This window comes from Thermobia domestica, chromosome 1 (genome assembly GCF_964235325.1).
Source record: "Thermobia domestica chromosome 1, izTheDome1.hap1.1, whole genome shotgun sequence".
NCBI classification, from domain to species: Eukaryota; Metazoa; Arthropoda; class Insecta; order Zygentoma; family Lepismatidae; genus Thermobia; species Thermobia domestica.
The window spans coordinates 322,060,675-322,201,163 of record NC_137454.1 but is presented as its reverse complement, the minus strand read 5'-3'; the positions used below and the strand labels follow the sequence as shown (position 1 = coordinate 322,201,163).

General features: G+C 35.1%; 1 protein-coding gene across 3 annotated transcripts; it reads right to left on the bottom strand.

Annotated features, from left to right (window-relative positions):
• Positions 1–21,585: 21,585 nt before the first annotated feature.
• On the bottom strand, positions 21,586–101,468 carry LOC145667935 (venom allergen 5-like). 3 transcript variants are annotated; one of them, XM_081735360.1, is made up of 6 exons: positions 101,381–101,468; positions 69,398–69,535; positions 40,103–40,252; positions 37,352–37,433; positions 28,792–28,936; positions 21,589–21,975 (listed from the first exon to the last, which is right to left on the bottom strand). In XM_081735360.1, exons 1-6 carry the CDS (start codon positions 101,402–101,404, stop codon positions 21,762–21,764), a joined length of 753 nt encoding a protein of 250 aa, XP_081591486.1. In that variant the 5' UTR covers positions 101,405–101,468; the 3' UTR covers positions 21,589–21,761. The 3 variants fall into 3 exon arrangements, with proteins under 3 accessions (XP_081591490.1, XP_081591486.1, XP_081591494.1); XM_081735368.1 differs by having other exon boundaries at positions 21,829–21,970; XM_081735364.1 differs by lacking the exon at positions 40,103–40,252 and having other exon boundaries at positions 21,586–21,975.
• Positions 101,469–140,489: the final 39,021 nt, after the last annotated feature.

Below are 140,489 nucleotides of genomic sequence, written 5' to 3'. Positions count from 1 at the left end.
AAACAAGGAATGTCACAAAACTGCATTTTCGAGAAAACAGCGTTTTAATACTGAAAACTGCGTACAAAGAATAGGGTTATGAAATCTTTTCCCACTTTTTACATGAAAATTTCTACATCTACACATGCATGACATAGGCAGTCAAATAGTGCCAAGATTCACCAACAGATAGGACAAAGCACCCGAAAAAGCACATACATGGACATTCCTTGTTTTTTCCCCGTACCCTTCAATTGGATTATTAAGGGTGAAGAAAAAGAGAAAGAAGTGTATGTATATTATATTTATTGATCTAAAAAAGGTTTTGACCGGGTGTCTTGGGAATTGTTGAGAGTTCTAAAGAAAGTTGGGTTGGAATGGAAAGATCAAAGACTTGTAAGAAACATATATGAACCAACAAGTAAGTTTAGAATAGGAGAGAAAATGACATAGAAGAGTGCAATTGGAAGGAAAGTTCGACAAGGATGCTCTCTCTTGCCAACATTATTCATTATCTACTAGAAGAGATAGTCAAAAAGAGCCAATATAATAAAGGTGTCATTTCATATATAATGAGTAGGAGGTAGAATCATTCGGTGTATACAGTTTACAGATGATATAACGCTTATCGCAGAATCTGAAGAGGAAATCAATAAGATGCTAGTTAATGTGAGAAAAAATATGAAAATATGGTATGCAAATAAATATTAGAGAGACAATAGCGCGGGGGTCAGTGTAAATATAGAAGTAGGGGAGAAGAAAATAGAACAGGGGACTAGTTTTCGATACTAGGTAGTATTATTAGTGATGATATAAACTGTGAACGTGAAATAAAAGCAACGATAGAAATGACGAAAGAAGTGTTGAGGAGGAAGAAAATATTTTGTGGGACCTAGAGTAAAGAGTAAGAAAAAAACACTTATAAAATACTTCGTGTGGAGTATTGTGCTGTATGGCCAGAAACATAGACATTACGCAAAAATTATGAAAAGCGACTAGAAGCTTTCGAAAAGTGAGTATGGAGAAGAATGGAAAGAATTAGCTGGGCCGAGCGAAAAACAAGTGAAACGGTGTTAGAAATAGTGGGTAAAAAATAATAATATTAAATATTATTAAGAGCAGGAAGAGAAACTGGTTGGGATATTGGCTAAGAAGGAACAGTATCATGAGGGACGTGTTAGAAGGTATAGTTGCAGGAAAGAGCGGGAGGAGGTGAAGACAATTACAATTAATGGACGATATTAAAAAAGAAATCGTGAAGACGAAGAGGTTAGCGGAAGACCATGCAGCATGAAAGCTTCTCAGTTGCAGCAAGTGATCTGCCAATAATGGTAGATTACCTAAGATGATGATGCTCTTTACCTTTAGCATCACCCCAGTTGAGCACTGGTGCGAGCTATGCTAATTAAATGTCAATAATACTTAGTACAAAAAAATAGTCTATCTAAAACGTTTTTGACTTAGGGGCATCTGGGTTGCTAAACAATATATTTTTCCGGGATTTATTTTGTTTTGTACAATATTTATTTTGTAGAATAAAACAAAATATCCGCATAACACAGAATCATCGTTTTGTTATTGTTGACTATTTGTAAAATATATTTTAGTATTTTTTATAAAAAGAAAGTTTTTATTTCCTTCGGAATGTCCATAGCAAGACTGTCAGAGTAATGTCCTTGTTCTTTCTCATCGATGTGCACTGCAAACCACTGCGATCCACTTGAATCGGATGCATCAAGGTTAATCACAAATGCAGTAGGTGGTTCTACCATTACAGGAAGTTTGTCATTGGGGTAAATTCCAGTAACACTTGCACCAGTCACTTTATCAGCTAGTAACACTTTTAACAATTCGTTACTATACATGATGAAGATTATTTTTCTTAATTGTAGTAGATATGTAATTATCACTGTTATTCACGTGTAAAACATAATCATACACTTTTACACATTCACTATACAGTAATGCCTCATGAACACTGCACCTATATTGTGCGAAATGATGTTTATTAAGCGCACACATGTCTACTTGAAAACTTAAACCAATATACTTTGGACAGTCTATTTTTTTGCTAAATTTGTAACATTTCTTTGAAGTATTACTTGAAGAAAACACTTTCTAGTTATTCCATAAGTGTAAATACTTGTAGTATTTGAACAATATGTTTGAAATATTTTCTTAAGATGAGAATACTCTACACCGCCTTTGGGCCAAGTAATACCATACACATTCTCACTTAGATATTTGTTTGTAGTTATGATCGGCTTAGATAATTTATTTAAAGGATATGGTGGTTTAAACATGCAGTTTTGAAAAAAGAGAACGTCAGGATTTATAATTGTTAAATCCTTATCGTGGAAAGCAAAGAAATGAACAACAACATTTATTATACTCAACTGAAGGTGTTATCGGTATAAATATTTCTATCTTTGTCTACTTGTGCTAAGGAATCAAATTGTTCATACACAATACATGTAACGGGTTCAGTTAAAGTTTCTGAAAATGATACTTTTAAACTTACAGGGAATCACGAACTACATCCTATGTATTGTCGTCTAAAGTCCCTGTTGGAGACAGAATAAAGGCATACAGAGCATATCCATTAGAATATTCATCAAGAGTAACAGTATGTGAAACATTTTGATAATATATACAGTACCTGATATCAGAGTATAGTAACTTAGAAGGTATACATCTTTATTAAAATCAGGGGATGAGGGGGCTGGGAGGAAATGATTTGGAGCCGACGTGCAATTGCAGTTTGTTAACGTTAAAATTTCGAAACTCATATGGATTAAGATGTGATTTCCCATTGAAAGCTGTGTTGGAAATGAAACCAATAATCAGGTCTTTAGGAACATTACCCAGTAAGAAATTATCAAGGTTGTAAGACTTTACTTGTGCAGGAATAGTATCTGTCTCTACTCTGTGAGAGATAACTTGGCCGTTTCCAAATCCATTCGCGTATTTAATTGCATAGCTAAATCTGCAGCTACATGAATGCGTCGTAGATGAAGAATAACTTCCTCAAGTGCAACTTTATAATTTGTATTTTCAGGATACATTAAGCAAAAATTATCTTTACTCCGGTATAATTTTACAAGTAAACTTACTTTATTGAGAAGCATAGTATCTAAACTTACAATATGAGTATGAAGACGTCCATACATTTCAAAAGATTTACTATTTTTCACCATATTAGCACGTTCTTCAAAACCAGCATTTGTATTATCTAATTTATTAAATTGCTTTGCAGTATCTTTATGACACATGACACATGCTAAATGTGTCTGAGAAGCATCATAAGAATAATTTAATGTTTCAATGTATGCACGATAAGGATAAGATCTTGAAGACGAACTAATTAACTTATCGTCTAACAAAATATCAACTTGAATAAATAATGAATGTAGGACATTATTTACTGGTGCAACAGTATCATCTTCAGTTTAATTTGCACCATCAGCTTTTATAATTTTAGAAAGTACATAAATATATACATATGCAGCATGAATAAATTCGCATGTTTCTCCAGGAATAAAAATTCAATAGGTCGTTGTGATGTTAATGTAGAAATAGAACGATATTCACCATTTGTAGTTTCTTCAATAGCTGTTTGTGTCATAGATATTGCCATAATGGACTGGTCAATTTGAAAAGTGTGCTCTAAAAAAATGTGAAGTAAAAACTTTAGCGTCTTGCGTGTCGGAGAAATATCAACTTCTTGATTCTCGTCCTTTTGTATATCTTGTTTGTCTGCTGACTTTTAATGTGTTGTATTTCAAAATTGTAATCCGCCAAGAAATTTTATAGCGACTAAATTTCCCGACTTTGTCTGCTGGGTAGTAAGTAAAGTCAAACATTTAGCGTCTATAAATAATTTAAATTTCCTATTCAGTAAGAAATAACGAAATTTTCGAAGAACATATATCAGTGCAAATTTTTCAGAACATATATCAGGCCATGTTGAGGCCTTTCTCTCAGTTTTGGTAAAACGTGGACTACAATAGGAAATAACACGTCCCTGATTGGTTTTATTATCATAACAAGCCAATATGCCGCCTGCGGAGGTTGACGATGCATCGGAATATGCTCGGATTTCCAATGATGGATCAAAATGAAATAAAGATGGAGCTTGTATAATATCCGTTTTAAGTTTTTCAAGTAGCTCATCATGCTGTGTTGTCCATTTAAATTTTGAATTTTTGTCAAAAAGAATTTGAAGTGGTTCCACCTTTTCCATGAAATCTTTAATATGTGCCCTCAAATAAGAGCATAGTCCGAGGAAACTCTTCAAGGTCCGTTTAGAGGTTGGTTTCTTAAAATTTCGTATTTTGTTGGCAATTTTAGATGATATTTTGATCTCCTTTCCATTAACTGTGAATCCTAAAACTTCTAATTCCGAATATAATAGAGGGGGCTTGTTCGGGTTTGCTCTAAAATCGTGTTTTCTTAACCTTTTAAAGAGCAATTCCAAATCTGACAGTTGTTGTTTCCAATTTTTGCTCCCTATAACGAGCTCATCCGCAAAAGCTATTATGCGCGGTGGTAGACCCTCTAAAAGCATTCGTACAGCTATACTTAGGACAGCGGCGGACCAAGTGTGTCCATCACGCAGCGTTGGAACTTATACACCTTTCTAGCATGATTAAGCTCAAAAGTCATGTATTTTTGACTTTTGGGATGCAATAATAGCTGGAAATAACTGGTTTTTATGTCAATAGTTGAAATACAAGATTTGCCTCTAAGCACATGTAAAATGTCTTCTGTGCACTGGAACGAAATGCTTAAATATTGTGTGAATTTATTACAAGCCTGTAAATTCAAAACTAAGCGGAACTCCGAAGTATTTGGCTTCTTCGCAATGAGAATTGGCGAGGAAAAGGAACTGTCACTAGTCTTTTTAATAATATTGGCGTCTAAAAATTGTTTAATTTGTAAATCAATTTGTGGTCTTACTGCCAATGGAATGGGAGGTGATCTCTGATGAAAAAAGGCTCCTTTATCTATCATTATCTTATGCACATAACCACGAAAGTAGCCAATGTCAGTTCTGTATAAGAAAAGACATCCCTGTATCTAAAAAGTAGATCATGTACAGCTTTTTTCTGTTGACTCGTTAAATTTGGATTGATGTCAAATAACTTAACATCAAAAAGTGACTTGGTCTCTTCTAGCGTATTCTGAATTTCTTGTTCCGTTCGATAAAATGTTTCGTCATTTTGTTGATCTTTTTGGTAATCAGCCTGTAATGCTACTTTTTGAACATTCTCTTCAACATAAGCAATTGGGGTATCCTTTACTAACGTTACCGGCCTACTAGTAGGATTTGACATCAATAAAGTGAAATTATTCTTAGGTACTTTATTAGGCAACGTTTGTAATCCATATTTGTCCAGCAAATTTTCTAATGGAGAGATAAAAAAGTATTCATTATTCTTTTGCCGACTCTTGACATTAATTGGTAAAAAGAAATGTGACCTGGCTGGTATGGTAACCTTTCGAGTTGTAAAAACATCAGCCGACTTGTGCTGTTTTGTTGTGTGCATAGCGCTGGCAGATAATTTTTCCTGAGTATCAATTTCAATTGGATACTGCGGAGGCCGTGGTTCCTTGTATACCGACAACATGTTATTCTTTAAGTCAATTTTGGTCTGTAATCGATTTAGAATGTCTTCACCGAATAAAGGCAAAAAAATCTCCATGCTCTAAAATTCTGAAATAATGAGAAAATGTTGTTGAGCCAATCCTGAATGTAATCAAAGCTATATAGCGTAAATTTACGACGGAATTCTCAATTCCTCGTACAGTAGTGCTAAAAGGGATCAATTTTGTGTTTGGTGGAAGCCAATTTTTAGGCCAAAGACTCAATGAACTGCCAGTGTCAATGATTACAGGATATTTTTCTTTATTAATTGTTACGTTAATTAATAATTTATGTTCCTCATTTAACATTTTAATGTTCTCCCTTCTATCTGATAACGGAGCCACTGCATAAAGTGATGTATTTGCCAGTTTTTGCTGTTCACTTCTTTCCTGATTTCCGGCCCTCAGAACATGTTCTTGAGAGGGTTTGTCGTGGGGCGCCTCTAGGCGTTTCCCTGCTGATTGTTCTTATACCATGTACTGGAAAAGGACCTTTTTATAGCATGTACCGCATACTGTAACTGTTTCCGGCCTAGGATTATTATTTTATTATTATTATTATTTTTAGAACTGTTCTTATTTCCATTTTTCTGCCGATTTTGATTACCATTATTTGTATTTTTCGACCTATAATTGTTACGCCCGCATCTCCTAAATTGTGAGTTCTTTATAGCATTTTGAGCTACAAGAAGAGATAGTTCAGCCTTTTGATTTGTTAATTTAGTGAAATTTAATGAATTATTTGCACTGGAATTACTAGATATGCTAGGCGCGGGGGGTTCGGGAGGGGGATTCGGATTAGCAACTTGGGGGAAGGATTTGGAGTTATCTGATTTTGTGATGCACCCTGTAGCTGCGGTGCTGAAGGTGTAGGGAGGACTGGGGTCGGTTGTTGGTATTGATTCCAATTAGGTGTTGGGTTACATAATGGATAAGTCAGTTGTTGTTGATGCACAAGGAAAGAATCGCCAGCGATTGTTGATGAGTGTAAATTGCTGATTGGTGAACTCTGATCGCAGAGTGAATATATTGCCTGTTGTAATTTCACGTAATCACGTTTCTTCATTAGGTCATTTGCTTTCTCGAGATTATGTAAATGCGTTTGTAAGGCGTGAACAGTTGTAAATGTTTCTAACGCTATCTTTTGCAAAAAACAGTTTTCTTTAAACATAAGGATAAATAATTTATTTTCTGCTCCTCGGTGGCCTGAGGCAGAACTTGCCTAATGACCCTCAATTTTCTGAGAAAATACGCATCTATTGGCTCGTTTTCACCATGATGGACTAGAAAAATTTCGAATTCCGCCCGATATGCCAGTAGTTTTGGTCTACTCAGTTCAACTAATTTATCTTTTAATTGTTCATAATTAACGGCATCTAACTGGTTCTGGGCCTTTAACTGTAGGACTAAATCAAGTGCTACGTCTTGTAAGTACACTCATGTCCAAAATTATTGTCGCATGTCTATAAATATGTTGTTGTAGGAATATAATTTGATAACGAATTTCCTCCGTATTTCTTAGAATGTTAGTATGTTTATAATCTGGAAAGACATGTATGTGGCAAATTTCATGTCAAAAGAGCAATAAATAAGAACAGTAAAACAAAAACAAAACTTTCTCATTCTTTTAGCAACATTTTGTTATATTAATTCTAATTTTTGTATTTATAATTTTTTCCTATGAAATTTATCACAAATATACATTTCCAGATTATACACATAGTATCAGTATTAAAGAACCCTGCAAAATCATTATCAAATTATATTCTTAACAGAAGACAATTATAGATATGCGACAATTATTTTGGACATGAGTGTACATAGGTAATAGTTCTTTCTTTTTCTGTTCATTCCACGATTGCAACAGTGCAAGATGGTCGAAAAGCATAAAAAATCTATCGGGGTCCTCCGTAACGTGTCCCGAATACTTAGTGAGGTGTGATATATTAAAGGAAGGGCGCGAATTCTGCTCCATATTTGTACCGTCCTCCGGGAAAGTGTTCTTTCCAGTTCTAGTTTGAGGCATGTACTAAAATAATCTCAAGTCTGAAACACTAATTGTATACTTAAGAAAATCACATACCTTTTAAAAATATTCACTTTCAAGTTAATAAAAGTACTGTCCGGTAGGGGAGTATTCAAATCGATACTGAGCCGGTCAAAGCCTCTACCATGTAAAACTTTGTCTCATATAGGATTTTTGGGTAGAGCAGTTAATAAAAAGAGCGTCCGGAATCGACTCCCACTACCAGTTTTATTATAAAACTTCATCTATAAAAGTATTTTCACAAAATACTATACAAATTAATCTCTCTAGAAGCAAAGGTTAGTTATAGGTGGTCTTTGACCGTAAGGTCGCAGACAAGATCTCCAACAGAGCCCCGTAGCAGACTAAGAGGAGTGGAATTAAGGATCCAATGCTCCGTAGCAAGCAGAGGCGGGTTAAGTGGCCAACAGAGCCCCGTAGCAGGCTAAGCGGCTGAGGTTAGGATTCCCAGACAGAGCCCCGTAGCAAGCTAAGCCAGGAGATAGGATAGGCGTAGTCCCGTAGCAGACTAGAGGCCTGGTGTTAGGTTACTTCAAGAGTCCCGTAGCAGACTAAAGGAGAGTCACCAGAAAACTGGTATCGAGCTGTCTTCATCCATCCAATTTATAGATTCCTTTGGGTGGCGGTGGCGCTGCTGCTCCAATGTCGTCTTCTGCTCCGTGGGAGGGGCCAGAAGCCGTCGTCTGCATGTGATTATAGGTCCATCTGGTGGGAGATCCTCTTGCTGAACCACGTAGTGGTGTTTGTAAACACTGATGCGTGAAATTGTTTGTTTACAACATCACATAGGATATTACAATATAGAAAAGAAATCAAATTGATTGGTACAACATTGAGAACTATCTGCATTTAGGAGCGACATTATGAAAAGATAGCGTTTATATGCTTATGTTTTGTCAGTAGTCCAAACTTTACAATTGCAAGAGCCTTCCTTTTGCGTGATCGTCTCTTACAGCTACCAGCTAGCAAATGTCCGACTTTATTACTGGCTTTTCTCTTTGAAGCACCAGCTTCTTTTACACGTGCAAGAACATTCTTTAAATGGACGATTTTCCAATACGTCATCTGCAACTTGTATACCCGTTTCAAATGCCTGACGCCCTACAGTGTTTGCAGCTTGTTTAAGAAATTATAAAGTAAAACGAAATAACCCTTTAAAGAAACTCATTATACCATCTCCCGTTTGATATACAGGTTCTGAAAACTATGGTATTCCAGGTCTACGATGATAAGAAACACGTCTTGATCTCATTTTAATTATTATTTAGCAGAAGCAGGAGTGCGTTTAAAATGTAGTGTTACGCTCAGTGTCCCAGAACGAAATGGCAAATTTCGCCCTGCGTGATCTTTCAATAGTAATTTGATTGTGTTAAAACAAAATTTCGCAAGTGGCATATAATCAATATCTTCAAAGGTAATATCTTAGAACTTTTCCTTATTTAATATCATAGATTGTTGCTATACGTAATAATGGTGCTTTTGTATCAAGTAAAAATTGATATTGTATAATATCTGTATAAATAAAAATTTGATGTGGATATCCAATATCTACGTATGGTTATTTGAATCTGCGACGTTCTTTTACAAGATCCGATTTTTCAGAAAAACATAATTGTAAAGCTAATGTATGTGATATTGTAACTGATTCTACACGTTCATTTGACCTGTACAATATTAGAAAAACTAAATTTTATAAATCTTGATACTGTGTTTAATTCATCTATTAAATGATGAATGGTTGGATAATAACCAACAGTAACTACTTTTCATAGGCTCTGCATTTTTAAATTCGTATCATGTAACATTTTCATCTTCGGTAACATTATAACATGTTAATGGAACATGAACTTCACTTAACTCCAGGTACCAATCGGATTCTGATAATCGTATATTATTTTTAATTGGTTAATAAATTGTGTTGGACTATTTGTAGTATATACATTTGTACTAGCGTTTGAAACTAATGTAATGTTAAAACTATTATCAATAATTTTAGAAATCATTTTCGTTTAAAGTGAACTGACAAGTTTCAAGCCCCAGAACGAAATTGCAATTTTAATCCGTGTTCATCTTTTAAGTTTACTTCTATCCTATCAAAATATTTGTTTTCAACTTTAACGTAATGCCGTGTGTGAAACACAAAAGATTTTACATGACCGTGTTGTACATTATATACACTAAATTTTCGAACTATCGGTCCTATATTTGTAGGAAAACATTTATTATTAAAACAGTTGATACGTTCTGATAAAATTCAGTGGGATACGTCTGGTATAGTACGTATCCAAGGAAAAACAATATCTGGTTCAAATATTATAGATTAAGTAATTGACGTTGTTCGTACAAGAAACTAAGGAACCCTATAGGTATTCATGAATTTAAAAATGTATTAGAAGATCTAAAATGTTCCTAAAGAATTTATTGGTACCCCTATTAGCACACCATCATTAAAAGTGAATTTTAGTAGTAGTAGTAGTAAATGACAACGTAGTCGTAAAGTAAGAAAATCAACTAGTCCTCCAGCACTAGCTAATTTATTTAAACATTGGATAGAATATAGTATGTAAAATCACAAAATTATCAAAAATGTATTATTATTATCCAAATCCTAATTCTTTATGAAGTATACAAACATTACATCGTAAAACAAAGTTGTCTAAGAAGAAAATTTAGAAATGAATAGCTTCTCAAGATGCTTATAAATTACATACACCAGCTCGTAAATTTTTTGAACGTAAAAAGTATTATGCATTGCAAAAGTAAAAGCATGAAGTAAAAAGTACTGCAAAGTATAAGAATAATTATAAACATATATTATGTTGTAGTGATATTTCTCACGTTATGCATATTTTGTTCCATTAAAAACAAAGAAAGGTCCTGAAATGACAAAACCAATAAGAATTTTTTTAAATTCTAGTCGCCCGTGTTTAATGTACAAAGAGATTTAGACGGTGAAATTTATAATCGTCATGTGAAACAATTGTTTAAAGAATATGCAATTAACCATTGTAGTGTTCATTCCGAAATTAAATGTGCGTTAGCAGAAAGATTTATAAGAACATTAAAAGAAAAATTGTATCGTTACTTTACTGCAAAGAATATTTATCGATATATTAATGTCTTGGATCAAATTGTATATAATTATAGTCAATCATATCATTCAAGTATAAAATTGCACTTACACAAATAAATGAATCCAATGTCAACCAAATGTGGGAAACATTATACGGAAATAGAATGATTTAAATGAATATAAGTTGTAAATTTATTCCGGGTGATTATGTCCGTGCTAGCAAATATAAACATATATTAGAAAAGAGATATTTACCTAAATGGTCACAACAGATATTGTAGATAAATGTATCAAATAAAAGCATGTAAGTTGTAAATTAAAAGATTGGAATGGTGAAGAAATGAAAGAAATATTTTATGCTCAAGGATAACAAAAAGTAATTATAAATTCAAAGAAAACTTATCTCGTTGAAAAAGTATTAAAACGTAAAAATGGGTAGATGTATGTAAAATGGTTGGGATATCTATCAAGTATGAATTCCTCGATTAGAACAGATTCTATTTAGTCTGCAAAATGAACTCAAATTTTACACACGACTTTTACGTTACTCTTCCTTCAAATCCAAGTAGTAGACTTTTTGATAATACTACAGCTTCATTTCGATTTAAATTAGCACAACCTATTTTATTTAAATGTCGGGGAATGAATTGTTGCATTAACACAAATTAATATTCCGTAGAGTTTTTATAATGTTGATGAAACTAAAGAAATTATAATTTTACTATTATCGATGATGAAATTCAACGTCATTAACTTCCAATAACACCGGGATATTATTCTTCTATTGAATCTGTTGATCACTTGATTCCTGAAAAGGTTCGTATATTACAATATTTACAAAATAAACATCAGATTTTTATAAAACATTCTTTAAAATTAGTGTTCAATGTATGTAGTGTTTTCGGTACTGATTGTAAAATGTCTGATACAAATGGTAAAATAGAAGTATTGTTATCATGTTTGAAAGTTGATGGGTGATGATGATTTTTCTTTTTCATCTTCTTCCTCCCGAATAACAGGTAATGTAATAGGTTTATGTGAAGATGAAGTATATTGCAAATAAAGATGCAAAGCTTGTTGATATAATTTCCACTTTTGTTGCAAACTAATATCATGATGTTTTAAAATATTATTCATTTCTTCATCTAAACGTAACTGATCTGAATCTATGGATTTAAGATTGGATCGAATTTCGTGTATAGCCTTTTCAGAAACTAAAATAATTTTACGTAATTCTGACATTGTTAACGACTAAAAACTACTTCCTACTGTTGTAAAAAGTGGTCCCAAGATTAATGGTAGAAGCGCACCACCTTTTTGTACTAACAATTTCTTCTTCTTTAATGCCGTACGTTGCTGAGATAAAGCACGTAAGATCTTTTTATGTCTACGTAAACGTTGCTTCTGATGAGAATTTAAAAGAATGTCTCCTTTTATTGTGTTTTTAGCTACTAGAGAAATTGTTCTTATTAAATCCCGTAAAGCATTTTGTAAAATTAGTTTTCGTTTTGTACGGTTGCATTTACACAGAGCACGGAGCGTATTGTAGTGTTGTTTTACCTTCAACATCTTGACTCAACCTAAACGTATGTGTGCATGCTTTTTACCTTAGCGTACACATGCATGATTTCATTAGGAAAAATATGTGTACGTATTCGCAGTGCATAGTTTGTTCTCTGTGTTAAGTCAAATAATAAATAAGTGTGAGGATCACGTGTACTTCCTCGAACATTCACGATATCCTTAGTATATGGAGACATTATTTAACCAAATAAATATATTATTTGTAATTTATCACGAGGATTTTAAATACTATAATATAATGTGCATTTAAATAATATCACGTACTTGTTTTCCTTTTGGAAATAAATTTTCAAAAATAAATATCACAGTCAACTTTTTATGATGTGCACACTTTGGAAATAAATTAGCAACATCACTTTTGGTTTCTGACATTAAATCATCAAGTATTAATAATGAATTTTCTTTAATTTCAAAATTACTCATATGCATCTAATTTTGGTATTACTGCGCCATAGCAAGATACGATATCATTAAATTTTATGCTAAACATTTGATTACATTTATTAAGTAATCGATTTGCAATACATGTCTTCCCTGCTCTTGACGGACCAGCGATTAAGATAGTAGAGGAATGTTGAAACTCTTACATCTTGTACTCATATGAATGCATACAATAAAGCATTTGCTTTACATACACGCCCACACACAGAAAGAAAGACAATCACTGGGAATATAAGAATATTAAAGATTAAAGTTTTTAAAGCTCTTGAGGTTTAACAGAAACCGATCCAATAAATAATGAACAGCGACTTTCCATGGGAAAGAATATAAAAGACAGAAACCGATTCAATAAATAATTAACATCGACTTTCCATGGGAATTTTAATATTTTCACAATCGAAGATTGTTCAGTTTAAAACGAACGGTTTAAAAAAGGAAAAGAGATATTCATACAGCTCACATTCACTCGTTCGTGGGCTTATAACCGCAAGGTAAACTTGCACGTTTTCGTATGGGTTCATCGTCAGTCAGGTCATGTTCGTCAATACGTTTACGTTTTTGTTGACCTCACGGTGTCTTTGTCTCTGTACACGATACTATTTGGATTTTCTATTACTGTGGACTCTAACTGTCCAGACACTAATTTATAGAAACTCTCAAAATTAATTTTATAAAAGATTCTATCATTTAGTGTTATCCCCTAATTTTGAATATGTGCTGAACATCCCCTTGGGCATTAATTAGCCTATAGGCATAATTTTGGGCCTAATCGTAGGAAGGTTGTAAACTCCCAGCCTTCTGGAATATCATGTCAGATCCCTCAAATAATTTCCAAGCGGTGCCAAACGTTCCTCATCTTTTTTCAGTATAAAATGCTACAGTCGGTGTGACCGTAGATTGCTTTGTCTGGCCCTAGAGTCGTCAGTAGTTCATACAATTAAGTCTTGCCCACGAAGTAATAAATGCGGCTAGTATTACATTGGAAAACTCTACAAGCACATTTTCCGTTTCACTGTCTCTGTAATTGATAATTAAATGATCATCATTAATTGTGACCATACATTGAATTTTACCCCGCACCATTGTTAAATACCTAAGAAACGTAACGTCATCACTTATTATTACCTAACCTCATCACTATGTGACATGTCAGTGCGCTGCCCCGTTTGCCATATAATGAGTTGAGGTAAAGTTTTGCACATTGCCTCATTCCCGGGTTCGTCCTAACGTTATCATAATTCAGCTGTATGCCTTCATGGGCATAATATTCCTCGATATATCTTTGTCTCCTTCAGTTTTACAATAAGCAGAAAAACCAGAGGCTTCCTGCTACATCTGAAGGAAGAAATTCGCATAAGTTCAGAACAAACTGCCTCAATTCCCCTCTTCAGGACTCGTGATTTCGAATTCTAATATTTCGTATATATCGAGTATTTTGTAACCTTTTTGAAGAGCAAGGTGTAACTCTGGAGTACAAAATGTTGCTGTGAGAGCACACTCAGCGTCACTATGAGTACAATCGTTAGTGTTTTCCTCCTCCATACACGTACGACAGAGACCGAAAACTAATCAGCCTCCCGCAACATTCGGCAAGATTCAAAATACAAGTCTTTTGGACAAGGTGACCAGACGTCCCGTCTTAGCCGGGACAGTCCCTTTTCTCCAACCGTTGTCCTGTTTTTTCTGATTCTCGAACGGGACGCCTAAACGTCCCGTTTTTAAGTAAAAATGGCCTAGGTGTCCAGTAAGTATTATTCAAAATATGAATCGTCAATGCAAATTCTACTCTCTTCCGTACCAACACTCGTTGCCAAGGTTCAGCCATGTCTAGAACTCCTGAATTTTCAAATGGGAATTGAGTGTTCGTGGTTCAAGTGGGAATTGAGTGGGAATTCTGAGTGTTCAACTAGTTAAAAGAATTGTTGGGTAGAACTTGCAATCAGGAACCACTATATGTTGTCTGGTACACGTAAAGTTAGAAACGGTGTGTTAACACTCTTACTTGTGTATTTTGTAAATTGAGAACACTGCTGAGTCCCAAAATGCAATCTGGAATTCAGATATCCTCCCCCCCGTAGCCGATTCGTATGCGTCCCGTTTTCGCAAGTGAAAATTCTGGTCACCTTGCTTTTGGAGGCAATATAATGCATTTAATACACTATGAATACTTTCCACATCTGGAAAGTCCGGTCTAGTATGTATCTTGGGGTGAATTAACTGGCATAGATTTACGTGACATGGCCCAAGTATAAAGCTCGTAATATTTAAATATTTCAACTTTTTGTTACTCGTACAATTGACGTAAGATCGAAACACTTCAGTGCGTCCACCATTGTAACCATTCTTGAAAATAAGGAAATCAGGTAGATTAGTACAACGTTCTTTCATAAACCTTTGTACGTCCTTATCCGTCTTTACCTTCTCACCCCAAGAACATTCACACATTTCGTATAAGTTTATATCTATACTCTTCAGGTAATTCCGGCGCAGCATTGTTTGTTCGTAACTTTATTCCATGGTATTGTACGGGTCTTGAGCGTCATGCAAAATAGCGTCGCGGTTAAAAGAGAAACCGCTTACATGAGTGCCAGTAACAATCCATAAAGTCAAAGGCAGCGTTGAGTTCTTTGTGCCATTCACCGACCTACCAATACACTTTTCCACACCTCTATTAGCATGCTAGATTTCTATCCCTAATTGTTCTTCCATATATATATAAGCCATTGCATAGCTTTAGTACCATACCTGATCTTATGATGGAAACCCAACGCGGGAATTACAAAAATTGTATTTTCAGGTAAGTACAAAGTACGATATATCCGCATCGCAAGACTTGCAATGTTGGATGAAGTAATGACTCATGCAAACCATTCGTTTTCTCCTCAATATTGTCGCTAAATTTGATGATTGCTTCTGCTAGAATTCTGAAATCATTCTCACAATAAGAGAGCATTTCCTTTTCAAGGTTAAACTCCTCTCCACTTAATGCACGTTCTTTGTGCCAGGCTTCAAATTGTTGTTTTTCTTATGTGTTTCGCCCCTCAGGGTCGTAAAATTCAAGCGCGGAATAGGAACCAACATATTTTTGATTTTCTTCTGTATTGAACAAATATGGAAAATTTCCCTTCTTTTAATTTTGATTAAGGCCTAAAGTTTTGGGTAATTTGGATTGTCTGACACCGAGGAACAGAAAAGAAACTCTGAAAATTACGATTTCCAATGTTAACCGTTATCTGGGCAAGACATTTTTGAAACGGAAACGGGCAACCGGGGCCTGTGAGGCCCAGTATATATTTTAAGTGCAGAATACACAAAATCAATGCCTATTGTCACTTACTGTTCAGACTAGTCTAGAATGTACATGTATATATTTTTGTCAAGTAGCGAAACTTCGTGTCACTCTTTTGTAAGCCGACCAAGCAGAATAGCAAATCCGGTCCAGACATTTTTGTAACGTAAACGGGCAACCTGGGCCTGCCAGGCCCAGTATATATTTTAAGTGCAGAACACTCAAAATTCAATGTCTGTTGCCGTATACTGTTCCGACTAAAGGTTACAATAGTCAGAAAAAATTTTCAAATAAAAAAAACTTTACCAACTCTATATGTTCATGATTTTAACTTCGACGAAAGATAGAAGAATTCAGTATTTTATGTCTTCGAAATATGTATGGTTATTGAGGAATTTTAGAAAAATGAAGCTACTGGGCCTGGGAGGCCCCGGTTGCCCGGATAAGGGTTATATTAAAAATTTTCTGACAATGGATAAGGACATTAGGAATGATATGCTGTTCTTCTATTAGATTTCTAAGAGAGCTACTATTATGAGCGATGCATACTATTCAGCTAAAGACACGACGCTCTACTAACACGTGGTTAATAAAAGCCGTCACCGTCTTAAAAGAAAATGAACTATTTCCAGCATTATCACCACATGTTTTACAGGGCTCATTGATACCTTTACTTATACAGGCGTGACAGATATGCTTACAACACACGAGAACTACTTCGTGTTCCCATTCACCGTGCGCATTCGGTGGCTTCAACATAGCTCTACATCATAGGCAATGTACATAAACCTGTTATTATGAACAGGTTTTTTTCTCCGTTCAAAACATGTGTGGCTTATATCAACTTGTTGCACATTGTCAAACGAAAATATTAACCACACATAGGATCAGATTTTCGCCGCCAGTTATGAAGGATAACACCACAATGAATGCAAACCTTAACGTTATCACAAACAGATCTACCCGCTTTATTACGCTTCACATCATTCTCAAAACACTCGTCCTCAGCAAACTCCCTATTGCATGTATTACTTTAAATTTGATGCTAGTATAATCGTGTTTGTGAGTGTATTCGCAAAGAGAACATTGAGTTTCACACTGGTGTTTATAAAACTCAACATTATAACCTTGGAAACAATAACAATACTTCCTTGTACTAAGAAAACTTTTTATATTGCCAATGGGTTCGAAATGTCCATCAGTGACACCTCCCTGATAATAGATAAAGATCTTATTTTGCGCACACTCTTTACTATTTCTGGTTATTCTTTTCATGCTCCTCATTTGGTACTTCCCTTTCAAATACGATTGGAAAGCGTCAACATCTGTAAAGTAACAGCATCCCTTCGTTTCAATGTTAACTTTTGCCATCTCGCCGAGAACTTCTGCTTTAAGAAGTCATGTATCCTGATCTCTTGTTCTTCAATTACACAAAGTTTGCCTACTTATTGTATGTTTCGTTATCCAATAAACAATCGCAAGGGTAAGGCAATAAATGGTTTTGCTTTCTATGCATTTCCAAATAATCTTGATATTTTGAATATTTTTCAATAGTACTCGTTGCATTTCTTCCCTGGCCATACATGCTGGCGGCCATGTGGAACCGAAATATTACTTCATGCCTCAAAAGGAAGTCCTCATTTGAATTTAATACTCGTTCAATTGAGGTAAGGACAGTTTTAGCAGATAAATCGTGCTTTCTTCTCTATGGAATATACAGAGGCTTGTTTGTATTGCTACTGGTATCTATGTATAGGCCGATATAATCCGTAGCGCGCGCGCTAGATAACACATGTTCCAGCGCAAAATCACTTCAACTTTCAATATAAGCCTCTAGTTTATCAATGCTTCTCTCATCCACTGGTCTAATGCCGACTTCATGGCCCGTAAGATGAAACTTACGAAATATTTTTCTGCTTTCTCTAACAACTTCGAAGTTACTATTCCTCAAATTTTGCCCGTCATTATTATTATTACTATCACTGCCACTTGTATCACTATCCCTACTACTAGTAATACTACTAGTAGTACCACTTGTACTATTACCACTTGTACTATTACCCAAATCAACCAATACTGGGTCAGGGGCGTATAACGGGCCAGGCTAAAAATCAGTTTGGTTCCCATAGTCATGATTATGCTGTACACAATGTCGGGGAGGGAGATTGCATACAGGATTTTGTCGCTGGGCTATTCCGTGAGTGTAACCACAGCTTCGTCCATATTTTCAACCAATCTCCTCATTTGTTCTTGAAAGGAATTTAGATCGTCAATCCCCAAGTTATGATTTTCTTGAGGGGTCACGACTATGGGGTTTTCAGATGAGATTAAGCATTGTTTCGAAACAAACCGCACCCCAAAATCGGAAAAAATCACACCTCCGCATCCTTTATTCTCTCTACGTGACCTTCCCCACAAGATAGCACATACAAAGTTTATGCTGAGCGCATTCATAAGTTTCTTTAATACGGAAAAATCCGTAAACAAACAAGTTCAGTACACCAGCACTGCGTACACTGTTTCTCTTTAGAATACCGAATAATTATGAGCTTTTAGTATTAAGACCCATCCCATTAGCGCAAATGCTTTGTGTATCAAGAGCCACAGTCTCAAAGATCATGACTACCTACGAGTGTTCCGTAAAAATCGCATCAGCGATGCACCAGCGTGGACGCAAGTGTATGTTGCCTGACAAGAGAGAGACGAACATTGGGTGGGATTGTAACTAAGCAGATCAACACGGCGCCAAAAGTCACAGTGAACTGAATACAGTGCTTACCAACCCTGTTAACGTCAAAAGTCAGAACTATAAACACAGGTATTTATGACAGATCTGTAATTCCCAAAACACTCATGACTTGTGAGCATGCTGCCATACGGAGACAGTGGTACAACGCCCATAAAAACTGGACAATGGAACAGTGGAAATTTGTCATCTCGTCGGATGAGTTTTTCCTTAAATGTCGGATGAGCTTTTCTTTTTTGACCGAGTTTACGTGTGGAGAACGCCAGCACAAGCGTACAATGAAGACTGTCTTTCACCACGAGTAAAGCATGGCGGTGGTTAGTGATGATTTGGGCAACCATATCCTGGTATTCTGCTGGATCCATCATCACCCTGCATGGACATGTCACTGCCAAGGAATACATAACCATTCTGTGTGACCAGCTGCATCTCATGATGCAAACTTTGTTCCCAGTTGGTAATACCGTGTTTCAAGATGAGAGTCCCTATTTATAAAGCTCACATCGTCCAGGACTGGTTTGATGATCAACGAAATCAAGTGTCACACCTACCATAGCTTCCACGATCGCCAGATCACAATGTCATTGAGCTCTTGTCGTCAGTTTTGGAGACAAGGTGCGAGCCTTCTACCCACCACTTTTGTCTCTACAACTTACAGCTGTTGTGGTGGAAGAATGGTACTATATCCCTTTGCCAACTATGCGCAACATGCACTTCTCTATTCCTCGTCGACTGCAGGACGTTCTGTGTGCCAAAGGTGCTCATACTCGCTATTAATAAAGGTAATGTGCAATCTGCTTGTCAACGACAATTTTCAAGGAATCACTTTAAATCATCTCCGTACCAAGATGAAAGTTGATCCCTAGGTCAGTCACCCAGACACTCCATTCTGGCTACACCTTCAATCTCACATTCCCTAGTTCAGTCATGCAGACTGTTCACAACTACAGAGGGTAAAGGGAGGAAAAGTAGTCTGTATATGCAAGAAGTAGAAAAAGGGGGAGGTTAGCTGGATACTATTGCCATGTAAACTATTTCATCACAGAGTCGCTTCATCCCCTCACCCCTTCACTCTCCGCTCGCATCATAGCGGTAGGTCCTTCACATAGATACTCGTTTTTTTCCTCCTCAGTCAAGTCATTCACATGAAGTATGCACAAGAAACCAGTGCAAGCATCAACAAGGCGAGGGTTAATACCATTTCCTTGTAACGCACAGTAGAGTTCATTGCCAATATGACGTCACGGATGGTTGTTAACGTCACGTACATAGACACACATTTTCACTTTACACAACCGTAAGCTTAGTGCTAGGTTTCACTCAGTCTCCTGACTTCGGTTGCGAAAGACGTAAGAAGACCATGCTCCGCATTGTGCTATAACTGTGTGTGTTCATCCAAAGAATAAAAGATATGCATACAAAGTAATAAGTGAATGAAGAAAGATTTTACACCTCACAAGTTCGCAACGTCTTTCAGATTATTACCAACGATTTCTTCACATGTTCACACGTAGTGTTCTGAATTTTCAAAGTAAATGATCTAATAAAATACATATTATGAATGAATAAATAAATATTCCTACCAATCCACTTTACCTCCTCCTCCATGGCTTACTGTACAGGGCTTTCACATAGGAGTCCTGGAAGGACTATTTTAAGGGTCCCTGAGGCCCAGAAGGATCCTAAAACCATTGGGATCCATTTGGGAAGGGCAGGGACCATTCTCTTCCTATTCTCCTACAGAGGGTCTACATTTTAATTTTGTTACATTACAATTAAAAATTGTTCATTCATGGCTAGCGTACACGTCTTTGGTATGGAAGTTCCGGGGTCGATTCCCACTTTAGTACATATGCAGGGGGTCCTGGAAGGACCATTTCTGAGGGTTCTAAGCAATACGGGGGTTATAGGAAATCCATGGGAACCCGGGGGCCACTTTGACAACGAGTATTATTCTAAATAATACGAACCAATACATAAGCAGGGCCACTCTTCGGCAGCTATAGGAGGTCCATACACGCTACAGGACCCTTCTATAATACAGGAACACTCGTCAGCGGTTTATTCTCAACCCAAGGTTCTTCTGGGAGCCATGTTTTATATTGTACCTAGTATCGAAACTGGAAAGTCAGGGAACAACCATCTTTTGAGGAGCCAGGGGTTATACGAGGTTCCTGAGGACCCATGGAAACCAATCTTAAACCAGGGAGCCATGGACGGCGGTCACAAATATCATTCAACTTTCCAGGAAACACTCAGACCTTTTACAAATCAAGACCTACTTTCCACATGTACCACTTAACGTTTACAAGACTTTCTTTAATTTATCTACTCACGCTTACAAAGGCGGTACCCTTTTGCTGTGTAAAAACCTACATCATTCTACTGTATTTTTGAGGTATTTTTGGTGGAAGTATACCGGGCCTTGCTTCAATGGGTCTTCGGATTTTTACATTCTTGGAAATTTCCCCCCAAAATGTCCATTTTTTTCTTGCACCATGTGCTAAGTATCATTCGAAAGCGTGAATTACCCCGAACATAATTATATATAAACCATGAATTTAAGGTAATTATCGGAGGAGCAGCCGCTTTCTCAAATGACCATATCATAAATTAATTAATTATTAGGAATAATTTGTTTAACTCTACGTGGTATGTAGATACAATATGGACTGAATTTCATTGAACTATACATTTCAAAAGAATAAAACGATTGACACATGAAGAAGAAGAAGAATAAACAAATACAACTGAAGGAATAATATATTTTCGTAATACAGTATTTAATAACACAAAGCATGATAATACATATATTATTGAAGCTAATGGAAAATAATACTTAAATTGATCTATCGAATCAAGTGTTAGAACTAGTTCGTTAACAAAACAACAAAGCCACAGTATTGACAGTATTGTAGATAAATGTTTATTTATTTACATTAAGGAACTAGAAATTCTATTTTTTGGTACATAAACCTGGTTCATTTATTCTACATCCATATCCACTGGGACATTGCGTACATGGCCCTCCTTCTACGAAGAGAGGCTCGTCTGTAGCTTTGGCAGGAGCGTAATTGCATACGATATAATCAAACGTTTCTCCTGTCACTTTAATCTCATCTCGGATATAACCACAACCAATGAGCTGCGTCTTATCATGAAGCACTATACTAATTTCATCGGAAATCATCATGTAAACAACAAAATCATTAGTTACAAAATTAGAAATAAATATCCATTATTTCATTATTACATTACACAGACTCTAAAAGCTTTAGTTCTATGAATATTGTGTTTATATAGGCTAACATTAAAAAATTTGGCGATCTTCGAGCATGAAAATTGCCGGATTTTTGAAACTGTCAAATTTTGGATGATTATATTTAATATATGCTGTATACAGGGGTGGACAAAAATAAGGAAACACGTCGTATAAAAGAGGCAGTCATTTCGAACACCATTTCTGTGTGAATTGTACGTGTCTCTGTGATCACCGGCACATCCTGTGAGATATACAACCTAGTCAATCGAACAGATGAGCCAGTTACAGTTCAATGACCAGTCCGTGCAGGTTATCGTGAATCATGTCTGAGCTGACAGAGTTTGAAAGAGGGTAAATTGTGGGTGCGCATACAGTGGAAGCTTCCGTGACAAAATTAGCGGAAATGCTTTGTGTATTAAGAGGCACAGTCTCAAAGATCATGACTACCTACGAGTGTTCCGTAAAAATCGCATCAGCGGTGCACCAGCGTAGACGCAAGTGTATGTTGCCTGACAAGAGAGAGACGAACATTGGATAGGATTGTAACTAAGCAGATCAACACGGCGCCAAAAGTCACAGCTGAACTGAATACAGTGCTTACCAACCCTGTTAACGTCAAAAGTCAGAACTATAAACACAGGTATTTATGGCAGATCTTTAATTCCCAAAACACTCATGACTGGTGAGCATGCTGCCATACGGAGACTTGGTACAACGCCCATAAAAACTGGACAATGGAGCAGTGGAAGTTTGTCATCTCGTCGGATAAGTTTTTCTTTAAATTGCTTCCAATTGTTGACCGAGTTTACGTGTGGAGAACGCCAGCACAAGCGTACAATGAAGACTGTCTTTCACCACGAGTAAAGCATGGCGGTGGTTTAGTGATGATTTGGGCAGCCATATCCTGGTATTCTGCTGGATCCATCATCACCCTGCATGGACATGTCACTGCCAAGGAATACATAACCATTCTGTGAGACCAGCTGCATCTCATGATGCAAAATTTGTTCCCAGATGGTAATGCCGTGTTTCAAGATGACAGAGCCCCTATTATATAGCTCACATCGTCCGGGACTGGTTTGATGATCAACGAAATCAAGTGTCACACCTGCCATAGCTTCCACGATCGCCAGATCATAATATCGTTGAGCTCTTGTCATCAGTTTTGGAGACAAGGTGCGAGCCTTCTACCCACCACTGTCTGACTACAACAACTTGCAGCTGCTTTGGCGGAAGAATGGTACAATATCCCTTTGCCAATTATGCGCAACATGCATTTCTCTATTCCTCGTCGACTGCAGGACGTTCTGCGTGCCAAAGGTGCTCATACTCGCTATTAATAAAGGTAATGTGCAATTTGACAGTTGTTTCCATATTTTTGTACATCCCATATATATTTAACAGAAAATGACCACCTGTACAGTCTCTTAAAAGAAAAATAAACACTAAATGAAAAGCAAATAAAATTTTAGTGTTTAACAACTAAATAAGACAATTCAAAAGACGTTTATTTGAACTAATGGGAGTATATAACAGCAAATAAATGATAAAATTAGAACAAATAAGCAAGAGTACTTATTAGATGTAAGCAAGACGCAACAACTGATATCTATTACAGCGCCATTGAAACATTAACTGTACCTCCAGGAAACTTTGTGGTCGCTACACGTCAAATTTGAAAATACACTCCGAAATCCATTTCGGAAATCTGAAAGAGCCGGACTATGAATAACCAGATTTTTTAATGTCAACCGTATCCAACCTTATCCATGGAGTAACTGCAATATTCTTTGAAATATTTCCCGGATAACAATATATATTATTTTATAATTTGCAAATAATAATTCTCTCAGGTAGAGCTAAAACTTAACCGTTCTATTTTCAAAAAATCGTTCAATATTGCGTAACCATTCACACTGAAACAGATCAAGTAATATTTGCAACTAATAAAGCACAACTAAAGCAGTAGAACAAGAATATTTTCATGTTTTTGCATACAAATATGATATACGTACATATTTTTTCACCTGAGTATTTCATTAAACTATCAGGAAATATCCTTTCCTTAGTACCTTTATGAAAGTGTTGAAGCAAAATACCATAACATGATGAGCAATAACATTCGAAGTTCTTTCTCTCGCCAAGAATATCAATATAAGTCACAATACTTTGTAAATCATACGAGCACGAGCACCTGTGGTATAATGTAAATTTAAAGGAATGCTTATCACCAGTAGACGGCATCACATATGCTGTATCTTCCGTTTGTCTTCCACTGTATTGTGTAGGGAATGACCACAAAAGAACTGATCAATAGAATATTCAAACATTATCCAAAGATAAGTTGAGTCAATAATAATCAGAGAAAAAATCTTGCACTCTTCTAATACGGTAATTTGTTTCTTGAAAGACTTTTATTGTTGCAAGTACACTTCTCAAGGATAAAATTAATATTCTGTACAATACAATAAATAATGCAAAATAATAAAAAAAAATGCTCAGATTATTCTCTAATTATGTTTTCCACTTGCATTTCTACAAGGTTTCGTAACGCCCCAGAATCGCGAACAATTCACTACTTGTTTCTTGGTTAATTTTGTTTATTATTATTATTATTATTATTATTTCTAATGTGTATTTTAAAGTGTTTTGATATGTAATTTTTACTCGTCAATAAGACGGCGTATATTAAACGGCATTAATAGTGTCAATGTCATTTTCGACCACTTTTAGATCTCTCCCCTCCCCTCCCCTCCCTAACTTATACCGTCAAAGTGAAATGATACAAAACCCATCCCAGACCGGAACCTCATCCATGTTGAAAATTTGATCGAGATCGGTCGGGTAGTTCAATAGTTATAAAGCCACATAGTGACTTTCATTTTTATATATAATTATAGACTAGCGTCAATTGTCCGCTACACTGGGTTAAAATAAGAAAAATTAGTAATATGTTCTGTTAGTTATAGTGCTGCCAAAATGTCTTGAGCCGTGGAAAAAATGCGAACTAAAGCTCACGCCCTCAACACACCTCCGCGTTGAGCCAATAAGAGTTCAGTTGTTGCTAAGCGAGAGAGCTTTAGCGAAAGAGAGTGGAATTCCTTCAGCCGATAGCAGCGCTTAGAACGGAAAGTTAGGTGTCAAGTCAATGTGGTATATCTTTAGTCACTTTTTACTATTACTGAAACGCTCTCTGATATCGGTCAATTTCGATCATTTCTATTTATTATCAATATAAGACATACATATATATAATATATATATATATATATATATATATATATATATATATATATATATATATATATATATATATATATATATATATATATATATATAGGGTGCGGCACGTAAAACCGGCCCGTCGTAATATTCTGGTATATTGTGTTTTTGGCAACACTTAAATAATCTAGCTTCCTAGCAAGAGATGGCGGTCGAGGTCGGGTCGACTTACGTGACCTGCAGCAGTCACGTGCAGCCGCAGCCAGTGAAACTTGTCGAAACCAGTTGAGAAAAAGGCCTCGTTGTGTTAAGCCAGGTGAGTGTCAGTGTGTGATAATGCCGTATTCGATACCCGAGCGTGTTGCCATTGTTGAAGGGTCACCAGACTTGTCCACCTGTTACTTTTACTTATGGGGACTGTTAAAGGGAAGAGTATACGAAACAAATCCACACACAATTGAAGAACTCAAGACCAGGATCCAGGATGTCACCAATAGCATTACAACACAAGAACTGACAAGGGTATATATGAATCTCCTCAATCGTGCTCACATGTGTGTTGAAGTGGGCGGAGGACACTTTGAGCACCTGCTGTGAAGGCTGCTGTGAAGGTGAGTAGTCATATTCAATACATTACATTTCATTTTATGTGTTCACTTTACGGGCCGGTTTTACGTGCCGCACCCTGTAGATATATATATATATATATATATATATATATATATATATATATATATATATATATCCATTCTCCTCCCCTAAGTTGCTCCGTCAAAGTGAAATGATAAAAACCATCCCAGGCCCGAACCTCATCTATGTGCAAAATTTGATAGAGATCAGTCGAGTGATTCAAGAGTTATTAAGTCGCATATTCACTTTCAGTTTTATTTACGTAGATTAAACAAAAAGAAAAATGATTTTCAAATGTGGGTAGTATCTAGTCAAAACAGGCAGTCTAGTAACCCTTAGGTTAAATTGTTTTAAGTTGGTGCGAACGAAATGTCCACCCAGGTGCGTCATTTCGAAGGGCAGAAAACAAAAATGAAAACTACAATACTTGGCTTTTTAAAAGTAGTCACCGTCTGCAGCACACACACTTTTGTCATCCCTCATCTAACGATTGAATTCTGCAGTCTGTGATTCTCTCTCCCAAGAAGAGATCGAGTTGAGTTGATTTTGAGTTTAACGCCGCGTTCAACAGCAAGGCTATTTGAGACATTGACCTACTGATCAACGTGGAATCCGAACCACATGAGCTCCCGTCGGGAAACGAACCCGGGTCTCCCACGACAAAGTCGCGTACGCTAACCGCTTAGCCGCGAAGGAGTCCAAAGAAGAGATCGAGGTGCGAGTGAGGTGGTAATCAGAGAAAGATATGATGAATCATCCCACCATAGACCACCATACTAACAACACCATCTTCTGTGGGTGAAGAGATGGTTCAAAAAGCAGTCCTGCATCCGCTCCAACCATTGACTCGATGGTTTACAATTGTCATAGCACACCCATTTTTAATTTGACCTGAAAATCTGAGTTCAAACTATTGGTTACACTAAGCACACTACACACCTCCATACAGCTGTTCTTGTAGGCTAGTGTGAACTCAAGTGGCACCCACGAGTTCAACGATTTCACCTAACCAATTGCGGAGAGCAGCTCAACGACAGTTATGTGATGTATGCCTAACTCGTCTACAATTACATGAATACTTAACCCAGAGTCCAGTGTTTCTAAGGAGCTCATCCGAACATGATGCTGGTGAGTATCTATGGGATTTATTTTGCAATGCTGTGTCACTGGAATGCAGTCTGACATACTAACCGCGAATGCTAGTTCAATCGCCATTTGTGATCCAAATAAGCTTTTTGGGGGAGGGAGACTATCCCTGGGTACTCCAGTCTGTATACTGGGTGAGCACTGAGTTTCTGACGTTAGACGTGTGGCATTGAGCGACCCCTTTCTGTGTTGTTGTGGTTACCTGAGATTTCTACCGTACGTCAAAGCGGAATTTTCATTCACATCAAGAAGTAGGTTTGGTTACATTAATCTAGGCTCAATAGAATAAGATTAAAGTTCTGAACAATTTTAGTAGGTCACAAACTAACCGGTCAGCAAATTTGATAAGCTATCTATCAATATGATATCCTTGAGATGTACTCGTATTACATGTACTAATAATCACAGGCGCAAATCTGTGTTCAACATTGGGGGGAAGACGGGTAAGACCGTTTCTATATTTTTCTTCTTTTTTAGCAATGTTCAACATACATATTTATGAAGTTGAGAAACAATGCTGTGGAGAATCAGGGGAGCAGAGTTGTCTTCAACATTGGAAGGCGGGCACATTCGAGACTTATTCTGGAGGTGGGGACATCAATTTCATCTCACTTTCCTTTGTGGCAATCGGACATAAATCATCACATTTCTACGCAAAAAAAAAATCAAATCGGATTACTGGCGAAACAGTTCCCGCTACTTCCAAGATTGAAAGAGACATATCCCTCTCATTTTCCCCGGAATTTGCGCCAGTGCTGATAATCTTTAAACGGCCGCCAGGGATTTTAACAAAATCACAGGCCATCACGTTGGGGGCTCTGATGACCCCCAAATTATCACAGAGTCATTATTTATACACCGTAGGAAAGCTTATAGACTGCAGATTCCAATGAAATAACACTCGTGCAATTGCCGCCAAATTCGTACAAGAAAAAATACAAAAATTAAAAAAAGCATCAAAAAATTGAAATTGCGCAGCCCCGGAAACCCTTGCAGTCACCCTATGCTGGCAAAATGATGCTGATGTGTAGGCGAGACAATTGTGACTATAATATAAAACAAATGGTGGCCATTGCTGCAATACAATACAAATTTTTACGGGTGCACCACAAAAGGGGGAGGAATGGTCCCCAAAACCTGATGAAAAAATAAAAAACGAACTTCACCCTCCACCCTTCGGCCGTGGTACCCCCTACATACGTAATATGCATAATGGCGGAAAGCTTCATCCCTCAGGAATACATTGGTACCAAATCATCTTTCTACCTTAATTAGGAGCTGAGCTATTGATGTTTGTCCTAAAATTAAATGTAATTTACGTCAAAAAACTGAAACTCCAAAAATTGGCCAACTTTGTCCCTTCCCTACTTCCCCCATATAAGCAGGAAGTACAAATACAGGATATTACCATATAGTGGCCTACTTTATAGATTTACATATCAATTTTTATGAGTGTACTCCAAGGGAGAAATGTCCCCCCCCCCCCCAAAAAAAATACTGTTGAAAAAAACACGACCTTTACCCTCCTCACCACGCCGTGGTATCCTTCTGAAGATGCATCCTTCAGAAATACATTGGTAACAAAATAATCGTCTTTCCTTAATTAGGGGCTGAGCTATTGAGGTTTAAAAACCCCATCGCAGCAGTTGCATCAATGGGCGTTTAAAGGTTAATGATTATTATAAATGCTATGTAATACTTTAAAAAATCTGAGTAATTTACTTACTTTGGCTCCTCTGAAGACTGACTGTCGTAAGTGGATAATTGTTCTTCTATGCTCTCCATGAAAGTATGCCAAGAGTGTGGCGCTGGTTGTTGCGTACCTTTAGCGGAGAAAAGTTTTCTTGAGATTTGACTGACATTTAAATTTCCTGAAATAATGAAGTATTATAAAATGCTTCAGTAACTTTTATTAACAGCTGATAGGAAATGAACTACAGTTAAAGAATTGTATTCATAAGCCAACCATATTTATTTTCAATATGTGTTATGTTTACCGAAAGCCCAATCACTGAAGTTTTACAATACGAGTATTGTTAGTGTTTAATCCAAGAATGTTATAAAATAGAGGATCTGCCTTTACGTATCTTCATCATATGAACTCAGTGAAGCCAAAAAACAACCGAGCATCGTCTGAGCCTGTACGTCTGATTGCCTACTCTCGGTTCCGCCATGATTGTTGGCTCGAAACATTGCGATCTTAGTGGCGCGGAGTGGGCAGAGTAGGTGTGGCGAAGCTGTGACGTATGGCTTCACGATTTTGTTGTATGGGCAGATCCTCTATTTTATAACATCCTTGGTTTAATCCAGTGCCGTATCATGGAAAATCAGCGCCCGGGGAGAGAGTATACGACGACGCCCCCGTACATACGAGTGAGATCGACCGACTAGCCACGAAGCGCCACCATAGTTGACGCGAAGCGTTAAAAAAAATCAAAAATCAACCCTGTTTTCCCTTGTTTTTGAGCACTATTTATTACTTTTCCTTCCATTTTATATATCTTTTCTTTTTCCCTCCCGAATTTTACACCCTCTTACTTCATCGCCCGGGGCCGTCGCCCCGCTCACCCATCCCATAGCACGACACTGGTTTAACTAAAATATGTCTAAAGATGAGACATATGTAATTCGACAAATCTTACTGTGCTGAACAAAATGAGTTGGGTGACTATAAATTTCCATGCGTAATTTCAGAGAAAATGGAGAGTAACGAATATTTTCGTAAACCTAAAGTTCGCCCTGTATGAAAACCACTTCGCCTATTAAGATAAAACTTATCTTCATCACGCTTTTATTACAACACTTTCCAGACGACAGTACATAGTATGTTTAATGAGATATAACTCAAAATAAACATTAATGTTTAAACTTGATTCTTGCATAATTATAATATTTTCCCAACAAAAACCTTAATATATCAGTCGATATGTGATATCAAAGTGAACAAAATAAAATCGTTGAATATAATTTTTTATGCATGTAAGAAATATTTCAATATCATATTCCTAACAGTTAAACATGTTTCTAGCAGTAATATGTATAGTCCTAGCGGTGACACTACTTGAAATTTAAGTTTTCAGTAACATTCTTGAGATTTGATTTCCACCTGCCGAGCTATAAGCCTACATGATTCCAGAAGTTTCCATACAGATTCTTATCACACTATGGTTTCCATAAAAGTTCTTTACCACTGATCTCTAAAGAATCCATTTTGGCACTGAGAATGTTGCCGTCGACTTCTGTGCAAGCAAAAAACTTTCGAGTTGCGTCACATGGTGTTGCTACTCTCGGTAGTAAACGCAAATAGTTCCAAGTTGTGCAACATGGTATCCCTACTGACAGCAATAAATGAATGTGTTACAGTTCCCATTTTATTTCAGACGAGATGGCATTATATTTGGTTGGTAAGAATGAAATTTTCTGCGTTAAGCGGTGAGCCATGTTGCAACCCAATCTTTAAATTCCCCGCGCTTATATGAAGAAACAGCATACAGTAAATGGAAGTGCGGCAATGCTGTCGTGCACTGTTGTCGCGTTCAGGAAGCTTGTAGCGCGAAGCCTACTTCATAAGAATGTAATAGGAAAAGTATTTATTATAACCTTTCACAACATCATAAAAATATTAATGCATGCACACTTATGTCCAAAATTATTGTCGCATGTCTATAAATATGTTATTGTAGGAATATAATTTGATAACGAATTCGTCTGGTATTTCTTATAATGTTAGTATGTGTATAATCGGCAAAGACATGTATGTGGCAAATTTCATGTAAAAAGAGCAGTAAATAAGAACAATAAAACGAAACTAAAATTTTCTTATCCATTTAGGAACATTTTGTTTTACTCATGCTAATTTTCGTATTCTTTTCCTATGAAATTTATTACAAATATACATTTCCCGACTCTACATATAGTATCAGTATTAAAAGTACCCTGCAAAATCATTATCAAATTATATTCTTACAAGAAGACAGTTATAGATATGCGACAATAATTTTGGACATGAGTGTACACATGTCAATCTAATCGAAATAAAACGTTGAAGAAACACATCCAAAAACTCATCTCTTAATCTACTTACTTCATTCACTTTCGTCATGGCTTTGTTGACTCATCGCTGCTCCTGCTATCTTCTCTAATATTTATAAACAATGGCTCCATTTCTACCTCAAGTTTTATCAGTATACACACTCTACAGCTTACGAACATGTTAAAGGTTAAAAAGAAATATAGCCCTACTGTAACCTTGGCAATCATGTGTTCACCCAAGTTTTGAGATCAATTCCCCTGCCGAATGTAACACAGAATGAGTCCTTTGTTTTCTTTCAACGAAAGTAAACAATGCAATGAGTAGCTGACGAGGGCTGTATTTGCGTCTAATCACGTCGCACTGATTAAATCTTCAACACTTCCCTTCGGTTCGTAGGTGTCAAAAACTTCCCCACACACTCACATCATATGGGTTCATTGCAATGAAACGGACGAATGGGCATTTATATTTTTGTGAGTATATCTTGTGCTTTTTGATTGAAAAAAAAAATGGATATTCCTTCACGAGCGGCGATATTACAAAAAGAAGAGGCAAAATGTTTAGCGATAATGAAATTGCAGAACTGATGAATGACTCCAACTCAGACGGTTATGAGTTAGTAATTAATAGTAAGAACATTGATTATTCTGTGCTCAGTGGCGTATCCGGGAGTGAACAAGATAGTAACTCTGTTTCAAGTAAACCTGAAGCTGCGCCGAAAAAACAAAAAAAAACGCGTCATTCCTATTCAAAGGCAGATTCTAATGTAGCTTGGAGCTCTTAGATCTGAAAACAGATTTTCTGTGAAGTGTAAACTCAATATTACATATCAACTAAGGTTGTATCATATAATAAACTTTGTGCGTGTTTTTGTTTCTGTGCAAGTGTATTTTTGTACTGCGTGCAATAAGTGAAAAACTGACAAAAAGCAACAAATTTTCGAGGACCATCACATGCAAATCCAAACAAGATAAGAGTTTGCTTTTCTAATTTTGAACACTTGGTACATTTACTGTATATCCTGTTAATTTCTAAGATATTGGTTTAAAATCTGTGGAGACATTACATTTTAAAAATATCTCTAAAAAGTGCCAGACAGTGTGCGTGACAAGTTTAAATACCCGTCCGGCTGAGAGTCTATACGCGCCAGGAAAATGTGGCAACGTAGCATTCCGTATAAACTTCGATAGCGAAGGGTGCAAAGCAGAAATAATCATAATGTCATATTTGTGATTGTTTATCTTTTAAAACAAGTCAAAACAGTTTGGTTGAAAAAGCTATTTTAAGATCTTTCTAAAAGTTTTTTCAGATTGTTAATACACCGCAGCAATTCAGAGATAATGATGTCTCACTTTTTACTGAATAACAAGAAAATTACTACGTGTTGAGTAATGAAATTTTCAGAACTTACAGGTAATAGATGCACCTACATATCGTGCACAGGAAATTATTTCATGTTATCTCATTTCCGAGATATAGTCCTATAAACATTGATTTACCAAAAAAGTACGAAAAAATACACACTTTTTCATTAATTTCTATTTTTTTCTCACTACCCACTACAAAGAAAATTTGTACGTCTTAAGTATTGAAAAGACAACATTCCAACAATTCCAACGAGGTACGACAATGCAGTATAAGTTTTGACTGGACGTCAGGGCAGCACCGCGAAGTCAGGGGCCTATCTTTATGAAATGGATAGTAAGGTACCTAGAGAAATGAAGAGGCAGTGATTTTTTTTAAACAGGATTGTTGAAATTGTACCATAGGGAACGCACAATTGCGACTTCAAACTAGACATTCTGCACAGCAAGCCAGAAAAAACTAACAGTGTATTCGAGCCAGAAATAGGAAATTAACTCATGATTCACTGTTGGTTTGTTCAGTTTCGTTCCGGTGACTGCATTGAACAATGAACATTGCATTGCACTCCCTTGTAGGCACCGACTAATACCATGCTTGGATGAACTCCAAACACCGTGCAAGCAGACCATAGGAAAAGTGTTCGTGTCTTTATAGACGAATTAGGTATTACATCATACAACTGTACATCATACAATTGTCGTTTGACTTTTCTGTGCAATTAATTGGTAATGTGCAAACGCTCAACTCGTAGGTACCGCATGAATTGGTATCGGCCAACAAGGCTCGACATCTGAAGGTGTACAGTGCGCTGAATGTAAGGAATAATCTTTATAAAGTCCTACATCGGATTGTAATTTCAAATGGAAAAATAGATCTCTTTGACAATCATAAACACTGCATGGATCTTGGTCAAAGTTCAAGATGGTTTCTGAAACTCCTAGATAGTGTTGTTAGTCTGATGATCTATGGTAGAGTTCATACATCTTTCCTTTCTCCGTCGAGTCGAAACCATCAATGCAGATCATTATAGCACTGATCTCCATTTAATTTCACTCCAACTTTGACCGCAAGCAAGCAAAAATGTTCAAAAGACATAGTGTCCTCATATTGCACGACAGTGCAGTGGCTCAAAAGACGTTGGAGATTCTCTATGAGTTGGAGATTCTCTACCCTTTCTCCTTTACTATATTCTTCAGATGTCTCTCATACCAACTACCATCTCGATCACTTCTTGGGGGAGAAGAACTTCCCTGAAGATCGGGCTGTGCTATCTGCGGTCGAGGATTTCTTCACATTGGAGACTTCAGACGTTTTCCGCCATGGAATACAATCGTTGGCTGATCGTATATCAAAAGTGTGTGGCTGCAGACGGTGACTGTTTTAATTAACTAGGTAATGTAGTTTCATTTATTCTTTTGGAAATGATGGACTTTGGAGGTGGACACCTCATTTGCACCAACCTACTATCAGGGTTGTAAATAAGCGCGCTCATTTCTCATGAGTTTTATCAACAGCTAACTCGTTTTGAAAAATGTGAGCCTGATCTAAATTTAACTCGAAATATAGGTGAATTTGACCGTAAAATAACGCTCAATTTCACAGTCAAAACCGGATATGATTGTTATTTTCACAAAATAATGTAATCGTCCATTTGTACGCTTCCTTTTGACCGATCTCTCAGAAGATACTTTAAATACTAATTTGTCATTAAATAAATGATGCAGTTAGACAGGTTAGAGAGACCCAAAATTATATCACGATGAATAAAACACAAACAAAATAGCTTACCTTTTACTTTTAAAGAAATCAACAGAAATAGAGATTTTTGTAACCTGCAAATTTTGTGGAAACAAAATCATCTTGATATTTTAGAAATATCAATTATTTCTAGAATTTCTCCTTGTAATTACAAAATGTCAGTAGTAGGGTCAGATGTTGGACATTTTCTTTTCTTTTCTTTTCTTTCCATTAAACTTAAAGCTTTTGGCGTCTTCTGGATTTTTTTTCTTTTTTGCAAGAGTTAATTTTCGAGGATCGACAGGAGAGAAGACAGTATGGCGATCGTGGAAAAATCAAATTTGAGATTTTAACAGATTTACATGTTTCATGTCCCCTACATACCGAAAAAATGTTTTTAGAATATCCTATCAGTCCATTCGTTCGTCCCGATGTACGTACATTTGTCTAGAGGCTATATTGTTCAACGCATCCGCACCAAATTTGAAACGTAAGCTTTTTGTAAATTTTTCCAGGATAATTTAACATATTTTCTTCCTACCTCCAAAAATAATGGTAGGTTACTGAAGGACGTAGATTTAAAAAAAAATGCCTTTTAAAAAAAATGGGCCTAACGATTTTCAACAACCCTATGTTGTGGTATAATCTATTTTTCTGGGAAAAATCCAGAAGTGGTAGTTACTCTTGGGGTGAGCTTTTCCAGACGATTTTATCAAAGACGGCGAAAGTGACTTGGTTCATATTTCCTTAAGAACCTATTAATATGGCGTAACTCGTTTGTCCACAAGGCGTAGTTTATGGGTGTTGGTATTTCCAAGACAGTTTTCTTAAAAATGACTGAGGCTATTTTGTCCATATTTAATCAATTCTAAAATATTAATACAGTTTAACGAAAATGAAATGTCCAAAGACGCGACATATAGCAGTCAATATATTTTATTCAATTGAACAAATTAATATACATGAATGGAAAACTCATGCATAATTTCCAAGAGAATGGAGGAAAACTACGTAATTTCTAAACCTAAAAATAGATGCTGCATGAAAATTATTCCACTTATTGAAGTGAATCTGATACTGAATTACAATAACTCTCATTAATCTCCTCATTCTGATACTAACAAGACAATACCACAGTATGCTTAATGAGATATAGTGTAAAATTATCATAAAATCGGAAATCTTAATTTCTGTTGAACTAAAATAATGTCCAAATATACAGCATATACAGTCGATAGATCACATCGGGTGAACAAGATAACCCTAACAGCACAATCATATAGCAGGCATATGGCTATCATGTTCCCTCAGGTACATGAAAATGTGTCCAGTATGTACCTTATGTACCTCTGAGAGAGAAATCACAGAGGCAAGTGATACTCACAGTCTATGTCCACCCCTAGGCACATGCCTGACACGTATCTGGGGAACGTGGCTAGTATGTTCTAGGTATGTTCCCATGCCGCAAGTGTCAATGAACCACAAACTTACTCCCCCAAAATATGTTAAATCACCTGGTGAGTCTAAAAAACATTATATATATTATATATATATATATATATATATATATATATATATATATATATATATATATATATATATATATATATATATATATATATATATATATATATATATATACCCCAGTAGAGCGCGAACCACCAACCTTTGGATAACTAGCCACGTGCTCTACCGACTTCGTCACAGAGGCGATGAATACACTGTCGCTTGTAGATGTATAAATAGTTGAGGTCTTTTGAATTTGGCTAATCAGAGTGCTCCTTTGACCGCGTATATTCGACGATAACCGTTTGGGATCAGATAAAATCTACTCTCCATATAATTTTATAACAAAATGACGTGTCTATTTACTTTATTTCATGGTTCTTACATATTCACTTTCAAATGATCGGCGACAGTCGGCATCTAATAATGTTGATGCGTTTGTTGCTTCTAGTACACAATCGCTTAGAAAAAGAAGCAACAAATGCATCAAATGTGAGAGATACAGTTAGAACACCTAAATGTAGCTTAGCACATCTTGTGCTGTTAGAGTATCTGAAACAGTATGTACCTAAAGGACGTACCTAGAACATGACAGATATATATCCCAAGTGACGACATAAAAACAAATGACTGTTAGAGTGCGAAACTGAGCCGGGTATATAAATGCTATATTTGTGGTACATAGTTGCAAATATCAATTAGGTATAAGAAGTACCTAAAACTGTAGGTAACTGAAGTACATACTTAGCACATGAATATCATATGTGCCAAATATCGGGTACCTAAAAAGTTGTTTGGACACCTAAATGGCCCATGCCTAGTACATTCTGTTCTGTTAGAGAATATGCTTGAGAGTAAATTATAATATGTAATTTCTGAGAAAAGAAAAGTAATTTTGTAGCGCTAAAAAGTGCCATTCGTTTTCAATAATAATTAAAAGCTTAAATTTTACTAATAGAAATTGTTATATAGGCTTATTTGTGTGTAAGAAACGGTGTTAACTAACATGTTGTTGTCTTTTCCTAACAATGAGATATATGTTTTCTATATACTCTTTAGACACATACTACTTATAAATGTTTTACTAATAACCTGACACTATAGCATTTAAAAAAAACAGAAGGAATCTTTCAGTCTTGGGAGTGTTTTTCCCGGATTATTTTCTCAAAAGGAAGCAGGCGAATTTGTTCATATTTCACAAATAAATATTTCATTAATAACCCTATACAGATGCATAAATAGCTTGTCATTAAAATATTCATAAGAGCTAGTTTATTTGTGGGGATGATTCTTTTTTAAAGATAATTTTCTCAAATACGACTTGTGCAATTTTGCTAATAAGTTTATCATAAACAAATATTTCATGAATAATCCTAATAAATGGTATAAATATCGAAAAAATCGAGAAGGATTGCTTCAACTTTGGGGTGAATTTTCTTCGGACTAAACTTTCCTCAACTGCCTTATAACTTTGTTCGTGCTCCATAAATAAACGTCTCACTTGTCAGTAATAACCGCAACGTAACTTTAGTCGAAGAAATTGGTGCTAGAAAGTTTAGTACGGCAGCCTCTATCTTTTACATTTTAAGTTTTTTTTTTCCTATTCAATGCACTATACTGTAATAATGTTGTTGTTTATACTTACTAGTGTTCCTGCATGTATCTCCATAGTCGTAGCAATTGCTCACCCAGCTTTGGGCAAACACTTGGAGCTGCACATCCCACTTCTGTCGATAAAAGTATAGAAATACAGTAATAACGTACAAAACACAGTAATAATGTAAATGTTTCTAGGGTTGCTAAATTTAAGATTTTCCAAATTTGCTATCAGCCGTATAATAAAAAGGTGTTTCATGACAGACATGTTAAGGCAACACCTAATTCTAAATATTGCCTTAATTAGTATTTAAGGATTGGAAACAAAAACTGTGGTATTGTTCTTTATACTTCCATTATTTTTATAAGAAAATGTTATTAACTTGCACTTAGTGCATTAAAACACACTTAGACCGAGGTGGCTTACAAGTTAGTGGTAGAGCGTTCACCTCTGGTGCATGGGGACCCTAGTTCGATCCCAGTTCGCTCTAAGTGAACTTCGTGGTGGACAAACACCGTGTGTGTGGGTTTCCTCCCACTTTCTTCATTCCACCATTTCATTCATTTCTCATCATCACCGTCTCCTTTAGTCTAGCCAGCATAACTGTGGAACGTAAACCTCAATGATTTCATTTTTAAAACGCATTTTTCTTTAAAAACTACAGTTAATAAAACTATCAATGATGATATCGTCAATTTGATATATTGCTTACGATGATGTATTTCTATGAACTTTTCAAAAGATTTTTTTAATTTACTTTGGTTCTACAACATTACAACAATACATTTTGGTAGCTGTAATCACAATTTCTCTGAATTGCATGCAAAGTTTACCGATGTTTACCATATTTTCAGGACGGCTAGAGATAATAAATTGCCGTATACAGCATTATAATCTTCATATCCATTGAAAGCCAACTATGTAATTAGTTAAGGTACTTATCTAAAATACCTTGGGAATGCATTGCCCTGTCCATCTCACTTGCGTTATTATTGCTGTAGAGGCCACCTAAATTTCGATGATTGTGATATTGTTGCAAAAATGAAATGAAATCATCTTTCAGTTTTACGTCCACGGTTATGCTGGCTAAGCTAAAGGAAACGGTGATGATGAAAATGAGTGCAATTGTGGAATGAATGAAGTAGGAAGAAACGGGAAAACCCTAAGAAAACTCACGCAGACTCTGCTTGTTCACCACAAAGTTCACTTGGCGCTGGCTGTAATATTGTAGTTTCCTTAGTTTACAACGCCGAATAACTAGAGCAGTATTGCAAGTTTTTGTTTACACGTAAATTTGAAATATGTAATATCCTGATATAGTGCCAATTGAAAAATATAACTTTACATTGGATTGACAATACTGTTAACCTGATAGCATTACTGAGTACGTTAGACAGTGCCCGCTGCCGATATATTCATGGCACAAAATTCTAGTGTTCTTTGTTTATTAGTTTGAAAGCTATTAGGACGTATCAACTTAAATGGTTCACCCTATATATAAAGTTAATATTTTTGGAAATATATTATTAAAATTATATATATATATATATATAATATTAGATTTAGTGTTTCTGGGTTTCATAAAACCAGTAAATATAACCAAACCCGTTTCCCATTGTAGTAGTAACGCACACAGGTTACCGCTGATAGAATTTTAAAATTTTATGGTACAAAACACTTTTACAAATCCTTCATCAGGCGATACTTCTACATATTACAGGAGGTAAGTTCAAGTTTGGCTCGTTAAACGAGTTCGCAATTATAACGTGCTGGAAAGTATTCATTAAACAGGGTGTTCAACTTATAATGCAACCCGGACTTGTAGATGGTATAACTTTTGAACCGGAAATGATACACATGTAATGCTTATACCATACTGAATCCATGTCCATGTAGATATTTTTAAAATTATCAATAGGAAATAATGTTTGAATTTCATTAGTATACACGCAGTCTTGCCCGATATAACAAAAGGTTTAAATGATTTGTTTACAAAGCACACAAAATGGTACATAACACATATTGTGGACATTCTGTCGTTAACTTTTAGTTGTTTAGGCAGAATAGCTCTTCATCTATGGCAGCGAAACACGACAGCCAATCGGATGAGGCTTTTGTAAGAAGAAACTACGGAAATCGTTGTTTTATAAATTAAGACTGTGAATTGACAATACTATTGGTGTTTTAGTGCCAAAAAAGTATGTTTTTGAAATTGTATACATAATGTAATTACTTAAAACAATAAAGAAGGAATTTGCAAATTGTGTGTACAGTTTCAAAACACGCCTTTCTTGGCACTAAACCGCCAGCAGTGTTGCCAATTCACAATCCTAATTTATAAAAACAAAGATTTCCTTATTTCCCCCTTAGAGAGGTCTCATTTGATTGACTAGTAGAAATTGATAACCTCTTGGAAAAAAGCGCGGATTCACTTTGGTATAAGCACTAAAATGTATATCACTTCCGGTTCAAAAATTAAATCATCTCAACTCCGGGTTGCAATGTAAATTGAACACAATGTAGAATGATTTCCTCACAAGGTGATTAAATTTCTTTGCTTTAGTTACTATATACTAACAATGTATTTAATATTCGTTGAATGCATATTTCATACTACTGTGATTACCCATACTGTAGACACTACTTATCAGTTACGGGCTCCTTCTTCCTATGTCATTAGATAACGCATTGTCTTAGTGTATACAGTTACATGGTACTTAATTCTTACATAAATTATTTAATACATACACAAATTAGTTTTACAGTATTGTGAGTACGAAAAAGGATGTGGATACATACCAATTCCATCATAGCTGCGGCTGTCTTGTCACTTATGGTGGAGTTACCCATGGCTACCTTGTTTCGTAACTTGTTATGAAGAAACAAAATAAAGTTGATTATAAAAGGCTCAATTTTATCAGTACTTACTGCATGACATGTACGGCCTTTCTGAAAAAGTTGTAGGAAGAGTATTTTAGACAACAGTTTTTTATCAATTCATACCAAGCATTGGAAGCGGGCGTCTGCTACGATCCTTCTACTTGTCGTGTACAAAATACAAGTTGTGACAGGAAAAGAACAGCGTTCTGCTCTTCTTCATTGACATTGTTTCCTCATTGTTTAACGGACCTCAATACAGTATGTTTATGCTTAGAGGTCTGCGCGGATATAAAATATTGCATCCGCAACAGAGCCCTGCACGGGCCGGGCGCGCCCGGTTCGGCCCGGCCAGACCCGTTTCAAGTAATATCAAACTGGAACGGGCCCTAATCGGCCCGGATACTCTGGAAAAACAGTTCGGTAATTTGTTTCTTTTTTAAATGTCCTCCACTACCTCTATTTTTGCCGTGTTTGTACGGTCTTACTGTCAGCCTATGTTAATCGTAATGTGTTTGGGAAACTGACTCTTTATTCAAGACTGCGATGTACTGGTAATACGATTACTATTACTACTTCTACTACTACTATTACTACTTCTACTATTACTACTACGACCACTACTAATACTACTACGAGTGCTACGACTTCGCGTCAGAGTTGACATGTCTGGTGGTACCGAATTTACCTTCTAAGTACAGAATAAAATGGAGAAATGCTAGTTATTATGGCCGGTCTGCGTAGAATGTGAACCGATGCTTGATCTACGAGGGAGAACAGTGGCTCAGTAGAAAAAACACTCACATCTGGTGCTAGAGGTTGTCGGATCAATCCCTGCTTATGCTATGTGAGCTTTGTGGTGGACAAACACCCTGTGCGTGGGAGTTTCTGGGGTGGTCCCGCTTCCTCCCACTGTTTTGTTTCCACCAATTCATCCCATCATCATCCATACAGCCTGAGCCGTAGTTACCTAAAGAACGTATGATAAAATCAAGTACTTGACTTAGTAAGTAGAATTTGGTACGCTACCATTGGACCACGGAGGCCAAAACCATGAACTGGCGTGCTCATAAGATCAGTGCAATTTGTAGTAATATTCAATTAGCAAGGCAAATATCGAATGGTGTTACATGTTCATGTATTGTTTATAGTATGATGCTACAAATATAACAAAATATAATTATCAAATAAATCATCAAATCGCCAGTGTCGATTAAGTGTTCCTGGAACGGTGGTTGAGCGTTCACCTCTGGTGTATGGGGTCCCTGGTTTGATCCGAGCTCTCGCCAAGTGAACTTTGTGGTGGACAAACACCATGTGGGGGGTTCGAGGCGTTCTCCTGTCTCCTTCCACTTTATTTATTCCACTATTTCATTTATTTCTGATCATCATCGTCTCCTTTATGCTAGTTGGCATAACTTGGAACCACCTACCAAGAAGAATAAACTAATGGATTGGGAAGATAGACATTCAGTCTCTGGTGAATTTGATGATGAAGTAGACATCTACCTCAACATGTCATCATGTGTAAGAGAACTAGATATACTGCAGTGGTGGAAGCAACAAGAACAAACATTACCAAAATTGTGTAAATTAGCGCGTCAGTATCTCGTCATCCCTGCTTCTAGTACGTCTACTGAAAGAGCTTTTAGTACTCAGGAACGGAGAAATGCTCTAAAGCCTGAGACTGTTGACTCTGTTTCCGTACTATTCGATACATACATACAGTAAAGGGATGTTCATTTTGGACTATTGGTTTCTTAGGAAACCTTATATTTTAATTTTCTTAATATCAACTATCCCTTCTATTATGTGATGTTAAGAGGCATTTTTGATAGCTGATATCTATACATTTTTCATTAAGGGGACTTATTTTTCGTTCAACAATGATATGTGTGGATTTTGTTTTGATTTACTGCCTCGCATTCCGTCATATAGCTCTGTTATTTTCTTGTTACGAACCGTTCCAGGAACACTTCATCGATCCTGGGATCTGGGTGATTTATTTGATCATTGTTTTTTGTTATTATTATTGTAGCATCGAATTATAAAGAATACAGGAACATGTAATATGATTTGGAATCTGCCGTGCTAATTGAACATTACTACAAATTGCGCTAATCTTATGAACACGCCAGTTCATGGTTTCGGCCTCCGTGGTCTAATGGTAGCGGTACAAATTCTAATTAGTAGGTCAAGGACTTGACTTTCTCATATGTTCTTTAGGCAATTACGGCTCAAGACGTAAGGATGATGATGGATGAATTGGTGGAATGAAGACAGTGGACAAAAACGGGCTAATCCAAAAACTCCCACGCTCACGGTGTTTGTCCACCACAAAGCTCACATAACACGAGGAGGGATCGATCCGACGACCTCTAGCACCAGATGTGAATGCTTTACCTACTGAGCCACCATTGCCCCTCGTCAAGCATCTGTTCGCATTCTACGCAGACTGGCCATAATAACTAGTATTTCTTCGATTTTTTCTGTACTTAGATTGTAAAGTATGTACCACCAGACATGTCAACTCTGACGCGAAGTCGTAGCAGTTGTAGTAGTAGAAGTAGTAGTAGTAGTAGTAGTAGTAGTAATAGTAATAGTTGTAATTGTATTATTATTATTATTATTATTATTATTATTATTATTATTATTATTATTATTATTATTAATAATAATAATAATAATAATAATAAAAATAATAATAGCAGTAGCAGTAGTAGTAATAATAAGAGTAGTAGAAGTACAGTACTTTACACTCCTGAATAAAGAGTTAATTTCCCAAACACATTACGATTAACACAGGCTGCCAACATTAGTTTCCGATCCGTCTTTCACAGTGTTCGGGCCGAGCCGGGCCGGCGGCCCGAAATGTGCCCGGCTCGAGCCGGGCACAGAATTCAGATCCATCCGGGCCGGGCCGGGCCGTCTTCGGGCCTGGGTTTGCAGGGCTCTGATCCGCAACCGTACCGCATCCGCAGCACCTCTATTCGCATCCGCAACATCTCTATCCGCATCCGCAGATAATGAGGTAGCAAATATATACAACTTACATATTCTGTAATAGTCATGATTTCGAAAATATTTTTTAACACTTTAAATAGCTATTGAAAAGAGCAATAAAAGGACAACGCATCCGCGCAGACCTCTACTTATGCTGCTATACTTCTCATATCTGTGAATTGTAAAATCAGTTTGAGTCACTCTTCTTAAGAATTAGGCATAAGCCTACGATTTACGATATACGTTACTGTTTTGTTTATGTTTCCTGCATTTAAGTTAGGCATTACAGAATTTATGTTAAAATGTGAACAGTTTACAAATACTATACGTATTCTTTAACTTACTTTTTCTGTAATACATTCTTGAAACGTGAAATGTAGTACATTGACAAAAAGCAACTTATTATCACAAGTTTTGATACATTACGACAAAATTGTTCAAAATGCTGAAAACTTCGTGTGCACGGCTTACTCGTGACATTTCTAAGCATTCATTGACGCATCGGAAGTTTCAACTTCAATGTTTAATGTAATCCTTACTTGAACTATCAAATCTTCATGAATAATAATAGTAGGCCTAATAATAATAAACTAATAATCACAATTATTATCTCATAGAAGATTAAAAGCTACGGGCTAACTATCGCTCAGGTCATATCATTACAAGCAGAAAGTGACATCTGGCAAGAATATTTTTGTTTTGTTTAATGTTGTGCACGAGAAGAGGAATTTTTCATCTCGTTTCTAAAACAAACAAAAAATGAGAATTAACATTTTACATTCGAGACGGGACAAGGCGAACTCAAATTATCGATCTCGATTTGGAGATGAGAATCGAGACGAGACGAAAAGTATCGTAAACATTTCTCGTCTTGTCTCGATTCTCGAAATTGTATGTCCATCCCTTAAGTAACAATTGCTCTGTAGACTGAATCTTATATGCTTTTTGTTACTTTGTATTTCAGAGCTCATTGAATTGTCTGTGTAGGTATTTTTGTAGCAAATCTTTTATATTTACCTCTGCATATCCTAAAAATTACTTTATTATATGCATTATTGTTGAGTGATGTTCAGTTATTTTTATTAGAGTTATTTTTCTTAAAACATACAGTAGAGTACTTTCTACATGAAACTTTAGTGGAAAGCTTTTGTTTAAAATGTGGGTAGTTGCAGAGGTGTGTCTTGGAGGTACGGAAACCCTTCTCCGAAATCCCTACGTTTAAGTAAGTTTTGCCAAATAATAGGGCAAGTTTAAAATTTTAATACCATTATTTATATTACTATTATTATTATTATTATTATTATTATTATTATTATTATTATTATTATTATTATTATTATTATTATTATTATTACTGAAGTGTTGTTAATTTAATGGTTCACCCTGTTCCACCCAGCTCCCGCCTAGTGGGCATTGTACTGAACACAGATACATCGAGGACATGTAATATTTCAAAGGCTCTCCCACCGGGAATCGAAATTGAGACCCCACCCACTGAACTATCTGATGGGTGGGATGCCTGGTTCGTTCCCAAGGCAAGTAAGCTTGAGACGGAGAACATCGTGTTCAAGGGTTTTCTCGGGACACTCCCACTTTCTCATTCCACCATTTCGCCCATCATAATTCACTTGCTTCAATCATAGTCTTCCTCAACCTAACAGGCATAATCGTTGGACATTAAACATAAAGATTTCATTTTCAAGCTGTGTGTATGTAGAAAAACCTATGTAGAAAAAACATGGGGTATCGTGATTCCATTCAAAAGTGAAACAGCAGACACATAATACCTTAACCTAAAACGAAACAACTACATAACGTTTGAAACTTTTCCAAAATATGTACGGATAATCTGAAAAGTGCCAATCAGAGTTGGAGTGGGTCAGTGAGTCGGTGGGTCAGCGGGTCAAGTGGGTCGAGTTTTCTGAGTGTCAGTGGGTCGTGGGTCAACAGCATGTGACCCACTGCGACCCACCACCCACCCTGACCCACTGCGATCCATCACTCACCATGATCCATTGCGACCCACAAAGCACCGACCCATTGTGCTCACTGCATTGTAGACAGCATCTTCTGAACAGCATGTTTCTTTTAACACTCGACCCTAGCCATAGCAACTGAAAACACGTTTCTTATTGGTTGCGGTTTGCGATGGTCCAAACCAGACCCGCAACCAGAGGGGGGCTAGGGTACCTGGACTCCTAAACTTTTCGTGGTATCTCCAGACCAACACAGGAAGCACAATTTTGATATGTGTAAGAGAATTTTTAATCACTTGTTCCCCCTAACATACTCATGGCCCCCTTAACCTCTGTGGCTGGTTGCGGGCCTAGTCCAAACCTGGTGTATGTATTATGTTGTAATAGGATAAAACTGTCGCTTTGTTGGGGTTGAAGAAGAAAATTGAAGAAGCTGTTGAGGTTAAATTTATGTCATGGTAGTCAATGTGGAACAAAACGATCCCTGCGAGGCTACTAATCCGTTCCTCCTCCTCCTCCTCCTACTAGTACTACTACTTCTTCTTCTTCTTCTTCTTATACAGTGGAATCGTATAGCAAAACTGCACACGTAACGTAAGTAAATCATTTTTTTAGTATTACTTTTTTATAAAAATAAAAAAATTCTTGGACAAGGTTTGAACCCACGCCAAAAGCAACTGCACTACGCTAGTACGCACGGCCACGAAGATCGCCAGTAACAGTTAATTGATTTCTGCTCTATTTATATATGCTACGTGGCGAGAAACTAATAACTGCAACTAACCACATCCTATGATTAAGGTAAAGCGTGATTTAAAAATATGCTTCTGAACACTGGTGAATTTGTCTACGTTTTACTTTCAAGGCCTCCATTTCCCTTTTTCATTTGTTTCTGTTTACTTACCTGAGATGAGTATCTCTAGGTGAAAAAAGAACTTAGCCATTCTTGGATATTGATATTTGTAATTGTAATAATAGCAATAGGACTTCTACTTCTACTTGGCTTTCAAGACCATGGGTTTTTAGAGGAGCTAACTACAGGAAAAAATACATTTTTGAATCACTGTAATATATAAATTATTATATAAAAAATGAAGTAACTATGTGTGCCTAAACATTACGGCCAAATTGCAGTCAAATGAAATGAATTTTGGTATATAGTTAGGCCTTAATTCAAACTTGGATGTTATCATATTGCTTTCATTATAATAATATCCTAAGGCATAGTGGGGATCCGCATTTTTGCGAAAAAAAAAGAGTATCTTACAAGCCGTTCAACTTACAGAGCTGAAATTCAGTATATTATCTCTTTATTGAAAATGATCAGAACGTCTCTTAGCATTTTTAAACTTCTCCTTTATGGGTAGGGGCGGCACTTTCTATATATGGAAAATCGATAATGGGTTAGTTTGTAAAAATAATCGAAAGCAATCGATATTAGTTGAGACACAAACAATACAGTGCTTCGCATCATATATCCATATATGCTTACCATCAGGGGCGGATCCAGGATGCACTTCTGCGGGAGCGTTTGGTTGTAATACTGCTACTTAGAGCTACTTTTAAGAGCTCCGAACTCTGGGTTTTATTTATATACAAAATAAGAAAGTTTCCTCTTCTGAGGGGCGATCGCCCCTGGATCCGCCCCTGCTTACCATGCGCTTTCTACTGTAATAATTGCTGAAGCTTGTTTATTACATGCAGTGCTTAAAGCACATGGCAATCAGCCCATAAAGTTGTGACAACAATAGACATAAAATTTGTAATATAAGCTTCTGTACGTTGGTCTACTGACCTTGAATTGGAACTTCAAAAATTTCATCCGTTTTTCCACTGAAAAGTATCGATAATCCAACAAGGAAATAATTAGACCATGATAATTTAATTGAAATTCATCGTAATTTTAACCCATGACAAACACTTTACTATTTTATATCGTAAAGGTCAGATCCATCGTTACTATAATAGAACGGTGCTTGAGCGATTGACGGTAGAAATTCAAACTCAGATTAGTTAGAATTTCACAACTTGATTGTATTACAAGTGTAAACTCTTTAGTCGGTAAAGAGGTAGTGGATTATGTCAGAGTTGATGACGATGTGTTTTAGTGGGTCAGTGATTCATGGTGGATGGTGGGTCGAAGTGGGTCATAGTGGGTGGTGGGCCATAGTGGGTCACGGTGGGTGGTGGATCACGGTGGGTTGTCGATCATGGGTCACGGTGGGTGCCAAATGTCACGTTTCTGATATGACCTGAGCGATAATTAGCTCGTAGCTTTTAATCTTCTACGAGATAATAATTATTATTATTAGTTTATTATTATTACTATTATTATTCTTGAAGATTTAATAGTTCAAGTATTGAAACATCCGAGTATTCAAATATCTGAATATAATAAAATGTGTGTCGTTGTCGATCAATCGCCATCAAAAATCGTAAAGTAAAAAAATGCCCGACATGAATTCAAACCACAAACCTCCAGATTACTGGTCCAGCGCCTTGACCACTCAACCACGATCACTACGCGGTAATTGATTCGTCTTTAGTCTCGTTACTTTAGGTTTCTTTGCCTCCGCTTGCAAAGTTGTATGTTATATTTCTTCGTTTCAGAACGTCTTTCGTATTTCTATTATGATGATATAAGTGAGTAATCTTCGGCAAAGTTTATATTAATAACTTGTGTTGTTTTTAAACCTTTGGTTCACAAGTTTGTTTCTTCTCCACACGAAACTACAGATATGACTGATTTAATTCTCGTACTCTGCATTTGATTCAAAGCAGTCACCATTACCTCATCAATGATTTATGTCCGCCACGATACAAACAACACATCGCCCCACGGAACGTGTCTACTAATTGATCACAGCAATGGATTTCAAAAATTGTAGCACAACAATGGGTGAGTCCGCTGTTAACGAAGTCCGAGATTACGAAATTCACATTTTAGGTCTCAAGCAATACGTCTGTCAGAAAAAAAAGTACAGTTTAACGTGTGTTCTTTATTTTCTGAAAATACGTTTCCATATCTTTGAAGCAAAGTTCTTTAAAGTTTCTTATTTCCGGAAAAATACAATCAACTCTTTCATAATAAGTCGACGTGAAACATAATCATTTAAGTCAAGTTTCATATGTACCGTCATCATAGTTTGCACATCAGGGGTTACTTTGCACAAAATATAAAAGAGTTTCAAAGTTCTCTGTTTCAAAGACCATGAACTGTAAAGAGGAAGTTTCAACTGCCACCGTACGATAGAAATGTAATCTTTCAGTTTTACGTCCTGAGTAATGATGAGTAATGAATGAAATTGTGGAATGAAGAAAGTGGGAGGAAACGGGAGAACCCCGAGGAAACCCACGTACACGGGGTTTATGCACCACAAAGTTCACTTGGTAGGGGCTCGAATCGAGCCCGGGACCCCAAGCACTAGAGGTGAACGCTCTTCCACTGAGCCACCGCTGCCCACCATAAGATAGAACATCTAACTGTATTTTGACTATAATATTGGCGATAAACTTCAGTTTTAATCATGGGCGGGGTTTGTTGTTTAAGCCTGCCATACGTGACGCAGAAAACGGGACAGTTCCGATTTTGGGCCTGATTGTCCCGCGTCCCCGTAAATTGTCGGGACAGGCAAATATCCCGTATTTTAGTCCCGTCCCATTTCTGCTATCAATATCATCTTATTCGAAAAGTGAAAAATAGAAAACTGAAGTGCACGTCCCCCCTCCCAATTTGAAGGAGAAGTACCCATGTCTGAAAGGAACAAAGTTGAATTATGAAGTTGACTGCAAAGTTTTCAATGCACCTGATGGAAACTCGGACACTCCCAACACCAAAAAACAAGCAAACATAAGACTTCGAGTACTTCTACATCTACAAGCACAAGGAAGATAAGTGACTTTTTCTCTAGCAAGACAATGGATAAGTTAACAAGCAGTGTTGAATTCAGACATTTTTACCCGGGGGGGGGGGATATGAACTCTTGGGGGAAGGTATTTTTCTGTATTTTTGCAAGAAAGCAGCATATTTAACAATTCCATCAACATGCACATCTTACGTAATACACTAATTGCGCATAAATATTCAATGTAAGATTATAATAAAAACAATCTTTTATCTGAAACATCACATAATTATAAAGACTGATAAAAATGTATTTTAGACTAATCTTTAATTGCTGTTTACAGTTATGTTTGTTATTATTTCGTGTTTGCAGTATTTATTGTTTGTTATTAATGTAGAAGGGTAAAAGAGAATTTAAAATAACTCAAATATTTTAATTTTCCTGAAACAAAGATACATAGAAATATTTTAATTAAAAAGTTCTCATTCTTTCTCACACTTCTGATTCTTTTAAATCAAGCGTATTCGCCTTGGCTTCTTCGCTACATACACATCAATAACTTTGTTCACGAAATCTTCAGTAGGATCTTCGTCGCCTTCAATAGCAATTTTCATACAGCAGTGAAGAGTATCCTGTCCCATTCTATTTTTTAGTCGGGTCATAATTCTGTTCATTGTGCTAAAGGATCTTTCTGCACCAGCTGTAGCCACGGAGATGCACATTATTCATTTACAAAGTTTTTTTCAAATTAGGATACCCAAAGTTCCCTTTCGGAAGAAATGATGCTACGCTGACACCACTATCATCTACATTATTACGAACAACATATTTGAAAGATTGTATATCTGCGCAAACAGCATCATCATCTAGACCAAAATACCTACAAAGAGCTTTTGTATTGTCTTGAGTTAAATCACAGAATGATTGAAATGATTCAAAGTATGCCAACAATGTTATTAACTGAGAAGATTTGTCATTAAACCTATCTTTCATTGGTGCACAACAGAATCAACAAATCGTTTTGCACTTCTGAATGTACACTCTTCTCGTTCATCCTCGCATATATTTATTTCTTACACTGTTTGCAGCAGTACGTAACATTTGCACTTTCTGATGAATATGATGAATATTACTGTTTTTGTTACACGGTGTGCACTCCTCTGCTACAGCCTCTAGAAGACTCATAGTTCCAGAAACAAGTACAGGCAATGTTGATAACCAAAATTTTACTCAAGTTGGAAACTTGAGTTCATCATACTCAGTAGAATTCCTCCTGCTAAACTTGCGAGATTAGCATCATGTTTATGAATTTGTTCACACGAAATCATCACAGATTTATAGGAAATAAAAACAGCATGTAATGTTCGATAATGACTTAACCAACGAATGCCAGTAACCTCAAAGATTTTCAAGTGCCTTTTCTTGTAACACAGATTGAATTTCATGTAGGATTTTCTCTCTCTTTGGAGAACGATGAAAAATATTATAAATATCTTTAACTACGTGAAGAGTGCGTTTTACTGTAGGGAAGTTGCACCTTGCACTCGTAACAGCATGTGATAAGACATGAGCTCTACAGTGTATAAAAGGTATTTCTGAACATTTCTTTTACAACAACTTAGCCCGTACACCAGAAACCGAATCAGAAAAATTTGAAACACCATCAAAAGAACATGAAACCATATTTTCATATTTTAAATCTCTCTTTTTCATTTCTACATCTATAGCATTTGTTATTGAGTCAGCAGATGTCATTCAACTGTGTTATAGTTAAGAATCTCTTCTTTATTTCGCCTGAATCATTAACATAGCGCACCATTAACGATAGTTCACTCACATTGTTAATGTTTGTTGTTTCGTCGGCCATTAAGGAAAAATACCTATTGAGACAACACGTGACTCTTCATTGTCAAGTAGTTCTCCTATGCAAGTCAAAAATTCACTCGCTGTTGCTTAACTGACGTATGTCGATTTGTCACTATTACTGTTAATTCAATTGTCTAGAGTGCTGTTGTGCTTTCTGATCAATCTGGAAACCAAGGATTCACATTTTGTAGAGTGGGGAATTTCTTCCTTTGCAAGATAAGATACAGTTTCAATTAACAGTGATAGCGATGCCCGATTCAGCTGTGTCTGAGATTCACTTTGTTGAATAACTCGCATATGAACTGGATGCTTTCTCCCTGAACCCTACATTTTTCCATATCTAAAGCTTTCTTATGTTTGTCAGAATTATTATGTTTCTCCAATTTACCTGAACGTCCAGTGGCTTTCTTAAATTAGTAAATGGAGCAATAACAAAAATACCACCACTTCTTTCTGCAATACCTCCAAGTAGTGATGTAAGGTGAAAAATTTTCCACAGAAAATTTTCCATTTCGCAAAATTTCCCACTATATTTTTCCGGAAAATTTTCCGTTCTGAAAAAATATCAGTAATCAAGTAACAATTCCTCAGTAATCATAAAATTAATTGAATTCCATAGGCGGAACTAGAGGGGGCCGGTTCCCTCCAGAAGCAAAGTTGGCTCTCCCCAGAATTTTTCTACTGGACAAAAATAATGTTATTAATTTACCTCAATTTACGCATAGAAATTTTTAGTAATGCTTGCGTTCGACATATTTAAATAGTGTATACGCGTTCGCCCATTGATTTTATTTAAAATGGTCTGATCCCTGGATGCAATAAAATCCCTGGACCAATCTGATGGTGCGCATTATAATGACCTCTCGACTTGCGCTATATGCGTTTATTTATTTCTTTATTTATTTATTTGATAGCTTCATCTCCTTCAAGTATCATGTCTCCTGGTGCATTATGTCCCTGGAACGCACGACTTCCTCTACTTTACCTATAATCATAGGAAAAAATTAAAGAACTAGGTTGTTTTTATAAGAAAGGAAGATCAAATCTTTAAGTCACATTAATAAATTTCTCTCTTAAAGCAAGTATAGTTTTATTAAGAAAGTGCACAAATATCTGTCAAGTTACTACTACTACTACTACTACTACTACTACTACTGCTACTACTACTACTACTACTACTACTACTACTAATAATAATAATAATAATAATAATAATAATAATAATAATAATAATAATAATATTTTTGAAGGTCCGGATCCAGTGGGCCTCTTGGTGAGTACCTCTGGCTGTAACCATATTTTCTGACTTGATATTAACGATGCAACTACAACAGTACTCTAAGAAGCTCCTATGCAATTCAGGAATATTACAAGAGTTGACTTTATATATGCTGCATATTGCTTATAAAATCTGATTTAATGGTTTAAAACGAAAGTCCTTTTATACCATTTAATTTGCTTTCTTTCTCTTTCTTAAAACATTGCAATCAACATTATTATAAATCAATTATGCTGGTTAAATCTTTGTTTCATTAAATATTTGTTGTTTCTGCTTGTTCATCGGATGGACTTCCCACTTATCATAGGTCCTCCTGAAAATTTTAAATTGTAAGGTGTGTAATTAAATATTTCATTGAAAAGATAATGAAAAATAAACATCTTTTATAGGAAAACGAGTCCCTCAAGTCCCGTCTACAAGTCTTCTCCTCTCGAATTGTTGACCTGCTTCTCATTTAATTGGAGTCTTTTTAATATTTAAGTTGTACAGGAAGTTAGCAACTACATTATTTTTTCCGATTCGGTAGTTTTACATACCATTATAATTTTTTTTTAGTTAAAAATGTTTTGCGTATGAAAATGATTGTATTTCTTTGTTCGCAAAGATTTGTGTAATTAAGCTTCAAAACTAGTAAACGACAACAATTTATTGTAAAACTTAAAATGAAAAGTTTTAACATTTTACATTAATTATAAAATGAATAAACATTAGCCTGTGACTGATTGTTAATAATTTATAATTTTAAATTATGTCACTTCTTTTATATTTATTTGGGTTTCTATTAGATATAAGAGTAAACTGAAAACATGATAGTTAACGTTTACGAAATATGTACTTTCGCTCAAAATTGTACGAGTAAAACAGTAATAGAAAATTATAAGTTTTCATAATTAGGATAGATTTTAGGTAGTTATTTAGTAGCAAGAGAATATAGAAAATATACCATTTTAAGCAAATACCTGATGCAATAAATTTTCACTGAACTTTTCATGGCAGTGATGTGTTAGGAGAACTAAATAACTTGAAAAGATGATAATGAGTGCGAAGTAAGTGCGACTCAGTAGGAAATACATATATATCTTTAGTAGACCATGTTATAATGACATATATGTATATATATATATATATATATATATATATATATATATATATATATATATATATATATATATATATATATATATATATATATATATATAACATTATAACATGCTCTACTAAAGATCCTTCCAAATTTTCAGAACTAAGGCGATATGGCCCCCCTAGGAAAATGTCCTTGTTACGCCAATAGGTACTAAATTCCTCATTTGAAGTTTTTTCTGATAATTTTTGCATTTACTATCTATTATGATGTATAGAAAATGAAGGAAGTATATTTGGTTCTGGCTTGAAAAAAACATATAAAGGATGATCGAAAATTCAGTTTTGTAGAAGACAAAATATCATTTATATTTCAGAAAAATGAAGAAATTAGAGCAATTAACGTAAGTTCTGTTGGTATTTTGAAAACCACAGATATTTCTTCCCCGGGGGTCATTTTTAAGTCATATACACACAGAGCCCGAAACGACTCAAAAATGCATGTCTTCAAATTTGAACATAATTTAATGTGTACAAATGGTGGACATAAGGAAATATGCCAATTGTTTGACATTACGGATATGTCCGCCATGAACAAATAATGTGAGCAACTAAACCATGTCAAAATGATCTACTGCCTTGCTTTCATTAGTTTTGACGGATTAGTATGTTGGTTCTAGGTCAAAACCGCACAAACAATTACAGCGATAAGCGAAACCGTGTGTATAAATACAGCGTGGACAAAAACAACGCATGGACAAAAACCGCGGAGACAAAACAGCGCATGTAAATACCGCGCGCACAATAACAGCGCATGGACAAAAACCGCGCAAAGACAAAAACTGTGCATGCAAATACCGCGTGGGCAGAAACAGCGCATGAACAAAAACCCGGGCAAGGACAAAAACAGCGCATGCAAATACCGCGTGAGCGAAAACAGCTCATGCACAAAAACAGTAGATGAACATTTTGCACTAGGGTCGCTCGCGCTTGAGCTCACTTCTTTCAATTTAGCTCGCGCTCTCTCGGGCTCGCGATCACTTACCTCAATTGGGATCGAGCTTCCGACCACTTCCCTCAACTGTTCTCACAATCACTCGCGCTCGCGATCACTCACCTCTCCCGACTGAGCTCGTAGTTACTCGAGCTTGCACTCACACGAACGGGTCAAGATATGAATTAGGTTGAGAACCACTGCCACAGACTGTTTAAAATTTTTATAGAGATCTTTAGGAAAGATGAGCCAGGAACAATTACAGAAGAAGTCCCTTAAGTCTGACAACCCAAATGTCTTTACTGTGTTTCAAGTTGCATAATAGACGGCACTCTTCCTAGTTAAATAGATATAAGGACAAAAAGAGCGCATGGACAAAAACAGCGCAAGGACAAAAAAGCGCATTAAAATATCCCTAACAGCATAAACCATAACAGCGAAAACAGCTCGTAGACATTTTGCCATGGACCATAGACGAAAATTTTACACTAAGCTCGGTCGCGCTCAAGCTCACTCCTTTCAACTAGGCTCGCGCTCACTCGGGCTCGGGATCACTTACCTCAATGGGGATCGCGCTTTCCTCTCAACTGAGCTCGCACTCACTAAAGCTCACACTAACTTCCCTCAACTGGGCTCGCACTCGGGATCATTTCTCTCACCTCGCGCTCACTTGGGCTCACGATCAGTTTCAGAAACTGGGATAGTACTCAATTCTCTCTTAAGGGCTCTCTGTCACTAATCCTAAGCGGGGTCGCGTTCACTCGGACTCGCGCTCACTTCTCTCAACTGAGCTTGCGCTCACTGAGGCTCGCGATCACTTCTCACAACTCGGCTAGCGCTCATTCGGTCTTGCATTCATTTCTTTCGACTGGGCTCAAGCTCAGTCGGACTCGCGCTTACTTGTTTCATTGAGGCTCGGGCTCACTCAGGCTCGTGCTCAATTATTCAGCCGGAGCACGGCTGAGCGCGAGTGCCGAGCTCACGAGCGAAGTGCTCGCTAGTTTGGACACCTATGACAAAAGCAGCTCATTAATGGCCCGCAATGCACATCCTTTGCCAAAACAAACATTAAGACCATAGTTGTGAGACCAATCTAGCAAAGTGCACTAGGTCTTGTGCTGAACCCGACTCTTGGCTGGATTGCGCTGACTTGCAGTATTTCAGCCTTTACTATAGACTTCATCTTACTGCTGGTTCCTGCCAGTCTGAACTATATTAACAAGCAACACTTCCCAATGGTAACACCGATTTTGATCATATTTGGCAGGTAGATACTACTAATAAAACAAACGATTGCGTGTTTTTTTTAAAAAAATCTCTGTGGAAAAACGGTTTTATGGGGCAAAAGCCCCCAGAAAATATTGTGGAAGTTGATATTCAAAAGGCAAAGAGAAGTGTACCGAAGTGAACGAAATTGTGCACAGATATTATAGACGTAGAATGAGGGAATATGTGTTTCGTATTTTGCTGGAAAAAATTGTTAGATGAGGCACGGACGCCTCCAAACCTTTGATCACGAAATATCAAAAGTGCTAAAAAAAACGTATGTCAGATGTGTAAAGGACATGAAGAATTGCAACGAAACTTTGTGTAAGGACAATAAGCAAAAATAAACGAATATGTTTATTTTATTTTCTGACAAAAAACAGTCTTAGGGGGTAAAAGCCCCACACAAAATTTTGGAATTTGACTACCGAAAGGCAATATGAGGCTCACCAAAGTGAATGAAATTGTGCACAGATATTGTAGACGTAAAATGAGGGAATATGTGTTTCGCATTTTTCTGGATGAAACGGTTGAGTGGGGCAAAGACCCCTCCAAACCTTTGATCATTAAATATCAAAAGTATAATATCATTATACCAGAAGTGCCTAAAGTCATGAAGAATTGCAACGAAACTTTGTGTAGTGACAATACGCAAAAAATTAACGAATACGGTTTTTTTTATTTTCTGAAGAAAAACGGTTATAGGGGGCAAAAGAACCCTCCCAAAATTTTGAAAGTTGATGACCGAAAGGGAAGAAGTTAACCAAAGTGAATAAAACTGTATACAGGTATTGTAGACCTAAAATGAGGGACTATATGTTTCGTATTTTCCTTAAAAAAATAGAGGTTGGGTTCCTTTTTCGTAAAGTTCTAAAAAATTGATTACAAAATATCAAAGTGCAAATAAGTATACGTCAGAATTTTCTAAAGGATATGGAGGATTGCAACGAAACTTCGTGTAGAGGCAATTTGCAAAACAAACGAAACGTGTTTTAATTTGTGCGAAAAAACAGTGTTGTGGTCAAGGCCCCCTCCGAGAAAAGTAAATATTACCGTAATATTGCAGGAAGGAGTGGACCGAAGCAAATGAAATTGTGTGTAGATATTATTAATATATATGTAAAATAAGGCCTTTCGTCTTTCTTAAATGTCCCTATCCGATTTGATTCAAATTTGACACAAATAGCAAGGAAGAAATAAATCGACACGTGTTATTGTTTATGCGGAAAAAAATTGTAAGGGTTAAAGGCACCTTCAAATCAGCCAAATTTGAAGAAACCACATGGAGACACTTTTGAAACATGAAAGGCCTTATTTTACACAAACAATTTTTACGCACAATTTCGTTCTGTTCGCTGCAATCCTTCTGCCACCCAACTCGTCGGTCCACCGAACAGTTTTTTTTTTCTTTTCAGAAAATACGAAACACGCTTTCCTTTATCTTACTTCTACAATGTCTCTCCACAATTTCATTTACTTCGGTTAACTTCTTCTTGCCTTTCGGACGACAAATTTCAAAATTTTGGATGCGGCTTTTGCCCCTAAAACCGTTTTTCAGCAGAAAAAGCTCGTATTCGTTCATCTTTTGCTCATTGTCCCTACACAAAGTTTTGTTCCAATTCTTCATCTCCTTTAGGCATTTCTGACACTGTTACTACCACTTTTGATATATCGTGATCAAAGGTTTGGAGGGGTCCGTGTACCACTCAACCGTTTTATCCAGGAAAATACGAAACACGTATTCCATCAATTTACTTCTACAGTATCTGTGCACAATTTCGTTCACTTCGGTCCACTTATTTTCGCCTTTCGGGCGTCAACTTCAAAAACATTTGGTGGAACTTTTGCACCCTTAAACCGTTTTTCCGCAGAAAATAAAAATCACATATTCATTTATTTCATGTGTAGTATCTACCTGCCAAATGTTATCAAAATCGGAGTGTTACACTTGGGAAGTGTTAATTGTTAGTCACGCGTTACGCAAAATGGGACAAATAGAGCATCCAAGATGTCAATGCGAAGAAATAGGCACACCAGAACATCACGTATTATGGTGCCCATTACTGGAAGAACGGCTAGAGAGAAGATATCAAATAAAAAGGGAAGAAATAAATGAAATTATAGCTAATGATGAGGACTACAGGATATTAAGCAAAATAACAAATAACTAATCAGAAGTAATAAGTTGACAATATACTAGGACAAATGATTAAAATTGTAAACAAAATTGAAAAACACCGAAATAGGAATGATGTTTATAATAGTGTAGGTGAATGAATGGAAGAGTGGCTGTGAATCTTTCTGGGCCGGAGGACTCCTCCAAGAACGTCGGCATTCCGCGTGTCCCAGAAAGAAACTGTATGCTTTCACTCGGTATATCCATGGATAAAACCGGATACGAACTTTGGATATATTGAAAAAATGTGTGTGTGTGTGTGTGTGTGTCGGGAACGGTGTTGGAAAGTATGTTTTGTGTAAATAGTAAATTTATAAATACCTTTAATGAAAAAATGGGTCGGAACGGAAGAACAATCCAATATCCGCATTGCCGTTTTCAAATGACATTCGAATCTCACAAGGAACATACATGAACGTGTCGTCCGGACATCCGAATCAAACCAAAACCATTCCATAAACATAACAAAAATATGCTCATGCACTAAAACTTAGGTGCCATGGACAATGGAATAAATCCCTGGAGACCATTAATCCTGTTAGCATAAGAAATTGTAGACTCGCAGTGAAAGAGATATTGCATCAAAATTGTTCATTGGAAAGTTATGATTTATAATTCACTCTTCAGCATGAAACAAGTTCTCTAGAGGTGCTATGTATTGGCGCCCATAACGTATTTGAAAACGAAAAAAATCCCTCCAAAAATACCTCCCATCAAATTTGGCCCCGTCGGGTGTGTCCCCAGATAAAAGCACACAATCCAAATGTATCTTGAAAACTACTACAGGGGTTAGAAAATGAGTGTACCAAGTTTCGTTTTGATAGACGGAATAAATATGAAGAGAAAGGTTTGTACCAATACGCTATGTATATACAAAACCAAACCGATGACTTGACCTATAAAGGAAACACAATATAAAAAGTAAAAACGCAATACTATTTATTGAGATATCAATAATTCTACAACTTTTGCTTTGGGAAAGGATATGCATTGCGGGTCATGCATACGCTGTTTTTGTCATAGGTGCCCAAACTCACGAGCTCGGGCTTGCGAGCCCACTCGTGCTCAATAATTCAGCGCGAGCCCGATCCTCAATTATATGAGTGAGCGCGAGTCCGAGTGAGAGTAAGGCTAGTCAAGAGAAGTAAGTGCGAGCGTGAATCCAGTTTGGGGAAGTGATTGCGAGCCCGAGTGAGTGCGAGTCCAGTTGAGAGAAGTGGTCACTAGCGCGAGCTCAGTCGAGAGAAGTGAAACCGAGTTCGAGCCCGGTTGAGGGAAGTGTGTGCAAGCTCGAGTGAGTGCGAGCCCAATTGAGGTAAGTGATCGCAAGCCCAGTTGAAAGAAGTGTGCTCGAGCGCAAGCGAGCATAGTGCAAAATGTTCATCTATGATTTTTGTCCACGCTGTATTTGCATGTGCAATTTTTGTCCTTGCGCGGTTTTTGTCCATGCGCTGTTTTTGTTCTTGTGCTGTTTTTGTCCATGAGTTGTTTTTGTCCTTATATTTATTTAACTAGGTAGAGTGCCTGTCAATTATGCAATCTAAAACACAGTAAAGACATTTGGGTTGTCAAACTTAAGCTGAATTCTCCTTAACTTTGTGGACTTCTGCTGTAATTGTTCCTGACTCATCTTTCCTAAGTATGTCTATAAAAATTGTAAACAGTCTGTGGAAGTTGACTTGTAAGACAGAGTAACAGTAAACCAGAGTAAGACTTGTATAGATCATATTTTTTAAAGCACCAAAGTCCACTGAATGTCACATCAGCTGTGCGGCAAACAAGTATAACTGACCATTTTCTCACTAGTATAAATGTTCTCATTACAATGCAAAAGAGAAAAAATGCAACAAAATTATAAATTATACTTTATTAAATGAAGAATCGGAAAAATGTAACTAGAACCAGGTAATACAGAGTAATTGTGTCAATAGTTCCACTTGGAATTGCATCCAAATGATGAAAAATTGTATAAGTAATTCACGTATTAAAATAAAAATAAAAAAGTAAGTAGTAAATATCTCAAAATAAAACAATGGATAACAAAACGATTAGTCAACTTTATAAGAGAAAGAGATAGATGAAGTCATTTAGTAATAAAAAACAAAAACGATTTAGAATTTAAGGAATATTACAGAAGGTATAGAAATAAACTTTCACAATTAATAAAAGATGTTAAAAATGACTACTATAGAAAACAAATTATGTTATATAATAACAATGATAGTAAATTATGAAAGGTACTAACAGATATTATACATAAAAATGACAAAAATATGTAGAAATAAACGAACTAAACACTAAAAATGGCCTAGTAACGTATGAACGTGATCCAATAGTTCAATGTTAATATTTGAAAGTTTTAATGAGCATTATTCAGTGTTGGCGAAAAATAGTTAACAAAGAGATTGATGATAAAATAAATTTTAATTTTAATTCCCAAATTAAAGTAGTAAATTCTATATTTTTCACTCCAACCACTGAACAGGAAATTGAACGCTTCATAAATGAATTATCACCAAAAACAACATCTCGTATAGATGGATTATCAGCAAGTGTATTGAAACATACGAAATCAAATATATTAAAACCTTTGCAGTATATCTTTAACCTCAGTTTAGAAACAGGTGTATTTCCTGATGATTTTAAGACTGCCTTAGTAAAGCTTATATATATAATAGGCTCAAAGGCTGATCCTAATAACTATAGACTTCTATCAATCCTCACTAACGGTACTAAAATGTTAGGAAAATGTATAAAGAGATCAGTTAATTTTCTTGAACAAAATAAATTCTTTTCTTCAAATCAATATGGATTTCAAAAAGGTAACAGTACATCAGATGCGGCGTACAATTTAACAGAGATTGTTTGTAAAAATGTTGATAAAGCTGAAAAAGTAATGCAGTTTTCCTAGACCTAGCTAAAGTATGCGACATAATATCACACGAAATTCTCTTAAATACACTAGAAAGATGTGGAATAATGTGTATATCGCTATCTTGGTTTAGCAGTTATTTGAAAGACAGAAAACAGGCCGTCCAAATAGGTAATTTTCAATGCAATTATTCATATGTAAAACAAGGAGTCTCACAAGAAACTGTAGTAGATCCAATATTATTTTTAATTTATATAAATGATTTGTGTAATTTAAAAATGGAAGGACGTATACAATCATTTGCTGATGACACCTCTCTTATATTTACTGGCAAAACATGGACACATGTATTCAAGGAAACTGAAGTAGAAATAAAGAAAGTGAAACAACGGCTTGATAATCATGAGTTAGTATTATTACCTAGGTAAATGCTGAAGAAAACAGGTATATAACTGATATATAACAGGTATGTAACAGGTATATATTTCATTTTTTGTATCAGGGGCCACAAAATTTTTGAACGGTCCCAAAATCAAGTTTTTATATTTTTTACGGAATAAGCATACCATATTGAGTAAATTGTTAGTTTTGGTTTGGCTTCACTACATGTTGGTCTCCACATAAAAGGCGAACAAGAAAATGTTTAATTCAATTAAATATATTGAATTTTTTGTATCAGGGGCCGCAAAATTTTCGAACGGTCCCTAAATCTAATTTTCATATTTCTTACGGAATAACCACATCATACTGAATAAATTGTTAGTTTTGATTTAGCTGCACTACATGTAGTTCTCAAATTATGGGACGTACAAGAAAATCTTTGATTCAATGAAATATATTTATTTTTTTGGATCATGGGCCACAAAATTTTTGAACAGCCCCTAAATTTAGTTTTCGTATTTTATTTTTATTTTTTTTATTTTTATTTTTATTTTTTTTTTATTTTTTTATTTATTTTTTTTTACGGAATAAGCACATCATACTGAGTTAAATGATAGTTTTGGCTTGGCTACACTATATATAATTCTCGAGATCTAAGGGCTAAAAAATTTTTTCCTGAAATATATTGGATCTTTTGATCCAAAAAGGGACTTGAAAGTAGACTTGATAGACTCTATGACCAATTTTCAGTGTTAACACTTTCGAAATTATATTTGCAGAAGATATTAATATATGTTTAAAAGGATAGTAACAAATGGGACGTAATAAAACATATATAACCAGAAATGTGACAAACAAATTTTTGAAATTAAAGCAACGAGTAAATCTATAACTCAATATCAAACATATTACAGAGCTCCGAAGATCTATAACGAACTCCTACTACCAATCAAAGAGGAAAGTAATTTTAAAGCATTTAAAAGGTTAATTTTACAGTGGTTAAAATAATCAAAAAGTATGTAAAAAACTATTGTTAGCTAAAACTAAGAATTATATACCTCATATGTTACGGTAAGAAAATAAATAAATTAAATATGAGAATCAGGCTTGCACACAAGCATTTGCTTATGTGAGCCATTTTCTATCTTTTCTTGATTCTTTGCATTAGGAATACAAAAATTTCGCAATATAGAAATAAGTGTCTTGAATTAATCTGCCCAACACCGGAAGATAGACATGACTTCTGAAAGTCCAAAGTCCTGTCATCTATAAATACCGGGTACGTTAAAGTCTGTTAATAAAGGGAATCTAGGTAGTCCGATTTCCTTTGGAGAAGTAATAGCACTTACAAGTAGGAAATTTGTCTTGCTAATTTCAGTAGCAGTTAATTTTCCTTATACTTTTATTTTATTCCATTAATATTTTGTATATTGTTATTTTTTATAATTTAGTATGTTTGTGTATTTTATGTATATTTTTTAATATATTGGATACATCCAATACATACATTTTCTTCTTTCTTTAAATAAATAAAATAAATAAATAATATAAAAGTGGATCTCAACCTAATTTTTATCTTGACCCGCTCCTGTGATTGCAAGTCCGAGTGACTACGAGCCCAGTTGAGAGAGGTGAGTGCGAGCCCAAGTGACCGCGAGAGCGGGTGATTGCGAGAACAGTCGAGGGAAGTGGTCGGAAGCGCGAGCCCAATTGAGGTAAGTGAGCGTGAGCCCAGTTGAAAGAAGTTGGCTCGAGCGCGAGCGAGCCTAGTGCAAAATGTTCATCTATGGTTTTTGTCCATGGACTGTTTCTGCTCACACGGTATTTGAATGCGCTGTTTTTGTCATTGCGCGGTTTTTATTCATGCGCTGTTTTTGTCCAAGCGGTATTCACATGCGCTGTATTTGTCCACGCGGTATTTGCATCCGCTAATTTTGTCCTTGCGCAGTTTTGCTCATGCGCTGTTTCTGTCCACGCGGTATTTGCATGCGTTCGGTTTGTCCTTGCGCGGTTTTTGTTCATGCGCTGTTTTTGTCCTTGCGCTGTTTTGACCGGATACCAGTATGTTATGTTTTGATCACGGGCAATGTTTGAGATGATATAATTGTACGTCAAAAATTTATACACATGCGCGGAAACGTGAGGTGGTTGTCGTTTGTCCCTTGTTATCAGTGTTATCAATGTAGCACTTCGTCGCTTGATCTAGAAATTTATAAGGATATTTTTATTAAAAACAATTGGTTCATTTGTATTGTTAAAATAGAAATTTAGCACCTTTTAAATGTTGTCTAGTGATTAAACTAGCATTATTTCTACTGAAATGAATATTTCTAGCGTCTTCTTGCAGTATGTTTAGTGACATTATTATTCACGTTGTTAGCAGTGTGTTCAGTATCATTACGACATGTGTGTATTCCCTATTACGGACAGGTTTAACATATATTTTTATGCCATACCTTGTCCTTCGGGCTCTGTGTGTAGTTCTGTGTCAATGTTAGGGATCATGGAATCGAATCTGTTATCTTGTGTAAAAACAATCAATTTGTACTAAATCTATTATATAAAAGAGAACGCACAAATCCTTTGTTAGCTCATCACGCTAATACGGCTGAACCAATTTCTTTCATTTTTGGGGGGTTATTAGGATTTGGACCCTAGATGGTTTTTATCATATCACTTTAATTTTTAATTACCAGTGTCTTGAGATAATTGACCATTCAAGTGTCCATACGTACAAATCCTTTGTTATTAGTTCATCATAGGTAAAAATAAACGTATTTATATGCAACCCGCATGACCGTGTCACTCGGCGGGTTAACATAAATGACAGGCGCTATAATGTTAACATTTACTGCAATTTGAAAGCGAAAAAGTAAAAATTATCTAAGTAACAAAGTTTATTGCGTTCCGGGGTGACCGCAGCGAAGCGGGGTGAACGCTGCTATCACTCGGCGGGTTAACATAAATGACAGGCGCTATAATGTTAACATTTACTGCAATTTGAAAGCGAAAAAGTAAAAATTATCTAAGTAACAAAGTTTATTGCGTTCCGGGGTGACCGCAGCGAAGCGGGGTGAACGCTGCTAGTATTTTATATAAAAAGATAATAGAACGGTTTTTGCTACCGGAACACAAAGATTGTGCTGCTCTTCAATTTGAGCATTATTTCGTTAAAATATGTCAAACAGTTCTGAGATAGTCTTAAATATATATACTAGTACCTAACAATGAATGACAATTTAATATGTGTAAAATGACATATGATATATTGTTGAAAAGTTGCCAAACAACATTTTGATACCAAAAAAGAAATTAGTAGTAACAAAATTAAAGAAATTAGTAGTAGAAACCATACATATTCTACTGAAGATGACGGTCATGTGATCTCATTAATAAGGTAATTGTTAAAGTGATTCTTGTAGAATAAATGGTTCTAACCTCATATTTTAAGCTTTTTCTGCTAATTTGTGCATTTACTATCTATCATAATGTGTAGAACATAAGGGTAGCATATTTGGTTCTGGCTTGGAAGAAACGTATACAGGGTGTGCAAAATTCACTTTTCTAAAATACAAAATATAATTTGCATTTCAGAGAAAAGAAGACATTGCAGCAATTAACCTAAGTTATGTTTGTATTTCTGAGAACTACTATAATATTTTTTCCTAGGATGTCATTTGTAAGCCATAGTAGTGTGTCAATACCAGATATCATGGAATCGAATCTGTTATATTGTGTAAAACCAATCAATTAGTACTAAATATGATATATAAAAAGTGACTCTGCGTCCACGATACTGATGAGCGCAAGAGTCTTGGTCTTGCAGTTTGTGCAAGAGTCTTGCATGCAAGACCAAGACCAGGAATCCCGATACAAGACCAAGACCAAGACCAAGGGGTGCAAGACCAAGACCATACCTGAAAGACCAAGATCAAGACTCTTGCGCAAGAGTCATGCACAAGTACCGGTACCACTTAAATATTTTGTATAATGTAAAAAGGAAGGGGGGAAATCATTACTTCTTTCAATTGAATTTCTTGGCTTCAGTAAAAATGCCACTGGAGTGAATGTGTTCCCAGTAAGTTTATGCAATCCGTGTGAGTCGATCTGCCTCTGTAGCATATAGCTATAGTACGTCCTTTTCTGAATCGGTGTTCGGGTTTTCTGAAGTTAGTATTCGTTTTCAAGCCACACAGTCGTCATTTTGCACCATGTTGAGGTTTCTTGGTAGACAAACACCGAGTACACGAGTTTTCTCGGGATTTTCCCGTTTCAACCTACTTTCTTCATTTCACAATTTCGTTCATTTCTGAACATTACTGTCTCCCTTAGCCTCGGTGCATAATCGTGGGACGTTAAACTAGATATTTCATTTCATTTCAAAGCATATTAGTAGTATTCTTCTTCCAAAACTAAAGAGAAATGTAAAATAATCATCGCTAATTCCGTATACCATAGATGCCGACTACATGGGTATGGCCTTGGTTCTAACGCTTAAGCATCCGTTGGAAATTTTTAATGTGTGGTCATAAAATTAATATCGAAATAACATTTTCATGACATTGACAAAATCTTAGTGTATGTGATCGTAAGTTTGATTTCATGGGCGGATGCTTATACGTTGAATAATTGTTTATCAATATAACTTTTAGCCTCCTTAGGTATACGGCACATCGAGGATTAAGCGATATAACATTATACAACAATAAATAACCCATATTCACAAGTGAGTGATTTTGTATAGTTATTTCAAATAACTTAGAGTTTGATGCTGTTATTTTGTATTTCTAATATATGTCAAAAGTATATATATAAATTGAGTTTACACCAAAGACATAGACAGTTGAGTCGTTTTCAATTTTCACTCAAATTATTCTAAAAATATTAAGAGGTTTTCTTATAACCATTATTATTTTTAATTTCTCTCTCTCTTTTTTGGCCAATATTGCTAAGCATATCATCATAATCACACTGCCGTTAATGGCAGGTCACTTGCTGCAACTGTGAAGCTTCGATGTATGGTGATCCTCAACTAGTCTCTTCGTCTTGACGTAGCAATTTTCTGTTTTAATACATTTCTTCAATTACAGTCCCCTTCACCCCTCCATCTCTTTATTTCCATCATATCTCCTAGCACGTCCCTCATAATACAGTTCCTCCTCAGCCAATCTCCTAAAAAGTTCCTCTTCCCCCTGTTAATTATACCTAAAAATTCTTCTTTTTCCCCTACTGCTGGTATTCGGAAATAAACCTCTGTAACATAATCTCTCTTTCGGAAAGCGCATACCGTACTCAAAAGATTGTATATTTGCCTATAAGTCTTCCTTTTGATTCAACAACATATCTGTTCCGTAGCACAAATTAATTTTACTAAATGAAACAGAGTGTTTGCTATATGAATTTACATCACGTTAATATCAAATATTCAAGAATTAATTTTTAATGAAATTTTTGTGTATCCTATATATTATTTACATAATGTTTGTTTTTCCTAAATGGGGTGTGAAACCCTAATTTCAGGACAACCATATAAGTCGTCGATTTTTCAGAAATTAACTATGATTGTCCTTTACACACGTTTAACATTATTGAACATCATTACAGTAGTTATTGAGTAGCAACAACAGCGTCGTTCACATACTAAGCCGAAAGAATTCTTACTTTACGCTGGTCTAATGAAGTTCTGTTCAGATAATAAGTTATCACAAGTGTAGGGTCGGATGGGCATTATTAGGGGAGAGCGGGCGCTTTTTCCCACAAGGACCACTAGTACTCAATGTCACAAATCAATATGCGCAGTTTTCTTCTACAGTAAGTCAATACTGTTGACAAGTACCGGTAACAATTAAAATCTTATATTCTTTTATCGGCATATCATTCTGAATTATTTAAAGTATTACACAAAGTTCAAAAAGTACGTATACTATATTACAAATTTAGCAGATGTTTTAGTATACTACTTTTTTGATGCTGCAAGGTCTATCACTTGTTCATTCGAAACATTCCTTAACAAATCTTTTTCAATAGACATCAACATAAATGTTTTCAGATGTTCCTGAGACACGGCACTCCTTAACCTGTTTTAATGTATTTCAGTTTTGAAAAACTTCTTTCACATGTTACCTGAGTTACGGGCAAAGTCAACAGAAATTTGTATGCTACTAGCAAACCTGGATAAGCATTTATGGAAATAAATATAATTCTGCAAAATTAAAAAGCAGCACGTTGGATAACTTTTGCAAAACGTTCTGCACTCACATTCCTTATGAAGATTTTTTTTTTCTAATCTTGAATCACTTGTGCTATCACCATAGTCAGTCGTTCTTTCTCGGTTGTATTCGTCAGCAAGACTGACTTTCAAGGATTCCCACTTCAATAATAAGTCCAATAGTTCTTCTTGTATAGAATCCTTGGAAGCTTATTTACTGTATTTTTTCAGAACGTGCATAAGTTTATCGAAAGCCGTGTCCGGACGTTCTGTTACTTTGTTGAAGTTTCTAGGGTCCAAACAGGACAAATCAGCTCATAAAGTATCTATCTTGCTTTTGAATCTTGTAGATATACTCGAAATTACAGTATCCAATATTGACATCCCATTAATGCGGTCCACTGCATCCAAAGCATTGACGTCCCATTAATCATGCGTCCACAGAGAGGAAACAAAATTACGCACGTACCTGCAAAGCGATCGGGACTTAGCCTGACTATCGACCTTCAGTAATACAGACACGTTGTGTACACACAACAGTCATAGCTCGTCCAGTGTCGAAGAGAAATGCAGATATCTGAATAGCTTGTTACTTAACTACATTACCTTTACAAAAGTTGTTCAAAATATCGTCCATTAGCCTCATGGCAAATAATTGGTAACAGATATTGATTGCAACCTTTTTCTACTTGTTAGCTCGGATGACACTAACGGCTCTAATTATGTAGTACAGTAGAACCCCTCTAATCCGTCACCTTTGGGACTGAGGTTATGGTCGGAACGCAGAAAAAGGTCAGATTATCAGAAAATACAGGAAAATACGGATTAAAATAAACAATCTCTGAACTAAAAAATGACTGTATTGTTCTCTACATTAAAAACAAACGAACAGTAAGCACTAAAAACTGCACGTACAGTACGAAAGAACGACGAAAGAAACGATACAAGAGATAACGGACCACTAAAACAGATATGCAGTAACAGCAAGTAAACAAGAATGCCGCGACGGAAGTAAAACAACGATGGGCTTCGTAAGTCACCGAAGAGACGGGAAAAGTTCGGCTCGAGCACGGTCGGATCAACCGAAGTGGCGGACCAGTCGAGGGAGGACAAGTGGGGTTCTACTGTACTGCAAATCTTGGAGAATCATGGGATTGCTGTGGTATATCGTATTCTTCAGATAGAGCCTTTCTATTTCACGTGTGCCCCTGCTGGCGCTGCTGTCGATGTATGTTTTCCCTACCTCTCTCGAAAGAGGAGGGACAAGTTGCTTTGGTCGAGATCCTTCAATAGTTGAAAGCGGATATGGTTGCTACATTCACGGACTTCGCTGTATAGTGTCCTGTTAGCCTTTCTAAGTAACCTACGATCTTTACTCGACGATTGACGAAACGATTGAATGACAAATTGGCAAAACAGCCAGGGTCATTCACTTCTTTCCCCAAAACAAAGGGATGATTTCCTCCATAAGAGGGCGGCGAGGTGGGGCCGAAGTGTGTTTCACATATTTTCACAGTGCATTTGAAATAGGAAGGCTCTAACTGTATAAATAACAATCTAGTGACTCAAATCATGTATGTGAAGAGGACACAAATCTTTTTATATCAATTGTTCTTGAAGGAATTCGCGGTGGGACCAACAATAATACTCAATTTATCCAAGCATAGCTATGATCTGCGTGTTAATACCAGCATACATATTTCAATTTAAAGTTGTTGCGCCGAAAATTGGTCCCACAATTTGCCGTCTTGAAATTATAGATGGCCTGAAGCTTCTAGTCTTATCAGCAATGCTACTTGTCTAGTGAAAACGTTAAACTAAGCCATACACTGTTCTTTCTCTGGCATAGGTATATCAGGGAACCCGCTGCTAAAAGATTAGGAGGAACGTTTATACTATTATCTTGCAAACAACTCTACAAAAGAGTTCTGAGACTTGCAGTCGATTGGTTTCCTTCGTTCCTGACAGCACCCCAAATCTAATGCATCTATCTTCACTTGGTACTGTTTGGTAATTGCAAAACGTTTCCAGATCCCTAAAAATATCACAAGCAACAGTACTCATAAAAGTATTCTCGTTTTCTTGTAAATTTTTAACCCCAGAGTTCGGTGACTTTAGAATCTCATTGCACTTACCTCTCAGCGAATATGTGAAGTCAAATGACAGTTCGTGAATTCCTAGAATAAAGAAAGTGTAAGATAATATGGAACTATCGTCGTATTTAAAAAAAAAACACTAATTCTTATTAGGAATAATATAATGATACTATACCACTTGTTCTTCACACAAAACATGGTCTTCGCAAATATTGCAATAGCTTCTGGCCCGCAACTCAGATCCTTTCTTCGCTTGTCTTTCAAATTTCTCTCTTCCATCACATTGTAAGGTAACACTGAGGAACAAAATTACCTGTGAAGAATAAAATTACATGTAAAAAAATGAACGTTTAGTGAACACAAATAAGATATTTTATAATTTCTACTAACGTGATTCCATGATTACAATTAATAAATAACATCTAACTGCACAAGCTTCTTATAGTATCTTACAAAAGAAGTATGCTTGTCTTAACGATGAACGGTCATTAGCTCTTTAACCACATTTGTTTTCAACAAGTGACAACTTTGACAGATCTTATTGCATTTTCGTGAATTCCTGTAGTAGATAGAATACGTACGCTTATCACTATGTTAGCTTTGCTTGGAGTGTAACTTTCCTCTGCAACACTTACAACTGATAACTATTGGCTTAGTTTAACTGCGTAAATTGCAGTTATGTAAATAATAATATAAAATAACTCTCATACCTTTGTCTAAACTTGTTTCCTATTTTCTTGTAGTGACTGGGAGGGGTAAATAATCAATTGAAAATACAGATAATTAGATTAATTGAAATGAATCACCGACAAAGGCTTCGCAGTTGCCAGAAATATTTACACTTATCATTCTTTTAGATTCACATTCAGCTAAATAACAGTCAATGAATAGCCAACGTCAATTGACGATGAGATTTTGGTCTTACCTTTTTTCTTCGAACAACTTCCATAGCTGCCAACATGATGGTACCATCCTATCTTTCATATAATCGTCACAACCCAAATTTAACTGTGATTATCCTTTCTAATTATCCACGCTTGGAGAATTTGCCTTTTTAATTACTATTAATTCATATTTAACAACTACTCTCTTCTAAATGTTTTGATAAACCTAGTACCGAATAGTAGGGTGGTGGCACTTGGTGGAATTTTTTGTACCAGATGTCCAATAATTTTTGTAACCAAATCAAGTAACTTTTTGTAGCCTTTTATGACCACTTTTTTACAGAAAAGGAAGAGTACGAATACATTATCCATTTTCTTTTATGATCACTTGCTGTACCAGTCCGGTTCCGGAGCAGTCTACTCAACGCTATGAACAGCAGCCTTTTACGACCGCTTTTTTTAAAGACTATGGCACACTTAGTTATTACAGTAAAGCAGAGAATAAAAAATAAACACATACGCATGCGCAGAAACATTACAGTTCCAACTACAAACAACAGCAAGACTATCGACATAGCAGAACAACCATGCAACTGCCGGTAGTATTTTTTCACACATTATATAACAACAGGGGTATACTTGTTCTATTTTTGGTGCAAATAAAAGACGATGGCAACATAGTAGGGCAGAGATTTTAAAAAATAACACCATTTAACAATATAGCACAAGTCTGGTTATTCACACACACACACTTTAAGGAGCACTTGATGGCGCATGCGCAGTAATATTACAGTTCCAATTTAGTAGAAATTCCACGTATGCACAGAAAAAGTACATTTCCGGTTCTGACTCCTGTTCCAGTTCCGGTGGAACAGCAGCAGCAGCAGACTACGAACATAGAAGAGCCAATAAAAGAGAATGATCAACTTTTCAACACCTATGTAACATTACAACATTTTAACCCTTGCATGCAGATTTTATAATGCTACACTATATTTTCTCATGGACCTATTTTCCAGCCCCAAAACCTAGTTCTCTTTTCCAATCCCTATTTAACAGAGCATATATTCTACCGCATATGTAACATAGCAGAGGTGAACTTGTTCTCTTTTAAGACAGTCAAAATTTAGGTCTCAAAGTTCTATTTGGCAACGAGTGACAGATCTGGGTCCCTCAAATTTGTGCTCGGCGTATATGACATCGGTATTAATTTGGTGGAGTTGAATTGGAAATCTCAAAAATCGTGACCGAAAGTGGGGTTTTATGGGTAAGATGACCTCGTAGCGACTCGGCGGTTTTAGATTTGTTATCGGAATATATGACATCGGTATTGATCTGGTAGTGTCGAATTCGAAATAGTAAAAAAAAATCGTAACCAAAAGTGGGGTTTTATGGGTCAAGATGACCTCGTATTGATCGACAGTTTCGGATTCGTGATCAACGTATATAACAACATTATTAATCGGGTTGTATCGAACTCGAAATTTCAAAAATCGTGACTAGAAGTGAGGTTTTATGGGTCAGGATGACCTCGTGGCGACTAGGCGGCTCCAGATTCGTAATCAACGCACCTAGATACATAAAAAGAAATGATTTTCTAGAAATTTAAAGGTCAAAGTCCTATTTGGCGGCGAGTGGCAGAGGGGCCCATAATTGTTCTACAGAATAAAACCAGATGTCTCTAACTGCTGACCCGCTAATGCGAGTCTTATGTCCTACATTTTTAAATTTAATACACTTGATTTTCCATATAAACAAAGATGCCATAGTTTTGTTAGTGAAGAGGGGATAAATGTAACGAGCGTTTTGTGACTATATGTAATTATAAATCAGACCTGAAGATTGTAAGGCACATTAGAAAATTTAAAAAAATCTAAACAAAAGTGCAGTTACACAGAATAGAATATTAGCTTTAGGTCCTTTAATTCAGGATAATTGTTCAGAATGGGAATCTAGCTCTACTAAATCGGGGGAATTATTTTTAATGTTATTATTTCAAAAATGACGTGAATTTTATATCATATCGAAAAGTAAATAATTTCTCATCTAAAGTTAAAATGCCAAATACAAATGCGTTAACTAAGGTTTAAATAGTAATTAATTATGTAATAAGAAAAGAAGGTAATTCTTACTGTATGATTTATGTATGGTCCAATAGAGTTGAATACAAAATCTAAGCAAGTGAGTTTTCGATACAACTGATAGAAATTGAATTATAACAAACTTCAAAATAGATACAAAAATATTAACATTACATAAGAAATATATATATATATATAAAGAACTTACCAATTTACTGTATAAATTGAATAATAGGAGATCTTCCAAAATTCAACAACGAAATACACCACCTTAAATGACCGATTATCACATGTTGATCACAATCAAAATGGTCAAGAGTAATGAAACTTACGTCGAAATCCTTTTTCTTACTCAAACACACTTCACGATAAGAAGATATATATATATATATACTAACTTTCATATAAGGATTTGCTCTATATAACTATTCTGGTAATAACTTCACGATTAATTATACTTGGAATTCTCAAACATTGTAAAGACATTTTCTCCGCCGATTTTTACTTCACTTATTAGGTGATGTTGCACCTTACCCTTCCGAACTATTATATTTAGCCCAACCCCGAGCTTTCAAACGTAGAACGAGTAGTTCCAAAAATGACCGTTGGCGCTGACCATCAAGCATACGGAGAACGATACTAAGCTTCCTCTCGACAGTAGCTGAAAGCACTACAGGGTAGAAAACTAAACCAAATTATCCGGACTCTCGAGAGACCTTCCTTTTTTAACTACGGAATAGAGATTTAGATCTCTAACCGTTACACACATCCCTTCGTCCATTTAAAAAAATGGAATATTTTTTATAATAATAATCTAGCTTTTTAAGTCTAATGTCATTAATGTATAACAACCTGTAAGCTAAATGCTATTATGAAGTTATATTGTTGTCAAATAATTGTTAATTACTATTAACTACTATAAACTAACCCAACTAAGAAAACCAAAGGAAATTAAATAAAATTAAATGCAAAACTTAAACACAATAGAACTAAAGAAAATTCCCAAATAATAACTACGTAAAATAATAATTATTCTACTGTATGACAACAACATACATTCATAAATTAGAAGTGCATAACCAAACTACATATCCAAAATTGTAGAAAATCTGCTCCATATTATATATATATATATATATATATATATATATATATATATATATATATATATATATATATTGATCTCCTATTTTACAATAAATAAGAAGCTGAATAATATGGAATATAAATATATAGAATTTTATCATCATATAAAACTAAACATATACGTATGTCATCCCAACACCTGACAATTTTAATTCTTTCCATTATTTCAAATCTATATATGTGTGAGTATTTATAGTTATTTTGATAGTAGATTTCTTCAGGTATTTCCAATTTCTCAATGACTAGATGATAAATTATGATCGTGATGAGCTCATTCATTCCATAACATTCACATAATGAGGCCAAATACATAAATATGGAATAGTCGAACCAGCGACTTTACATCTTCCAACTTACATTAAGATCTTTGTTATTCCTGAAAATAAAAGTAGTTTAGTATATGTGTACACATTAATTTAAATTTTTACAACTTAGAAACATACAAATGATAACAATCGTACTACAATACCTAATGACTGAGTTCCGGAACAATACAAATAAATAACATTTATACAAGAATGATATCAATGATTTGTCTATATACATATGTAAAAATGAACTATGAAATTATGATGTATTTATATAGAAATATCTACCGATACCATCAATTTACATTGTTATCTCACTATAACAATTTACAGATTTGTAAACACATATCTCTATGATCGTGGTACCCTAAATTTCTTTGTTAAAGAGACGTGACATTTCCTAATATCGCGCTCGTCCGAATCATTTTGTACCTGGACGGTATTTTTCGTTAACAGCTTAATAACAGTGTATGGCCCTAGCCACCGATGACATAAGCTTTTCGTAACCTTATCTGCAAGGGAAGATTGGAATTGTGACTTAATTAATAATTTATCTCCCACTTGATATGATAACACTACTCTGTTTTTGTCGTATAACTTCTTTCTACGCAGCCATGCTCGTTCCATATTCCGCAAGGCATTCAACCAGATATCAGATCCCTGTGTCGAACATCAGATGAATCTACATTCCACTTCACATCTAGCGGATCAAACGCTGGATATGTATATACTAAATCCATCAGACTGTGTTTATGTTCTGAGTGGACAGACGTATTCAGAGAAAATTCAATTTCATGAATGCCTTTGTCCCAATGATGTTGCTTCGTTGCAAAGTATGCTTTCAAAGAGTCCTTGATAACTCGTATGTAACGTTCACTTGAGTTACTTCCACTGTGGTACGGTGCTATTCTAATATCCCTGATACCGTTTGCATACAAGAAATCCTGGAATATTGCTGATACAAACATAGAGTGATTGTCATGGCATAAGGCGTGCATAAATCCATGACGACACATCAACTTGTATAGCTTATTAATGATAACCTGGCTAGATAAGATTCTAAAAGGTTCTAAGAAAATTCTTTTCGTAAAAGAATCTACAACAATTAAACAAAAACGGCCCGAACTGGACTTACGAGTGGTCCAATGACGTCACAGGACCATCTTCCGTTTGGAAACGTCTCATATGTTGATACCAACTGTCCCATAGGTTTAGTATTCTTACTTTTGGACTTCTGGCACTCAATACAAGAAGTCACATAATCTCGAATTTCTGCTATCATTTCTGGCCACGTATATCTCGCACAGATCTTAGAAGCACATTTGGAAAAACCCAAGTGCGCCCCAGGAAGGATATAAGAGTGGTAGAATTCAATGATGTTTCTTGATAAACTCCTGGGCAAACAAATTTTGTAAGGGTTCTTCAAAGCTTTAGTACGCTTGCATAGGATATCCTTCACAAGTCTATATCCCTGAACCTCCTCTCTATTTTTCAACCTAGCAATTATAGGCCTCAATTCGGGATCCTTTTCCTGATGATCCTTAATAGAAAGTTGTGCATAAGGCATATTCCATATATTCACCATAAATAAGTTAATGACCTCTTCATCTAATGAGGGGTCTTCATTAAAATCTTCGAAATCTTCTATATTGTGTAAACGTGATAAGAAATCTGCAGGTACATTTAAGGACGAAGGTACACTCTTAACTGTAAAGTTAAATTCAAAAAGCCTATATAATAAATTACCATATCTCTTAACTCTTTTCAAGTTTCTAAGAGCATAAGCTAGACCCAAATTATCGTTCTCAACTCAAAGGGTTGATGTAAAAATGTACGAAAACGTTCCATGGTTTCTAAAGCTGCAGTGAGTTCAAGAACAAAGATTGGCTTGTTTACATCATACTTTTTAAGCTTCCGAGAATAAAAACTTACAGGAACTAATCTATTTTCGGCACCTAATTGTGAGATAGCGCCTCCTATTGAATGACTTGAGGCATCACTTGAGATAACGAAAGGCTTATTTAGATCCGGTAATTTCAATATTACATGACTTTCAAAACATTCTTTCAATCTCTTAAGAGCTACATCTTGTTCTTCTTTCCACTCAAAGGGAACCTTAGGAGAACGTAGACGACTAATTGGCTCTAAAATTTCTTGAAAATCTGGTATATACCTACTATAATATTGAGCAAAACTACACAAGGCAATCACAGCGCGCCTATTTTTAGGTTTTGGTAGTTTCCTTATTACTTCTAATCGAGCAGGATCTAAATACACTTTAGCATTTTCTATTATTTGACCTAAATAAGAAATCCGTCGTTGAAAGAAACAACACTTATCTACTGACAACGTTAATCCACTCTGAGCAAGTTTACTCAGGACTAAATCTAATGTTTTCATATGTGAAGGGATATCGGAACTGGCAATTACTACATCATCTGCATAACAACTTACTTCTAGATCTTTCAGAGGATACAAAATATCTGTTATCAATTTACTAAGTAGAAAAGATCCAGAGGCAATGCCAAATGGAACATACTTAAACTCAAATAATCCTCTACGCGTGAGGAATGCAGTATATTTATATCAGTCTGGACCTAATCTTATAGTGTGATAAGCTTTCTTTATATCTATTCTAGATAGCACAACACCTTCAGATAATTCTGCTAAGACATCTTCAATACGTGGTGTATATTGAGTATTGACTATTAGTTCTTTATTCAGATCAGCATAGTTGACAACTAACCTCTTAGAACCATCCCTATTTCCCACTAAGAAGCATGGGAAAGCATACTCACTTGAACTAGGTTGAATGATATTTTGTTCCAATAGTGAATCTAATATTTTGTCTAACTCTCTTTGTGCAATCCTGAACATCGGATATGCCTTATGTCTAATTGGTTTATAATCTTTAAGTTGTATATTATATTGAAAATTAGGAACTTCTCCTACTCTATTACAAAATACACTAGGATACTTTATACTTAACTTTTTTATATATTCATCCAAACTAGGATCTTGTTCTAGGAGAATTGGATCCACTGTCATAGCTGGTTGTCGGTCATCGTTCTCCAGGACCTGGAACATTTGGGATGAACACTCAGAATCATTTGTACTGGCAGAAGTATCTAAGTTCAGCTTGGCTGGACTACCGGGAACACTGCTTGGCTTAGTCTCCATCCATATTTCCTGCCTTCCAAATAGCTGACTGGAACCTTGGACTGGACTGGCACCATTATCGAAAACCGCTTCATCATTTCCACCACTAGTTCTGCTATCATTTGTAGGATCGAGGCATCTATTTTCATTGGACCTAAATTGGAATCTCGGATGATGAAGATTTAAATTAAATGGATCATTATTATTGTCAATACACGATGCTGAGTTCGAAAAAGACGCATGTTTGATAAGAGGTTGAAGTTCCAAATCACCATCATTATTTAATCAAGAAATCTTCAAATATTTAGAGTTGGAAACACTACACTTCAGAGTAGCAGAAGGATGATTAAAATCTATCAGATTTTTATTACACAAAGAAGTTTATGTTCTTCTCTTGAATCATTATCGCTGGTGTTTTCTTGCACGAAGATGGCAACACTATTACTCTTTGAACATGATGGGAGAACATCATGTTCGGATGTTAACTTATGTTCATGCACATCTCTGGATTGTTTAAGTTCCAAGTGTAGACGTGGATTTTCATTGACACTAAGAAAAGGATTAAGTCTGTCAACACTGTGTACCGAACCTAAGGTATGGTCTAAGTCCCCAACCTTCGAAGAAGTTCGATGAATAAAAGAAGTCCGAAAATTGTTTGTACCATTCTCAACTAATGTTGTATTCTCTATAGAACTGGCAACACTGCAGTCACTCTGGACTGTAACTCCAGATGTAGCATCTCTTCCCTCCCATAAACCTGTGCATCTCATTGATTGATGATCACTATGTCCACTTGGAGAAGGTAACACCCAACTACTAGAAGATGTTCTCGGTTTATCTAATGAAGGATGCTGTCCTCTCATCTGTTGATAGTTGGATGCTGGATGGGCCACTGATGAAGTTAGATCACTATTGATGTGCAGATGTGATGGACCACTGATCCCATCATGAGTACGCAAGATCTTCTTTATATGAGACACTCGTGATTCTCTATCTGATGTGGCAACCCTGTGCTCCATAGACCTATCAACGTGACTATAATAAAGATTAGAGGGATGAGGAATATCTTTATTAAAGGGATCTGAGGATTGCAGATCTCTGGATGCAAGATGTATCTGCTATCCATTCGGCTCCATCTCCCTCTAGGGGTGCACTCAGAGGAACCTACCTTAACGGTGCCCCTTACATCATCTTCCTTCCCTAAACACACATATTTATCTTGAATATTCATTAACTCAGAATTCATAAATATATTTGAAATGTTAACACTGTCACTGAATGTTACTTGTTCCGCACTTTGAGAAACACTATCAATGCCATGTGAATTGCCCGAAGACGAGTTTTCCTTACACTCATACCGTAAAGGTATATTCACTTTTTCCAAGATATAACTGATTGTTTTCAATATCTATTCGCGCCTTTAGCATTTTCAATTCGTTTATGCCTATCAAAAATATAGGTTTAAGTTCAGGTACTAAATAAAATTTGAGTCTATATACTTTCTGATATAATCTCACTGGTAACCACACCACGCTGTCTAACTTAATTTTCGTGTTTCCTACAACAACAGCAATAAATTTTTCTGTGAATATCTTAACCGGTCTTTTCAAAGATCTACTCCATTTTAAAAAGCTCTCTTTATTTACTAGCGAAGCGGAAGCACAACTATCGATGGCGCCACAATTCTGCGCACCTAAAATGTAACCTGTTATAAAAGCCGCCACTAGTTTTCTTGAGTGCGATGTCAGGACACAATTTGCATTATGTTTTTGGCTTATATTGTTCTCTGTACTAACTTCTGGCTCTATTGTCAAGGATTGAGATCGAACTGAGGTCCTGTCAGTTTTGAAGCTAGAACCTTGCCCACTCGCATATTTCTGTCTATCATTATTATTAGTCGTAGCTCTATTAATACTAACGAATCTACGTCGTAGATCACACTGAGCTACCAGATGCGGACCTAAACATTCAAAACACCGCGGTGTTGTTTTCTTCCCTCGAATTGTAAAGTTCGACCTTTCACGCCTGGCACCTACCAACGAATTATACATGTCAACATTACGCTGGTGAACGCTGTATTTCTTTAATTCCTCCACGAATACTGGTAAAGATGAGGGTATATTATATCGAAAAACCTCATATCTGACTACTGGGTTCAAACCCCGCAACAATATGTCTCTCAATTTATCGTCCTGCATACCGCAATAACAAATCGTAAAACTGTCTATCACTTTGTTTACGTATTGTAGCATGCTCAGCTACATTGAGTTGGAGCTGCCTGTATTTTTGGAACACTCTGTATATGCTGGTCTCTGGAAGTGAAACGAAAATATGGACTATGACAAGAATATGAAAGAAAGAAAGAAAAATGTATTATATCTGATTGTATAAGTTACTCCTATTTTTGTATTTTCCTCGATTAAGAGAATCTATTGTGTTTACTTTTTTTTTAAAAAAAAAAAAGAAAAAGAGTAAAATTGTAGGTAATGAGAATAAGAGCGAAGGTTGTAGAAGCGAGTTTGTTTGCAACAAACTCAAGGTTAAATCTCGTGACGTAATGTCTGATCGTTTGCGCGTAGACAGCTGCCTCGCTCGTGAGCGAAAGCCGTGAGCCAGGTTAGTTGCTGCGCTGAATGTCTATCTGGAATGTCCATCTGGATTGTTCTTCTGGAAGTACCTGACTGTTGTATTTGGTCGAATGTTAACGGAGGACGGAGGAATAGAAAGTTTGAAGTTGAATTTTTCTTCGTTTGAATTAACGGGTCGGAATAATACGAAGTTATTATTAAATTCGGTTTGGCGTTTTCTAAAATCTTCAGATTTCCTACCAAGTTTTCTTCTATTAACTGCATAATTGGGAACAGTAGAATCGAGTAGAGGTGATTGAGGACAGACGATCCCAGTGACCGATTAGAGCAGTTTGAAAATTGGTAAGTACAAACCTAGCTGTAGTTTCTAGAACCTAAACCCCAGATAACCTTGGTTTGATTAATTAACTAACAATTTGACTAATACTTTTTCCTGCTAACAGTAGAAGTAGCTATTAGACTATTAATTATTAGATTTTTAACTTGGTATGAAAATAATTCGTAATTTGATATCTAAAGGAATATTGCATTTAGCGTCCCATTAATCTTTTGATATTTCTATTTGAGAGATTGATTTCGACGTCGACTTAAATTTTTCTTGTTTCTTGTTTTGATAGTTTAATAGTTTTCGCGTTATATTGTATTAAAAATTGTTTGATCGAGTCGCGGTCGCTTTTGACTAAGTTTCGACACTTTCTATTCCGAGTAAATTTTATTAACTTTTGAAATTGTTAATAGCGTTAGAATTGTTCTTGTTTGGAATTATTCATTTTATCAAAGTATATTTAACTATTTTTCAAGTAACTTTCACCTATTATTCAGTTGCAATTAGATTACTTTTTCACTCTTCATATTAAGAAGCTCATTCACAGAATTAAAATTGTTGTTGTTAATTTGTATTCATTTCCTTGATATTTGATTATTTGTAATAAAAAGCCAATTGAATATTTTCTTTTATTTAAAATAATATTTAATATTTGTAATCTTGATAACCTTGCATTTCGTTTGAGAGATTTGAAGCCTGCATTACTTGGGGGATTTTTTTTTTATTATGCCAGATATCAGAACCGTGTCAAATGATAGTTTGGCTAAACTTAATCACTGCTTATTTGTATTAAATAGAATTAAGGTGGGTGTCAAGCAATCCTCGGCACAAGGTTCGTTACAAGTTCAGCGCAGCAACTCACCTCTTGTTTGATGAGGCATCTTTCCCTGAAATTTGTAAGGCATTTAAATTTTTTCATTTTTTTTAAAAATTGTTTGTTAAAATTAGGGTAACGACTACTACTGTTTTGGTATATTAATGCTATATATGCTAAAGCGTGAAAAATTCCAGAGAGCGAGGAAACAAAATACGATTGAATTGTGTATATTTAGAACCCTGGGGATAGTTTCTGTAGTATCTCGTATTTTGCTTAGATTTAGTGGTAGTTTGCTTTGTTAATAGTATATGTTTAATAATTTTGCTGTTTTTTGTATTTTGCTAGTTATACTTTGTAATTTATATGGAATGAAAATGTCGGAGGAGTACGTTAGCATAAACATGTCCGAGGTAGATTCGAGTTTCGATTGGAATACAATTGATCAAACTGGATTTGACGATAGTATTTTTGATAGATCGACAATGAGTTTAACGCCACCGCTTAGAGATTCATTGTTATTTTTTAATTCAAGAGAAAATAGAGAAATGCTGAATAGCCCGAGTGAAAATGTAGAAGGAGATAGAAGTCAGCGGAATTTGTTTGGTAGGGCAAATAGTTCCAGTTTAGAGAATCCTTTTAGTAGAAACTTTAGTTGTTTAGCACAACCTCCTTCAACTGTCCATAGATCCTTTGAAAGAAATAGTTTTCATTCTGGAGGAAATTTGTTTTTGAATGAGCCAGAAGTAGGACAAGCCCCCTCAAATGAGTATTTTGATAATGCCCCATTAGGAAGTGATAGTAATTTAAATCTTTTGGGAAAAGTTTGTTCGAGTGTTAGCAATATAGCTAATAGGCAGGTAGGATTTAACTTACCATCTGAGAGTTCTCAACCTGTGGGCCAGAGTAAGGGATGTGATAAATATCAACGTTTAGGACAGTATTACAGGAGAGTTTCAGCAATAAAAAATTCTACTCCAGTTAATCTGTATAGTAGAGGAAATCCTATATTAATAAATAAAAGTAATCAACAGATGTGTGAGGGTAGTTCAAAAAGAAAAGAGCATTTAGGGGAATTAAATCCTAAACCGCCTCCTATGTTGTTTTCTGGCAATTATTGCGATCAATTTATTTTTCAAAAAATTGCTGAATTGTTGGATCAGAAATTTAAAAATTTTAGGAAGATTGATGGAAAAAATAGTTACATTATTTTTGATTTGTTGGTCAACTTAGAGCAAATCATTGAAAGTACTAGTTTTCCTTTGAATGCTATTTATAGTACCTTGTTATCTAAAAGTGAAGGAGAATTTCTGGATGAAATTCAGCGAGCTATTTATTTGAATATTTCTTGGCCGCGATTCAAGAAGTTAATTTTTGAGAAATTTATCACTAATTCAGTTAAGCATGCGTTAATATCAGAAAGGTTATTTAGGAAGCAAAGGTTAACTGAATCTGTTGATCAGTATATTAATGATATTTATTATACTGCTTTGATCTTGGATTGTTATGGTGATGAAGAACAATTGATTCGTATCATGCTTGATGGCATGAATCCCGCGGTGAGATTTAAAATGTTTGGTCTTTCTATTCCTAGGAATTTAGAAGAACTTAGAAGAATTTCTTTAGAGTTTTCTAAAATCTTTCGAGATCAGGTTGAATATAATAAAAGAATCGGAAATAAGTCATCGGGTACTTCAATTGCTTTGGTAAAGAAAAATGATAGAGAGTACCATTCTAAAGAATTGAATGTAAATAGACAAAAAATTGAATCATGTGATTTTGGTAAAAGTAATTCAAAAAATTTGCGACGATCAATGAATTCTAATGCGGGTTCGGAAAAACAGAATATTGTACCTTCGCAATTAGACGGAACAGTAGCTACCTTTGTAAATGTTCGCGTTAATAATGAGTTAATTCGTGCTTGTTTAGATAGCGGGTCGTCTTATAATTTACTTACGTTATCGGTAGTTGAACGTTGTGGGGTCGTGCATTATCTTGAGGAAACCACTCCGATTGTAATTCGTGCACCTTTGGGATCATTTTATGAATCAAGTAAGGAGATTAAGCTCACTCTAAATTTTTCCGGTTGGTTCGAGCGAGTTAGTTTTCTAGTAGTGAATGATTTGCCGTGCGATTGCCTTCTGGGAACTCCATTTTTGAAAAGTACCTCTTCGAGTGTGGACTTTGTTCGTGGAAGATTGAATTTGCGTAATAATCGCAAATCAGTTATCCTGTATTTTAGAGACGATACATTATCCATTCAGAATTCGACTTCAGGATTTAAGTCAGTTGATCGTGTTGACCATCAAGGTGGAAGTGTAGGTTGGAAAGAACTTAAACCTAAGAAATCGATTTCGTTGTTTTTTCGAGATGATTCGTCACTAAGAAACGGACTTAGATCGGGGTACTCGGTTGGCCAATCAAGATCATATGGGAATTTGGAAAGGAGTCAGACAGTTCATCATGGCAGAAGATCATTGGATGTTGGGGTCCAATGTGATATAGAATTATCAACCATTGAGCGGCAACTATTGGAAACACCTAGTTTAGCACAACTTGAAGAAATTCATCGTGTTTTTGGATTGAAACAACCCGAACAAAAAGAGACTTTAATTGGACACTCTGTAGATTCCAATTATGTGAATTTAACTGGATCAGTTCAGAATAATGGTTCTTCACATGATTTGAGAAATAGCCAACGTAGACCCGATTATCTTCAGTTTTTGGGGAAAAAATCTGATGGAGATGCGAATTTGAGATCGTTTCCTTCCACATCTTTGCATCAAGGAGAGTTGGATAAGAAGTTTGGATCTGCACCCAATAATGGAAATGGTGATAAAATGGAGATTGATGTGAAGAAGAAAAAGAAGAGAAAGAAGAGGAAAATGAAGAGTCGACGAGTTTTGAATAATAATGCTACCTCTTCTGAACTTAGACAGAAATCAGTGGAACGATGTGTGGGAGGAAAGGAAGACTGTGTTGCAGCGGTTCATATGAACTTCTGTGATAGTGATTCGGCAGCTTCAGATATGGATTTAGAGCAGTCTAATAAATTCTATGAATTAGTAAAAAAAATAAAAAACAATTAATAGATCCTGAGGATAATTTGCAAACGGAGTCGTTTTCAAAAGACACTTCTAATGATATATTGAGAGATTCGGGTTCGGATTTTCAATATAAAGATAAAGATATTTTAGAATTCATTGATGGTCTTCGTACTGAATTTTCTGATGTTATTACGGAAAAAATAGGATGTTGTCAAGGCTTTGAAGCTAAACTTTATTTAAAAGAACAAAAACCATTTAAGGAGCATCCATTTCCGATTCCTAAAAACAAAGAAAAAATTTTTTATGATTGTATCGATGACCTTGTGTCTCAGGGTATTTTGACTGAAGTAGATCATTCAGATTACGGAAGTAGTTGCTTCTTAGTACGAAATAAGAATGGTTCACATCGCATTGTAGGTAACTTCTGTAAGGCGAATTCCTTGATTAAGGATGACGTGTATCCTGCGCCTAATTTAGAAGAGTGTTTAACGAGTTTAGCGGGTAAGAAATTCTTTACGAGCCTAGACCTTACCAAAGCATATTTCCAGTTGAAACTGGAAAAGGGATCACGCGAAATAACCACTATTGTTACCCCACGTGGTAGCTTTCAGTATACGAGGGTACCAGTCGGTATAAAGACTGGAAGTTGTATTTTAGCGAGGGTAATTGATAAAATTCTTGGTGATTTGAAGGATCTAGGCGTAAAAACTTATTTTGATGATATTTTAATATGTACATCTGATGTAGAATCACATAAAAAAGTTTTGAAAATGGTCCTCGAAAGATTGAGAAAATATGGAATTACTGTTTCCCCAGATAAGAGTGCTTTCTTTTATAAAAAGATAAAATACTTAGGATTTGTAACTGATGGGGATACTATCGAAATTGATCCATCAAGGGTTGAAGCTATTAAGAAAATCCCTCCACCTAGAAATAGGCGCGGAGTACAAAAAATTTGTGGATTGTTTTCTTATTATGCTCGATTTCGTAGTGGTCTTCAGGAGTTGATGGGTCCATTAAGCGAGTTAAAATCAACAAAAAGGAAATTCGAATGGACCATCGAGCATCAGAAAACTTTGAATAAATTAAAGCAGGAATTATTAGATAATGTTATATTAAGGACTCCTGATCTGTCCAAGAAGTTTTTCATCCATGTTGACGGGGGAGGAAAAGCGATTGGAGCTTGTTTAAGTCAAATGGATGAGAATAATAATCTTATTCCTGTATCGTACTTTAGTAAAAAGTTGACGGAAGCTGACCGACACAGGAGCATTTATGAGATCGAGTTCATCAGTCTCGTTAAAGCAATTTATAGGTTTCGCCACTATTTGATTAATGAGTTTGTGGTCTTTACCGACAATAAGGCGTTATCCTGGATTTTGGGTAATTCTAAGAGATTGTTAAAATATGGTCCTTTAGTCGAGACTTTGTGTCAATTCTCATTTACTATCCAACATGTTAGGTCCCAAAATAACGTAGTTGCAGATTTCCTGACACGGATGTATGATCCATTTGAATTTGTGCAAGTGGACGGACCTGTGGGTATGGCTATAATGAAAAAGAATTTTAAAATGGCAAATTCTTGGCAATTGCCTATGGTGAAAGAGCCCTTATCGGAGTTACAAAAAGAAGATCCTGAGTTGAGAAATATTATAGAAAGGTTGGAATATGGTGAGAACATTCGAAATTATGTTTTAAATAATGGCATATTAATGAAAAAGAGTAAAGCCTTAAACCTTCCTTTTAAAATAGTAATTCCGAAGAATTTGCAGAAATTAGTGATCGAGTTCTTTCACGATCACGAATTGACAGGTGGTCATACCGGGACTTTTCGTACTTTAAAGAAAATAATGCGACGCTACACGTGGGACTCGGTAGTAAATGACGTTAAGGACTATGTCAGAACTTGTAAAACCTGTCAATTAGTCAAAGAAAACAACAAAAAGAAAATGGGTCCATTAATATCAAAATTTTCAACAAGAGTTGGACAGAATGTAATGGTCGATATAATAGGACCTTTGCCGACCTCTAATTCCTTTAAATTCATATTAATTGGGGTGGATAATGCTTCGAGATTTGTTTTTCTCGAAAAATTAAGAACATTGAATTCTACTGTTATTTGTAACAGGTTAATGGATGTTTTTAGTAGGCTGGGAATTCCGGAATCCTTGTCTCCTGATAATGCATCAGTTTTTATATCTGCCCATTTTAGATCCTTTCTATTTGGGCTAGGAATAGAACATATTAGGATTAGTCCATACCATGCTGAGGCTAACTTGGCGGAAAGATTCATAAAAATTTTGAAGGCGTCATTAAGAGCTTATTGTGCTGAAAAACAACAACAGTGGTCTAATTTTGTACCTGTGTTACAATATACGCTAAATATATGCGAGCATTCTGGTCTCAAATCGATTCCATACGAATTATATTTTGGACGTCCCTTGAACACCCCATTAGAATTAAAATGGAAGATTTGCGATCAAGAATTGTTCAAGCATAAGAATGCTGACGTATGGCACAATGCTCTTGAGAATATGGAAAAGGCATGGTTAAAGAGGAAATCTTTATTATCCAAAATTAGAGGTCCAGTTGTAGTTTCTGTCAATGACCAAGTATTGGTAAAGTCTCATGTTAAATCCTCTCTAGCTGATAAAGTAGCAAAATCATTGAGTTTTAAGTGGGATGGACCCTTTATTATTCGGAGGTTTTTGACCCCTAATACATTATTGATATCTGATGCTGATGATTCTCGAGACTCATATAAGCGAGTTCATGTGTCGGATGTTAAGAAGTTTTTCCCTAGAAGAAATGTTTAATTACAATCTCTGAAAATTCAATCAGATGATTTTTCTCGTCGCTTTCTGGAAAAAGGAATTACAGTAATGGTAAGATTAAAATGTAAAGGGAGTAAGATGTCTTTGATCAGATCATATTTTAATTTGTTGTAATTTGATATATTTTGTATGAAATTGTATATAAATTTTTAATGTGTTAATTAAAAATTTTAAAATTGTTAAAAAGATCATGATCTTAATGATTTTTTTTAAATTTACTGAGACATTTAAAGTTAAATATTTTGGAAAGAAAACTTTTAAAATTTGCGATATTAAATAATTAAAAAATAATTTGAAATTTCTAGTAACTTTGAGAATGGTTTTTATTTGGAGTGAAATTTAAATTGTGATTTGTGAATTGTTTCAAATGTAATTAAAGGAGAGTGTTTCATTATATTAATGTCTATTTTTGTTATGAAATTTTTTTGTGAGTTTTTCAGCTGAGACATTATGGTGGATGATTCCTGGTAGCCATACAAAAAAATCCTTCTCAGATTTTTTTTTTGGAGGGGGAGAAATGTAGCATGCTCAGCTACATTGAGTTGGAGCTGCCTGTATTTTTGGAACACTCTGTATATGCTGGTCTCTGGAAGTGAAACGAAAATATGGACTATGACAAGAATATGAAAGAAAGAAAGAAAAATGTATTATATCTGATTGTATAAGTTACTCCTATTTTTGTATTTTCCTCGATTAAGAGAATCTATTGTGTTTACTTTTTTTAAAAAAAAAAAAAGAAAAAGAGTAAAATTGTAGGTAATGAGAATAAGAGCGAAGGTTGTAGAAGCGAGTTTGTTTGCAACAAACTCAAGGTTAAATCTCGTGACGTAATGTCTGATCGTTTGCGCGTAGACAGCTGCCTCGCTCGTGAGCGAAAGCCGTGAGCCAGGTTAGTTGCTGCGCTGAATGTCTATCTGGAATGTCCATCTGGATTGTTCTTCTGGAAGTACCTGACTGTTGTATTTGGTCGAATGTTAACGGAGGACGGAGGAATAGAAAGTTTGAAGTTGAATTTTTCTTCGTTTGAATTAACGGGTCGGAATAATACGAAGTTATTATTAAATTCGGTTTGGCGTTTTCTAAAATCTTCAGATTTCCTACCAAGTTTTCTTCTATTAACTGCATAATTGGGAACAGTAGAATCGAGTAGAGGTGATTGAGGACAGACGATCCCAGTGACCGATTAGAGCAGTTTGAAAATTGGTAAGTACAAACCTAGCTGTAGTTTCTAGAACCTAAACCCCAGATAACCTTGGTTTGATTAATTAACTAACAATTTGACTAATACTTTTTCCTGCTAACAGTAGAAGTAGCTATTAGACTATTAATTATTAGATTTTTAACTTGGTATGAAAATAATTCGTAATTTGATATCTAAAGGAATATTGCATTTAGCGTCCCATTAATCTTTTGATATTTCTATTTGAGAGATTGATTTCGACGTCGACTTAAATTTTTCTTGTTTCTTGTTTTGATAGTTTAATAGTTTTCGCGTTATATTGTATTAAAAATTGTTTGATCGAGTCGCGGTCGCTTTTGACTAAGTTTCGACACTTTCTATTCCGATTAAATTTTATTAACTTTTGAAATTGTTAATAGCGTTAGAATTGTTCTTGTTTGGAATTATTCATTTTATCAAAGTATATTTAACTATTTTTCAAGTAACTTTCACCTATTATTCAGTTGCAATTAGATTACTTTTTCACTCTTCATATTAAGAAGCTCATTCACAGAATTAAAATTGTTGTTGTTAATTTGTATTCATTTCCTTGATATTTGATTATTTGTAATAAAAAGCCAATTGAATATTTTCTTTTATTTAAAATAATATTTAATATTTGTAATCTTGATAACCTTGCATTTCGTTTGGGAGATTTGAAGCCTGCATTACTTGGGGGATTTTTTTTTTATTATGCCAGATATCAGAACCGTGTCAAATGATAGTTTGGCTAAACTTAATCACTGCTTATTTGTATTAAATAGAATTAAGGTGGGTGTCAAGCAATCCTCGGCACAAGGTTCGTTACAGTATTCTAACACACTTTCTCTAGTTTGTTGTAAACAGTAAATATATTTATCATAAATATGTCTCTGGCCTAAGGGTGTGACCACATTTGTAAAAATAAGATTTGCTCTGTATATCCAATCATGTGATAATCCTATTTCTCATAACAATTCAGTATGAAAACCACCATGAGTTTTCCCAATAGATGCCATGAGTATTGCCTCTATCGGATATATGCCTTGCTTGACAATCCGATACACCGATAACAAAAATTCAAAAATTAATAGGTCGTTACTCCCGTCACATACTGGTATGGATCTACATATATCTGTGAAGTTGTTACTAGTTATATCTACTGTTAACTTGTCAATATTCGTAGAAAAAGGTACTCCAATATTTATAAGTCTACTATTTTCCAATCCTGTCGGCTGATTAGCGGTAAGAGAAATAAAAGGATTTGTGTTTTTATTTCCTTCTTTTTCTACATACTTATGAAAACCTGGTTCAATCGGAACAGAAACTGGTTCTTGTCTTATCAATGAATTTTACTCCATAACGAAAGGATTATGTGCACTTACACACGATACGGCTGATCGAGTCGTATCGTCATTGTTTACATTTTGCATCACGTTAGTTAATGCTTGTCTGTCACCAAGCGATGAAGAATAGCTACCAGATGTAACTAACCAAGAATCGCTATTGGTATGCAAGAAAGGATCGGGAGTTGACAATTCACTCGAATTGTTACTTTCTGTCCGTGGTCTATGACTTCTAATAAAGAGGCCATGGTCACCATTGGAAAACCCGTTTAACCACAATCCTTCAGGACGACTATTACTGGAAGTACTCCTGTACATTTTATTTTATATATTTATTTATTTATTTGTATTCCTGTTATCAGAAGGATTACAATTAATAAGGCACAACTTTTGGATTCGATGCGTACTTGACAACAACAAAACTAAGATGTAGAACGCAACTTTTTGTATTCTTCACTTGCTTAGACACTAAATTCTTAACTTGAAGTTTACGTAATTTAAAATATATCTCTTGTATGTACATATACAAATAGAAACACCAGCTAACTGACCTTCTGACTGTTCTATCTTAACAAGGACACTGATTGCTAATATCATTTATCCTTACGATCGTTCTCTTAAATACATTTGAGAAAAACTACTCTTATAGCACTTCTACAAGGTCTATCCAAAACTTTCGTGCTTGTAAGGAAGATAATAGTTCGGAATTTAACTGTGTAACGCACATTAGAAAATAAATAAAAAATCTAAACAAAAGTGCAGTTGCACAGAATAGAATATTAGCTTTAGTTCCTTTAATTCAGGATAATTGTTCAGAATGGGAATCTAGCTCTACTAAATCGGGGGAATTATTTTCAATGTTATTATTTCAAAAATGACGTGAATTCTATATCATATCGAAAAGTAAATAATTTCTCATCTAAAGTTAAAATGCCAAATACAAATGCGTTAACTAAGGTTTAAATAGTAATTAATTATGTAATAAGAAAAGAAGGTAATTCTTACTGTATGATTTATGTATGGTCCAATAGAGTTGAATACAAAATCTAAGCAAGTGAGTTTTCGATACAACTGATAGAAATTGAATTATAACAAACTTCAAAATAGACACAAAAATATTAACATTACATAAGAAATATATATATATATATATAAAGAACTTACCAATTTACTGTATAAATTGAATAATAGGAGATCTTCCAAAATTCAACAACGAAATACACCACCTTAAATGACCGATTATCACATGTTGATCACAATCAAAATGGTCAAGAGTAATGAAACTTACGTCGAAATCCTTTTTCTTACTCAAACACACTTCACGATAAGAAGATATATATATATATACTAACTTTCATATAAGGATTTCCTCTATATAACTATTCTGGTAATAACTTCACGATTAATTATACTTGGAATTCTCAAACATTGTAAAGACATTTTCTCCGCCGATTTTTACTTCACTTATTAGGTGATGTTGCACCTTACCCTTCCGAACTATTATATTTAGCCCAACCCCGAGCTTTCAAACGTAGAACGAGTAGTTCCAAAAATGACCGTTGGCGCTGACCATCAAGCATACGGAGAACGATACTAAGCTTCTTCTCGACAGTAGCTGAAAGCACTACAGGGTAGGAAACTAAACCAAATTATCCGGACTCTCGAGAGACCTTCCTTTTTTAACTACGGAATAGAGATTTAGATCTCTAACCGTTACAAGATGGAAGTAAAATACATTCAAAAAAGAATGATTGATAATTCTGCTAATAGATAGCATTGCTTCATTGCTCCACTTATTAAACATTTTTTATTTGAAGATCTTTCACTCTGCCAACAGCGCATGTAATTATAAATCAAACAACAGATGGCAGAAAATACAGGCAGAAAAGAATGATTGGTTATTCTGCTAATAGATGGCATTGCTTCATTGCTCCACTTATTATTTTTTTTTCATTTGGAGATCTTTCGCTCTGCCAACAGCGCATGTAATTATAAATCAGACCAACAGATGACAGTAAAATACAGGCAGAAAAGAATGATAATTCTAATAAATGGCATTGCTTCACTACTGCACTTATTAAATATTTTTTTTCATTCGGAGATTGCCCGCTCTGCCAGCAGTGCATGTAATTATAAATTAGACTAACAGATGGCAGTAAAAACAGCCAGAAAAGAATGATTGATGATTCTGCTAATAGATGGCATTACTCTACTTCTTAAATATATTTTTATTCAGAGATCTTTCGTCTTAAAAATTGTAGCTCAATTGGTAAAGGCAGCAATCTAAAGAACAGAAGTTCCACCGATAACGTAGGTTCAAACCATGCTCGGAGTCGTAATAATTTATAACCTCGGCCGGGTTATACTTCTCCATAGATTGTTGAACAAAAAACTCTATCTCTCAATTGGGAGATGAAGAGCTCCAAAGCCGTGCCATGACAGCGGGTTTCAGAGCCATAGTTGCAACCTGGCCCCCAGGCAACCATCTCCCAGATATAAGAGATAGCGTTTCTCCGAGAGGAGTTTAGCAAAAATTTACAATACTTAATTATTATCATAAGTTGTTACAAAAATGATATTTTATTATAGTATAGTTACAAAATCCATTTACAAAAAATTAAGGAACAGAGCGGTTTCGATTCAGTAGAAATGCTATAAATATTGTTTTCAACATAGCGTGAAAACAGTGAGCGTTAAGAATAATGTTATTAGAAAAAACACTACTTGGTGTTCTATAGTGGGAAAAGACCCAATTATAGTAAACATTAACGATAATACACTATTACAAACAACAAACATTAACGATAATACACTATTACAAAAAAAAGACTTCTTGGTGTTCTATAGTGGGAAGAGTCCTAATTATAGTAAAACAACAAACATTAACGATAATAAACCATTACAAAAAAGACTTCTTGGTATTTTATACTGGGAAGAGACCCAATTCTTGTAAAACACCAAACATAACGATTATTACAAAAAAACAATACTTGGTACTTTATAGTGAGAAGAGACCCAATTATTGTAAAACAGCAAACATTAACGATAATAACGTTTTTACAAAAATGGAGATTTAGTATAGTATATGAATCATGTCATTATAAGCAATTTGAAGATAATGGTAATTTAATGACGGTCGAATTAACTCCTCCCCCAGAGGGAGAAAACTCCCTTGGCTGGCTAGAAAATGGGATACGTGATTTGGTAAAGTATGTAATGAGAGGTGTGCTCCCTCATCATCATGTAGGGCTTACGTTTATTGACCAAAACAATTCAGTTAAATCATTTTATTTGTCTTTTAGACCTGGTAATAATATGAATGCTGATAATGTACGGATTGCTTTAGAAAAGGCAATACAATCAAACACATCATTTCTATATCAGGACCCTTTCGATGTCTATTTTCACCACGTTGAACTGCCTCTTGGTATGGGACAGGTGAAACAGAATTTCACTAATATAAATGAATATTGTGAAGTAACTGAGAAGTAACAGTGATGTGACTGTGGGATGACTGTAAACTCTTAATTCGCCAAATTCAAATATTTTGTTAAACTACATTTATCCACGACAGAATCATGAACTCGTTAAAATTCAACGGAACAAAAACTTTAAAATTGTACATTGCCAGACAGCTTGAATAAGCATGTATTTGTTAATTGTTACTTTTAAAATTGTCAATAAACTCGACTAGTTTCCTTCTTGCCTTTTCGCGTTCCTTTCCGCCTAGCTTGAGATATTCAAGTTCACTGAACGCCAAACTCATCGTTTTTCGATCCAGAAAAACCACGGAGGACACATCAACAGGGAGTATTCACCATGAAGTTTAGGAGGGTGCAGGTGTGCAGTTAAGTACCGTGTTGTGCATCAGTTTCATCCTCAATTTGTTGCATTCATTGAATGAGTATTATAGAGGTTATTCTGAGCTACGACTGATGGCACAGCACAGGCACAGTATGTAAAACACAACAGAGGTATTGTTGTTATTGAAAACCTCGATTATTACTGTTTGTGCCAAGCCCTGGTAGTGGCTATAGGTCTTCTTGAAAATAAAGATAACAGAAAAGAGATAGATAGATATCGCCATCAATACTCAACAATTATGTTTAAAAAGTTCTCTGAATTGTGTGAAAAGGCTAGGGTCAGTTTAAAGAACGGGGGTGGAATACGAAAATTTAAAAAATTTCAGGCTTATTTAACAGCGTAAAATATTACTGTGTATGACGGGTTGTCGAGGGAAAAGATATTTTTCGAGGGCCAGGATAATCATATTAATTTACTATATAACAACAACCATTAGAATGTAATCACTAACCTAACTGCAGCATTTTCATGCTCTTACTATTGCGAAGAATGTCATAAAAAAATTGACATTAAAGACAGGCATATGGGGAAGTGTAAAGCCTTGTGTAAAAGTGCCGGAATAATCAACCATGCACCGTTACAGAAAGTGTAATATATTGTTAGGAATGTAATAGATTTCACGAACTCAATGCTACAATAATCATAAATCTTCATTATGCGATATTTTGAAAGTGTACGCTCAATGTCTTAAAGCGTACGTGGTGAAAAAAGGGCGGGATCCGCATGTCTGTGGAGAAGTGTTCTGATAATATGATGCCATCAGAGCATGTATGTTATATTCAACAGAGCAGAATACGCACTCCACATAAATGGTTATTAGCGTTTTATGACATTGAGTGCCGGCAAGATAAGGAAATAGCTGGTGGTATTTTAGAGCATGAGTCCAATCTGTTAGTAAGCCAGCAGATATGCTACAATTGTCAAAATAATACGTGTGAACGATGTGGTGCATGCGGTATTAGGAAACATGTATTTTATGGAGAAAAATGTATTGTATAATTTCTAGATTATTTGGCGTTCTTCTATTAACAAAGTAGTAGCTATAGCTCATAACATAAAGGGCTATGACGCTCATTTTGTTTTACGCACAATGATATTTGAGAGAGAGTTGACTCCTCGAATAATTATGCGTGGGTGTAAAATTTTAGCCATGGAATATTTATATTCAAAATTTATTGGTAGCCTAAATTTTCTACCAATGCATTTGGCAAAACTGAGGGATGCGTTCGATTTGCCGGTTTCGAAGGGCCATTTCCCAAATTTATTTAACATGAAGGACAATCAAGAGTATCGTGCTGCTTTACCCGGCCTTGAGTATTATGATGTGGACAAAAAGCAAACAGAAACAGGGGTTTGACAAGTGGTATAATGAAGAAAAGGCATGACTTGAGGATACGGGTTTTATTTTAAAATAACAATTAATTAAATACTGTGTAAAAGATGTGAACGTGCTGCGCAATGTGTGCATAAAATTTATGAATGAATTTGAGCTTATATCGGGAGTCAATCCATTTCTAGACTCTATAAGCATTGCCAGCGTGTGTAATTTAATGTATAGCAAAAGTTCTAACAATCAGACACCTTTGGAATTATCACTAATAGCGGGTACAGCTGGTAGGATGTGCATAAAATGATCGTTAGACAGATTTTGTTGTAATGTCTCATAAAGTTGAAGTGTATTTAACATGTTAATCAATATATATTTTTCTTTCGAAATCAATTTCTAGTTCTGAAGAGAACTAGCCGTAAATGATTGCTGTTACAGGAGATGTCAGTGCTTTGTTAAAATGAACCTCTAAACGTACACTTCCTTGACGTTGTGGTCTAGTATGAAATACCACACTAGCACTAGAATCAGGAGTTAAATCAATTACCACTAAAGTATAACCATTAGAATATTCGGCAAGCGAAATATCAATACCTTGATTAGAATAATAAATACCAGACTCTGTAAATAACGTAGAATATGCTTGCACACATAGGTTATAATCAAAATATGGCAGTAACGGTTTGGATGGAACAGGCTTCCCGTCAACATACAATGTAAAGAAGTTCATACTGAAATGCTTAAAATTAAAAGGATTTGTCGTATTAGTACCGTTAAAATCAACATTAATAATAAAACCAATAATAATACGTTCAGCACTATTCCAGAGAACAGATCTGGAAGTCCAGAGAACAGATCTAAGTTCAATATATCGATTAATTATGATTAATTGGCGAAAGAATATCGTCAACCTGATAATAGTGACCTGACAAAATTATATTTATTTGCGTTTTCTTTATCCGTTAAACGATAAAAAATGTTATTAGTATATTTGGAAACATTTTGAAATGAAGCTATATAATGTACTACAACAACTGCTGTTTCCCACACACCTTTCTCTAGCACAAGAGGATGATATAATTTGGTCGTATAACATGATAAAGTATTTTGTGCAAAATATTCCATAGAATTGTTACTGGGAAGAGTGAGGGAAAAAACTACATTGCTCCATATTTTAATTAAAAATATATTTTCTTTTTTCCTCCTCCTGCTCTTACAACCTGTCGGAGCAAACTTAATTTTTCTCTTACCTCATCATTCTAATACCTTATTTAATCTATTTTGAGCTTTGGTTTTTAAACTACTTTTTGCTTCTTCCCACTGTGATTGTAAAGCCTCATCAATAGGTCTATTATCAGCCAGTACATGTCCGGCTACATTAATACTAGTACGTAACAGTTCTTTACAAACAGTTTTTGCACCTTGTTTTATTAATGGAAATACACCACGAAATAAACTACCTAGAAAACTACCAATACCATACCCTTCTTGGAATGGCGCACCACGATATACATTATAACCACTACCAGCTTGATGAGAACAATATTAAAAATAAGGGTCATTCATTTCGCTATATACTCAAATATATTACTATTTTATAATATTATATTATTGTTGTTGTTGCTAAACACTCTTTAAATACGATACAGGAATCCATGAATTAAATGATGCAGGGTACCCGCGGGAACGAACAAGCACATGTTTACCCTTCATCTCTAAAATCTCATCTATTTCAAAAACACTGGGGAACGATACCTGTTTTAATTCCTCTTCGTAAAATGTACCGTCAATCGCTTCACCATTTAAATTCTCCAAAACATAAACCATATTTCTCCTTATATTGGACGTGTTTTATTTTAAATATTTCCGGGGTCCAATTTTCTTTGTAGCCTTTTTCAAAATGACGTTTTGCTTTAGTAATGCGCACAGTATCACCTTTTTATATTTTGCAGCTTTAACAACACTAGTATGCGGCGATATTAATTTATTCCACATTTGTTGAAAGGTATCCTGGTTTACACTGGCTGGTGGAAATTGATGCGCTCTATATGGACGAGAATTATATGCCTGAACCAACTTGGGCAACGTGTCTATGTAAATGTACGTCTTCTTCGAAGTAAAATATTTCCACATTCGCTGCTTAAGAGAGCGATTAAAGCGTTCCACTATACTTGCCTTAATATCGGTGGTTTTGTTGTGAAAAACTGAATATTTTGCTTTTTCAAATAAATCTGGAATGGTTTGTTAACAAACTATGTTCCTCTGTTTGTAGACGTAGCGGTTTACGCCGGGTAGATGCAAATATTTTCTTAAATGCATTTATAACATCGGTACTAGTTTTGGTACGCACAGACAGTGTCCATGCATACCGGCTAAATATATCTATTACTGTCAAAATATATTTGCAAGTAACACAAAATTTCTGCAGAAAGCCAACAAGACGCAACTCGAGATCCTCATGGTTACTTACTTTTCGGCAAAACAGAATACCCCGATAAACGTCGTGTTCGAAAAAATATTTTCTTCACAGATTCTTACAATTATGTTTATGTACAATTAAAACAATATTCTCAATAGTGTATATATTTTCATAACCGATTTTACTATAATAGGCCGTAAAAAACATTAGTAAAGAAAGTGCTCATTTACTGAAGCTTTTAGCTAGGGCTAAACCTAAAGTACGTAAAGCGATATTATAGAATGGAGATCCCGATTTAATTCGCTCCATTTGCGAATGTTCATATAATGTATTGCAAGGAAACGTTCCATTAAATAAAAAAGAGGAAAATAGATTAAGAAAGTATAAAAAGGATCTTAGGTATTTAGTGAAAAAGGGTCCATCCTTAAAAGAAAAGAAAAAAAGAATTATTGTACAAAAAGTTGATTTTCTCACTGCATTGCTTGCTTCTATCGTACGAGGTTTACTGTCTACTTTAATTAAATAAATATGCAGCATGCAAAATAAGTTTTAATTTCACCAGAAAAATTGCATCACTATCAGACAATATCTAATCTAGACGACGAAATGAAAAATATTTAAATAATGAGAGTGTGAGTGTTGAAGAGAAATGGGTACGTTATAAAGAGGTACTTCCAAAATATTTACCCCTCGTATAGAAACCTACAGCATCAGCTAATGATGATACGGTTAAAAGAGAGGAGGGAGAGGATGAGGAAATACTATTTACACTTTCCGAATTTCGCTTACGTAAAGCAAGACCTATATTACGTAAATTAAAACAGAATCCCAACATTCAATGGGATGATAATGGTAATGTTAATATTTATAACAAATTAATTCCAGGTGCTAATATAGTAGATTTAATATCGGATTTTGTTAGATGTCGGAAGAAAAAAATTCTAACAGTCGGCTGGGATCCCTTTGCTATATTATTAGCAAAATCTAATATCCCCTTAAATTATATAGCTAGCCCTCATCGTATATCGTATATTCGTAAGCTAACAACTGGGGAAGAAGACGAAGAAAAGGAGGAGTCGCCACGTAAACGTAAATGGCATGACTATAAAATATGAAGAAGCTAGCTGCCATTTATTATAACCTCTCACTGACATCCCGCTTCATTTTCAACTACATTGGCATTATTGACAGCCGTAAAGAAATCAATACCGTTCCACCGTGTGGAACAATGGTTAAAAGAACAAACGACATATACACTGCACAAGCCTGCACGAAAACAATTTCCACGTAATTCCTATCTAGTGTTTAATATAGATGATCAGTGGCAAGCTGATTTAAACAATATGCAGTCTACAAAAATATAATCATGGGTACAGGTATATTTTAACAGTAATAGATATATTTAGCCGGTATGCATGGACACTGTCTGTGCGTACCAAAAGTAGTACCGATGTTATAAATGCATTTAAGAAAATATTTGCATCTACCCGGCGTAAACCGCTACGTCTACAAACAGATAAAGGAACAGAGTTTGTTAACAAACCATTCCAGATTTATTTGAAAAAGCAAAATATTCAGTTTTTCACAACAAAAACACCGATATTAAGGCAAGTATAGGGAACGCTTAAATCGCTCTCTTAAGCAGCAAATGTGGAAATATTTTACTTCGAAGAAGACGTACATTTACATAGACACGTTGCCCAAGTTGGTTCAGGCATATAATTCTCGTCCATATAGAGCACATCAATTTCCACCAGCCAGTGTAAACCAGGATACCTTTCAACAAATGTGGAATAAATTAATATCGCCGCATACTAGTGTTGTTGAAGCTGCAAAATATAAAAAGATGATACTGTGCGCATTACTAAAGCAAAACGTCATTTTGAAAAAGGCTACAAAGAAAATTGAACCCCGGAAACATTTAAAATAAAACACGTCCAATATAAGGATAAAAATGGTTTATGTTTTGGAGAATTTAAATGGTGAAGCGATTGACGGTACATTTTACGAAGAGGAATTACAACAGATACCGTTCCCCAGTGTTTTTGAAATAGATGATATTTGAGATGAAAGGTAAACGTGTGCTTGTTCGTTGCCGCGGGTACCCTGCATCATTTAATTCATGGATTCCTGTATCGTATTTAAAGAGTGTTTAGCTACAACAACAATAACACAATATTATAAAATAGTAATATATTTGAAATCTGTGAGTTTTACGTCCCACGGTTATGCCGGTTAGGCTAAAGGAGACGGTGATTATGAGAAATGAATGAAAGAAAGACATAAATGCATGGTCGAAAGTGACGAGGTGATTGTGGACATCCAAGTAAGTAGAAATGTTCCTATAAACATGGGTCCGATGCTGCTTCCTTTCCGAGATACAGGGTGTTCAAATGTCGTGTCCCTCCAATGACTCACTATGGGAAAGTGAATGGAAATGTTTAATATTATAGGAATAATGCAATCAAGTGGAATTATACCTGTGCAAATACATTTACACTAACATAGAGAATCAAACTAATCAACATTTGAGGTCACTACGTCAGTGTTGCCAACTTGGTACAAAGTGTTATGTTTTCAAATAGAACTAGAAATCCACATGTTAACATATTGCTGACATCAAAAGTTCCTAAACAAGAGACAGATTTCTCTTTGTTTTTAAAAGATAAGACGTCTAATTGTGGAGTCAATTAACGGCTCACAATAGTAAACAACAGTTCATAAATCACAACTATTGCATGTTTCCAAAGATAAGTAATTGAAAAAGGTATTCGATGGAAACCACAGCGTTCGTTTGTACCACGCATAAACTTCGGAAGACAGTGCCTCATGTTTAGGAACGTTTTGATGCCAGCAACCATATGCTAAAGTGTGGGTGTCTAGTGCTATTTGAAAACATAACACTTTGTACCAGGTTGGCAACACTGACAACATAATAACCTCAAATGTAGATTAGTTTCATTCTCTATGTTAGTGTAAATTTATTTGCACAGGCATAATTCCACTTGATTGTATTATTCCTGTAATATTGAATATTTCCATTCACTTTCCTGTAGTGAGCCATTGGAGGGACTCGAAACTTGAACACTCTGTATCTGGAAAACGAAGCGGCATCGGACCCACGTTTAAAAGTATATTTCTACTTACTTGGATGTCCACAATCACCTCGTCACTTTCGACCATGCATTTATGTTACACCCTGTATATCGAGTGTTCTAATCTTCTTCTTCTACGGGTTTTGCACGGGGGGAACAAAAGACAACTCCTTTTAATCTGTGTTCCATAAGCTTTACAACGAGGTATCGTTTGTGTTCCTGTGACAATTAGAAGGGGTACTAAGGCCGCCAACTACAGGTCTCAGGGTGTCTACTAAAATGTAAAATTAAATTTCGTGACTTTTTCGTGACCTTTTCTTTGCCACACCATAACATTTAGTAACATTCTCAAGAGCGAATTTAGGTGCGAATTGGGCCGAATTTTCATGCATACGATAGAAGCGTGCTTTGCTTGCGATTTGGTAGCGTCTAAAGCCGACCATAGACATTTTTGGTGGTGAATTTTGACGTTTTATAGAACAAAATTTTCCAGTCTATAATTCTTTTTGCAGAGGTTAAAAAGTCATGACTCAAAAGCTAAATTTCGTGACTTTTTCTTGATTTTCATGACCGATAGACACCCTGGGTCTGCACGGGCCCGGGCCGGGCTTGGGCCATTAAGTTTTAAATATACAGCCATATTTCTCGGGCCTAACTTCGTAAATATACTGTACAACGATATATATGGCACCGTTCTTTCTGGGGGAGTTTTAAAGTACAACTGCAAAATTAAACCTCTAATTGCTATAAATAAAAATACAATTTTGCGTTAATTATTAAGTTTCTGTAATTCGGTCTTATTTCGGGCTCATTTGATTATCACACAAGCTCTGGCCTAAATGTTAAAACATATTTTGGACTCGGGTCGAACCTCACATTGTAAATTTACGGGCCGGGCCGGGCCCGGGCTAAAAATTCCATCCCGTGCAGACTTCTACCGCCAACGTAAAGTCTACGATTTACTTGAAATCCATGTCGGTCCTGAAAACGGTTTAGTAGTGATTCGGGATTGAGTGAGATTTGTGGAAAACATCTATTTATGGGATGTAAGTTTAATACAATTCGTTATTGTTTGTTTCGTCACAAAGAGAGGAACTATACTCCCTGTAAACTGTAATCCTTCCGTTTTTATAAACACATTACAATTATTATCTATAAAGTACTAACGTCTGGTAGTCTATAGCCCTTAGTGGGTTGCGGTCTACTAGTCAAACAGCAAATCATGAGAGATAGCCAGTGGTGGTCTATGTCATATTGACTGCATCGATTGCTGTTATTGTTGCATGGGTTTCCTGTACTGGCCTAGTAAATAGATAAGTAGACAGCCAGTGATTTCTGAAAGGAAAAGTAGCCCTCAAACATAAAAACCTTGACCACCTCTGGTCTAAAATATATAAACATATGAGCTCCAATAAATTCAAGCGTTTGAAAATCACAATTCAAATATCATTTTTTTTTTCAGTGGACTAGTTAATCATACGATATTCCCGTGGAGATCTAATTTGTCAATTATTTCAACCTCAAGAAACATTGTAGCTTCTTCGACATTAATCTTCATATTATTTTCCAATAAATCTCCTGATGTGGAATTCTCTAAGTTTACTGGGTACATAGTAACTTTCGGGAAATCGAAAATAAAAGCCATTTTACGCATTGAGGCTATTTTACGAGCGCAATTGAAAGTTGCAGCAAGGAACATTGCAAAAGGAAATAAGTACTTTACCATTAAATGTGGAAGAATGTGCATCCTTTACTGCGAACGTATTATTTCATAACAGGAAATTAGAAAAGCTTATGAGCTTCTTTATCTTTATCCTCTCTTTCGGAGATAACTTTATCAGGTGCAGACATAGTTCTTGTTGCCTAAATTCTTTGGGCCTTATGCAGAGCCGTTCTGACGCGTGATTAGTGCAATACTAAAAAGTTCGACTAAGATGTTACCTGCAGTAGCCAGGCCTTAGTATGATGCTAATCATACATCAAAACGACTCTGCATAAGGCCCTATATCTTGTCCTCCACAGTGTTTAACTGGACATTTTTTAAATAATTGGTGAGATCTATATGGTTATTATTATTTCTGCCATGATTTTTGTTTCTACCGGATGTGGGTAAGTGTTTTATATACTCTTAAGCTTAAACTATACACAGTCATAGTTTCCCATCAAATGTTGTGTCAAAGTTACCTTTGACAGTCATTTGGTCAAATAAGTTGGCTAAAACTTTTACACGCACTATAAACGATCAAATACAAAACTTAATTTTGTTGCTTATTTATTTACATTTCTCCATTCAACTGTTACATTTGTTTGTAGACATAAAGTGAAACGCGGCATTCGTTTGAGGCAGTTATTTAAAAGCAAGCTGTTTAAATCGTAAATCTTAAAACAAAAGAGCAATTAGAAATATGAACTGTGCATGCCAAACGTGAACGCCCACTAATCTGTAGCCTGGCCCTGCCAGCCTAACTTCAGCCATAATTATTTCCAAAGTTTCCTTGTGTTTGTATTCATTGTAATATTCTTTAAGTTTACAGTTATACAAAATTGGATGCTGGTTGTAGGCACCAATAAGCACTTCAATTTCTTCCCGTACCTATCCTATGCAATGTTGGATAGGAATAGAACCAGTGGTGCTATTCAGCCGGTTCGCTAGAACCAGTTTTTAAAATATTTCGAGTTCGCAGAACCGTTTGTTATACTAAGTCATAAACTCACACACACGCAACTAGAATAAAAAGCTTATTGGACACACATTTTCACAGCCAAAAACAATTGACCTATTTCAAGAACTTTGCTTTGCTATATACATACCAGAAAGTTAATGGCGGGCTGGGGAAACGGTAATGTTGTTTTAAGTGTCTTTGTTTTCAGAAATTCTTACAGCTACAGAGTTAAATATATGGTGCCTTATAGTCGTACTGACGCGTGATTAGTGTCATACTAAAGAGTTGTACCAACATATGTATCCTGCAGTACTCAGGTCTTTAGTACGACACTAATCATACGTCAAAACGATTCTGATTAAGGCCTATGATCTCTCAGAACAAGCGTTTATTCCTTAACCTCTACGGTCCCCTAGTGCTCATTTGAGTACATTCATTTTAATACTACGTAAATATATGTTGTTTCATTTCAATCGCATCCTTACATGTTTTGCTACTCAAGTACTTATTCGAGAACACATTTAGTGCACTCTGGCTGTATTGGATGGCAGCATTGAGCACACAGTGTGAGATACAGAAGACTGGCTGCAGCAGGAGAGGAAAGGATTGGAGGTCCTCACAAAAAACGTGAGTATATTCTTTTATTTACCTTCGGCATGGTTCAAAAATTTATTTTCTTGTAATTTAATATCAACTTCTTGATATAAAGGTATTATTTGTAGCAGGGACGTTCTGTACATTTCAGAACTGAGTAAAAACTACCATGTACTCAAATGAATATTTTGGTACTTACGTTTACATATTATTTCCCTGTACTCATTTGAGTGAGTACTTTTCATATTGGTAGATATTTTTTATCTCTCAAAAGCTATTTTAAGTTTTGTTTTGTTTTACTTGCATTTAGAAATAAATAAGCATTAGATGCTGGATTAAGAAGATGTGTTAAAAGCAGTTGAGATATTAATAATGTAATAAAATAGGCTTGTATTGTAATATTCTCTTTATAAAGTTTTATATCTCTTTATGCTACGGGCGTAAGCCGTAATTGAGGTTGCCGACCATAACGCTGATTTTATCCTTTCTCTGTTTATGCTTTTAACTTGTTTTCCGATTAAGTAGTGTTAATGAAAGTTTTAACTGCTGGAATATCATGAGGGCGATCGCTACTATAATTTCTGAATATTTCTATACTAAATTGAGGTCTTTCTTTGTTTTAATTTTAACAGTTTTTCCTTGTTTGCGACTAAATTCAAGTAACTTCGTTTTATGGAGTAATGTTCAGCAGTAGCTACTTAAATTCTAAGGAATTGTTCTTAATTTATTTCAGCATCTTATAGAAGAAACGTACTGCATAATCCTGATCACATTCTACAAATTTAGGTAATATTCTAGTGATATTTCAATATCAGACGACAATGAGGCCAGCAATAGTGACTTCACATTGAATGAAACCAGCACCAGTACTGTATCAGAGTATGATGCTCAGTAGACTAAGATGGAATTAGATTCCATTTCTTGTTTTCCAAATAAAGCACCAAAAAGAGACATGATATGAGAACACAGCATGTTTGAATTAGATCAATGTGATAGTTAAGCACAATAAGAGTGTTCTCGTTATTCTCGTGATGTAAAATGTATGATTGTTCTAATGAAACATTGACGGTACATGATTATTATAGCAATGTACTGAAGCAAGGTATATAGTAAGGTACTGAAGGTAAATATACAATTAATACATTTTTCTTTGTTTCTTATTTTGTTAGGATACACCACAACAATATAACCTACTTTGTTCTAACTTTGTTGTAAACACTACAACAATATTTTTGTCATTAACATTCGATTTTTCATTTAACAGTTGCAAAAATTCGTTTATGGTTCAGGAGTAATTATATACTGAATGGATCTTGAATGATGTTAAAAGAAAGAATTCTGCTTGAAAACGAAGGCAAATAAATTTTTATTGATAACTAGCTGCTAATATTTGCCTCATTCCTAGCAAAAACATCCTTTATTTATTTTTATATTAGAATGAATACATGTAATACGCCCCAAAAGTACTCAAATGAGACATGCCCTCCCTGTGCCCCTGTGGCACTTTTTAATAAGAAACTTCTTTGAACACACCGAAATACATATATTTAACTAGAAAATATTCAGAAATGATTTTTTGGTACAGTAAAAATATTCAGGTCTGTAGAGGTTAATTTCAAATGCGCAGATATCAAGAATGAGAACTGGTGTAACATAAGCCAAAGTGAAGTGGTGGATGAACGTTATTTATATTTGAAACACATAATACCATGATCAACAATTGTCAATCCATTGTTAGATAAAGATCTTTCCAATGCCGTAAGACGGGATTACTTTGCATACGATTTAAGCAATTTTAAAGAAAATCGCATGTAACTTACAAACGTAATGATATAGAACATTGTATTTTAAACATAATAGCTAGTGCGTTGAAAACATTTTATCAGAAAAAAGGAAGAATAAATGGATATGATAAGTTGTAAAAAAAAAGTGATAGTGAATTAGTAAATTATAAGAAAAAGCCTTAAAAAGAGGAACCAGTAATATGTTTCTCTTTGGTAATAACGACTTATCCCAAGGGACAATGGAGATAGAAGTTAATGAGGCTTTTTAATTGTAAAAAAAAATCATGAAGTTCTTAATGTGAAGTTAAAGACTGATAAAATTGGGTAATATAAGGGGATTGAGGCTGACAGAAGAAAAAAGAAAGAAAGAAAAATCACGAAGGCAGCCGAGACGTCGAGGAGGATTACTTAGCCATGTGGAGAGGAAGGAACGTCGGACATTGGGTGAGAGGTTTCCACATTCTACTGTGAGTTCAATCACTTCCACTAGCAAAAACAGCTAAGAAAGACTATCTGAGCTATCGTAGTTTGGTTTCCCAGCGAAAACCGTTTTAATGACTAGTGACTCACATATTATGCAAATAGTCTCATTACTATCATTTTTACACATGGTGCAAATAAAATTGTGACTAAGCATCTTGAGGTAAATTAAGTTCTTTTACTGTACTTCTGTAAAGAAGAGTTTAGAACCTACCTCTCATGCACTGATAGACAGCGTGGGATACTGGTTGATGGCAAATAATATAAACTGATATCATAAGCTATACCCAACTCTAGATATTTGATTAACCATTTTTATTAATCACTAGATATATAAGGAAAATATTAGTGCAAGTTAGTAGTAGGAAATGGATCGATCTGGGCCAGTTTTAGCCAACTCACAAGCCACTGGGAAAATGACCACCGTGCACCGTGAGCCCACGGCCTTTTACGACCTCCATTTTAGGGGTGAATTCATTCCCTTTTATGACCACTTTTTAGGGGGTGTATTCGTTCCCTTTTACGACCTTCATTTTAGGGGGTGATCTCATTTTTCAACCCCTATGAACACAGCAGAACATCAGACTACGTAACATAACGGACATACAGCAGAGCAGATTGAACTCGTTCCCTTTTTCAACCCCTATTTTAACATAGCAGAAATTACATAGCACAGCTAATAAAAGAACATGGTTTATTTCAGAAATTACACTGAGACTACGTAACACACACACACAACATCCTCCATTTTAAGGGGGTGTACTCGTTTTCAACCCCTACGAAACATAGCAGAGGTGAACACACAGCAGATACATAAGACTTGTTCCACCCTTATTTAGAGTATGGTATATTTTCCAACCCACGGTCTTTTACGACCTCCATTTTAGGGGTGTATTCGTTCTCTTTTATGAGCATATTTTTTAACCCCTATTTTAACATAACAGAAATGACATAAGAATACGTAACATAGCAGGGTGAACTCGTTCCCTTTTACAACCCCTATTTTAACATAGCAGAAATATAGCGAAGATTAAACATAGTCCATTTTAAGGGGTGAACTCGTTCCCTTTTATGAGCACTTTTTCAACATAGCAGACAATGAACATAGCAAAGGGGTACGAACACATAACATCCTCCATTTTAGAGGTGGACTCGTTTTCCAACCCCTATGAACATACAGCAGAACAGATAATACATAACACAGCTAATAAAAGAACATGGCTTATTTTCCAACAACACATAGCAGACATAAGACTACGGAGGGAGGGTGTACTCGTTCTCATTTTTCAACCATTATTTGAACATAACAGATAATACATTCGACCTCTATAGCAAAGATTCTTTTAAGGAGTGAACTTGTTCTAACCTATATTTGAACATAGCAGAGATGATTATTTAAAGAATGCGAAACTTCCGTGTTTTGTTATCAGTTACATAATAACTTCCGCCATATGTAGATAATTCTCATTACGTCATTGACCTAGTTTTCTCTTTAACAGACAATAACTTGTCATTCAACGATAGGAATCCCTGAACGTAATGTAATCAATCACAAAGGTATAAAAAAAGAGGGGAATTCCCGAGGATGACTCATACTATTGCGCAATGCGGTCAGACAGGTATAAAAGACTGACCGACATGTTTTTTTGTAATCACTTCCTGTTCACCGTCCGAAGTGTAAAGTTCAGATATTTTTTGTGTGTGTGCGTTTATATTATTAGTGTGGTTTATTAATAGTGTGGTTTTGTTTTCTTTTGTAAGTAAGACATTTTATAATAATAATAATATATTATAAAAACTCAGTTCAAAATTATTATAGTAACTTTGAGGAGTTAGTTTAAAAGAAAATGGCAACAAAAAAGGTTAAATCAAATACTATCAATTCTGATACTCTATTTAATAATAATTTAAAAAAAATTATTTTAAAATGTGATACTGATTTAAATGAGGATAGTGGATGTTTTTTAAAGAATAAAAGAAAAGACTGTTTAGATATATTAAAACAGGAACAAGATAATTCAGCATTTAAAGTAAATTCTCCGTTGGCTACAACTTTTGTAAAACCAGTAGATTTAGAAACATGTAGATTCTTTGTAAATAGTGGTAACGAAATTATTTTGCCGAGTACAGATGTGAATTCTATAATTGAAAAACTATTTAATAAAATTTTAGTTGAACAAGAAAATAGGGCAATTAAGAAATCAGGGTGGTCTTTATGTTCTGAACCAAACCATCACTTAGAAATTAAAATCAGTAAATATGATCCGCTTTCCGCTTCTTCTTTTATAAAATTACCTCAATGGATTTTATCCAAAAAGAAATGTGTTTTAAATATTCAAAATAATGATAATAGATGTTTTATGTACTGCATTCTAGCTGCGTTGCATCCAGTAAAAGAACATCCAAATCGTGTGAATAATTACATACAATATAGTAATACTTTATTACCATTATTTGAAAAAACCAATATACAATTTCCCGTCCAAGTAGAACACATAAGCAAATTTGAACATATGTATAATTCTGTATTTCCTAAGGAACAAATTTCCATTAATATATATGGCATTAACTATGATCATGAAACTATTTTCCCGTTACGTATAAGCGAAAACACATGTGTAGGTAAACATATAGATTTACTGTATTGTGAAGAAAATTGCAACAGTCATTATTGTCTTATAAAAAATCTCAATGCGTTATTGAAGAGTCATAAAGAGAAAACTTATATAAAATTGCCTCAATGGATTTTATCCACAAAATGTGTTTTAAATATTCAAAATAATGATAATAGAAGTTTTATGTATAGTATTCTAGCTGCGTTGCATCCCGCAAAAGAACATCCAAATCGTGTGAATAATTACATACAATATAGTAATACTTTATTACCATTATTTGAAAAATTTCCAGTCGAAATAGCACACATAAGCAAATTTGAACATATGTATAATTCCGTATTTCCTAAGGAACAAATTTCCATTAATATATATGGCATTAACTATGATCATGAAACTATTTTCCCGTTACATATAAGCGAAAACACAGCTGTAGGTAAACATATTGATTTATTATATTTAAACTCTCATTATTGTTTAATTACAAATTTAAATGGTTTAGTCAGACATCAGTTAGGTAGTCATCAAACATTTATTTGTAGACGATGTTTAATATCTTTTTATAACAAATCAAAATTAGATGAACATGACAAATTATGTAAAGAACACACTCCAACCAAAATTAACATGCCGAAACAAGGAGAAGTTTTAAAATTTCGAAAATTGAAATTGTTATTACAGAATGATGTGATAATAATTGCAGATATGGAAAGTTTATTAAAACCTATAAATAAACAAAGTGGATCTCATACAATACAAATTCACCAACATATACCATGCAGTTTTGGTTATATTGTATGTTGGAGTAACAACTATATGAAATCAGATTTAGTTATTTATCGGGGAGAAAATGTATCGATGAAGTTTATGTCTGCTATGGAGAATGAATTAAGAAAAATCATAAACATATTAGATCAAGAAAAACCATTAATACCATTAAATAGTTCTCAGTTACAGGAGTTTAACCTATCCACTGAATGCTCGGTTTGCGATAGTAAATATACGAGTAACAATAGAAAAGTTAAACATCATAACCATTTAACTGGTCAATATATCGCCACGGTGTGCAACAAGTGTAATTTACAAATTAAACGTCAAAGTAATTTTATCCCTGTCTTCTTCCATAATTTGTCTGGGTATGATGCACATTTATTTGTGAAAGAATTAGGTTGCACCCCTGGAAATATTTTTGTAATTGCTGAAAGCACTGAGAAATACATAACATTCTCTAAGCACTTTAATTTTAATGGTAGACCTATCGAGTTACGTTTTGTAGACTTATTTAAATTCCTACCGTATAGTCTCGAAAATTTGGTGTCAAAATTAAAACCTGAGCAATTTGTCTATACAAAGCAATATTTTTCTGATGAAAAGTTTCCTTTAATTCTTCGTAAGGGAATTTATTTTTATGAATACATAACAAATTTAGATACATTTAAAGAAACTGAATTTCCTGGAAGAGAGGCGTTTAGTAGCAAATTGAATGGAACACAAATTTCCGAGACTGATTATCAATATGCAAAACTGATTTGGCGTGTGTTTAAATGTGAAAATTTAGGGGACTACCACGATCTATATTTAAAATGTGATGTACTTCTCACAGCAGATGTGTTGGAGAATTTTAGAAAGACATGTTTAAATGCTTTTTGTATTGATCCGATTAATTGTTTTACTGCACCTGGGTTGGCATGGCAAGCCATGTTATATAGAACAAAAATTGAACTTTTATCAGATATCAATATGTATATGTTTGTAGAAAAATCGATTCGCGGAGGTATTACTCAAGCTGTGTTAAGGTATGCCAAAGTTAATAATCCTTACGTACATGATTTTGATGCGGAAAAAGAAAAATCTTATTTACTGTATATTGACATGAACAATCTGTACGGACTATCAATGATTGACTATTTACCATACGGTGGTTTTCGGTGGGAGGATAAAATTGACAACTGGCAAGACAAACATAAAATTATCAATTGGCCCACGGATAGTGAATGGGGATTTTTTCTAGAAGTGGATTTAGAGTATCCAAATTATTTACACGAATACCATTCTGATTTTCCGTGTGCTCCAACTAATGAAGTTCCACCGAATGGTAAATATTCAAAATTACTATTGACACTTAAATCGAAATCGAATTATATCTTGCATTATAGAGTATTACAATTTTATCTAAAACAAGGTTTAATATTGGTAAAAGTACATAAAATATTATGGTTTCGTCAATCTAAATGGCTTGCATCTTATATTCAAGAAAATACTCACCGCCGTGCAAATGCTACAATTGAATTTGAAAAAGATTTCTATAAGTTATTAAATAATTCTGTATACGGAAAGACAATGGAGAATGTACGAAAACGAATTGATATAAAATTAATTAACAATGAAAAAAGTGTAAAAAATTAGTAGCGCAAAATCAATTTGAAAATTGGGTAAAATTGGCTGATAATTTGGCATTGTTTCATATGGTAAAAAAAATCGGTAACCCTTAATAAACCAATTTACGTAGGAGCAACAGTTTTAGAATTATCAAAATTAGCAATGTATGAATTCCATTATAATATAATGAAACCGCGATATGGAGATAAAATTAGAATTGCATATATGGATACTGACTCTTTCATTTACCAAATTAAAACTAACAATATTTATAACGATATAAAAGATATGAATGAGTATTTTGACACCTCAAATTATCCTGAAAATAATTCTTTATATAGCACAAAAAATAAACACGTTTTGGGTAAAATGAAAGACGAATTAGGTGGAGTTCCTATGATTGAATATGTTGGGTTACGAGCAAAAAATTATGCTATAAAAACTGGTGAAAATAAAGAATTGAAAAAATGTAAAGGGATCAAGAAAAATATAGTTAAAGAACAAATTACGTTTGACGATTATAAATCATGTATATTTAAAAACGAAACGATCTATAAAACACAATTTGAAATTAAAAGTAAATACCATAATTTAACAACAAATCAGGTAAGAAAATTAGCATTAGATCCGTATGATGACAAAAGAAAAATTTTAAATTGTAATATACACACTGTTCCTTGGGGGTATTATAATAATAAAGATGTAAAATGTACGATTTGTATATTGTAAATACGATATAATTTTTTTTGGATATATTAGTATTAAAAAAAATGTCACAATCAGTTCGAGAACAAATAGTTGCAGAATTACATAAAAGTGCAAGACGAAACTATCCTCGAATACCTGTTATAACGAAAGGGATTCATGATTTATGGCAAGCTGATTTAGTTGAAATGAATAGTGGAAAATTGAAAGGTCTAGCAAAAATTAATCGAAATTTCAAATATTTATTAACTGTGATAGATACATTCTCTAAATATGCTTGGGCTATTCCTGTGAAAAATAAAACTGGGAAAGAAATTACACAAGCATTTATAACAGTAATGAGAGAAGCAAACAAAAGCCCTAAATTTTTACAAACTGACAGGGGTCGAGAATTTTATAACTCAGAGTTTCAGAAGGCGATGAACCAAAATAACATTAAACATTATTCCACGTACAGTGATGTGAAAGCAAGTATTATTGAAAGATTTAATAGATCATTACGTAATTTAATGTGGAGAAAATTTACACTGCAGGGAAATTATAATTGGATTGGCATTCTACCGGAATTACTACATAATTATAATAATACTATTCATTCTACTATTAAAATGAAACCTATCGACGCTATTAAAAAAGAAAATGAAAAACATCTATTGACAAACATCTATTGCAAAAAGTTTTCTGTGATAAAAAGAAAAAGTAAATTTAAGATAGGTGAATATGTAAGAATTAGTAAACTTTGTTAGTAAAAAAAATAATTAATTTCTATATTTTTGTTTTTGTGTGTATTCGTGTCTACTGTTGTTCTCAGATGTTCGCTTTCTCGGGACCAAGGTGCGTTTGAGTATATCACCAGTTTAACCAGCTACAAGTCTATGTGGCCATCACAGAAGAATAGCTCGCAACCGGGGATGCACTCACTCGCTCCATAGTCATGGGAGAAAGAATCGAACTCAGAAGACCTGCCCTACCAGTGTATTATCTAAATGAAGTTTTGCACAACGGAAAAAAAAAGATAAATAAACTCGAAAATTTGGAAAAGTAAATAAAAAAAATCTCAGGATTCGTGACATTCACTGATGGGTTCCCCGTAACGTTTCACTCATATCATTTTCCCCTCGATGATTCATTATCGGATTGATAGGAAGACGCACTATTGATCTCGACTAAATCATGTTTTACTATGAAATTTCTACTCTACTGTATCACTGTTATATGGAATAAAACATAACTGTCAACTTGAAGCTTTACTTGTTTTACCGAAGCTTTATACAGACTGTTTACATTGAGTTTAGGGGCACGACCATACATCGCATTACACTTTACAGAATCATTTTACCGTGCATGTCACAATTCGTGACCAACCATTTTACAATATCACATGCACACATACTCTCATGACTTTCAAATTTTATTTCACATATTCCCAATATTTATTACTTTTATTAAATAGTTACTCATTCTCGACTATCTTAGGGAAAGTGCCTCTCATTGGCATTCATATCTTTCATTTAAAAAAAATCTCATGTTTTAGCTGTTCACAGCAGCTACAATTACTAGGCACCCTTTTCTATATTTATTCATTTCTTGCCTACACATTTTATAACAAAATACACATGAAATCACTAAATCCTTAACCTACACTAACCTAAGACACATTCACACTACACACTCACACCAACAAATTTATTTTATAACGTAAAAACGCTTTGGTTGGCAGTCCAGGCCACATTTCTTTTAATGAGATTCTGTTACAAAAAAAAAGTTATATGAATGTTCGCACGGTGTAGAAAACCAATTGCCCCTATCGGAAATTTTATGACAAAACGACCCATCGTGCTTCTTTTCTCAAAGTACAGCTTCGGTTTCTTTCTCATACTTCACGGATACGTTAAGGTTAAAAAAACTTTAAAAGAATAAAATATGTTGAATATATGTTCTATACTGGAGAACGTCATTCCTATCCTATTTGTTTAGCGTGGTTCAAATGTACAGCCAAATGATGCATAGCCAAATAAAAAAAATCACAACAATAATAAAGAATACTGCATATAGCCTTTCACAAGATTTTTTTGCTTTCTTTAATAACAGGAATTTCGATGGTCACTCTAAATGAAAATTTTACACTTGCATGTATATTCCGTCAGTATTTGCTCTACCTTTTATTTCCCCCCCCCCTTTATAGATAAGCCTAAGCCGTCACATATTGTCTCAGTAATTGTGTAGATCCTACGGGAAAGGAATTTACGAAGACATGGTTATATTATTATGTTTCACTAAACACCATATCCCAACGGTATAACTTGGTGAATTTCGAGGTTAAAAGAAAATATCCATAAATCCAGGCTACCAAGTTACTTCGCTTGAAACCACTTTAGAAATAAAGAAAATCTTACTTACAGTTCGGATGAGTTTGTATGCAAGCAGAATCCAATGTTGTCCTCACAAGCACCCGTTCCTGTTAACCTTTCTTATTTATTTTTGTGATGGATTTCACAGTTCCAGAATAAACAACTATCACTCACATCTTCCACAACATACAGTCCATTTTGAACCAGTTAAAAGGCCATTAACTATCACGGTTCTTCCAAAAAATCAGGATCTAATTATGCAGAAATCAGACCTCGTCCATAATGCATACAGACAACTTACAACATTGGGCTGCTTCGCTTCACTAATTCCCCTCGCTACTCGCTCCGTTCCGTTCAATAAATAGCACAAAAATTATCGCAAATTTTGCAATCGAACCTTTTTAAATCTTTTAGTAGTAAAAATCCGCTCTGGAGCGGCTTTCTTTATCACTTTATGCCGATAATATCTGACGGGCGATAACTGAGGATTGCTTTCTTAGGCTGACGCCATTACAGTACGACAACAATGTGACGTAACAGTCTGAAGATTGAAGATGAGCTAATTATCGGAGAGTTCAAAGGAAAGCGACCAATTATAAATAATTCTGTAAATCTGTGCTACTGACGTCACACAAGACAAGATTGAAGATGATGCACCAAAACCGAGTGAATCTTGACGATTTTCTATCAAAATGGCTGAAAGTCTAAAGAATTTTATGAAGAATAATTTTTTAATAAAATTTTTAAAGAAATTTTTGACAGAGTTTTCAGAATGATTGGAGATAGGAAAAGCGTTCTACAGATAAAAATAAAAGAAATAAGCAGAATATTATTAAAAAATATAGGAAATTAAGATAGAAATAAACAAAACATAGACATTAAATACGAAATAAAATCCTAAACCTATTTTAATGCACGTCCTAACTTAATCCTACCTTTTAATATTACAAGAAAATTAAATGACAACATTACATCCTTACATATCCTATATTATATATTATTTTACATTATTATACAGGGCGTTCGAAAATTTTCAACATGATAACTCCATGTTGGGAGGTATCAACTTAAGCGTCCTGGTTTTGATAGAGGTTTTACACGCAATTGGAGTACAGAAATTTTTCGAATTGCTAAAGTTTTCTTCACTAATCCTCCGACATATCACTTAGTAGACTCAAATAATAAACCTATTGAAGGACGATTTTACGGACACGAATTACAATTAACGAAATTTCCAAACACATATTTAATTGAAAAAGTGTTGCGAAAGAAAAATAATAAGGCCTATGTGAAATGGTTAGGTCTGCCAAAAAGTGAAAATTCTTGGATTGATTTAAAACATACTATATTGTAAAAAAAAAGAGAAGTCAAGAATTTATAGGTGAAGCATGTCGTCACAATATCTGTAATAGAGATGGAATGGAAAATTCCTTTTACATGTATGGTAGCAGGTCCTACAGGTTGTGGAAAATCATATTTTGTTAAAACATTTCTTGACCATTATAGTAAGTTATTTAAAAATATTGTATGGTGTTATGGTGAATGGCAACCGTTGTATGATACTCTTTCAAACTTTACGTTTAAAGAAGGTTTACCTCAAAATAATGAATTTCAAGCACATGAGTGTCCACATCTTGTCATTATAGATGATTTAATGCGTGAGTGTGACCATCGGATTGTAGATATTTTTACTAAGGGTAGCCATCATAGAAATATAAGTGTAATATTTATAACACAGAATATTTTCCATCAACAAAAAGGAATGCGGGATATTTCGTTAAATTGTCATTATATTGTTTGTTTTAAAAATCCTAGAGACCAAGCTCAAATTAATTATCTCGCACGACAATTGTATCCAGGTAATACAAAATTTATTCAAGAAGCATATCAAGATGCAACTCGAATTGCACATGGTTATTTACTTTTTGATTTAAAACAAAATACTCCTGATGAGCAGCGAGTTCGAACAAATATCTTTCCAACAGATTCTTTTAATTATGTTTATGTACCTGTAAAAAAATAATAATTGTAATATGGTTTATATTCTAACAACTATTTGTGCTTTAATAGCCGTAAAAAATGATTAGTAAGGAAAATGCACATATGTTAAAACTTTTAGCAAAGTCAAAACCGAAAGCACGTAAGGCAATTTTACAAAATGCAGATCCTGATTTAATTCGCTCTATTTGTGACTGTTCCTATAATGTATTACAGGGAAATGTTCCATTAAATAAAACAGAGATAAATAAGCTAAAAAAATATAAAAAGGAACTGAGATATTTGGTGAAAAAAGGTCCGTCATTAAAACAAAAGAAAAAACGAATAATTATACAAAAAGGTGGTTTTCTTACTGCTTTGCTTGCACCTATTATTGGAGGTATACTATCTAGTTTAATTAAATAATTATGCAAAACGCACAAAAACTTATTTTAATCTCACCAGAAAAATTACATCATTATCAAACGATATTTAATCTTGATGATGAAATGAAAGAAATTTTAAATAATAAAAGTTTAAATGCAGAAGAAAAATGGACAAAATATAGAGAAGTCTTACAAAAATATTTAAATATTATTCAAAAACCAGCAGCAGTTACAACAACAGCAACAACTACTACGGAGGAAGAAGAACAGGAGGACGAGGAGGAGGAGGAGGATGAAATAATATCTACTCTCCCTGAAATTTGTAAACGTAAAGCAAGACCTTTATTACGTAAATTGAAACAAAATCCAAATATTCAATGGGACGATAATGGAAATGTGAATATTAATAATAAATTAATTCCAGGTGCAAATATAGTGGATTTGATATCCGATTTTGTTAGATGTCGTAAGAAAAATATTTCAGTTGCTGGCTGGAAACCTTTTGCTACATTATTAGCAAAAGCCAATATACCTTTAGAGTACATTGGTAATCCTCAACGAATAGATTATATTAGAAAACTAACAGAAGACGAAGAAGACGAAGAACAAGATGGTCCTCCACCCCGTAAACGCAAATGGCGTACTTATAAGCAATAATAATAATAATAATAATCTATTGTAATCTATTGATATTTTTAAGTGTATAGAAAGAAAGATGAATGAGCCCTACCTCAATTACTACATACATCAAGCACGAGGTAATTATAACGTGTATAGAGGTACACCATATCAAGAAGGTTATGGCATTGGTAGTTTTCTAGGAGGTTTATTTCGTACTGTATTTCCTTTATTAAAACAAGGTGCAAAAACTGTTGGTAAAGAATTGATACGTACAGGAATTAATGTAGCAGGAGATGTACTAGATAATAATAAACCTATTGAAGAGTCTTTGCATGATCGATGGCAAGAAGCTAAAACAAATTTAAAAAATAAAGCTCAAAATAAATTAAATCAGGTGTTGGAAGGATCTGGAAGAAGAAAAAGAAAGAAAGTTCATTTTAGTGGTGCTGGTGGTGGTGTGAAACGGATAAAAAGATCCAAAGATATTTTTGATTAATTATGGAGCAAAGTGATAGTTTTTATCTCACACTTCCTAGCAATAGTTCTATGGAATATTTTCCTCAAAATACTCTTGCTTGTTATACTACTAAATTATATCAACCTATTGTACTGGAGAAATGAGTGTGGGAAACAGCTGTTGTTGAAGTGCATTATACAAGTTCATTTCAGAATGTTTCCAAATATACAAATAATATTTATTATCGTCTCATGAATACAAAAAACTGGAACATAACTCAAATCTTACCAGGCCACTATTATCATGTTGATGATATTCTATCTCAAATCAATCATAAAAGTGATATATTAAATTTACAATTAAAAGTCAAAGCATCAGTGAAACGAATTGAGGTTAATAGAGTAATAAAAGATCAAGAGAAGCATATACAAGTACGCCTATCTCCTGAACTAGCCAGAATACTAGGTTTGGATCATATACAGCAGGAAGATATTGCAGTTGTTCATCATGCTCGTTATCCACCTGATTTACAAAAAGCGCTACCTACACTTATGTATATTTACAGTGATATTGTAGAACCACAAATGGTGGGTGACACCGTAGCTCCATTGTTACGTATTATAAATACAAATATTACAGAGCATGGTATTAATAATGTACATATTTTTGATAATCCTCATTATGTCTTTGTGCAACGTAAACAATTTGATCAAATTATTATTGATTTAAGAGATAGTACAGGTAATCCACTTCCTTTCCAATATGGCAGTGTATGTGTAAAATTACATTTTCGTAGACGTAATATGGTATTGTAAATTTTATCATGTGTGAATATTAATAGTAAGAAAAAGACAAAAATGCAGTGTGAGTGTATGAAATCAGAATTAGATTTATTTGCTGGTTTACCCACTCAAACCAGTATTATAGGTAATAAAATAGTTCCATATAAACCTGTGGCTTCAATAGCTGATAATGCACCAATAGAATTTGTAGTCCCCGGTCATGGGGATGACTATATTGACTTACCGCACACAATGTTATATGTTAAAGGTAAAATTACTAAATCAGATGGTTCTAATTTAACTTCTGCCGATAAGAAAATCGGCCCTGTAAATGATTTTCTCAATGCAATGTTCAGTGAATTGCAATTATATTTAAATAATCAACTTATTTCCTACTCTTCACATACATATCCATATCGATCGTATATTGAAAAACTACTAAATTATAATGCTGAAGCTAAATCAACGCATCTTCAAACATCAATGTGGTTTAAAGATACTGCAGGGCATATGGACAGTGTGACCGATGCTAATGTAGGATTTAAACAACGTTTTCTTCTCACTGCTTTAAGTCAGTCATTTGAACTATTGGGCTATATGCTGATATATTTAATCAGGAGAAATTTTTACTGAATGGTGTACAACTGCGCATTAAACTAATTCCAGCTAAACCTACATTTTGTCTAATCGGTGACTCAGATGCTGATGGAAAAGTTGTAATTACAGATGCAACATTGCTTGTGAAAAAGGTTGATGTGTCACCGGCTGTTAAAATAGCACAAAATAAAGTATTACAAAATCCTAAATTTAGAGTAAAATATCCTATAACAAAAGTGCAAGTGAAGACTGAAACGCTGCCACAAGGAATTATGGATAGTACACTTCCAGATCTATTTTCAGGCCTAGTGCCTAAACGTATTATTATTGGTTTTGTTACTAATACTGCTTTTAATGGTAATTATCAAACAAATCCATTCAATTTTCAACATTTTAGTATGTCATTTTTTACATTGTATGTTGATGGAAATCCAATACCTTTCAAACCTTTACAGCCAGATTTTGATAATAAGCTATATGTACAAGCATATTCTACGTTATTTACAGGTTCAGGTATTTATTATTCTAATCAAGGTAATGATATTTCACTTGCTGAATATCCTAATGGTTATACTCTACTGGTGTTTGATTTAACTCCTGATTCAAGCGCAAGTGCTGCATTTCATACTAGTCCGCAACGGCAAGGAAGTGTACGTTTAGAGGTTCATTTTAAAGAAGCACTGCCATCTCCTGTAACAACAATTATTTATGGTGAATTCTCTTCAGAATTAGAAATTGATTTTCAGAGAAAAATATATATTAATTAAAGATGTTAAATACAATTGAGCTTTATGAAGCATTACAACAAAATTTGCCTAAAGATCATTTTATTGGTGTATATGCTGCTGATGAGTTACCTTTGTTTATTCATACATTTCCAGCCGCCATAATTATAAACACTGATTCTAGTGATAAGCCTGGTGAACATTGGGTTGCTGTTTATATATCTAATATGTGTGTGGGAGAGTATTTCGATAGCTATGGTATACCTCCCTATATACAACATCATATAAGGTTTTTAAAACGAAACTGTTTGTATTATACATGGAATAATAGACGTATTCAAGGTGATTTATCTCAATTTTGTGGACATTACTGTTTCCTATATTTAGCATGTCGTGCATCTGGTTATTCGATGCAGGATTTTTTAAACAAATTCTCACTCACTACTATTGATGCTAATGATATTATGCTTTATTCATTTATGAGAGTATGATGATGTTATTTTTTTAAACTCCGCCATTGCCGGTCCCAAGCCCTGGATGAGAAAGGAGGAGGGTTGGGGGTCTTGCTACCCCCGTAAAAGAAAATAATGTTGGGTTGAAAACGAGTACACTTCTATTCTCTGCTATGTTAAAATAGGGGTTGGAAAACGAGTTCACCCTGCTATGTTACGTATTCTTATGTCATTTCTGTTATGTTTAAATAGGGGTTAAAAAATATGCTCATAAAAGAGAACGAATACACCCCTAAAATGGAGGTCGTAAAAGACCGTGGGTTGGAAAATATACCATACTCTAAATAAGGGTGGAACAAGTCTTATGTATCTGCTGTGTGTTCATTGTCTCAGTGTACTTTCTGCTATGTTAAAATAAGGGTTGGAAAATATGCCATGCTCTTTTATTAACTGTGCTATCTGCTATGTTAAAATAGGGGTTGGAAAAGGGAATAAATACACCCTTGCTATGTTACGTATTCTTATGTATTATCTCTGTTCATAGTCCCAGTGTACTTTCTGCTATGTTAAATAAGGGTACACACTCCTTCTATGTTTCATATTCTTATCTGTTATCTGTTCTGCGTGTGTGTTACGTAGTCTCAGTGTAATTTCTGAAATAAACCATGTTCTTTTATTAGCTGTGCTATGTAATTTCTGCTATGTTAAAATAGGGGTTGAAAAAGGGAACGAGTTCAATCTGCTCTGCTGTATGTCCGTTATGTTACGTAGTCTGATGTTCTGCTATGTGTTCGTAGGGGTTGAAAAATATGCTCATAAAAGGGAACGAGTTCACCCCCTAAAATGGAGGTCGTAAAAGAGAACGAATACACCCCCTAAAAAGTGGTCATAAAAGGGAACGAATTCACCCCTAAAATGGAGGTCGTAAAAGGCCGTGGGCTCACGGTGCACGGTGGTCATTTTCCCAGTGGCTTGTGAGTTGGCTAAAACTGGCCCAGATCGATCCATTTCCTACTACTCAAGTTCATTAGTAAACATTCAGTATGACCATAGTTATTGAAATATAAACTTTGGTGCAAAACAACCCCATAGGTGGGGTTACTTTGCACAGCATACAAAAAAGTATGTTCATCATACGAACATAACGTTTCTGTGCAATGTTTTCCCTTCAGTATTTATACATTTTACTTTCTACACAAAATTGCATGCAGTCTACAAATATTCATATTAGAATGATGGTACCGGTATTAGTACTTAGTTTGAATTATCAATATTTGTAAAGAAAATTATGTATTTTCTGGTATTGGCACAGGAAACACATTCCATTAGTTTAGCATATGTCCCACAAAAATGTCAAGTCACCAGCAGAAAAAAAATCCCTGTGAACTGATTTGCCTTGGTTATTCCTTATGTCCAAGAATATCATCCCAACCGTAAGATTTACGGGGTATGGGACTCCACCCAATTCGCATGATTTCTTTTTTAAAAAATCCAATGTTAGTCATAAGCTGAAAGCCACCCAAAAGTCTAGTTATTTCTAAAAGAAACGAAGCATTTGTGAGTGAAGCCCATTTCAAACTACTTTTCTGGATCCGCTACTGTTCATAATTTATTTTCCAACAAGAAATTCATTTTGGCATCTACCTAAATAGGAAATTTACCTAAATTTAGAATGCAGAAAGTTCGAGTAGTAATAATTTCCTATCTAAGCGTTATTTTGGACCGGTGTAAAGTAACTCCGAGTAGAGGCTGAAACCGGCTTCTCCCAGTTTTACTTTTTTATGACTTTAAAACGTTTCACATTTCAATTTCAACTATTGCATCAAAGTCCCATTATACTCAGCAGTATTCTACTAAACTGACTTAACTTTGACGGAAATTCTTGTGGGTGATATCTTTCAAATTTTGGCTGCCTCTGCAGTGGCTGCTTTCCATACCTCTACAACAACGAACCCTTCCGGTAATTAGAAATGATATTAACATTATAGCCAAAATACACTTAGATGTTCTATCTTACGTACAGTGGCAGTTGAAACTTCCTCTTTACTGTTCGTGGTTTTGCCGACAGAGAATTGTGAAATTGTTTTCATATTTTGTGCAAAGTAACCCCGTCTTGCGGTACTTTTTGATAACCATCTATCTTGGAGAATTCGTTTCCAATATATTCGCAGTACTACATAATTTCGTCACACAGTCTCTATTAGGATGCTGTGTAGGTTGCTATTTTTCACTTGTGGTATCCAGTAAAAAGTTTATCTTATAATTCTCTTAAGAAACGAACAATACATCTATGCACCCCTCTCTCTCTCTCTCTCTCTTTCACACACACACACACACATATATATATATATATATATATATATATATATATATATATATATATATATATGAGAGAGAGAACCGGTTGTTAAAAAATTAGAATAGCATCACTGAATAGAACATGTTTTCTTTTAGAACAGTTGTATCAAATGTTATAACCAACCCAAAAGTTGCATACAACTTGGTTCGTACACGTTCAAATTCCACTTTGCTGAAACATTTGATACAATATTTGATGGAATATTTGATGTTGTATAATGGGCTTTATACATATCCAATATCCTATTGTATTATCTGTTTTATCACAATAAGAAATCCATGTTTTCGCGGGATAGTTTTTTTTTTAATCAGTACATATACCTTTCTATTACCTTGCAATTTAATTAAATGTTTTAAAGGTCTCAAAGGCCCAATCCCTGACAAAATCGATAAATCCATTGCCTTTCTCTTTGCAGTTCACACAAGACAATATAAAAATATCACAAAACTTAATAAAAATGACAATATAAAAATATCACACAACTTGAAACTTACGGCTATTCGCCAATTTACAGAGTACACAAGCTCTACCACATGTTATTCTCTGGCTCATTGGATCCGTACACGATTCCCACTCACAAAGATTCGAAGATAAGCTGATAGGTACGTAAGAACATTACCCATTACACCATATACTATGTGCTGCATTTCTGCTGTAAACTTCAAACAAACACGTGATTTTTATTTCTGTTGTGTGAAACGTACCATATAACAGTTTGTTTCTTTTTTTCCCTGCTTGTTACTCTATTTGTACTATATTGCTGCAAGCTGCATATGCACGTAATATATTTTGTTCTTTTACCAGAATCCACAGCTTTAAAAGTTCTAATAAGATCAATCATATTATCAAGTGAATCGATTATCTCATATTTTCCATTGCTTTAAGGGACAAAAGATACTATCCCGCGAAAAACATGCACTTTTGTGACAGATAATACAGAATTAACCAAGAATCTATAAAAATTCTTTGCTATAATTTTCATGAACATGGACTTCGTATATTCATAAGACAAAATAGACAAGTTGGTAATTCAACTTTCCATACACATAAAAAAAATTAAGAATATTATTGCATCAGTTCTGAAAGAAATCAAATCTGCCAAACTAAACTAAAGTATAAATTTCAAAAAAATAAAAAAAAACTTATCCAATTTGATCAGCATATAAATCAAAAGAACATTAAATATTTTACCGAAGTCTGTGTGGACAAGGGAATAAATAATCAGCAGCAATGAATACAACTGTCTGGGTACAATTTCAGGACGGGAACAAGGATATTTGGAGCACTCATTTACTGCCGACTTGGTTAAACAATCAATTTATTTACAAAGTAATTTGACGTAACTATAAAAGGTATAGGTAACTTGACTCATGTTTGCACCAAAACATAAAATCCAATTTGAGGTTATGGAGACAGCAAATAAGAGAAGCTCTATGAATATTTAGTTTATGAGTACTAATTGAAAAAGGGCATTCTACGAGGGTTGGAACTTAAATAGTGGCAACACTGCTGTGGAGACACTATGCAATGAAATGTATTAGTGGTGCTGATAGCGCACGTTGGTGACATACCTACCTAACCTCCGAGCAAATAGACTCGCCCGTCCCACGTTACCGGGAGGCGCACAAGCGAGGGAAGCACAGTCACTTGTCAGCGAGCGGTTTAACGTAAAGGTGTCACTATGTTTTCGAAACAGGAACAACGGAGTTGGATCAAGATTGAATGTGCCACAGGCCGTACAGCACGACAGTGTCATCAAGGGCTTCAAGAGGCGTCTGGGCATTGACGAGCTGCCCTGGAGGAACGTAATGCGTTAGGATAACACCATCGCAGTCGTACACGAGAATCACCATAACTTTCACCACACTGGGGCTCTGACGCACTTTCGACTTTCGCGGCGACCCATAATGACGCCATTCGTTGGATCGGCTTTTCAGTGTTGGCTCGTAAGATCTGGCCCATGTCTCATCCAGTGTTACGACACGGCGTAACAAAGCCTCGCCTTCGCGCTCATAGCGCTCCAAGTGCGTCTGAACAGCGTCGTAACGCATCCATTTCTGCATTTCCGTCAACTCATCCGGAACCCATCGTAATGCAATTTTGCGCATGCCCAGGCGTTCCTTCATAATGCGAAGCACAGTCGTATGCGCTAATCCGGTTTCGTGGGAGAGCTCACGAATCGTCAGGCGTCGATCACTGTCCACTAACGCGTCAACAGCTTGCACTTCTTCTTCAGAGACGCTAGGACGACCTGCCCGATGCATGTCTGCCACAGTTTGCCGACCTTCGTTGAAGGCTTTTATCCACCGTGCCACTGTTCTGTACGGCAATGCCGATTCCCCACATGCCTCTTGAAACCCATGATGACACTGTCGTGCTGTACGACCTCTGGCACATTTAATCTTGATCCAACTCCGTTGTTCCTGTTTCGAAAACATAGTGACACCTTTACGTTAGGCCGCTCGCTCACAAGTGACTATGCTTCCCTCGCTTGTGCGCCTGCCGGTGACGTGGGACGGGCGAGTCTATTTGCTCGGAGGTTAGGTAGGTATGTCACCAACGTGCGCTATCAGCGCCACTAATACATTTCATTGCATAGTGTCTCCACAGCAGTGTTGCCACTATATAAGTTCCAACCCTCGTATTTCAAATATAAAGTAGTAATGATTTTGTACTAATATGGAATGATTCAATCAAGGATGTTATAAATAGAGGATCTGCCCCATATGTATCTTCATCCTATTAAATCGATGAGCCAAAAACCAACCGAGCATAGGCACGTCTGATTGGCTACTCTTGTTTCCGTCATCGTCTGATTGGCTACTTTCGTTTCGGGCATGATTGTTGGCCCAAAACATTGCGATCCTATTGGGCGGAATGGGCAGAGTAGGGGTGGAGAAACTGTGACGTATGGCTTCAAGATTTTGTTGTAAGGGTAGATCCTCTATTTTATAAGATCCTTGGACTCAATAGTTTTACGCAACAATGACTCACGTAAAAGATATTTAGTTAATGTAATCACAATTTAACTTTTGATACGTTATCTAAACTTCAAAACTCTACATATTGTTATATGTACGACAACGTTAAAATTCGACTACCAATATGACTCTAAACAATTATCGTGTAACTTTCAACTTAACAGATCTTCCAAAAATATTATTAAGTATGATTCTTTTTAAAAGAGTTTATATCATTCCTTTGGCTCTTATAAAACATTGATGTGTTGTATTTAGATCAAATAAAGAAATAATTCAGTATTTTATTTGAAGAAAGGTAACTTGGAAATATTAACAATAGTAAATTAGTAGATGTAAAAGTTTGAATTAATCGAATTCAGAATAGTTATATATATATATATATATATATATATATATATATATATATATATATATATATATATATATATATATATATATATATATATATATATATATATATATATATAACAACTATTTATAACAAAACTCAGCGATATAGATGTCTTAAGACCTAAATTTGCGCCTGAAGGCATAAAACCTCAATTGATGTGATGATAATTCATCCGCCATCTTTCATCATCATTGACTATTTTTTCACTAAATTCTACACTATTAATAACATTACATTGTGATATAAGTAACTGGAAACAGGGGCTACAACTAAAGATATATGCAGGGATGCAAAGAACCATTCGCCCGCTCGCCCGGGGCGAGTGGTTCATCAGGGCGGCGGGTATTTAATATCATACCGAAGGTAAGTAAATGAATTCTATTGTGGGATGTGGGCTAGTAGCATTTTTCTGGGCGAGTAAAATTTTGTTGCTTATTTGCATTCCTGGTATAACACCTCAATGAAGTATAAAACAAAGAAAACAAAACGTCCATACTAATTCGTTATTTTGCTTCATAGATTGAATTAATAGAATTTATTCAAGCAAATGAATTTCAAACTTAACAATAAAAGAGAACCAATATAATACAATAATCAAAAACATTATATTTTTTGTTTGCTTGAATAATCAAAATCAAAAACATATGCAACCACCCACAATCTTTTTTTTTCATTAAAAACAATACTTCTGAGTCATATACTTACTTATCCCATGAAGTTTTATCTTATTTATTCTTACTTATCTGATTAATTAAAATACCAAGATTGCCCCCACTGCCCTAGTTCCTAGCGCATGCGCTTTTGATGCATGTGGTCTCAGGTTCGATTTCTAGTGGGAGAGCCACAAAATTTACTTGCATAATGATTCTTTCATTACGTCTCTTTTACCATGGGACGTTAAACTAAAAGGTATCCTCGTCGCCATAAGTGCCTTTACATCGCAGTGACGGGTATGTGACCGCGCAGTACTCCAAGGAAGGGATGGTTGTATAAGAATTTTTGATTAATTTTGAAGAGTTTTAATTTTGACTAGGGAATTAACATACGTATAGGAGTAAAGACACAGATTTGAAGCATCAGAGCACGAAAAGATTCGTATTCTCAGTTTTTCTATTTATTGCTTTATATGTTAAGTTAAACACCACAATATGTATCACTGATATCGCAGATCGTATTATTTTGTAAAATCGTGTCTGTAACCTATTGTCAAAACATTCATCTCAAGACATGATGTAGAAAAAAGAGAAAGAGATAAGACATCTGTAATACATGTATAATTACTCAATAAGTAATTATAAGTAAATTAGACTCAACAAGTAATTGTAGAAATTAGTTAAAGGACACGTAAGAGAGCGAAAAGGAGGTCTAGAAGTCTGAACTTTTTAGAAACGTCCTAGATAGGTGAAAATATAGTTAAAAATTGCAAAAGGTATCATGTAATTTATCTTTCTTTTCTTATATCCTAGTATACTTTTCTCTTTCACATCCAAACATCTCTATTCAGAATTACGAGATAAAGGTGAAGAGAGAAACATTTCCATCTCAAGGATTATATCAGAAAAAAATCTTTTGACTTAGGCTAGATTCGAACTCGTAACCCTTGAATCCATAAGTTTGCGCTCTACCGATTTTTTTTCACTTTTTTAATATTATTTTTAATCTTATTTTAACGAAAGAAGTGTTATAAAAAATTTGTAAAGACACTTTCGAAACTTTCTTTAGGCAGGGTTTGAACCCACGCCAACAACGATTTTCCTTACTATTATATTGCGCTAGCTCACTTTTTTTTAACTGATTTATTGACAGCTTAAAAATACATTTGTGCAATTTAACAAAAACTACAAATTATACAACGTAACTACTGATCAAAAAACCGCCCCAAGTTATGAGGGGGAAACAAAAACTTCAAATAATTATTTGAGCTAACAATTGCTGTTGCAAAAGCCTGATTTCTACAACTACCGGTTGCTGAATGGTGTGTATTAACGAAATTGGCCGAGATAATTGCCTCATATAGCTATTGCAATAATAATAATAATAATAATAATAATAATAATAATAATAATAATAATAATAATAATAATAATAATAAAGATGATGAACAGAATTTAAAAAGTCGCATTGTGAAAAGTTTGGTGTGCGAAGTTAGTCCTAATATGAGATTTTATTAATTATATATAATAAATGTAAGCGTGGTTTATTCGTGCGTGCTACTCAAACTGCGCAACTCATAAGGGTTGTACGCGTATGGTACAGTAGCCTTGCGTCCTCCAACCGTGGAGAAAGATTCGGTTTGAACCTATGCGTGTCCTAAGAGGAAGGAGGAGATTCAAAGAAAGAGAAGTGGTTTAGAAATTATGCAAAAATAGAATATCTCACGAGGTGAGGTGATATAGAGTTCAGCGTGTCTTTCAGCTGTAACTCTATACAAGATATGCATCTACGACGTAACGTGAACCCGAACCAACCGAATCCTGCCGGGAATCGAAACCCATATCACCTCTAGCTCTATCATGGGAGACACAGGGACATGTAAAAATAATCGAAAATAAACGATATTAATGTTAAATCCATAGCTTTCCTGGTCCTAAAAATTCCTAATTGAAAGATATGAGTGTCTATTCAATAGTTTTCGGGGTCGCTGAAGTGAATAATGACACTCCCGATACCATAAAAGCCAAAGTTTTTATTCTTCGTTAGCGGCAAGTTAATTCATTTGCTCCTGCTGGAAATGGATTCGTACTATTTCTTTCCGATTCAAATATGTATTCTACTGGGAAAACTCATCTCAAATATATCTTTGAAATATAAACCTATTCTTCCCGTGCAACGCCGGGTATTTCAATTAGTAAATAAATAATTTAAGAAACAATGAGTATATTTAATGGAAACAGACATGTATTTTTGAATGTTGTATATGAATTGCTAATTCATACTTTATCTAGTAGAAAATGGTGCATCGATTATATATTCTGAAGCAATAGGGAGAACTATTGGAGGTGTATTTTATTTATCTACTGTCGAATTTAGTGTGGAATAATTTCAAATAATTTATTTCGAAACTATCGAGACGAGACTGAGACCGCTATTTGTCGGTTGAAAGGAGACTAATACTGTAAATAGTCTCGTATTGTCTCGTTTTGATACCAGTCCTACTTCGGGGTTTGTTCTCTAGTAACTGGTTGCGTAGTGCACCTACAGTATATAAGACGTCGTATATTTAAATGTTTGAGAACTTACCCCACCTCCACTTGACGGATCGTTCTAACTAAAACTACCAGACCGTTCATGTAATTTTGCGTTTAAGTACAGGTCCTATCCTTATGTCAATTATTTTCTTGCAACAGAGAATGAAAAATGTAACAGTTATAATGTTGATCGCGCATAATCCTGTATAGATAAAAGGCACTTTATAGAGTGTCGGACTCCGTGGTGTAAATACAGTAGTTACTGGCTTGGTAAGTTCATCACTGAACGCGTTTCCGTCATATCGTGCAATGACGTCACCTTTGACACATGCTCGGGACAGGACCACAGGAGGAGTAACGCTGTTGTTTGCTTACTCGGTGCTGTTTATTCTCTTTGGAACCTGATGTGAAATTACTGCTTTCTCCTTACTTTCAGCTGTTTTTGCTATTTCTAATTTAGATGTCTATTATATTAGTGGAATTTTATTCCATCATGGAAATATATTTTATTTCTTTTTAAATGTAAATAAAAAGAAAAGTCTATTTGGACAAGTTTCCCCACAACTCTAGAGGTATTGTCTTGGGTGCGCTTTTCTTTTCTTTTCCTTTAGGGCCGCGGTGGCTCAGTGGCAGAGCTTTCACCTCTAGTGCTTGGCGCCTCGAGTTCGATCCCAGCCCCCGCCAATTGAACTTTGTGGCGGACGAACACCGTGTGCGTCGGTTTCCTCGCGGTTCTCCTATTTCCTCCCACTCTCTTCATTTCATTCATTACTCATCATCACCGTCTCCTTTAGCCTAACCGGCACAACCGTGGGACGTAAAACTTAAAGATTTCATTTCATTTCTTCAACACAAATGCAATTAAACCTGACTCTGAGAGCGCAACAATGTTATCTTGTTCGAAGGATCAGTGATTTTGTGTCGAAGGTAATGTCACGCGAAGAGACAGGCTGAACGTGGGCTTACCTTGTCTTACGTTTCGCAACATTGATCTTGGTCAAGTGGCCTATTGCTTATGCCTTTAGGTATTTGCCCTAAAGCCATACAGCGAGCTGTGTGCGTTCTGTTACTCCCTCCCTGCCCCTCACGGTGTTTGCGAAAATATTATTTGCTTTTCATGCATTGGGATAAGGGGTGAGACATACCTTGGGAATATGGAAGGGAGTAACATATAAAATGATCGAAAACGACAACCGATGTTAATGTAGAGTTCATAGTTTCGAGGTCGCTGAGATGATTAGGCGTAAAGCTATCAGCTATTTTCTGTTAGTGGTTTCTACATAACGTCTACCAAGTTAACGAACCTTGACTTATCCGCGTACAGTAGTTGGTTAGTGTGTCCTCGATGGCTATTTTCACTTTTTCCATGATCATCCCATACCATACAGTATTTTTTTGTTTTGAAAAAGCTTGATTTTATCAATTTATTAAACAACAATGTTTCTTTTTTCTAACCATGTTTCTTAGTATTATCCTCTTCATTCTAACTAATTTAAATATTTTCAATAATTCAGAATTTTGACTAAAAAATGTTACAATGATCAAGATTTGTATAAGAAGAGAAGCCTTCATTTCTAATCATTGTCATAAACGGAAGGGAAAACTTATAAAAAAAATTGAAATAACTTAGTAGACGTAGAAAATCGATAGAAATAATGAACATCAACTATTAGTTGACTGTTAGAAGTATAGTAGATATAGTTCTCAACCCAAGTAGAAGATGCACTCTTTGCTTCATGAAAATAATAAACATTTTTGAAAAATAATTACAGAAAAGTAATTTGAAGACATTTACTGAGCGAACGAAGGTTACTGGTTAGTGTTGACGCTTCGTAATTGAGAGTCTCCCGGTTCAAATTTCGATACGAGGCATCCTGACTAGTGATTTTGCAGTACCACTGGGCGAATACCAGGATACCTTTAATACATAAGCTTTGGCAAATTTTCTTGAAATCTTTGTTCTTATGTTGTTAATGTTTCAGTGTGAAATGGCATTTTGCTACATGGAAAATATTTTTAGTAAACAAAATATAGTAGATGAATGGTTAATGTAAGGAACTCCTACTTGTATGGCTTAGGTTCAAATCCCGACTGTTCTTATTGATTTTTTCTTTTAGCTACGCTCATATGTTGCACTCCAGAAGTTCAATTTTGAATTAAATGTAGTCGCAGCTAGTTTAAACTGAAATTATTTTCAAAACTATTTGCTATTACATGTTTTTGTTTTACTTGCGATGTTTCAACTTTGATATTAGATCTTAGAACCCTAATGTAACTCATTTCCCTACGTCATATCATGATGAATGTTTTCACAACAACGATAGTCGGGCGGTAATACAGAATTTCATTGTTACTGCAGGGCCGGATCTTGAAGCCTGCGAACTACGCGTTCGCAGGAGGCGCCAGGTGAACAGGGAGCCAAATTAGAAAAATGAATTTTGTTTTAAATGTAAATATTTATTTTAAAAAATGTTATGATGAAAAATTTTCCTCATATAGCTTCAAATAAATATTGTACAGACTGAGATACAGATAAAATACATCAAAAGGACAATAAAGTCGAATCTTTGCGTGGTTGGCTGTAAAACACCCTTTACAAATGAAATGGACTCGTACATCAATTGATGCCAATACCACGCGCACAAGTGATGCTAGTTTGAGGAAAATTTCCACGGCCACGGAAAATTCCCCTTTTTAAAGAGGGAAAAGGGATATTTTACGAATATGAGATAAAATGAAGGTAAATTTAGCTTTCCAATAGATGTTGTATTAAGCACTATGACCGTAGAGCTAAAGACAGTGGTATTCTTTCCACAATCCCACAATATGCACAAAATACAAATATAACAGACTCTTCATTCCTTCCTCAACAATCCTTCCGACACCTTGCTAGAGAATATCGTTGCCAAATATGTCTTTAAAATCCGAATGGATCAACAAACGAAAGGAATTCAACCGCAAGTATTGTTTATGGATTGGGTGGCATTATCACAGTAGAAAGAAATGTCTCCAAGGGTGCTCCTCCATCTTGTCTTAAACAGTGTCTTCGCATAGTACTTTGGTTCAATGACCTCAGTTAAGGGTTGAGAAAGATCACCGTAAATGAAATTCACATTATCAAAGTTGAAGCAAGCATGGGCGCCCAAAAGGGGACGAGGGGGCCGGGCCTCACCTGGCTTACGACAAGTATAATATATATGTATAATTTCTTAAGATTTTCTTAATACAAATAAAAATACCAAACGTAATATACCAACCAGGAAGATGACCCCTCTAAAAAATTCTTCGGGTCCCCATGCAAGCAAGTAGGCTTTTCTTGTCCATTCGCGCAGGGAGTGGAGCGAATACTAAGAAAAGACGGGCGGTACAAGTGGATTTTTAAAAATCATTTCTGAGTGAAATTTTAACTTAAGTTCCTAATGGCTCAAATCGCTGTCCACTGCTTAATGCTCACTTCGTTTAATATCTATTAGTTCATTTGTCGTTCGTCAAGATTTTCATTTCTATCCTAAGTCATTTCGTTTTTGTTTTATTTTTTAAATTTATAATGATGTGTGCTTTCACTTTTTAATAGTACTTTGTTTTTCATGTAATAATAATAAGCAACGATATAAAACCAAGTGAGCATTTCATCGGAAAAGAAAGCTACAAAACATGAAAGAAGATAAGAGACAACCGAAGGCTCTAAAAGGTTTCTTTCGCGTTCTGGACAAAATCATACAAATGTTGAGGTGGGGAGTTGTCAATACCAGTCACTGTTAACGAAGCATTTGCAGGTCGACATTCTTTTGAAACTGTAAGGTTATTTTACCTGATTGCAGTAATTTAATTGTTGAATTAAAATGGGACGATACGGTCATTTCTGTTACTGGTCTGAATTAAATTTCATGTATTTCAAAATATGTTTGAATACAATTAGTTTTCACCCGGCATATAAGTATATAACTTGAAAGGATATAATCCAAAGCGATGAAAGGTCATTTGGATGACAAGTAGTTTTTTTTTTTCAGTACTCTCACTTTCAATCACAGCAGCATATACAGATGCTTGTTTTATTATAACAGTATAACAATAATTATTAATCCATTCTCTGTTATTAAATTTAGATGGAGCGATAATTTAAATTAGTAATAATTCTAATGCAAAGTAGAGTTTTGATTATTAGTTACTTGTGTTCAGGGATGCACCGACATAGGTGCTAGGGATGCGCACGAGACGAATCGAGACAGGATTTTCCAGACAAAATTCGAGTCGAGACACGATTCTTAAAATAGAGAAATATATATTTTTCGAGTCGAGACATCACTTTTACAACACATTTTCGAGACGAGACAGCTACACATCTTGTCTCGTGGGCATCCCTAATAGGTGCAGTGTTCCTTTCAGAAAAAATCTTCCGGGGGGGTACACTTAGTATTCAGAGGGCCACTGCTGCTACTCTTTTATTTATTATTATATTACAGACGTATTATTTTGATCTACTCCCGGGGGAAAGTGGCCCCCTAAAAATATGTGTGTACGAAACACTGCACAGGTAGTCTGAGAGTCTGGATCCTTCAATTAGCACACTTTCAGGGGCAGATACACAAAATTATTTGCATTTGTAGGCTATTCCGAAAAATCTTCGAACCCGAAAGAAAAATCTTGGGTGCATCTTTGCTTGTGTTTACATTGTGTTACTGCCTGATTTCGTACGTTTATGTTGGAAAGAAACATGAAAGAATTGAATTGTTCTATAGGCCTAAAGGGCCCTGAAAAGAATTTTTGCGAAGGAACCTGATTTTAAAGTGCTGCCACTGGATCGAGGACAAATTAAATATCAATTAAGACACACACTTTTGTCATTTGTTGTGTATTGAACTAGTTTAACTAAAATTAATAAAGAATTATTTGAAATCGAGTATTTCTCAAGAACGATTAAATGAACTAGCTTTGATGGCCATTGAAAATTACATTCTGAATGAAATTGATATTGATGCAATAATAAGAGATATTGCCAAATTGAAAGCCAGAAAAGTGTCTTTATAACATGAACTTTACAGTAACAAAGAAAACGAGAAATTAAGCTAACTACCATATTTGTATCATGGCAATGTAATATGCTTTTAATGAAGTGTAAGAGCATATCTCTTTGTCAAAATCAAACCTGTGATAATCTTAGACTTGAAACTCATGAGTTTTATTCTATTTCGACTTTTATGTTTCAACTGTATTTGTCAAAATACATCTTAGGTATACATTTTAGTTGTTTCCTGTGCTTATTTAATAAAAAAATATATATAAATTATTAAAACAGGAACTTTGGTCAGGATTCATCCACAGTTAATTAGGTTTAATTTCGCCATTTTCCTTTAATACTCACAGGAAGACTGAATTATTATATATTGAAGAAATTTGTAATTGTAATAATTATCTGAAGAATTTTTGTCCATTACAGCATTCTATTCTTTTATTATCATTTAGGCGGGGGCGACTAAATATTGTTTATTTACACTTACAAAATGTCTACAACCGATCCTGTTACTGTTTTATATATATATATAGAGAGAGAGAGAGAGAGAGAGAGCGAGAGAGAGAGAGAGAGTTTTGATTCAGAAAAAAGTACAGTTGAACGTACGATGCAACATGGGCTCCTGGAGGGATTTCAAACGAATTTAGTATACGTATACATTACCATCTGAACAATTTAACCCTAAAAATGCTTTCGATAATTTCTGCCCACCTAAAAATGCTTTCGACTGAAAGAAATTCCTGCCCACGCTCCTGTAAAGCAGTAAGAATTTTAGGGACTGATCATGGGGTAATGCCTCCCTGGAGCAACAACAGTTCCCCAGAAATCATACCTCTGATAGGTCCGGATGTGACACCAGTATTTGTCTATTACCACTCCTCACTCTAAGTGTATTGAAACATAAGTCAAAGGAACTGTTCTGAAATCTTCACCGGTTCTCTCTGAAACCGCATGCGAATGGGGCCAACCTTGGTCATATACCACATCTGGAATATTACCGTTTATGTCAGAGATCCCGAAAAATATATATTTGACACAAATAAAGGATGTTTTCGATTTTATTTTATTTATTTATTTATTTATTTATTTATTTATTTATTTATTTATTTATTTGCCTGTCACCCTCCCACTCTGACCTCCATGCCAACCAAGGCTTAACTTAAACTTAAGCAACATCGACAGCGTCACTATTCATCTGCGACCACGAAAACTAATACCATAACGATTTCGATATTCATATTGTTCATATTGAGTACTTTTACATGCCACTTCCCCCCTTATTACGGATGGCTTCAGTGTCTCGCCCCCACAACTATGGAGCAATTTCAACAAACTTACGTATAGTTATAAACCACCATCTGTAAAATAAATGTGCGGGTGACCTTTTTCGGGGAGGAATTCATTAGCTACTTTTCCAATATCAATGTTGTGGCTTTTTTCTCCTTCCATGCTAAAGATTGCCGAAGAGCTCAACTGCATTTGCACCACTGTCCTATGAATATAGATTTTAATGGCATTTACTTTACTAAGTGCTTGCTTAGGTGTTACAGGAAAAGTGAGATTCTGTTATAAATGAGTAGGGGTCTAAACAAATACGGAAAACTATTAGCAATGACACTACTCGAAATGAGTTTTCGCAATATAATGGAACAGTATTTTATTCGAATGTGAAGGAAATCATTGCATAAATTGGCCCTTCCCCTCCTTAGAAGTCTAAGCTACAATACGTATCTAATAATTTTGAATTAGAAATATATGCATCGAGTTTCATATCCTTAACTTTAAGGTCTCCTGAGTTAAGTAAATGAATAACCTTCCTGCTAACGAAAGAGTAAAGCTTTGGGCTTTAATGGTATCTGGAGTGTAATTATTAATTTCAGCAACCCCGAAAACTATTGAATAGACACTCATATCTTTCAATTAAGAATTATTAAATTTTCACCCCTCCCATTAAACCTCCATGCCGATAATGCTAAACTTTGATGTGAACGATATAGAAGGTTTCATAATTCATGTACTCAAAAGCTATGGATTTAACATTAATATCGTTTATTTTCGATTATTTTTGCATGTCCCTGTGTCTCCATTACGCCCATTAAGGGAGTAAGAGGGGGCGATTGCCCCCTCTAGAGGAAATTATACTTTACAAGATCGAAAACCCAAACATTGTTTGAATATTTACTCCAAAATTTGGAACTATATTTGAAATGTCGCCTATACTTGCCCCCTTTGAAAACCACAATATGAGCGCCCTTGTGTGTCTCTCATGATAGAGCTAGAGATGATACGGGTTTCGATTCCCGGCAGGAGTCGTGTGGTTCGGGTTCCACGTTAAGTCGTAGATGCACATCTTGTATAGAGTCACAGCTGAAAGACACGCTGAACTCTATATCACCTCACCTCGTGAGATATTCTATTTTTGCATAATTTCTAAACCACTTCTCTTTCTTTGAATCTCCTCCTTCCTCTTAGGACACGCATAGGTTCAAACCGAATCTTTCTTCACGGTTGGAGGACGCAAGGCTACTGTACCATACGCGTACAACCCTTATGAGTTGCGCAGTTTGAGTAGCACGCACGAATAAACCACGCTTACATTTATTATATATAATTAATAAAATCTCATATTAGGACTAACTTCGCACACCAAACTTTTCACAATGCGACTTTTTAAATTGTTCATCATCTTTATTATTATTATTATTATTATTATTATTATTATTATTATTATTATTATTATTATTATTATTATTATTATTATTGCAATAGCTATATGAAGCAATTATCTCGGCCAATTTCGTTAATACACACCATTCAGCAACCGGTAGTTGTAGAAATCAGGCTTTTGCAACAGCAATTGTTAGCTCAATCCGTAGAGCGCAGACTTATGGATTCAAGGGTTACGAGTTCGAATGTAGCCTAAGTTAAAAGTTTTTTTTTTCTGATATAGTTCTTGAGAAGGAAATGTTTCTCTCTTCACCTCTCTTCACAAACATCTCGTAATTCTGAATAGAGATGTTTGGATGTGAAAGAAAAAAGTATACTAGGATATAAGGAAAGAAAGATAAATTACATGATACCTTTTGCAATTTTTAACTATATTTTCACCTATCTAGGACGTTTTTAAAAAGGTTCAGACTTCTAGACCTCCTTTTCGCTCTCTTACGTGTCCTTTAACTAATTTCTACAATTACTTATTGAGTCTAATTTACTTATAATTACTTATTGAGTAATTATACATATATTACAGATGTCTTATCTCTTTCTCTTTTTTCTACATCATGTCTTGAGATGAATGTTTTGACAATAGGTTACAGACACGATTTTACAAAATAATTCGATCTGCGATATCAGTGATACATATTGTGGTGTTTAACATATAAAACAATAAATAGAAAAACTGAGAATACGAATCTTTTCGTGCACTGATGCTTCAAATCTGTGTCTTTACTCCCTATTCCTATGTTAATTCCCTAGTCAAAATAAAAACTCTTCAAAATTAATCAAAAATTCTTATACAACCATCCCTTCCTTGGAGTACTGCGCGGTCACATACCCGTCACTGCGATGTAAAGGCACTTATGGCAACGAGGATACAATTTCATTTTTTTAAAATGCAAAGATATCTTCATATGTTGTTATTGTACACATCATAAGAATTAACTTGTACTTGGCAAACTTAACAATAAAAAAAAATCGAGCAAAGGCCATAAGGTTACAAATCAATTCATTGGAACCAAGGGAGCACTAGATCCCATAAAGTACAACAACAAACTTAATTTAAATAATTAAAGGATTTACGTGACATGGACATAGTCTGCATCTAAATGAAAATAAACATTTGAAGGTGAAGAAAATCCAATTGAAAGAGATAGCGCTATAAACTCTAAGTATTGGAGAGCTTTGCTCTCATTTTTTATTCAATTTTTACTATTTACAATTCATTACTTTGGACAATTTTATTATTTGTTACAATTTTCATATACTATATTTCATTTTCAATATATTCATGCGCCGCTTATCCTTCTGTATTATTACATTAATAGTTGATAAACAATTTTATTTAAAACAGGCAAATTCGGCCATCTTGGCTCGTGCCATTTTAGTACATTTACTTATTTCAAACAATTTATAATTAAAACAAATATAGTGACGTAGTCCACAAGGCCTTAAGGCTGGGACTTCCTTTATAAATCTTCCGTAACGGAGGTAATTGAAAGAAAAAAAAAGATCCAATTGAAACTCTAGGATATTCGCTGCTTAAGTAGATAGAAACATCATAAGTTACACTTTATTGCTTTGATGTAACATTTAATAAATTGTGGAATAGACAATATTGTACAATAATGTGTAAAATAGAAAAAAAAGAAAAAGTCAATCTTATATAGCACTTAGTCCAGCAATATATTTTTGTTTTTTTTCTGCACAACTAAATAATGAGGAAGTCTACAGACAATTATGATGTATGTGCCAGAAGAGCACCAGGAGATACTGGTATAAAATTTGAGAAATTTTCGTGTCCCGAACCCAAGGATCAACCAGATGATGTACGTTGCTGTTGGTCATCTGAACAGGAAGGATATTGCTGTAGTGAAGTGAAAGTTCAATTTGAAAGTAAAAACGATGAAGTGATACCGTTGCCTGTTCTAGTGTGTCTTTTTATTCTGGCTGGTGTAATATTCATATTTCTATGTAGTGCTGTAATATTTAAACTTTTCCCATACTTTGTAAAATGTATAAACAGAGGTTATACACCTCCATTAGCACCTCGGGTCCCACGACCAACATCCATGGACACGATAACATCTTATGGCATTCAACGCCCAACTCATTCTGGTAGCTACGATGAGCCACCACCGCCATACGCAGTAGCAACTAGCGCAACACATCAGCAAAGAACAGAGCATAATTATGTTTGAAAGTAAATCCTTAAATATTTAACTGTGATTGCTTTACTACTTTCTGATCAACAATATATATTAGAGAATTGTAATTGTTTTCTTCTTTCTCAAATAACAAACAGTAAGACTGCACTTTGAGCGGAACCAAGTGATTTTGTCACAGGATGTGGCATTGTTCACATAAAGAAAGTTAAGGATAAGCAGGGTAGGGTCCGGTTAGCTTAGGGAAGTTTCGACCCATTTTCTTAAAAAAAAAAAAAAGTAGTGTAATTCCTCGTATTACTATTTATTGTGAATCTGTTTTTGAGGATGTTCTGCTCAAAGTGCACTTTTGCCTCACAAACAAGAATAATAGCGAGAATATGTTAGTTGGAAAGTTCTCATTAAAAGTATAAAGAAATTATGGCAAAAATGCACTTTGAGCAGAACATTGATAGGAACCGATATCTAACCTAACCTCTTAGGTACAGTCCGCAGAAAAAAAAACTGCAACATGAGGATGTAAGTTTATTGTGAAATGACGAAGTCTTTTGCTTCAAAATAAGTGTGCAGGGGAGAACGCCGAGGTTTTTCCTGGCTTGCCACTTAGACCAGTGTTCCTCAACAGGTGGGCCGCGGCATCTATGGTTTAAGCTAACTTCATTAATTAACCATGAGTACGTAATAATGCAAAAAATAAACATTACGTTCTTCCTGAATCATTCGACCGCTGTTTATGTCTAGTGAATTGCTGCTATTGGGATATTATGAACATGTTTCGTAAGGTATCCTTTTCATCAGGAACGTAGCTGGAGTTCTGATTTTGGGGGGACATATTTGCAAGTGGAAGTGATTTGGTCCCCAAATATGGTGATTTTGCAAATTGATATATAGTAAACGCACAATATTTGGGGTGACAAAGACAAGTTTTTGGAGGGGGCATGCAGTAGTAATGGCCCCACCTGATCGCGTTTTTGATTATCCTCAATGAGGGGTCCCAATGCCCGGGATCAATGGCCTATGTGTACTTAGGACCACCCCCTCTAGATTTTGGCAGGGGTACTTTATTAGGGTGGGTCGTTTTGCCACTTTTTTTCGGAACGAAATGTAATACCTGGCAAAAGTGGCCCAGCCACACGGACATTACAGGTATAGATTTTTTCCAAATCAGATAATATCATCTGTGAGAACTATTGCCTCAAAGTTTCAAAATTTCACTGAAAATTACAAAAAATACCAAAATTGTTCCTTATTTTTAGTTATGTTAAAGTAAACACATTTTTGGATTTATACATGCCAGATGCTATGAAAACTGACATTCAAGTCTCAAAATGCCAGTTATATGCCCCTACGGTGGAATAGGGATGCCTCCTCTGGGGCCGGCAAAGGGAGCAAATTAAGTACAATTAAGCGTTTCTACAGCTATTTTCGTCCTTGCCTTTTCCTTCTACTGGTGGTTCATAGTGGTAGCAGAGCATTCTTATTTTTCATCATGACATTCCCACCCCTCCACCTCACAATACTACAACGCCCTTCTCCTGTCCCGATCTGCGTAACTCAGCGTCAGTATCAGGAACGAGTCGGGTACGCTTCAAATTGGGCGCCATTTCTCAAGCGCTCTATTTGGTTACTGTTGCCTACTGCTTATATGAATTGGCCGTTACAGATAATAGTTTGCTAAACACTATTTTCACAGAAAATTCTGTATTTCTTTCTTTAAAAAAGTCAATATTATTTATTATATCACAAAAATGACTTCAGTGACAATGAAGCATACCTTGAAGAGAAAGCAGAGGAAAGCTCTTCTGAGGAAGAGTTCAAACCCAGAGACAGAACATCTAAACCGAAGCTAGATTTGACTGAAACTGCTGTGATTGCTCAGAGATATAATGTAAGCAAAAGTGCTGCGGCACATATAATATCAATCAACTGTGCTTTAGGCAGCTTTAAAGGCTGGAATTATAACTTCTCAACAGTCTAGCAACATAACTATGCTTTAATTGTGGACAGGAGCAAAATAAGGCGTGTGAAAATTAAAATTGCTCGGAATTTAAAAGAAAGTTCTAGAAATGATGATCCCATTAAAGCCTATACTTTGATGCAGTGGCGGCGTAAGGGCGGGGCGAGCGGTGCTCCCGCCCCGGGCCCCAATTTGTGGGGGCCCCCGAACGGTAGGTAAAAAATAATTACTAAAGAAACTTGTTAGCGTGAGGTACAAGGGCCGTCAAGGTTTATAATTCACAGCTTCCCTAAAAGTAAAACTAAATATTGATTAATTGTCAATCAATATTACACCAAATAACAGATGAAACAACAAAAACATCTCTCTAATAAGACTAATCAGTATCGGATTTCCGTATAAGCTAAGCAACATATAGGTTAGGGCCTCACTCTTTTGGGGACCTGCAAAGATATTTAAAGAAAAACTGAATGTAGATTAAAAATAAATAAAATAGC

Bases quoted from the DNA above. Each gene is read 5' to 3' on its own strand.
- LOC145667935 (XM_081735360.1), bottom strand. From the start codon at position 101,404: ATGCACATTCTTCCACATTTAATG. The intron at 37,434-40,102 runs GTATGTATCCAC...TTTTATCGACAG, and splicing joins CCGCAGCTATGATGGAATTG to AAGTGGGATGTGCAGCTCCA. The intron at 28,937-37,351 runs GTAAGTATAAAC...TCATTATTTCAG, and splicing joins AGATACATGCAGGAACACTA to GAAATTTAAATGTCAGTCAA.